The sequence below is a fragment of the Molothrus ater genome, chromosome 14 (genome assembly GCF_012460135.2).
Source record: "Molothrus ater isolate BHLD 08-10-18 breed brown headed cowbird chromosome 14, BPBGC_Mater_1.1, whole genome shotgun sequence".
NCBI classification, from domain to species: domain Eukaryota; kingdom Metazoa; phylum Chordata; class Aves; order Passeriformes; family Icteridae; genus Molothrus; species Molothrus ater.
This window is the reverse complement of record NC_050491.2, coordinates 14749174-14890028: the sequence shown is the minus strand read 5'-3', so window position 1 is coordinate 14890028 and position 140855 is coordinate 14749174. Positions and strand designations below refer to the sequence as shown.

At 47.8% G+C, this 140855-nt stretch overlaps 7 protein-coding genes across 7 annotated transcripts in view; 2 read left to right on the top strand and 5 right to left on the bottom strand.

Moving 5' to 3' along the window:
• Positions 1–4381, bottom strand: part of TENT5D (terminal nucleotidyltransferase 5D) — an 18169-nt gene extending 13788 nt beyond the window's left edge. Inside the window, exon 1 of the mRNA XM_036402474.1 lies at positions 4272–4381. The gene's annotated coding sequence lies outside the window, so the exon portion shown is untranslated. The remainder of the gene's footprint in view (positions 1–4271) is intronic.
• A 14712-nt stretch (positions 4382–19093) lies between these two features.
• On the top strand, positions 19094–27794 carry CHMP1B (charged multivesicular body protein 1B). The gene is made up of 8 exons (XM_036402228.2): positions 19094–19206; positions 21380–21477; positions 22185–22331; positions 23123–23191; positions 23346–23453; positions 23802–23845; positions 24149–24221; positions 24803–27794. Exons 1-8 carry the CDS (start codon positions 19191–19193, stop codon positions 24845–24847), a joined length of 600 nt encoding a protein of 199 aa, XP_036258121.1. The 5' UTR covers positions 19094–19190; the 3' UTR covers positions 24848–27794.
• Positions 27795–45342: 17548 nt separating this feature from the next.
• TBX22 (T-box transcription factor 22) lies at positions 45343–50992 on the bottom strand. Its single transcript, XM_036402331.1, has 8 exons — positions 50857–50992; positions 50641–50764; positions 50227–50328; positions 49864–50038; positions 49489–49653; positions 48850–48914; positions 48684–48769; positions 45343–45938 (listed from the first exon to the last, which is right to left on the bottom strand). Exons 1-8 carry the CDS (start codon positions 50990–50992, stop codon positions 45343–45345), a joined length of 1449 nt encoding a protein of 482 aa, XP_036258224.1.
• A 36090-nt stretch (positions 50993–87082) lies between these two features.
• Positions 87083–96748, top strand: ITM2A (integral membrane protein 2A). Its single transcript, XM_036402090.2, has 6 exons — positions 87083–87217; positions 90758–90889; positions 91102–91290; positions 92296–92406; positions 93482–93632; positions 95671–96748. The coding sequence occupies exons 1-6, from the start codon at positions 87134–87136 to the stop codon at positions 95757–95759; spliced, it is 756 nt and encodes a 251-aa protein (XP_036257983.1). The 5' UTR covers positions 87083–87133; the 3' UTR covers positions 95760–96748.
• Positions 96749–105258: 8510 nt separating this feature from the next.
• Positions 105259–106239, bottom strand: GPR174 (G protein-coupled receptor 174). The gene has a single exon (XM_036402268.1). The coding sequence runs from the start codon at positions 106234–106236 to the stop codon at positions 105259–105261; it is 978 nt and encodes a 325-aa protein (XP_036258161.1). The 5' UTR covers positions 106237–106239.
• A 9753-nt stretch (positions 106240–115992) lies between these two features.
• LOC118698727 (putative P2Y purinoceptor 10) lies at positions 115993–117862 on the bottom strand. Its single transcript, XM_036402217.1, has one exon. The coding sequence runs from the start codon at positions 117853–117855 to the stop codon at positions 116740–116742; it is 1116 nt and encodes a 371-aa protein (XP_036258110.1). The 5' UTR covers positions 117856–117862; the 3' UTR covers positions 115993–116739.
• A 7155-nt stretch (positions 117863–125017) lies between these two features.
• On the bottom strand, positions 125018–133330 carry LOC118698698 (putative P2Y purinoceptor 10). The gene is made up of 2 exons (XM_036402182.2): positions 133238–133330; positions 125018–127994 (listed from the first exon to the last, which is right to left on the bottom strand). The coding sequence occupies exon 2, from the start codon at positions 127990–127992 to the stop codon at positions 126970–126972; it is 1023 nt and encodes a 340-aa protein (XP_036258075.1). The 5' UTR covers positions 127993–127994; positions 133238–133330; the 3' UTR covers positions 125018–126969.
• Between the last annotated feature and the right edge of the window lie 7525 nt (positions 133331–140855).

Here is a 140855-nt window from a genome sequence, read left to right as displayed (position 1 = left end):
TCAAAGCTCTCCTCAGGAACTCTCCAGAACTGTCTTTCCCTCATCTACACCAAAGGACAACTATCAAATATCCCCATGGTCACTAAACCATGAGAGGACTCTCCTGGATCACATTCATCTCTGTTCTGAGAGAGCTCCAACACAACCACATCCACGGAGTGGATTTCTCTTTTTTGACTGATCACACCCCAAAACCCCTTGCTGGAAGCTGGATTTAGTTCCTTCAGTCAATGCAGTGTGGGGGTTTCCTCTCTAAACCAGTACTGAGCCATTGGGGTGTGGAGGGTGGGTTTTGATTGCTCACCCAGAGTGGATTTGGAGATTTCCTTGGGAGGAGCCCAAAGGATGAAGGAAATGCACCCTGAGGGCCTCTCTGCCTCACCCCTGCTCTGCTCTGCACAGGTTACAGAAGTGTTTCTGTTGAGCAATTATTCTGTTCCACTCCAGGAGTATTCTCATTTCACGGCAGAAGCTGCGAGCTCCAGGCCCAGGCTCCAGGTTGATTTGTGAAGCAGTTTAGGATCCCTCCAAATAAAGGCCCTTCCCTATTGCTACAGCAAGGGGGCACTTTAAATTCTATTGGGAAAACTTCTGTATCCTGGAGCAGGCTGGGCTGGCACCTCCACAGGACTGTGTCTCACAGGCTACTCAGAGATTACTGCGTCTTCCATTGTTTAATTATGTTGCTATTTGTGTTTACAATTTTCATATAGAATTCATATTTTTATGAATTAATTTCCATACTTATATTAAAAAGTTACTCTCTGAATACAAAACACAGCAGTGGGACTTCATTTTAATGCCATTTTCCCAATTTTATGAGTTGCACTGCAAAAGTGGGGGAAAAGAAATGAATTATTCATTATCTTCAAAGTATTTGCTGCACAGGAGTTTATGTTTAATTTTGCATCAGTAACAGCCAAGATTTCCACAGGAAATAGTTTTTTTGATAAGTGAAATGTTTTCTAGTTTGCAGTTGAAAAATCTGCAGAACTCTGGGCAAACTATGACAGGAAAAAAGGATTCTGGCTGCAGCAGCAGAGCAGGGAACTGCTTCTCTTTTGTGGTGAAGGCAGCACGAAATCTCTGTTGACATTATTACTAAAAGGCAGAGAGGAGATAAAGTGATGATTAAACCCAAGAAAAAGGCCCAGGCCCTGCAGCACAGCTGTGCATTCGTGACTTTTCCATCACTATCAATAATTCATAATGACCATCATGCACCTGACGACACCAAGTTGGGGAGAAAGACTGAGTCAAGCTTTCACCAAATGTGCAAAAACGTCCAACCTGACATCGGATGTCAGGGCAACAGGACCTGCTGGATAAGCAAAGATCCAGCAGAAAGGGTAATGGAGAAGAAAATCAGCTGATGTGGACATAAATCAACATCTGCTGTACCCGTTTGTGGCATTTTATGGAAGAAAACTCTCCTTTTGGTGGTACACACCTGAAGAAAGTTTTTAGAGCCTCTAAAATATTTTTTCTAGAAAAGAACTGAAATGTGAGCAATTCTGCGACATGAAGGAGCCATGCTCAATATGATGCTCAAGTTTTGCAGCTGGATTTTCCTTTGCTGTGCCACACTAACTTAGCACGGCCATAGGCAATGGCACACTGCTGATTCCCTGGGGCATCTTGGATTCTCTGCTGATGCTTTGAATAATTGTTTTTGCATGAAGATCATGGCGGCAAAGCCAAAAAGCCAGACTGCAATTCACAAAATATTTCTATTTTTTTAATGTTTGAATCCAAATGGCATAAATTCATGGAATCACTGAATGGTTTGGCTTGGAAGGGACCTTTAATCCCATCCAGTTCCAACCCCTGCCATGGGCAGGGACACCTCCCACTATCCCAGCGTGCACCAAGCTCATCCAACCAGGCCTTGGACACTTCCAGGGATCCAGGGGCAGCCACAGCTTCTCTGGGAACCTGTGCCAGGGCCTCCCCACCCTCACAGGGAACAATTCCTTCCATATACTGAAGTGAAATCGGCCATCTTTCAGTTTGAAATTATTACTTCCCACCCCACCATGACAGTTCCTGATGAAGGAATTGTCAGAATAGCAATTCAGTTCAGCAGGAATTGCTCTGGTGTAAATGGGAGAAGAGTTGGCCTGGTCTGTCCATGGCTGAGCATTTGAGTTCTGCAATGTAAACTCTGGGTTGGCTTCCACTCTCCAGGGACCATCCCTCAATCCATGTTACCCATCCCTTGATGGTGAAATTTGGCTTGGAATTTGCCTCCAAATCCTCTGACTGTTCATTGCCTTTCATCCATTAAAACCACTGGGTTAAACAGTGGCACATAAGAGATATATGACGTGGAAGACATGTATATGACATGGAAGACATAATTATGTGTTAAATCCATTAAAAGTGTCTACCCCCACATGCAGAGACCATCAAGGTACTGAGAACTCAACAAACACTGTCAACAACCTCAGGACGACCCACCCAGGGCTTCACAACACCAATGAGAGAGGCAAAAGAGAGCAAAAGGTAGCAAGATTCCCCCCCTGCTGTGGCCAAGCATGGGTGGCACAGCCCAAACCCCTCCTGCAGTCCGATCATCAGAGCCCAGAACCACGAAACCACTCTGGATTAGGAGTGTTTTGAAACATGGTAGAATTTAATTCCTTCAAGCACTTTAATTAATGAATTAATTTCCACTGCCAGCCTAAATGCTGCTTAATTGACTCTCCAAAATAACTCAGTCTCAATGTGATCTTTCAAGAAACTTGGTCTACTTCTGTCTCCCTGATTTATGGTTGATTCATAAATTATGGGACTCTATTGTGTCAGCAGTTACTCCTGAGCTTGAGCAGGAGCTCAAGCCCTGATCTTGCAGGGCAGGAATTTAGGGTCAGGCTTTTGCTCACAAGGGTCACTGTGTGTCTGTGTGGCAGCTGAATCATTCCAGAGCACGCAGCCCCGTGTGTCTGGTGCCTAATGAGGCAACAAAACTAAATTTACTGTAAAGTTATGCCTGGGATGCACAGCCGGGCAGGGATGGTGTGCAAGCAGCACTGCTCCGAGGTCAAAGGTCTGCAGCACTGCAAATTAAAGGAATTACTGGTGCTCCTTTTGAACTAAGCTGTGGGAATGCCAGAGGGATAAGACACAAGGAATAGAAGGTATAATGCAGACAGCTATTCTCCCTCCACACAGCAAGCCCCTATTCCCAAGTACTGGATGCTGCAGGCACGGCACATGGAGGATGAAAGGGCACGGGGATTGTTTTTAACATTTCTGAATGGGACAGACACATCACATCTGCCGCTAGAGCTTAAGGAGAAGTCAGGAGCAGGAAGCATGGGAGAGTCCCTGCTTTGGAGTCACTGTCATTTATTATTCATCCCTCGGCCTTTAGCGGAGAATTCGGCACATCCCCATTCATTCCCACCTGGCTGCTTTTCATGGGAGCCACGAACAGGCTGTTACTCTCAAGGCAGCACACGGAGCACAACGTGTGAGCCTGCAGAGCCCAGCTTCCTCTTTCCGAGGGAACAATTAATGCTATTACAGATTTGCAGCGGCTCAAAGATGTATCAGAGATGCCTGTGGGAGAAGGCGGGGAGCACACGAGAGTGATTCCTGGCTGGGAAGACACACAATTCCAGCCCCGAGTTGCTGGAAAGCAGTTTTGCTTTGCATGCAGGCACTTCCGAATAGTTCAGGGCACAGAATCGCAGCTTGCTGTCACTGTCACTTCACTGTCACTGTCACCTCCAGGCTATGACCTCCCCCAAAACACGGATGGTCCTTGCAGAATACACAGAAAAGGCCTCAGCTGCCAGGGCTGTCATCATCTAAGCGGGATGACAGAGCTTCCGACAGCGAGTAAGGAATGCCACACTCCTACTACCGCTACTACGAACGTGGCGAGGCAGGGCTTGCCCAGCTCCAGGGAGCCTTTAGGGTTCATGCGAAGGAACGCCCGGAGTGGGACGGAGCTCACGTGCAGCCACACACACACAGCCCCCTCCGGCACCGCCGCGCCGCCCTTTTTACAAGTTCACCCCTAAAGTTTCTAAGGAAAACGCCTTACGGAGAGAGAAGGAAGAGGCCCGAGCCGAGCCGAGCGCTCCGGGTTTCTCCAAGTTTTTTAACCGAGCCCAACCGCTCCCGCAACGGCCCCGCCCGGCCCAACCCCGCGGGCACCCGCGACCCGCCGGCCCTGCGGGCTGGGCGCTCTGGGGACACCCGCTCGCCATGCGGGGGACACCCGTGCACCGAGCGAGCGGCCCTGGGGGACATTCACTCACCGAGCGGCTGCGGGGACGCTCAGTTCCCGAGCGGCTGCGGGGGACACGCTCCGTGCGGCTGCGGGGGACGCTCAGTCACCGTGCGGCTGTGGGGACTCTCACGCAGCGAGCGGCTGTGGGGACACTCACCGTGCGGGTGGAGGGGACGCTCCGTGCGGGTGTACGGGACGCTCCCCGCGCGGTGCCCGCGCCGCTCCAGCCGGGGCCGCCGCTGTCCGCGGCCGCGCTGGTGCTGAAGGGGCCGCCCCGCCCCGCCCCGCGCCCGCCCCCGCCCGCCCCCGCGGAGCGCAGCGCCATGGCCGCCATGGCAACGCCGTGAGGGGGCCGCGCCCGCCGCGCCCGCTGCCCGCGCACCCCCGGTACCCCGGCAGCGCTGGCACACCCGGTACCCCGGCAGCGCTGGCACACCCGGTACCCTCTGCACACCCGGTACCTCGGCACCCCCGGCACACCCGGCATCCCCAGCAGCACTGGCACACACGCTACCTCAGCACACCCCGTACCCTGGCACCCCCGGTACACCCGGTACCCCCAGCAGCACTGGCACACCCGGTACCCCCGGCATCCCCAGCACACCCGGTACCCCCGGCAGCACTGTCACACCCGGTACCCCAGCAGCGCTGTCACACCCGGTACCCCAGCAGCGCTGTCACACCCGGTAGCCCGGCAGCGCTGGCACACCCAGTACCCCCGGCATCCCCAGCACACCCGGTACCCCGGCAGCACTGGCACACCCGGTACCCCCGGCAGCACTGGCACACCCGGTACCCCCGGCAGCGCTGTCACACCCAGTACCCCCGGCAGCACTGTCACACCCGGTACCCCAGCAGCGCTGGCACACCCGGTACCCCAGCAGCACTGGCACACCCGGTACCCCCGGCAGCACTGTCACACCCGGTACCCCAGCAGCACTGGCACACCCAGTACCCCGGCAGCGCTGGCACACCCGGTACCCCCGGCAGCGCTGGCACACACGGTACCCCCGGCAGCGCTGGCACACCCGGTACCCCCGGCAGCGCTGGCACACCCAGTACCCCAGCAGCACTGTCACACCCGGTACCCCGGCAGCACTGTCACACCCGGTACCCCGGCAGCACTGGCACACCCGGTACCCCAGCAGCGCTGTCACACCCGGTACCCCAGCAGCGCTGTCACACCCGGTACCCCGGCAGCACTGGCACACCCGGTACCCCGGCAGCACTGGCACACCCGGTACCCCAGCAGCGCTGTCACACCCGGTGCCCCTTGCACACCCGCAGGCTCAGATGGTCCGCATGCCAGCACTGCAGCCGTGCTCGCTCTGCCCTGCGGTCACATCGGCCACCATCGCCTCGTCCACCTTCCCTGCCACACACTGCCGGTGGAGGGCACAGAAATGCGGGAGTGTGGAAGCAGAGAAGCATAAAATCTGGGAATTGTTTTGGTTGGAAAAGCCCACTAAGGCCACCGAGAAACCTCAATGCTGCCAAACCCAGGCAGTTTGTGTGTGCTAACCCATGTCCCCAAGTGCCACATCTACATGGCTGCTAAATCCCTCCAGGAATGGGGACTGAGGTCCAGGAGCACTTGGACAATGCTCTCAGGAACAGGGCTGGATTGTTGGGATGTCCGTGCAGGGCCGGGAGCTGGACTTGGTGATCCTGATGGGTTCCTTCCAACTCAGCATATTCCATGGTACTGTGATTCCACCTCTGCCCTGGGCACTCCATTCCAATCCAATGCTTTCAGAACCCTTTCCGTGAAGAAATTTTTCCTAATATCCAACCTGACCCTCCCTGGTACAACAAGAGGTCCTGTCAGCCCATGGAAAGAAGGTCCCACTTACTTGTGGCAAACATTTTTATCCTGGTGATCCAGTTCTCAGATCACTAAACCCAAGAAAAGTCAGAACTAAACTTGTTCAGTGTCGAGGTCCTTCCTGAACAAACAGTCTGTCGGTTTGGCCTCACTATTTCATAAAATCCTGGAAGGTTTGGGTTGGAAGGGACCTTGAAGAGCATCATCCTACCATGCCATGGGCAGGGACACCTTCCACTATCCCAGGTTGCTCCAAGCCCTGTCCATCCTGGCCTGGGACACTGTCAGGGATGGGGCAGCCACAGCTTCTCTGGGCAAGACACATGTGCAGGATGTAACTGCCAAGGAAATCTAAGGAAACCTACACTTCAGAAGCGGAAATAGAAGGATTAAGATGACTGAGGAGAAATCCGTGATGTGAGCACCAGCATCTGCAGTTTGGCCACTCAATCCCTCAAATTCAGTCTCACCTGCAGCTCTGCCCTTCCCAGAGTAGAAAAATACTTGGTTGCTGTGTGATCCTCAGTTCTGGAACCAGGATCTCCTCCAGCGTGGCTCTGCTTGCAGATGGTCCCACTGTAAACATTCCATATGCTACTCCCTGTACAAGGCATGATGTCACAGACTCAGTTCTGACTCTAAACACTCAATTTAAAATTCAAGCTTTCCAACGTTAGCCTCTAAAATGTATCATCTTTGATAATTACTTCACTGGATGGATGGGATAAAACCTGGCATGCGATGAGTTTATGGCATTTGTGCCATTTTTGGTAATTTCCGTTGCACTGTGACACTGAATACCTTTGCTGCTGTACAATGTTTAAGTTTGCTCAGGCACAGACCTAAAATGAGAGATAATTTACTTAACTGTTCTGAGAAAATATGCCAAATGGGTAAGCCATGATTAGTTTTGAAAAAAGTGCAGGTTTAGTACTACAGTGACTCATAACAATGAGCAAAAAAAAGGTCATGAAAGTATTTTAAACTGCATTGTATCATAGGGAAATATAAAATTACCTCAAATAGCTGTGTCTGTACTTGACCTTCTAGCACCCAGGTACTTCTAGGCTGGCTCTTGGGTATTACACCAAAGCAGGATTTTAACCTTTTCTCCTTAAAATAATCCACAGAAAGGAAATACGACCCTTGTTGAACATAAAAGTTCCCCAGACCAGCTGTTATTCTTTAGGGCCCTTAAAAACATCTTTCCTCTTGGGAATAGTTTTATGATGGAGCAATTGCAGCTATTACAAAGCACTTCATAATTAAAGAATCCCACTCCTGAGACAACTTCATTTTATGTCATAAAGTTAGTTTATAATATTTTATATTCCCAGCTCTGAAAAGCATTTATATTTAAATTACTTCATGTTATTGTACTAGTTTATTATTTACTTTCTTTGTTTATTATTATTATTTTAATTTATATTCCTAGTTCATAAATTAGTGAAAAAGAGGTGAGGAATCATTTGAAAATCACATAAATTCCAAACACAAACCAAATCTCAGCCCCAAAAAGTCTCTTTTCCAGTTGTCTGGTCCTGGGCCACCAGAGCCGAGCTGGAGGGAGCCCAAAGGCTCTGGACAGGCAGCATTGCTGGAGAGAGGAATTTGATGGGAGAGCATCCTAACTCTTAGCCTGTGCCAGGATGAAGCCCGTGGCTTGCCCAGCCATTGTATGTAGCTATTGAGTGATTAATTTGGCAAATTAATTAGTTAATTGTCCTCCTGCACTTACGAAAAGATACATATATTTCTTTTTTCCCCACTTTTTATCACTAGGAACTTGCAGCACCACGGCAGGGCTGGGCAAGGGAATGGTGTTCAGTACCCTGAGAAAAGGTTGTGTTCAGTGGGCAATGAACCCAATTTAATGTCAGGCAGGGAGAGATGGATTCTCCTGGAATTGTGCCTTTACCTCTTTGCACATTTTCAGGGAGGCAGATGTAAAAATGTGCCATGGTGATGTCGCCAGGCTCTGGGACTGGCCACAGCCAGGTCAGGAATGCCACCAGAGGGCTGGCAGCACCACAGTGTCCAAGGGGAAAAGTGGCAGGAGACTTGGTGAAGGACAAGGACATTTCTCTGATGACATCCCAGGGCCACTGAAGGTGCTGGGACTCCTGCTTCTGAGTTCAGTAAAGCTGGGAATTCACCCAGCTCCTTTAGTTTGATTTGGAAATGAGGATTTTAAAGGCCACTCCTGAGGCCAGGTCTCCTATGCTGATGTACAAGAAACAATCCCTAAACCTGGACTCTTGCTGCCTCCTCTTGCTTTGGTCCTAATTCCAGAAAACACTTAATATATCCATAAATACATTTCTCCCTGGCAAACCTCTTGAGCAAACACCTCATTTAAAGATTTGCTTATCTCTTAATTCCTTGGTGAAGAAGTAAGGTATTACTCTAAAGGAGTAAAAAGGGATAATCAAGCTGTAAATCCTCACAGTTTCTATCATTTAGAACCAGAGCTTAGTCATCTTTTGACCAGTGACGCACAGCACTGATTTCTTGCTGAATAAAATTGTAGAAGCACAGCCAGTTTTTCATAGAGCTTGGAACTGTGCCCTTTGTGGGGTTTTATGAATGCAGAGCTCAAGGTCCATAGTATGCCATGGATAACCTAATGCAAGGTCATGTTTTGCTGGAATAACAGCACCTAAATCCTCCACAGCAACGATGGGGTCCAGCTCTACCTGGAGATTTTATCAAATTTCACAGGGATTTGGCTGCGCAGAACAAGTTCAAACTGTGAGAGCAATAAAGGCAGTTGTAAAACGCTGAAGATTGGAACTGTAAAGGTCAGAGCCTGATCTGCACTCCCCCAATTCTCACATGTATTTAGATCTGAGATACCCTGTGCATTTAGCTCCCTGCTCTGCAGTTCAGCAAGGTGGAAGAAAATCATCTTTACCTTTGGAAAATTCCAACACAGGGCTATGTTTTCCTTCTAAAACTCCAGAATTCCATGTCATGAATGATGCATATTCTATCTCAAAGGAATCACCCAGAAAACATTCCCTATGGCCTTAACTTTAGGCAGATGCTGCTCAACCAGCATGGGGGTGTGTAAAAGTGCATTTCCCAGGTGAACTGGACATTCACTCTGCACACACACATACGCAAAGAGAACAGAACCATGACAAAGTTTTCTTTCCAGCCTGCCAGAGTGAAGCCAGATTGCACACAGGACTCTCAGAACACTGTAAACTCTTTCCTCTCATCCCCAAGCACCTTGGATTGAGCACTTGGCCAGGATTTGGAAGGAACTTATATTCAATTTAGTAGCCACTGAGTGGAAGTATTGAGAGCTCCTTGCTGTGTGAATTTCTCTTAAGAAAGTCTGAGAAGTCCATTGAGGTCAGGGGTTTTATAGCTCCTGCTCCCTTTTATGGAGTTTTACTCTTAAATGTCAAGCGACTTGTTAAGTTTTTGTATTGTCTAAACCCAGGAGTGGAGAATATTTTGATTCATCCAAAGAAACTCTCTGAAGGCCATCAATGCTCAGAATGAAAATGAATCAAAACAATCAACCCCCTGAGAATAGTCAGAATTAGCTCTTTTCCTGTACTGGTCTGTATGAAATAATTCCTTGACCTTTGACCAGGGAGAAAAAAGTTAAAAAGCACAAAATAAGCTATAAAAATGACCATTAAAAATTTCCTCAGGAAATCTATTTAAATGCTGATGTCATTTTCTCCAGTCACCACTTCAATTTTACTCTGTTTTAAACCAGAAAGGAACCGTCAGAGTCACAAGGAGGGCAAGGTTTGGCCAGGCAACTGTAGGAACATCCAAGGGGGAATGCGCATGCAAGGGCTGCCAGGAAGACCCTGCTCCAAGATGAAAAAGAAATCTGAGGAAAGAGGTGTCTCCCTACTCTGGAATCTGAGGTGGATCCTGGGACATGAAGCACAGAATGGTTTGGGTTGGGAGGAACCTTGAAGATTTTCTTCTTCCAACCCCTCTGCCATGAGCACTCAGCTAGTTTTGCTCCAGATGTCCAGGTTTGGAGAAGCTGGTGGAAGTGTTGAATTTAAACAGAAGTTTAACAATCCAGCAGGTGAGAGGCTGCAGAAAATCCAGTCAGGATCATGACTCTATAATGGAGTGAAGAAGAGGCCTCTAACTCAAGGCAAAGAGTGGAGAGTGCCAGTGTGTTGGAAAGCCAAGGGAAACAGGAGAAGATGTGACCTCATAAATCTGGTTATTCTTCCAAAAATATACTGCAGGAACATGAGATGCTACTGGGAACACACACAGTGCAGCACAGTGTTCAGCAAATCATGGTAACCTAATTTCCGTGTTACATGAAAGAAGAAAACCCTGACTCATATTTTATGAAAATTGTAATGGTGAATCAGCAAATTACTTCTGTTTATCTCCTCCAACGTCAGCACACTGAAGTCTGGAGCAACCTGAACTAATCCCAGGGCACTTTTAAATAGAATATATTCAGGCCAGCTGAAGCTGGGCTAAATGGGAACAAGCAGGAATTCGTCATCAATGGACAGCTGGGAAACTCAGAAAATGCTGTTTCCTGCCTGTCCAGTCAGAAGGAAAGACAAGCTCTGTGTGTGCCCTTCACCTCTGACTCCTGTATCAGATCCCAAATAAAAAATGTTTATATTTCAGAAATGTGTGGACGGTATAACACGATGTCCCTGGATGGCAAATGCTGGTGGCTTTGTATCTGTGCCTGTTGACACATATCCCTGTGGTGGTAGGAAGAAAATAAAACTGCACAGAAATCTATAACCTGATCTGGTTTGTTTAGCTGCTAATCCAATCTTCTCTCCTAGTAGAGCTCCAATAATTTGATTGTGTTGTGTAGGGCACTCTGGAGCACCTGAGGGATGAGAATGAAATACTGTAGATGAGCAGAGAAACTGCTGAAATGCCTTCTTGCATCAGTGGTCTGAGTACATCATGAGATTGCTGCTGCTCACCCTCAGACCCAGGTGGACACACAAATCCATGAAACATTCCATAGGTGTTGTGTCAGGCATTGGGAGGGGCTGCCCTTCCAATGGGAGGGGCAGAGTCCCCATCCCTGGAGGTGCTCAAGGTGCCACTGGAGGTGGCACTCAGTGCTCTGGGGTAGTGACAAGGTAAGGATTGGTCACAGGCTGGACTCAATGGCCTTGGATGTCTTTTCCCACCTCAATGATCCTGTGATTCTGTGATCTCCTGCCCCAGGGCTTTTCCAGCCATCCCAAGCCATTGAGGGGAGCACAGGGAGCACAGCAGGACCGTGTCCCTCCTTTGGGGCTGTCCACTGGAAACAGCAATGTCCAGAGTGGGGTCACACCTGGCCACACACCTCCCTGTAGGTTTGTTGCACTCACTGGTGCTGTAACAGCATTAACTGCCTGTAAATCCCCATTATCCCCCATTATCCCCCTCGTGAGGAAGCTGTAACTGTGATGAGTCTCCCCTCAGTCTCCTCTTGTCCAGCTGTGCAGACCAAGTGACCTCAGCCACTCCTCAAGACCCTCCACCATCTTTTGCCCCCTTTGGATGCCCTCTAATAGTTTAATTCTTTCTTATTTGTCGTGCCCAAAACTTCCCCCAGGACTGGAGGTGAGGCTGCCCTAGTGCAGAGCAGAGTGGGACAATCCCCTCCCTTGCCCTGTGTCCCCCAGGACAGAATGTCCCTCCTGGCTGTCAGGGCACTGCTGACTCAGATCCAACTTCCCATTGTCAGGAAAATTAATCCACAAACACCAGAGGTTTATGTCCAAAAAGGAGACAGAGGAGTCCTTTCTGGCTTTATTCAAATAAAGGGAGAGGCCACGGGGCATTCCCTTGGGAATCTCTCAAATTTTTGGAGGATGCAGCCTCCTTTTTATCCCAATTTCCCAGCCACATTTCTCTTCTCTCTTTCCCCGTTTCTGAGGTACTTGAGAGGTACAAACTTCCCAATACACCTGATACCGAAGATTTCCCTCTAATGTATAACCCTCCCTTTTATTTTTTAATTCTTACGGAATGTAGGGGTTTTTCTTCCCCATTGTTTCTTTCATCTTTCAATGTCTAATTCCGTTCATCAGCAAACCTGCAGTTTATTTGTAAAAGCAAATATCTTTTTCCATTCATCAATCAGTGGAATGCCTCCCATCGTTTCTTTTATCTCCCAGTGCCAGTTTTATCTACCAGCTTGTTCGTAAAGACAAATCCACCGTTACTCTCACCATCGACCCGGACCCGCAGGGAAAGGAGGCGGGACGGCCCTTCCCGTCCAGCGGGGGCACAGGGCGGACCTGTGTGTCCCAGCGGGGGCACAGCCCTGGTGGCAGCGGTGTCCCAGCGACTGTTCCGTGCCAAGCCCGAGGCCAGAGCTGCAGCTGGGGCTGACCTCAGCGTGACGGCAGCAGCGCTGAGTCACCGGGCAGCGCAGCAGCAGGAGCGGTTCGCACATTTGCAAAGCGGGGACGGCTTTGGGCAGCCTGGATGGGATGGTGAAGGGAGAAGCAGCCAGGCTCCGCAGTGGGATTCATGTGCTACAATACAAGGAACAGTTTCACGGGCTTTGTGTGAAAAGAGCTGCAGTGGAGCTCGGTATTATTGTTTACTGAGTTGTGCAATATTGCAGCAATCCCAAAGAATGACAAGTGCTGAGCGATTCCTTCAGAGAATCAACAACTCTGATAAATGCTGCACTGAGAGGAAGGATTTGTTTTGATCATCACTGAGAAAACGTGTTTGAAACACTCGGCACAGCACAGACAGCCCTGGCAGCAGAAATCTGAGTCCCTGGAGCACAGAGCAGTCACGAAGGCTGCTGGAGGTTCCCTGTCACATGATTTCAGCCGGGGACAAAAGAGGGAAAAGCCCTAAAAGTATTCTGGAGGATTATTTCTTAAATGCCCCAAAATAAAATGCAACAAAAGGTAAAGCAAGGACATAAAAACACTGTTTTAACCTGAAAAAAAAAATTGCGATCCCACATAAAAGCTTTTGAAGTCTCTGGGCTTTTGGAGGCCCTTGTCTTCCTCCAAGGCTAGGCTCAGTTTAACCACAGCTATACAATCCAAAGTAGTGGCAGAGCCATTCCTGGCTGCTGTACTGATTTATTATTGAAAGGAGGTTAATTTTTAAAAATAAATAATTTTGAATTTTTTTATCTTCATGCTGGTTCTTTTAACTGCTTCTTTCCACCAGTCTTTTTCGAGAAGAAAAATCACTTCCCTGTCACATTAACTAAGTTTAATTTTCTCCTTAAATCTGTCCCAGGCTTCTCATTTGCTCAGTGGTTGACAGAGTATTTTCAAAGGCTAAATATTAATCTATTTAAGAACAGACAGAAAGCATTTTTGGGGGAAAAAATAAACATTCAAATCTTTTTCAGAACTAGCAGTTTGTTCTCCTCAATCTATTTTGAGTGAAACCTTACGTCCCTATTTTAAATTGAACATCCACAAACCATTGCAGAACACAACCAGCACAGCTCAGTAGAAGGTTGTGCCAGTGCTCCTGGCAGAGATAAGCTGGAAATGAAGCTTATTCAGGACATTCATGGTAATGGAATAGAGAAAAAAACTTAGTAGTAAAAATAATTGAGCCCAGTGATGTAGAGCCCTTTGGTTTTCCCTGTCCTACTGGCTTTTAAAAAGACCTAACTTAGATTTACACCAATTTTTCTGAAAATGACACAATCTGGGGGATGTCAGAGGTGGAGGATCAGATTATTAATGCTGCTATTGGAGAATTAAATGGTTTTATTGAACTGATACTTTCATGCCCTCTGGTTGCTGCTTTTCAGATCCTGGCAGGTTTGTTCTGAATTCCTAAACAGTTCATCTTGGCTTTACAGTCCTGTTTGTCTTCATTGTTCTACAAAGACACAGGAGAAATCCCTCTGCTGCTTCAGATAAATAATGCCCATGGTGGAAGAAGTTTTCTTGCCATGAAACTTTGAAGGAGATGGCAACATTTCAAAGGACAGCCAGAAGGTCTTAAAGGCAATGATGTTTAAAGAACACGGAATATGACTAAGAGGAAAGTGAATAAAAAAAAAAACAACCCCCCAAAAAAAACCAAAACCACCAAACCAAAAAAAAAAAAAAACCCAAAAAACCCCAAAAAATCCCACAACTAAAATCTAAAAATAAAATCAGAAAATGAGGTTTTTTTTTTTCTAAAACATTAATTATTGGACTCTGCTTTCCTGGAAAATCACATAATTTCTGGTATGCATTCTAAATGAAAACAATTTTGGGTGAATTTTCTGTGGAACAGAAACTCAGTTTTGTCCACTTTCAGCGGTGTTTTTTAGGTGGAACTATTACAGGAGCGTCTCAGTGAAAAAACAACCAGGAATTCAGTGCTGAACAAAACAACAACATTCAGTTGCCCAGAGCAGCTGTGGCTGCCCCATCCCTGGAAGTGGCCAAGGACAACTTGGGCAGGACTGGGAGCCTCCCTGGAAGTGGCCAAGGCCAGGTTGGGCAGGACTTGGGGCAACCTGGGATAGTGGAAGGTGTCCCTGCCCATGGCAGGGGGTGGGGTGGGGAAGGGGTTTAAGGTCCCTTCCAATCCAAACCACTCCATGGTTTTATGGTTACCTTATACTTGCAGTGATTTTAGCAAGCCATGGAAATGCTCATTTGGGGAAGTAGCCATGCAATGTGTGGTACAAACACTGTCAGGATCAGCAGGCCTTTTACAGCCACCAGAACATCCCTGTTTATCCAGACAGTGGGCAGAGCTGTATTTTGCCATCATGTCTCTCCTGCAGAGCCAGGGCTGATTTGCTGTTCCCTCTTTGAACCGGACTCGTGCCGTTGCCAACCACCTGCAGTGGAAATCTGGTGAGTCACCAGCACTTTGGACCATCAGTAATTCTGAACTGCAGAGCCCTCCTTCCATGGGGAATCTGCTGCAGGTAGAAAAGCAAAGCAGCCAGTGGGCAACATGTGCAGGTCCCAGTGCCAGCGCTGCTCCATCCAAGCTGCCTGGCTCATCCCAAGGGATAACATCATCCCTCCTCCCATGGCCAACTGCTTCTGCCTCAGAGATGCAGCCAAGATCCCACATCCCCCAATGTCTTTACCACCTTAATTTCTTTTTGCTGTATGTAGACTTTAAAATACAATGTGAGTCCAATCCTTGTATTGCATTTATTTGCATCCCCTAAAAAAACCTTCATTTTAATGACAAGTGTTCTTGCAGGGTCAGAGCTCTCAGCAGTGCTGCATCACACCTGGATTTGCTCGTTCTGGTTTCTACCCCCTGAATTCCTATTTAACATTTGCTGCCTCTTGCGCCTCATGCGTGACTGACACCGGGAGTGACTAAGGGACCAGATCAATTATTGTGATTAAAATTGATCCTCATCGCTCTTGGTGTCACAGTTCACAAGCCAGCTCTCATGAGCTCACTTGGCTTGGGCCTGTAACCATTGCACATGGTGAGAATCTCATTGAGCAGAGGAAAATCATCACTACGTCAAAATTAAAGGATTTGATCATCACAAGAATAAGAATCAAGCTGTGTTTGTGGCCTTTATACCTAATGGCAAAGTTATATTTAGGTTTGGATGCATTTCAAAAATGACATTTTATAGAAAGAGCCACTGTTTGGGAGGTTTATGCAATATGAGAACTCAGGTACCATGAAAAGAAAATGTACTTTTGTTCCCTCTTGCAAAACATGAAGGGTATTCCTGTGGGCTTGGCTGAGAGACATGAAGGAAATGCCAAATGTCTGTAACACACTGCACTGAAAAGCTCATTACATTTAACAAATCCTGGGTTGGTCAATTCCTGTGTGAAAACACACAGAAAGGGAAAAAAAGAGATTAAAAAGAACATGATGGAGGCAGAGTAAAAGAAAGAGAAAGACTGAGCTAAAACACCACAGGCAGAGAAGGAAAATTTTATGTAATGAAGGTTTTCCACCTCATCACCTCCTTCCTGCCCTAAACACCATCACCACCTGTAAGTGCACTCGTTAAACTGGCAAATCCATACACCCCCATCATGCCTGGAAACTCAATTCCGCTGAGTTTTCAGCACTTTTATTTAATAATTCTGATTTTTTAAATATTTTCAGTTTGCTTCTTCCCTAGCTCATCTTCTTGTGCAGCTCACTTTGTCAGTTTTATTTCTCCAAAGTGCTACGGAGGGAGCAACATATAATTCACAACTCAATAAAATCTAAGGAAAAATAAATATTTGCTGCATCCAAGATGAGGCGGAGGATGTGTAGGAGGGGAGGAGGCAGGAGGCAGACTTGAAATTGCTGCTTTTGGAAGAGATTTGAGAATTGAGAGGTGGTACCTTAGTGCAAAATGGCTGGGGCTCTAAAATGGACTTACCAAGAATTGAAATGAAAAATGCAGGAGGGAACTGTTCAGAAATCATGTCTGTGCAAGGTGATTTTAGTCTAATGAGCAGTACTGGACACCCATGATTGTTTGAAGGTAAACCAATTTATTTACAATTCTATTGGCTGAAAAAAGCCACCAACGGCACCTTCACCTTTCAAAACCTGAGATACAGCAAAATCCTCATTTTAGAGGCAGAAGGTCTCTACCAAGAGATCAGGGATTAATCAACAGCTTTATTTCCACCTAACCATTGGTGACTCAGATGTCAAAAAACAGGGATTCCAATGTCAAAGTTGTTCTTTTTCTCCTGGGTGAGAGAGGCTGGAGGGTCTGGGCACTGAGCTCCCTGTGAGCAAAGCCTCACTCTGCACTCAAAGCACAGCTCAGGAGGGACCCTCCTATGCTTCCAGCTGTTATTAAAATGAAAATATTTCTAAATTATTAAATTACATAGGTTTCATTGCAATCTGTGCCAACATCTTGGTGTGTCTCTACACCTGACCCACAGGAGGTAACATATTTAATTCAGGTTGCTGAACATAATTGCTTGGTAATGTGTTTCTTCCAAATTTGAAGATTTTTTTAATAATGAAAATTCAGCGATGATTGTCAGGAAAAAACCCCAAACCAATAACATTTATTTCTTTTTTAACTCAGGTAGCTTTTTAAGGTATACCATCAGGATATTTCCTCAACAGTCATAAAGAAGGAGAGATTTCAGTTGGAATTTGTGAGCTAATGTCCTGAGCAGCTCTGAGAAAGCTGCAGCTCAGTGTGTTTCCTCCTGTGACACCTGTGTGACACTGATTGATGCTTCTCCAGGTTTAATTGAGGTGGAACATTGCATGCTCCTGTTTCTGAGCAGGTTTTGCTGCTTTGGTCTCTAACACTGTTGTGAGTAATTAGGCCAGGTTCACTTCTCTTTGACAGCACTGAAATGAATCATTTTTTTCAGAGTAGATGATCACTCTAATACTTCCTATCTAATATCACTGCCACCTCCAAATCATGTCCTAATGAGAGAGTTCCAGGAATATTAGAGAAAAAAGAGGTGGATATTCAATGATCTAGAGTCCGCTTCTGACCCTGGAAAACCTTATTCATTTAAAGAACTATTACTCATGAGGATTACAGTGCAAGCTTCCAGGAGGCTGAACCCAGGATGGTTGTCCAAGCAGGAACAGACTCTTTTAAAGAGAGAACTATTAAATATGTTAAATCTCTCTTGCAGCCCTCCCAAGATGTGGTTTAAAACCATAGATAATAACACTTCTGTGAACTGGTGATACTGAGAATTATCAGATGCAGAAAATCTCATCTTTTCCCATCTCCTGGATAAAAAGGTCCTTCCTGCAGACCTCTCCTATTACACACAAGGAGTCTGTCACTGCTGTGGTGTCACCAGTTCAGTTTCAAAGCTTTCACAGCCAGGACTGATCTTTATCACTATAAATTCAGACTCTTGAGACACCAGCAAGAATAATTAGTTACTGGCTTTGCTCAAGTGTCTTCTGCCACACTCTTCGCAGTTCATTTGCCACAAGTTCTCCTGCATTATTACCGTATCCACAACTCCTGCAGGCATTTCACCTGGGAAGAACTGCCAGCACAGATGCATCACTCCTCTGGCAGGTCTTGTCTGAGAAACCTCAGCAGAAAATATTGTTAAATATAGATCCTGGTGGCTGAGAGGCTGGACACGGCCCAGCCCCAGCCCCCAAGTCCTGGGCTCATCCCAGTGTGGGCAGCAGGACAGGGGGGATCCTGCCCTGCAGAGCTGCCTCCAGCCCCGGGATCCAGAAGGATGTGGAGCTGCTGCAGCCAGTCCAGAGGAGGCCACAAATGATTAGAGGGGATGGGGCAGCTCTGCTCTGGAGAAAAGCGGGAGAGATGGGGGTGTCTGTCCGCTGTGGAGAAGCTTTGGGGTGACTTAATTGTGGCCTTCCAGTACTTGAAGGAGCTGAAGAAAGATGAAGCGACACTACTATTTACAAGGGCCTGGAGAGACGGCGCAGCTGGGGGATGGATTCAAACTGAAGGAGAGGAGAGATTTCCAAAGGAGGGGACATGAAGATGGTGAAGTGCCTTGAGGAGCAGCTGAGGGCACTTGGTTTGTTCAGCTGGAGACTGAGGGGACACTCAGCGAAGTTACAACTCAGTCGTGAGGGAAGGCAGAGGGGCAGGTGCTGGTGCTGATCTCTGTGGTGACAGGGACAGGACCCAGGGAACAGCTGGAGCTGTGCCAGGGTCAGGCTGGAGATCAGGGAAAGGTTCTGTCCCCAGAGGGTGTCAGGCACTGCTCAGGCTCCCAGGGCATGGCCCCAAGGCTGCGAGAGCTCCAGGAGGGTTTGGACAACACTCCCCGGGATGCACAGGGTGGAATTGCTGAGGTGTCTGTGCAGGGCCAGGAGCAGAACTGGTGATCTTTGTGGATCCCTTCCAACTCAGGATATTCTGTCATTTAGATTCAATATTAGGAGGGAATTCTTCCCTGTGAGGGTGGTGAGGCCCTGGAATAGATTTCGCAGGAAAGCTCTGGCTCCCCCATCCCTGAAGCGTCCAAAGCCTGGCTGGGATCCGAAACACCCCAACCTATGGATGTGCTCCGGCCCACAGCAGGGGAGGGCCGGGATGAGCTCCCGCTCCCTCCCAGCCCAAAGCCGCAGGCGCGGCCCCGCCCCGGCTCGTCACGGGGCCGGAACCCGGAGCCGCCGGAGCCGCCGCCGCCCCGGGCCCAGCGCTGCCCCAGCCCGGTCCGGAGCCGCGCCGCTCCCCCCGGGGCCGCCAGCATGTCCAACATGGAGAGTATCCTCGGGCGGGACCGCGGGGGGACGGGCTGGGCCGGGCTGGGCCGGGCCGGGCCGGGCCGGGCCGGGCCGGGCCGGGGGAGGTGGCGGTGGCGGTGGCGGTGGCGGTGGCGGTGGCGAGCGAGGCCTCCCCGCCGGGAGGAGCCCCCGGGGCGCGGGGAACGAGGGGGCGAATCCCCCGCATGGCGGTGGTCGCGGGGACCGAGGGGCAGCAGCGGGAGGGCTGGGTGTGACACCGGCAGGGGCTGAGATCGCTCAACCTCGGAATTCTCTTCTAAAGAGGAGAAAAGCGAGAAGCGATCTCATATTCCATAGCAGTATCTCCAGGGGGTGTCAGAGGATGGTGCCAGGTTCTGCTCAGTGGTGCCCAGCACCACGATGAGAAGCAGTGATCATAAACTAAAGACCAAGCGTTCCACCTCAACACGAGGAAGAACTTATTTCCGTGGAGGGAGCAGAGCACTGGAACAGCTGCCATGGGGGTGTGGAGTCCCTGCCTGGGGAAATCCCAAAGCCACCTGGACACGTTCCTGGGTCACCTGCTCCAGGTGTTTTCTGGGGATTGGACCGGGTGATCTCCAGAGGTCCCTGGTAACCTCAGTTACTCCGTGATGCTGTGATTTCACCACCCTGAAGGGACAAGGAAGTGGGTGGGAAGTTCGGTGTCTCTTCCCAAGCTGTGATGAGGCAGCCTGGGCTGGGAGTGAGGAGGAGGAGACAGGGATGTGATGGTTGGAGGGACAGCCCAGTTCCTGAGGCAGAAAACACAATTTATACTAAAAATAGTATAGATGGGACAGCAGGGACAGCATACATGTGTGTAAACTGGAGTGATGTCAGCTGGGCTGTCCCCAGACAGCCACCACGTCAGCTGTGCTTCCTGCTCTTGGAAAGAATTTACATGCAGAGCCCCGTGTGAGCTGACTGAAACTTTATATGTATAAAACCATCTTGACACGCAGGGGCAGAAAACTTACAGATCCCAGAGGTCTCAGTGTGGATTGCTGTGGTCTCAGTGTGGTTGGAATGTGCAGGCAGTGCTGGCATTGCCGGTTGTCCTGGTAGGGATTGCTGGAGCAGCTGACTGTGAGTCACAGCCTGAGGTGGAAGTTGGGTTCCACTTGGTTTGTGGCACGTTGAGAAAGACATTTGAAGGGAGGAGCAGGAATGTGCTCCTCAGGGATGGGTGAGCTGGTTTAATGTCAGGTAAATTCTCTAGCTGAGTAACTGAGGAAGTTATTTCAAAATAAACTGCTCTGGTTTTGGTAGCTACATTAGTAGATACCCTATCCAAAGTCACGTGTTACCTGTTTGTAGCCTGCCTGTGATGTTTATAGGATAACAAAAGACATTCCTAATGTCTCCAGGTTGCTGTCAGAATAAGAGAATGGCTGGACTTTAAAGCAGAAAACAGCTCTGGAATAATTTATGTGCTTGAAGTATTGAAGAAACCTCAAGTGCTCATAATGTTTAACTTTGTGTTTCCACTTAATTGGTAATCATCTTAGAACCTGCTGGGATCTTCCTCTTAGGGATACCACAGGTGGCAGGAAAGAAACCTACAAAGCTTTTTACTTACGTATTGTTTGAAAAGGACTGATATTATTTGGAAGCTTTCATCAGCAGTATTTTAGGAAAGTGTTTCTGGTTGTTATTTTTACAGCACACACTCTGTTCTCTGTCAGTAACAGTTTAGTGCAGTCATTCCAAATCACTCCGAAGGCTTGTCTTACTGTTTTCTTGGAGCTTTCAGTTTCAGCAGTTGAACTTTTGTTTTTAAAGTTTCTCTTCCTGACTGGACTACTCTCTGCCCAAAAGTCAGATGATGAAGCTGTCAGGGAGCCTGGGATCACTCACATGACCCAGGGCTGGGAAGGAGCTGGAAGAACAATTTAAATCCAGGATCCTGCTGGGTTGTAGCTGGCCGTGGCCAGCTGAGCCACTTTGCTGTTACACAGTTCATTTGTTGTGTTCTTCAGTGGTTTTGGGGTTTTTTGGATGGAGAGGTTCCAGGCAGGTCAGGAAACCACATCATTTCACTGGGAGTCGCAGGCTTCTGGTGTGGGAGTGAAAGTAACCAGCAGAGAACCACTCTCATCTTCTCTTGGGGGGTGTTTGGTGGTTGGATTTATCACTCTGAAATAGGTTTAGTCCCTTAACTTGCACTGCAGAACACCTGTTTAACTTGAAGTTTGCTGCAAAGGAGCTCAACAGAAACTCCAAAAAATGCGACAAAGAAGAAAAGGCTGAGAAAGCTAAAATTAAGAAGGTAAGTCTGAACCAAGTTTTTTGATCTGTTGCTTGCCTCTTAGGGCAGGAGGATATCTGGTGTTGTGTCATTTCCCTGGTGTGCATGCTCGTAATCATGTGATCAATGTTTGTGATTTAAAATATGTGACTATAAATATTGCTGTGTTTATTAATAAACGTGAGGATAAATCCTCATGGATGGCTCATGGCATTTGCTTCCCTAGAGGAGTGTCTTGTATGTGCTTTGGTAGAGACTGTCATTCTCAGAGTTTAAACCACTTCATGTTTATCAGCTTGTATTAAATGGGCTTGTGGAGAGGAACTTCAAAACAGCTTTTGAGTCCTTGAAGCAGTGAAGAGAGAGACTGAGTTGATTTGATGTGTTTTTTCCCATGAGAAACAGCTGTACCACCTGTGCCTGTGTTTGTGTCTTGAGACTGAAACTGTTTTCAGGAACAGAAATTGTGTTTCAGTAGCTGTGCAAAACTGTCTATTTGAAGTGCATTCATTCCAATGCCTTCCTTGGAAAGAAGTTAGGAGTTCTCATCTTGGAAATGTTTGTGATCTGTTGTGGGAGGAGGGAGCGATTTGTTTACGTTTTTAATAGAAAAAGATACCATGACTAATTAATGCTTCTTTCAAAGCCAAAACAGACTGCACAGACACCCTATGTCCAGGAGCAGGGAAGGGTAAAAGGCTTTTCCTTTTGTGTCCCTCTTTGCCTAGGCCATCCAGAAGGGGAACATGGAGGTGGCGCGGATCCACGCCGAGAACGCCATCCGCCAGAAGAACCAGGCCATCAACTTCCTGCGCATGAGCGCCCGCGTGGACGCCGTGGCTGCCAGGGTCCAGACTGCTGTCACCATGGGCAAGGTGAGGCCCTCCCCCTCCTGCAGGGGCGAGGAGGACACCTCTCATCTTCTCTGCAGTGGCTTCATCCCGGCTGCAGCCAGCTGGGAGCTTTCAGTTTCGGTTTTAGAGGTAGCCAAGAGTAAATCGGCTGCTGGAATTCCTCTGGCAGCTGCTCTTTGGATTATTTCACAAAGGTACTTCTCCCCTTCAAAGTGAAGTCATGAGGTAGGAGTTGTGATTCCAATGGATATTTGTTTAAGGTAAACTGATTTATTGCTCTTCACCTTGAAAGTTTATTGTAACCGTGGACCAAATGTATCCCTTAACAGTGACAGGTCTCAAGTCTACAGAAATGAATGCCATATAAAGCTTGTTTTTAGTGAATTTTGCCTCAGAATGTGTATTTCAAGTGGCTGAGTTAATTTCTAGACCTGGGAATGGTAGGAGCTATTTAAAATATGACATTCCAGATGGCTATAGGATGTTCCCTCCTATTTGGTACTGTCAAAGCTCTGTGAACAGAGATAAGAGAGCTGGGTAGGAAATACCAGAGTCCCAGAATAATTTGGGTTGGAAGGGACCTTAAAGCCATCCAGTGCCACCTCCTGCCTTAGGCAGGGACGCCTTCCACTATCCCAGGCTGCTCCAAGCTCTGCCCAGCCTGGCCTTGGATGCTTCCAGGGATCCAGGGGCAGCCACAGCTTCACTGGGAAATCCATTCCAGGCCTCCCCACCCCCACATAGAAGGATTTGTTCCTAAACTGCTCTTTTTCCCCTTGTTTTAGGGAATAATATCTTTCCCCTTGTTTCAGGTTACAAAGTCGATGGCAGGGGTGGTGAAGTCCATGGATGCCACCTTGAAGAGCATGAACTTGGAAAAGGTAAATAGACTTAATTTTCTTGGAGCTGACATCAAAAGCAGAAGGGACAACAGGCACAAGTTTTTAGAAAGGGAAATTCAATCAAGAGTTTTCCAGTTAAGATATATTTTTTCTTTTATCTGATGATAAGTGATTTGATTCATATTTTTCATAGATATCTGCACTAATGGACAAATTTGAGCATCAGTTTGAGACACTGGATGTTCAGACACAACAGATGGAAGACACAATGAGCAACACTACGACATTAACAACGCCACAAGTAAGAATGATAAAATATATTTTAGCAAGGTGATCTTAGATTGTGTGTCTAAACTGTTCATTAACAGCACTTGAAACACTCAGGTATATGTTTGGGTTTTTTTACAGATAAGTTTAATTCTGTAGAAGCATTATTTACAATGCAGAATTCAATTAATGTAATTTTAACTGCTGAGCACCTCTGCTCCTTATTTTTGAGTTCATACCTTCGAGTGGTTAAGGACAAAACTATTCTGCCAAAAGCATTTACCTTTAAATCAGTTTTGTTAAAATAATTCCTGTTCTCTGAAAATCTAACAAGAGGTTGTCAGAAACTCCAAATGCAGCAATCCATTTTGTTTTCCTTTAGAACCAAGTGGACATGCTCCTGCAGGAAATGGCAGATGAAGCAGGGTAGGTGAAATTTCTATTTCTTTAGAATAAATCTTGATTCGCACAGTCCTTGCTGATTATATCTAAGGTCAAATACCCTTGTTTTATAAGCTGTCTCTTAGAAGCAGAGAAAAAACACAATTTTCCTTTTACCTCTGGACATACCTGACTTGTCCTGGTAGTGAGTCAAAATTGCTCACCAGCATGTGTAACTCTGGAGTGTTCAGGGGGTGCTGTCTCATTATTCCTCTGCTGTCAAATATTGTGCTGCCCCCTTGATCCACCCGTGCCTGACTTGGTCTTTGCTCTGTTTTCTCCTCTTAGCCTTGATCTGAACATGGAACTACCTCAAGGACAGACAGGTTCAGTTGCTACAAGCGTGGCCTCAGCAGAGCAGGTAAATGTTGGATTTCAGTGAGGTCAATGTTTTCTGGAGAAATGGGATGTGAGAATTGATGCTTCACTCAGTCAAAACAAAATGCTAAATTGCTAAATTCTATTTCAGCTCTTCTAAGGAAACTGTGTGGTTAAAAGTCTTGCTGTCAAAGTAATTTTAACAATACACTTGTTGAATGTTAAAGGGAGGGGGCCTTAAAACTCACCCAGTGCCACCCCTGCCGTGGGCAGGGACACCTTCCACTATCCCAGGTTGCTCCAAACCCCATCCAACCTGGCCTTGGACACTCCCAGGGATGGGGCAGCCACAGCTTCTCTGGGCACCCTGTGCCAGGCCCTCCCCACCCTGCCAGGGAAGGATTTCAGCCCCCTTGTCCTATCAAATATTCCCCATTCTTTGAAACAATTCTTTCTCTGCTTAATTTTGTGTTCTGAAACTCTTCCCTCACAGCCATGCTTGAGATCTTAAGCAAATCTTGTTAAGCCATGAGAGAATTTCTCATCAGCTGGACATGAGGTGGCAAAAGCTGCTTTTCCTGTTGCTGATGGTTGGTTTTCCCTTTTTGTTTTCCAACTGTGCAGGATGAGCTGTCACAGAGACTGGCCCGCCTACGTGATCAAGTCTAACTGAGCAGAGCTGCAGTTCTTTGGACCTGCTTCCAAATTCCCTGTCTGGAACTAACCCTGCACTACACTCGAGGTGTAAAAGAGTCCAGCTTAGGTGTTTGAATACTTGTAATATAGGGTACTTCACTCCCAGCTTGCTACTCTTTCTAAAATACATTAAGTGACCCAAAAATATCAGCTCTGATGTCCTTTTCTGTACATTTGGAAGTTGATCTATTTTTTGCAAGCTTTTTTCACAAATTCAAGTTGATGTTCTAAGTCAGCTACTAATGGTGATATATTCTAGTTCCAAGCAAAGCAGAGTGTCAGTGAGATATATTTTAAATTATGAAGTGATTTTTTTAAATTATGAGAACTGTTTCTGGTTGGAGAACTGATGTATCGGTTCAGATCATTGTTGTAGATCATTTTCCTACAGAGCCAAACTCCTGGAACACGCAGGGATGGACAGCATGGACCTCCTGGAAAATGCACTTGTTGAAGCAAATAAGTGGACTTTGAGTTTTTTAGTCTTTAAAATTTAGGATAAATGTGCTGAAATTAACAGTTTAGTTTAAAAATAAGTTACCAAAAGCTGATTTCATATAACTGGGGACTTGTATGGTGGCATCACTTCAGTGCAGGAGGAATAAAATATATTTTTGGACTCTTTGCCAGGTCTGTTGCTCTCTGCAGATAACATCCCATTGTTTTTAATATTCTGGTTGTATGGAGGAGCTAATTTTAGCAATCTCTTTATATTTCTGCATAGTAAGAGAGTCTGGCTGCTCTCAGTAGCTTCAAACTCTTGTTGCAGTTGTAAAATAAGAAATGGTTGTTGAAATTTGTACCTGAGACCACTTGTGATGTGTTGTCAAAACAGTGACGTTAAAATTCTCTTCCTGAATTTTTGGTCTCATTTTTATTTTTTGTCTTTGTAGGGGTGAGGGAAGGTGTAGAGCACCAGGCTTGGAATTGGTTCCTAATTGCCTGGTGTTCAGGGCCACTTGGGTTTTCCAGTGTTAGGGAATTGTTTAAGGAAAAAGTAAAAACTCACTTTTTTATTCAAGAAGGATTTTTTCAGTGAAAATGTGCAAGAATGATCAAAGGTTTCAGAGCAGTTTCAGATGTTATTTTGAATGTGTTACCCAGCTCACTCTGAGGGTTGAGCAGGATGTTATGTACTGAAGTAATCAAGGTTACTGTAAAAATAAGGAAAATCAGATAGACAAAACAACCTGAAATGTTGTGGGATTCTCTCACGCTGGCAGCTGAACTAAAACCATGAGTTTAAAATGGGATCTTTTCACTTGTTAGAAAGAAAGTGATATTTTTAAAAAATGTAAACACCTTGAGTGTTCCTCCTGTAAACAGGAGAAATTGGAATATGTTTAAAAATCACGTATTGACAGCTGTAGCCTGGCTATGATTCCTTCAAATGATTACTAAATCATCCTGGAAAGGGACTTTTTCCTTCATTTTCTTCCCTGGCTGCTTCTGGACATTGTAACCATGGTCATGGTGTATCTATGCAACCCAGTTACCCAGCTGGGGTGACTGTGTGTGTGCCTTTGCCTTGCTGGACTTCCTTCAGCTTTTTAATATTCAGTTACTTCATATCATGAGAGTGCTGGAAGCTTCCTGCTGTGGAATCACTCCACACCAGAGTTTACTCAGAGCTGTCCATGAACTGCTGAGGGTTCAGTGTCTGAAAGCAGACAGCTCCAGCTACTGCGTCTGGCTTCTTCTAATGTTAAAAATGATGCTGCTGTTAGGCTGCTTTGGGCCATTCTGGAATTAGTTGAGGGTCAGACAGCAATTCTGAGCTCCCACATGGTTGATTTTCCCAGTCTGTTGCCTTGCTGTGAGCCTTGGAGGGATTTAAAAATAGACTAGGAGTGAGACTGCTGCAACAGAAAGGTTAAATAAGCTTCATTATTTTATTGATTGTTGTGGAGTTTTGATCTTATCCCAGGCTGGCGAACTCCAGAACCAGCACAGATTTCCAGTGTTGTCTCTTGAAAGGAATTAACAAATACAAAGGTTTGACTGACATAATTAAGGTTATGTCTGGGGGACTGTGGTGCTAAGAGGCTTAGGCAGAAATAGGTGTTTGAGACTGGCCATTTTTGCCCTGCTGACTCCACTCCAGGAGCTGCTGTGTATTTCAGCCGTGCCAGGATTTGGGGCTGGCAGCTCCTGTGTACAGAACTCCTGCCCTCTCCTGGGGAAATGCTTTCACTCGTGGCTGGGAGCTGCATCCAGAAAGGTTGAAGTTATATTTTAAATACATGCATTTTTCTCATGGGATTTGGAAATGCTTAAAGCTGAAAGTTACTCTTAAAGCAATATTTGAGTTTCATTCTTCCTCCCTTCAGGCTCCCCAAAACATTTCTCTTCCTTGAGCAGCTCTGGCTCCTCACTCCGACCTTGTTTTGTCTCTGTAAGTTGACTGTTTGTGAAGTTCATTTCATGTTAAATCACTTGTTTGTGCTTTTCTGGAACCAGCTAAAATTTCAGTATTTCTGCTGATGAGCAGGCGCATCTAAAGTGAAACATTGCTTGAAATGTTGCTGGATGGTTTTGCTCAGCATTTTATCCTCTGTTTCTAAAACTGCTGGTTTGTGGTAGCTTTGTCTTCATTAGAATTCCAAAACAAAGCCATGCAAAGCTTCAGATGAAAGGAGAGGGAAGCAAAACAAAAACAAGAACTTTGATGTCATGATTGCAACAGGATAAAACTTATCAAGTTGCCTTTGTGGAGATCCTTGGAGCCAAAAAATAGTGAATTTTTGTTAAACATAATCAGCAGTTGTGTATAGACATAAATTCTGAAGCTGGTGCCGTGTATAGAGAAGAGAATAATTTTTGTAGCTCTGATTGAGTTCACTTTGAAAACTGCTTTACTTGTATGGGACAATTTGTAAATGTAATTGCAGGTGGAAAATAAAATTGTACAGACAACTCATTCTGGGTGTGTGTGCAGGTTGTGTGGCTGCTACAGGTCTCTCCACATGGATGGACAAGCACATGGGATGTCTTTCCTGTGGGAAGGCATCCAGAAAATTCGATCTTTATGGGGGGAAAAGAAGAAGAAAATAAAGTGGGTACTACTGAGAGAGATTTGGGACAACTGGGGAGTAATTAATGTTAAGTATAACAATATAAGCTCTAATTTTCTGGGGTGTTTAAAAATGTTTAGTCTGATATGGAGAGAGCCCCGTGCTTAAACATCTCTGAGGGTTTTCTGTTCTTACACACAGAAGAAGGGACCACTGGAAAAACTGGCAAGGAGATGGTGTGGGTTTGATTGTGAGACTGGGCTTGGCTATCCCTCACCTAAAAATCTTCAATTTTAACATTTCTGTTCAGTCGTTCAAAAGCCAGCAGAGGGCACCTGAGGCTTTGCTTTTCTGGATGCTGCAGAAATGACTGGCTGGAGCAGTTAAAGGAAAGGTTGGTTCAGGGGGCAGTGTGTCCCGTGGAACCTTTGTTTGGGCAGTATCCACCCGCTGTAGGATGTGCCTGTGCCGGGGCTTTGATCCCAAAATCCAGCTGGGCAGCACATCCACAGGGCCATCAGCTGAATGGGGCAGTCTGCACTAAATACTCTTAAACATCCTTTGCTGCCTCTGGGGTAATTTAGGTCTCTCAGATCTGTTAGGAGTGAGGAGGATAGTGGGTAACCTTGTGCTTAAAACTTGGGTTTAAATTTCATTTTCAGTTAAATCTTGGGGGTTTTTAGCTGTTGTCATTCTGCTTTTGACCTGTGATCATTTTTCTGTTTTATACATAAGGAAGCACTCACTATGCACTGATGGAAATGGATTTTAGTGGTAAACTTTTTTTTATCAGAGCTTTGATGAGCTTTGGTTTGATGATAGATTGACTTCAATTTCAGGATTTTCTCTGCAATTCTGCCTTCCCCTCTTGCTCAGGCTGCTTTGAGCTCCCAACAGCACTTGGCTCCCAACTTTCTTGTTTCAAGCAGTATTTTTCCAGTGGAACCCCGAGTAGGGTCAGTGGCCTTGCTTGTTTCGGAAGCAGCTCCCTTCATTACCATTCCTTGAGGGAAAGGCCCCACGTGAACAATCTGTAACTAATTTCACGTGCCAGTGGAGCTGCTTTCACTGGGAGAAGATGCACTGAGAGAGTCTCCCAGGCTCCTGCTTCCCTTTGCTGCTCTTTATTAGGGAACTCAGCCTGGATCAGCTGCATGACACGGTTCAAAAGGGAAAATCAAAGGGGCTGCAGGATCCAGGTTTTGGGAAAGCTTTCCAAGGTCTTCCAATGGTGCCAGTCACCATAAGGAGCTGCCAGATCCAGACTCAGCACAGAGCCTTACCTAAATACAGGGGGAATTTCAGAGAATAAAATATTTCATATTGCATATTTTTAATCTAAACATGCGTATTTAATAATCCAAACAATCTAGAGAATTATATACATATGCTAATTATATAAAATGATAAAACAAAATATAAATAAATAAAAATATCAAAATAAATAAAATTGAAATGTCTAAAAATAAAGATGTTTTACAGCCATGCCTGTGTGTATTGCTTAGGATGTCCTAAATTTATTAAACCTGAATGAAACAATCATTTTGCAAAAGTCTAAAGCAATGAACATGACATAATGTGTGTATCTGACAAGATAATAATCAGCTTAATTTAATTTCCCTGCTATCTGATTCATAATTCTTTATCACAATCAATTTCTGTCAAAATGAGCTGTCAGAGACCAGAAAGCATTTGAAAACTTCCTTTAAAGACGCTGAGTATTTTTTATTAAACCTTTTATGACTCCTTTCTTTTTTCAAAGATTAGATAAACATAACCCTGGATTCTCTGCAGGAGATATTTCCCTTTATTCTTATCACAATCAGGGCTTTGTTTCTCGTGGTGCAAAATGGGTCATTACTGGAACCATTAAGCTGGATTTCTATTGCTGGTGGTTTTTCAGCTCCATCTGAAGTAAGTCCCAATATTTGCCTGGAAATTCATCGGAGAAGCTGGCGGGCCTGTTCAGAGTGTTGTAAATTAGTTCCAGTCTCCACGAGCCTGCTGTGACTAATTGATGTGACCTGGAAGTGGATAAAGTCCATAACAGTAAGATCAACTTTTCCTCTGGTAATTTGACAAATAGAGCCCTTTTTTAAAGTCCTGTGCAGGCTCCATTCCCCATTTGTTCTGTCGTGATGGGCATCGTTTCCGTGTTGGAGTGATAATGATTTTCCAGATTTCTGCTGATTTGTAGAGCAGGTGCCTTTATTTAATAATGCCAGAAGAAGGGAGAGATTCAATAGCACCAACAAAGAGAATTCCTGGCAGCAGCTGTATATCAAAGCCATTTCTTATCCAGTTACTTCTCTGTAAGTATTTGATCACTGCTTAAAATCGTCATATTTTCATGTAAAATGTAAAATTGCAACATTTTTGCAGAGTAGTTTTGTGTGTAGAGAGTAGAAGTAATCATTTATAAGTGCTAAATATAACATTTAACAATAGCACTGTTTTTTCATCTAAATGTTTTAGAAATACCAAGATTAATACTCACCAAACCCCAAGTTGTCTGGTGTGTAGTGAGTTTAAAGCAGCAAATATGGAATATCCCAGGTTCTCTTCCAAATTTAATGCTTTTGCTAAAGTTTTTTTAGCCTGTGGTTGGAGTAATAAATAAACCAGATATTCCCAAGCTCTTCATTAAGGTTTATGGGGATGTTTGGGAAATCTGGCTGTTTTCTCAGGGTGCTCTTTACCACACAGGTTTTCCTCCTGCTGCACTATAGGGATGTGCAGGAAGGCTGGTGGTTTGCAGAGTCGTTCCAGCTCATTTATTTCCTACAGCCACAGGGAAATCAGGAAATCTCAGTGTTGCGTGGGCTTCTGCCCTTGCAAGGGGCTGCTGGAATGGGATCTGTGCAGTGAAAGCTCCTGGAAACTCCACTTTGCTGCCTAAATAATTTTTAAGAAGAATTTTAGGCAGCCACTCTAAGTACTGTATTGGCTGTAAGTAAATCCATGTCCCTTTCTGGATGGGCAGAGATTTAAGGAATTTCACTGCTCTAAGCCCCTTCCAAGCCTGAATCCCATTCATCCTCTCCCATCCCCACCAACTCTAGTGCTCCAGAATTGTACCACCATGACTATAACCCCCCCAGCAGTGAGCCGGGGGAGTCCAGTCCCTATTTATTTGTGCTCCAGTGGGATGTGAACCTTGGTCTTCCAGGGTGAAAGGTTGAGGGATGAGTGTCTTGTTTACCTGTGCTTTTCAGAGAATGTTTTCCTTTAATCTATTAAGCAGACACACCATTTTGGCCCGTGGTGTGCAATGGGATCATTAACTATGCACTTAATTACTACCAAACCACATCTGAGTGCCCGATGGCTGCAGGCAGGAGACTCAAAGCCCACTTGGTCAGGCAGAGGGTCCAGCAAGGTTCCCCAACCTCAGGGTTTAATAGAAGCATCTTTCCATGTGCTCTGTGATGCATCTCTGATTTATACACAGATTTGGTGATGGAAATAACAACATTGGATGGTTTCACATCAGCTCTGAGTGATGGCTAAGGGCAAAGTGGGAGTGAACGAGGAGAAACCAATCTGTCAATGGATTTTAAAATACAAATTAGATTTTTGGAAGTTATTTTCAAAACCAAAAATCCTAATCAGATTCCTTGGAAGGTTATTTAAAAAACCCCAAGACCTGAGTTAATTCAACCATTGTAGCACTGCTGCCTTGAACACACCTGAGGATTTCTCTTCTCTGAAGCTCTTATGTTCAGACATTCACATCCCAAAGGTGGCATTTGTGCTTAATTTCTTGGCAGTGCTACAGATTTGTTGTATACATTAATCAGCCAAGGCACAGGGCTCGGGCACGTCCTCCACCAGGCACAGACACAATAGGGTGGAGAAGGCCCAGCAAACACAGCTGGTGAACATATTTACCATCCACTGGTTAGTCACACTTGTGGAGTTTTAATTGAATTACCTTTGACAGTGAACAGCAAACCTGGTGGGTGATCTACTAAATTTAACTGATGAATGGGCTCCCTAAAATCAATTAGCATCCAGGGCTGGGAGCATGAACACATCCGTCGCTCGGCGGGGACCGGAGCGGGCTCGGAATGACAGCAGCAAATGTTGGCCGAGTGAGAGCACGGATCTCCTACCGCCGCTGACCCCTGCTCCCCACATGAAAGAAAAACAGGAGCCTAACAGGAGCTGAAAGAATCCAACAGTAGATCATGGAAGCCCTGTTTTGCACAACTGATACAGGATGCTTCCAAACTGCTTGATTAATGCTGGGCAGTATATTAAATGCAGGACGTGGCAGAGCAAGGCTGCGGCCGAGCACCAGCTCCACAAACACCATCTGCTCACTGAATTATTTTTGGGAGATTCAGGAGAGAGGGAAGCCAGGAGGAATTAGAAATGGCTTTTTTCTTTTGCTGCAGTGATCGGGCCCTGTCTGTGGGTGCAGAGAAGCCCCGTCAGTCTTTAGGTTGTTTGTTATCTGAATAATCAAGTGATGGCAAAATGCAGGCTGGAGGTTCCTCTGACCTTTGCCTCGGCGCAACCCGACCCTGCGTGGGGCTCAGGCGGAGCATGTAATGAGGGACAGCTGGGATGGGCTGGAGAAGGGAGCACACACATCTCTGAGGGAGAAGGAGCACACACACACACCATGTCTGAGAGAGAAGGAGCACAGGCAATATCTGAGGGAGAAGGAGCACACAGTGTGTGAGGAGAGGAAGGAACACACACACACACACACACACACTCACACACTCACACACACACACACACACTCACACCACTCACATCTGAGGGGCTCCTGGCTTTGCACAAACTGGAGAAGGCAGAGAATTCCCCATTGGGGCTTTAGGGTTTGGAGGTGAGGAGAAGAGCAGCAAACAGGGTGATAGCCTTCCCTCCCTTCACCCAGTTTTGCTGGATCATCAGCTATCCCTTCCTCAGGAGGAAATCTAGACCAAACCAAATTTACTGGAGTATCGACTTAAGCAAAGACTTAAGCAGTCTGGACTAGGCCATATGCAAATTTTAATAATTTTTTAATTTTTTAATTTTTTTTTTACTGAAATGAAAATGAAATATGTCAATTTCAATGATGCTCAAACTGAAAAACTGAAACCTGTCCAATGGCCCCTGGAGGTGCATTGGGACAGAGCAACTTAAATCCTTCTTTTCTGTAGGGGTATCCTCCTTCCCAGGCTGATGCTTTGGGTACCACTCTATAGGATGTTCTGAAGTCCAGGGAAGGCACAGTAGGGCTTTTCTTTCCTTGCCTCCATAACTCATTGACTTTATGCATTGATTTCAAAGTCAATGCATGGAGAGCATTTTATTTTATTATTTTATTTTATTTATTTTATTTATTTTATTTTATTTTATTTTATTTTATTTTATTTTATTTTATTTTATTTTATTTTTAAACAAATGGTATAAAATAGTGCTTTTTAAGGAAAAATTCTCACCTTGCACAGAAACTCCAAACCTCATGGGAGACTTTGGACTGCAATATCATTGAGTTATAGAATGAGATGAGCAGATACGGGGTGGAGCAACACCAGCCTAACTCCAAATGTTTCATGGAGTCTGCTTTAAAAAGGTGACATTTTAGCCTGTAAAATAAAAAAAAGGGGTGGGATCCAACACTCACTGACACTGTGCTCTGAAGTGCTGCATAAATTACATTGTACTTAACACAAACCTATTTTTAAATTTAATTAATATATAAACCAGGGGCTCCTGCCCCTGCAGGACAGCCTAGAGGATCCAGAGCTTTCTCTTTGCCTGGCTTTGCTCCACTCCTGCTCTCGGAGCTGCCCCAAGGTCTCGCTCTGAGCCCCGGCTGCTGCTGCTGTGCTGACAGCCCTGCTGCAGGGTGCACCCCCAAACACACCATTCCCTGGCCCATCCAAAACTTTGGCTTCCAGACAAATGCATGGGAACACAGCTCCAAACACCCAGATCAATCCCCTCAATAAGATTTCATGCATTTTCAAACGGTATCTTGATTTGGAAAACAAAAAAGCAAAGAAAAGACAACGTCAAAAAGCCTTCCCAGTGCACTAAGTGAGAAATGTGGCTTTAATTTAGACAACTAATTGCTTCCAGCTGAACCAGCCATTAAAAACAGTTGAAGAATTACAATGTAAATAGATTAATGCAGACAAAGCAACATGTGCACTATTCCATGTCTTCTTGTTACCTACAAAATACTTGGGCAGTGACACACTGTTAGTCTAAGCCACTTGTTAGGTTCTGTGCTAATCAGCTAAAATTAAATAAACATGACTGATAAAAATGACTGTTGTGTTTGAAAATTGATGCACCAACAGAATTTACTCCAGGAGATAATTACAGATGATTAAGTAACAAAGAAATAATTCCTACGGCAGAGGGTGAGCGCCGGCGGCGCAGGGAAGGGGCACTTGCCGACGTGCCAGCCTTGTCCTTTGGAGGGATGAGCCAAAGCTGCAGCAAAGTCCACAGCGGGGGGAAAAGCTCTGAAGGAGCTTTTCTACCCCAGCAATTTCCAGTGACAGGATGCAAAAGGGCTGGAAAATCTGTATTTTGCTGTTGCAAAAACACGTATATTTTTCCCCCCTCTTCCTACTCAAGGGATCAATCCCTTCATGCAACTCTTTACTTTTAAATGCTAAAAAAGTGCTGATGGGTGAAGCATTTAAGTGAAAATTATATTTCCTAAATAATAATCTTAATTTGAATATTAAGGCTAATTTCCTTTGTTGTCAGAATGAAGTTAGATTGAGAGTCACCTTCTAAAATGCAAAATATTCTTCAGGCAGTAATTTTAAAATGTTAATTCTCGGACAAATTTATTATTAGACTAATACTGATTGGAAGCCTTGGAAAAAGAATGTTTTCCAAAATAAAGAATAAATCTGGGAGGGTTTTTTGCATTTTTCTTTTCCATAAGGCTTGTTGGTGGGAGCTCTGTAGTAATAGGGACATCTAAAAAATAAATGAAAGGCTTTAAGCTGAAAAAGGGGAGTTTTAGATGAGCTTTTGAGAATAAATTCCTCCCTGGGAGGGTGAGCAGGCCCTGGCACAGAGTGCCCAGAGCAGCTGTGGCTGCCCCTGGATCCCTGGAAGTGCCCAAGGCCAGGTTGGATGGGACTTGGAGCAACCTGGGAGAGTGGAACGAGATGGGCTTTACCATCCCTTCCAACCCAAACTATTCCATGATTCCAAGGAGCTGACTCCTCCACAGAGCTTTGCACAGCCATTTCTACACAACTTTCCCCCATATTTTCTTTAGCACACTCATATCCTTGAGCATCTCACTGAAACACATGTTCGAGTCAAGATTAGCCCCTATGAAATGAAAATCGCTCGGGCTGCAGAGCGGGAAGTGGAATATTATTCTTCATCCTGAATTGAAATATTAGAAGCTGACTCCTGAATTATACTCCAGGGTTACCGAGCTCTAATTGAGATTGAAATTGGGCCGCTATTTTTGGTGCAGCCTGGAAAGCTCCGAGTCTTATTCCCATTTGTGCCGGTGGAAATCCCCACCCATCATCTCAAATTCTGCTCTGCCTGCACCTTCGGGGTGAGGAGAACCTTGCCGGCCCCTTCCCCCCCAAAATAATGATAAATGACAGCTACTCCAAATTGGAGCTGGCTGCTGCTCCTCGCCCGAAGGGCCGAGGGGAGGGTGGGAAGGGGCTTCTCCCCCAAAGCTGATTGACAGGCAGGGTCAGGGTGGGGGGAGTGTTTGCTGGACTCTGTCAGATCCCAGGGAGCTGCTGACAGCTCGTGCTGCCATTCCCTTCCTTCCCTCCCCGGCCAGATTTATGTTGCTGTACAGAGAGTGTGGGATAAACTCTGTCCAACCCAAAATGATAATGTGCTCCAATAAATCTAATTTTTTTGTTCTGCCAGTGCTGTCTAGAGGGGTTGGGTTTCTCTGGAGGAACAATTAGTGATGATTCCCAATGCTTTGAAATATCAAAACAAAGTTGATGGGACTTTCCAGTCCTCAAGTCAGAGCCATGTAGCAGAAATCATGTTTCTGAGCAGAGGTGAGGGTGGGGAGGCCCTGGCACAGGGTGCCCAGGGAACCTGTGGCTGCCCCATCCCTGGAAGTGTTCAAGGCCAGTTTGGATGGGGTTTGGAGCAACCTGGGACAGTGGAAACTTTCCCTGCCCATGGGAGGGGATGGAACTGGATGGGCTTTATGGTTCCACCCAAACCATCCGGTGGTGGTGGTTTCCAGGGAGCAGCGGGATGTGAAAATCCCGTTGGTTGTGCTGGAAAAATTCCCCAGTTAAGGACAAGCTCCTTCCCTCCCTTGTCACTGCCACAGAGTCTGGCTGTGGGACACAGAGGGACACAGGACACAAGGGACCAGGGCACAGCTCTCACCTCCCCAGCCCCAGGCTCTCCATGTCCCCAGGATCCCTTTGCACACATCAGGGAGTCACCCTGGCAGCTGGGGACAGGTGTCCCCTTGCAAGGAGAACATGGGGCAGGTGCAGGCCTTGGGAATGGAGCCCCTCAGAATTAACAGCTGAAAGAATTTGATTCAGCCCAATGTATCAATCAGTGCAAACATGCAAAAAGTACATTGGGCTGAGATGATTAAATAGGATGAGGCCTCTTTCTTTTTTTTTTTTCTTTTCTTTTTTTTTTTTTTTTTTTTTATTGTAAGCAGTGAAAAATTCCAAAGGCATGACCAAGGAATTAATATGCAGCTATAAACATGCTGCAGGGAAAAGGCCAGGGGAAGCAAACAGGACCCAAAATAGATTTATCTCCAAATGTCCCATGTAGCCAAGGAATCCACTGCTATAAACACAGGAATTGCAATGGGCCACATGAAACAAAGCCCTGCTTTCAGTGGCACCTGGGGATGGTGAGATGGAAGTAATTCCTCTTTAATGAAGATATTGTGATGTGTCCGAGGCTTTCTGTGGAGCAGCAATTTCTGCTGCCTGGGAAAAGGGGGGATTAAGTTACAGAGGGGCTCTGCTGGAGGAGGAACCCCTGTTTGAAGCAAACCCTTCACTGGCATTATCTGTTTAATGTGTTGCACACCATTTGCAGCATAAACATTTCCAGTTCATTTTAATTTCATATCGGAGGAGAATCATAAAGACAGAGGATTATTGGTCGCAGCTGCGGGGATGTGGCAAATGCAACTTGAAGAATTATTCTGACAGAGAGACAGAGCCAGATATTGTTTTATCCCTTACAGTCTTGCCAGCAGTTAAAAAGGGGATTTTATTAAAAATATTCATGTAATTAAAATCTATAGCCTTAAAAGCCTTTAGAGGAGCTGGAGCTAAACCAGAATAACACGTTTACATTCAGATGTTGTAGGTTTGTAACAAAACAACTCTACATTTGGTCAGGAAAGTGAAATAAAAGGTTTTTTAAGTTAAATCTTATATTTTAAAACATAGGCAGCTTTGAAATGTGCAACGATTGATGCAGTTGAGAAGTTTCCTCCTAGGAAATGCTAAATTTGGATGTAGAAATTAATCAGTGATGATCTGGGCCACTGGTGTGTCCTGAGAGGGAGAAATGACTTTTATTCCCCACACGTGTGGTTTTAACAGCCAGTGCCCAGCTTTTCAGCCGTTGTCCATCAGTGTGATGGATCATCCTTCCCTTCTCTCACTTCCCCAACCCAGCTGGAGCAGAGAAATTTCCCAAAGTGAAGGAAATATCCCAGCGCAAACCAAACCCAACAGCCACCCAGAGCCATTTCTTTTTCAGCTCTTTTTTCTTAATTCCTTTTCTCCAAGCTTTGTCCAGTAATAAACAACTGTTCCAATCTGCTGCGCTGATCAAAAGAAACGTTTTAATCAGTCCCAGGCTAAATATCATGCTATTATGTTATCACTGGAGCAAATCATCCACAATACAAAACAAAAATATCAGTTTAATATGCTCCAGATCAGGAATGTCTTGAAGAAACTCGCCTTCCTTACAGGTGTGTCCTATTTTAAGGGAAAAAGGGAAGAATTAAATTGTGGGGGCTGGCGCTGGGGCCACGTGGCTGCCGGGGCAGGAATGCCAGGATCCAAACTGGCCAAGCCCAATTTCTGCAAATAAAACACTTTTCTCCACCCCAGTGAGGTTTTCATTAATTTTTTTTTGTTTGTTTTTAAAGCTGAGGAGCAAATCCCTGTTTTCACCTGCTGAGGGGCAAATCCACAGGGAGAGCATGGACCAATTCCTGCTACCTCCAAGCAATCTGGTAAGGGATGCAACCCTAAGGAGACACTGAAGCTTCCAAATTTTTGAGGCAGTTTTCCCAGGAGCCTGAGCATGGTCTGGTTCTGATGCAGGGTGATGGGAGAAGTCAGTGGATGCAGGAGAATCCCTGCCCCACGAGCCCCATGCAGGATGGCCAACAGAGACCCTCGCCATCGCCTCCGGAAAGTTTTGGCTCGGGCAGAGCTGGATCTCATTTCCATCCTCTGCTCTGTTCTGTGTCCAGGAGACCTACCCAGCAAAATTCTTCCTTTTTATGGCTCATTAAGGCTCATGGCTCCAGATGCATGAGTGATACTCAAAACCAGTTAAAAAATAAGTGATATTTGGTCATTTGGGAGGCTCCGGTTTGGAGCGGGGTGCTCTGGCTGTCTCACCAGCAGGATCTGGAGACAGAATCCCAGGGGCAGCAGCTAAGACTGTGCATTCCCAGATGGATCCTTCAGACACGTGTGATTGAGGAAATCCTGACTCTCCACAGGATCCTCAAGGTGGCAAGAGGAGCTGGACATAGGGGAAGAATCCTCACAAGCGCACACAGCTCAAACACCACCCAAACCCATTTTGTGGCATCATGGAATGGTTTAAGGTGGAGGGACCTTAAAACTCATGCAGTCCCACCCCTGCCATGGGCAGGGACACCTTCCACTAGCCCAGGTTGCTCCAAGCCCCATCCAACCTGGTCCTGGACACCTCCAGGGATGGGGCAGCCACAGCTTCTCTGGGCACCCTGTGCCAGGGCCTCAGCACCCTCACAGGGAAGAATTCCTTCGTAATTCTTTAACCAAAAATTTGACTAAAAACCACCTCAGAAAGAGGGGATATTGCCTTGGGAAGGAAGAACAGCAGCAGGAGTGAAGTACCTGGACCTGACCAGATCCATATGAGCTCTTCCCCGTCCTCTCCTTCCCATTCTGTCCCTCAAGAGCTCCTCATTTGCAGTTCCAAGGGCCAACGTGGGAAGTGTCAGCACTTTCAAAGCAGGAAGGCTTTGGAAATGCCAGATTTTGTTTCAGCTGGGAATGAAGTTTGGGGCTCTGCTTTACATTGATTTGGCTTAATCTCAAAAATCTCCAGGACACAGAGTTGTATTTCTTCTACCAGCCTAAATTCCCAAATTCTGGGAATTCTGAGAAGTGAAGCAAAGGGGGCTGTTGTTATCCATTAGAAGAGCCCAGATAGAGACATTATCCTGCTTTTATGAAAGCCAAAGGCCAAATTCATATTTATTTGAGCTGCAGCAGGATCTGGCTTATATCCTGGACATTACAACATACTGTTCCAATCTCTATTTTTATTAGCAATATTGATAACGTTAGAAGAAATACGATACAGGAAATAGCATATCGACTTTGATTAATTTTACAGTACGACCTTTAACGAACATAAAGGAAGAATTCAGCAAAGGGCTGGAGCTAAAAGTGTTGCTGGTGAAGGGAGACATGTGGTACCTGCATGTCCTGAGAGGGGCAGCTGGATATTCAACATGTATTGGGCTCCATGGAAGAAAAACTGTTGATAATCACATTTTTTGAAGACTGTGCGTTCCCATCTTTAAGTTTATTAACACTTCCAGACATAGTGGTTTGCTGCAAGAAATGAAGGTATTGGTGTAAAATGAAATTTGTTTATTTTGCACAGGCAGTGGTGTTAAAACCCCAGTAGAATATTTCTAGGTATAGACATGTGAAATGGTTTCATTGCAGGGAGAAAAATCCCTAATTCCAGTCCCAAATCTCAAGTCCTGTAAGAGAATGGGACCTTATTGGATTAACTTGAAGGTGCCTTTAACTGTCCCCACAGCTTTGGAGGGCACAGGAGCTTCCACTCCTTGCATTCCATTGCGTGATATTTAATAATAATAATAGTAATAGTAGTATCAATAATAATAATTCACTATTATATGGTATGAACCACTTAGCACTTGAAACATTGCTTTGCATCTGGATTTATGCTCTTTTTTAAGTTTAAAAGGCACTCAGCACTGAGGTGGTGCTGTTGAAGATAAAACAGTCCAGCCTTCTGGATAGCACAGTTTAGTCCTGGGATTGAAAACTTACATGAAACGCAGCCCCAGCCCCAAAATTTATCAAATTGCTCGAAACCTCCAGGGTGGTTAAAGCAATGTATGATGGTATAAACCACTGAGTGCTTGAGGTGATGTGGGCACAGCAGGATCATGGTTCAGTGTTTAATATCCACCCAAACCTGCCTAAAAAAGGGTTATTTCTGCTGGTTTCAGGCTGCAGGTCCAGGGGCAAGGGATGCAGCATCTCACTCTGATGGACCAGGAGCTGAGGGCAGAATCCACCCAGGAGCATCAGCTGAGAAATTTCGGCAGTAACTCCAAGTCGCCACACAAGTCCCTGACTCATTTCTTCCCCTCGGAGCCGAAGGTTTTATTTGAGGCCTGACTGGAAGCAGATGGACCTGTCAGGGCTCCTCAGGCAGGTGAGCAGAGCGGGCAGATGAGCTGTTAAGTGTTCCCAGCTGCTGGGCAGGGCCCTGAGGAAATTGTTGGAGCTGGGACCCAGCTCCGAGGTGAGATCTGGAGCCAGCGCCAAGAAGGAAAAAGTTAATTTCTCTAAAACACCATTCTCTGAAAACCTGAAGAAGCAAGGCTTTTGAAATGAGAGAAAATAGCTGAAAATATCTGTAAAATGCATCCAATATATCTTCAGACTTCAGAGAGCCAGAAGCCATCCTCAGTTCCTGCCCCCATCTCTGGTTTTGTTCAGGATCTGCCTCCTTAGGCAGCAAAAATTATTTTTCTGAGTTTTCTCCCTATTGCTGGTGTTTCCCTCTCCAGAAAGGTCTTGACTTTTACTTGCTGCTTTGTATTGTTTGATTTATAAGCTCAAGGGGTCCTTCTCAAAACCTGGACCCCTTCTTGTGCTTAATTGCTACAATAAACTGAAAACTTGGTGCTTTAGGAGCAGCAGTCTGGGAGGAAATGGTTTGATGGATGGAAGTAGACGATAGGTCCTTCTTGGGAATGTCACCAAAAGGACACAGCAGAGAAATGGCTTTATAAATAACTGCAAAATTCAGAAAGTCCACGAGCTTAGGGAGACCAGAGCTCTATTAAGCACAAACAGCTTGCAGGGCAATTCCCAACATCTGCAAAAGTCCTCTCAGCCCCTGTAACTCCCAGCAGCCTCGACTGCTGCATCCATCGGCATTCACTCCCCGGGCCAGCGGTCTGGGATGCCATGGAAAGGGATGTCTGGAGTTTGCATCCCAAAATGCAAACAAACCAGTGAAAGAAAAGGTGATTAACAAGTCAAAGCTTTTATTTACATTGTGAAGAAGGTACTTTTCCTTTTTCTTTTGGAAATTAATTTATAAAAAATAGTTCTTGATGTTTTAAAAGATGTTTTTCCCAGTGGGTGCAGCGTTGGTGGAGGATGGAGCGGGCATGGATGGAGTTCCTGCATGTTCCAAGCAATGTCATGGTTCCTGTCATAGCTCCAAGTGACACAGTAGTAAAGAAAATTAGAAAATTCATCCAGAAAATGCCAGGGAATGAGGCTTCACTTGGGGCACTGCAAAGTGCAGCTCCAGTCACCAAGTGCTCATAGAACAACCCCACCGGAGTTGTGAATGCATCCCCCTGCACCCAGAACCCAAAATCCATCTGGGATGGGAGAGTCACCATGGCACCAGCGATTTTATAATTATCTGAACCTCTCCTTTAGCTTCCTGAGCTGAGTTTTATGAGTCACCACAGATGTTGTGTGTTCTGGGGGACAACCAGACACCCAAAACAAAGAGGAAAGGGCACGTAAATATTGTGGCTTCATCTGTTTCCAATAGGCTGTGTTTACATATTAATGTGCAATACAAATTTGTAAACATGAGCATTTGAAACTTTTGGAGGAACCGATCCCGGCCTTTTCCCTTTCTGCAGTTTTATTGGAACAACATGTCCCCGGCCCCAGCCACACATGGACATGGTTTCCATTCTGGATGCATTTCAAATGGTCTGGGTGCTTATTTGTTCTGCTCTATCTTGCTATCCAATCCTCGTTTGCTTTGCATAATTGTGATACAAATTATCATCTAATTACAGCCCCAACCTCAGCAGATCAAATGTAAACCGAGGCACTTCCATCGCAAAAAGCGACATCCGATGCTCCCTCTATGCCTTTGGCTTCTCCAATAGATGGATTAAATCTGGGTGAAACCAGAGAGTAAACTGCACTTTGATTAAAAATATTATTCCCGGATATTTTGTCTCCTTGGATTTTAAATCCACCCCCGTGTCTGAGCACCGAGCCCATCCCATGTCCCAGCGCTGGGCACGGACACGGCACCTCTGGAATGGTGGATTTTACACGATGAGTGCTACAAACAGGCTCAGATATTCCCAAATAACTTCAAACTCCTCTTGTGAAAGGTCAAATGACTAATAGCTGAGATTGTTCAGCAAGTTTCATCTTCTAAAAAAACCCCTCTGTTTTTCTCCCTGTTCCCATTTAAAAATAGCACTGTAATCCTGAGGTGCTGCTCGTATTTGCCCAGTAAGTCCAAAGAATTGTGAACTTTGAAATGGCTACAAGTTTTCCTATAATATTTGTGGCAAGAAATACAAAGCAGTACGTAATGGAATTGTATTGACAGGCACATGGGCTTGCTTGAAATATCAACCTCAGTTTGCCCAGTTTCACATTTAATAAATCATATTGATTAATCTGATTTATTCTCTTGAGTTCTGCCACTCAGCTCCTGCTAGCGGCTGATTTACAAAGGACCCTGAGAGTGTAGAGTGCAGGTTAGCTACTTTTGGGGTCACATTTATTTTAATATCTAGGCAAAGCCATCTATTTTATAGTGTGAGTGAATCAGCTGAGTCAGTGTTATGGATATGGAAAATATTCCTATGCCAGAAGGCCCAAGGAGCTCAGTCAGCTCTGAGGTGGCCTTGGTGGCACATGACAGAGAGCTATGACTGCTTGAAAACACCACCCAAATCCTTTTTATTTCTTAGACTTTATTTCTTTCCTTTTGGAAGGATAAAAGATGAAGATGAAGGCAAAGAAAATGGAAATAACCCTCAGATAAAGTGGATCAAGCAGCTCTTCTCACGCCGTGCCAACCTCTCACCCAGACAAATTGATATTTCTGGATCTGCCTGATGAGCACCCTCCCAAAGTGTGGCACCCCTCGGACACGCTCAGACCTTGCAGGGACCAGGCTCTGGGTGTGTTTTCCATGTGGCTGTGATGAGGGAGGGTGGTGAAACCTGGGATCCTACGGGACCCACGGAGGCGCTTTGAGGTCCAGCTCAATTCCACTGGAATCTGCCGAGCATCATTCCTGGTGGAGCAAATCACTGCACCAAAAATATCTCTCCCAGTCATTATCAGTCACATTTTTAACCAGACACTGATTTACTGGATTACAGCTCATGGCCGGCAACTCTGGAATATCTTATGCAACCGCAAATATTTGGAAAATTGGAAGTTCCCTGTTGCACAAATCCGTGACTGATCAGGAAGAGCCTTCCAGCTCCCCGGGAGTACAACCACATGTGGGGGCTGAGTTGGGGTCACTCAGCTGGACAGAGCCTGGCCAGGGCCAGCAGTGGACTCGCCACAGGAATTCAGTCACCACCAAATTGGAAATAAGGACTCCCAAGAAAAAAAAAAAAGCTTTTTCTTTTTTAATAAAAATAGTGAGATAAACTGCTAAGAAACAGCCCGAGAAAGCAGGTTTGTTAATTTTTACAGTTGTACAGACCATTTATCACAATTTCCCATTTCATACTGGCATCACTGGGGGCTCTGTGAACACCCACATCAGGAAAATTAGGGAAACCAATGTTGTCTGAATTTTATCAAAGTCTCATGAAAATAAAAGTGTAATTTTTGTTAATTTAGCAGCTTCTGATATTGCTTGTTCTGGTCGGAATTTGTTATCTGTTAAGGATGAAAATAAAATCAAAACTCTGGTATCAGTTTTGATTCTTAAGCCTGTGCCTAATCCCTCTATTATGTGTTGTGCTTGAAAATATAAGATTAATCCCAAAATGGGGCTAGTCCCAACCAAGCCTTATTTTCCAATATCTGCCATGTATCAAGTGATAAATTTGACTTTAGGTAGAGACTGAACATCAATCAAATAAAGAATAAAACCTGTGTCCTGATTTATTGTGAGTTACGTGGCACCCTTGGGAGCTGGACATTATTTACACGAATAACAGAAATATCCACAGGTTACAAGAAAACAAACAGGGATTTTGGAAGGAATTGAAAATCTCGTGTTCCAGAGCCTGTAGAGTTGTAATTCTCCTTAAAGGATCTCTGTTCTCTGTGGGACTGAGCCAGGAACATCCCTGCCCCTTCCTTTGGGCAAGGCTGGATGAGATCCCACGTGGATCTTCTGTGTCCCTTGGGGCTGAGAGCTCTGGGTCAAAGGATTGTCCTGCAAGGCTCCTGGGGGTGTTTCACACCACACAACTCTCCGAGATGCGTCCTCCATGTCCCCAGCACGGATCCATCTCACCACGGGAGAGATGTGTGACCCCATCCTGTCCTACCCACCACGCCATCATTGCTGGTGCCACTGGAGGGTGGGGCATGGAAAGGAGGGCTCTGGGCCACTCCTGCAGCTTCTCACCCCATCCATCTTTCTTTACCCTGGCAGCAGATACTTGGATTTAAGGTATTTGATTTATGTCCCCACCCTGATAACGGAGGCATCTGGGTCTTGGAGAATGAGGGACTTTTATGTCGTTAATTAGGACCCATTAGAGCCAAGAGAACTTAAGAACAAGCTTGAGTGCTTGGCCAGATGTGGCTCCTTTGCCAAGTCCAGGTCCTGGAGAGTCCCTTTGAAATTAGGGATAAAACTTGAGTGAGTGAGCAGCAGCTCCCCAGGGCTCTGAGCTAACTAAAGGCAAGCAAGAGAGAGAGAAAACAGAGCTGTAGAAATACAGACATCAATGTCCCCACTCGAGAGTGCAAATAGTAAAAAGGTGACTGACAGTTTGCTCTTAACCTACAACTGTGACATAAATGTGGCCAAAAAGTATCACCTCAGGGTCATCTCAGACCCTCCCAGATCCTCCACCCTCCCAAACACAACCCTTCTGTCCACAAAATAAAAGGATTAAATGCCTGCCCACCCTGCTCCTGTACCATGCAGCATTTCAGAGTCAATAACTAACGAGCCCCTGGCTATGAAAGAAGGAAGGACTTGCTTTACACAGCTCAGAAATATTCTCTGATCCCACTAAAGGCAGTGGTTAATTGTGGGGTGCCAGTTGGAGTGATTGCATCTGCCGTCCCTCAAAGCAGCCGGAATGCTGTCACTCACTTTGAAATGCCCTGCTGCATTCATCAGTCTGGATGGCACAGAGAAGTTATAACCGTACAAGCCATATGGAGGATGTAAAGAACAATTAAGTGCTTCCCGAGCAATGGGACTTGATGGGAAAATGTTTCCAGATGCATGTAATCCATACAGCATTTGACCAGCAGGACCGGGGGCTTGTAGGCACTGAGCGTTTAAGTCTTCGGCTTTGGTGTTTTTCAGGGAAGACAGTTTGGGCACATCCACCATGAAGTGGGGTAAAAGGTGTGGGTTGGTGGCTCCCAGTTTTTCGTGGCTCGGAAGGAGGAGTGCCTGTTGTCTCAAGAAGCTCGTAGGGCAGATCTTGTAGTAGAGGGGCACGTTGAGGGGGTGCAGGAAGCTCTCGGGGCACGACATGCCCAGGTTGCTTGCAGGCAAGTGAAGCGTGGGAGGGGAGCACGATGGAGAGAGCAGGGGGTTCAGAGGAGAGGGGGTCCCACCGCTGGAGGCCACTGGAGAAGAGCTGGAGCTCCCACCTGGAAAGGAAAACAGAAATCATCCAGGCTGGGCTAACTGGTGTCCACAGCCAAGCAATCCTCGGAGAACTCCTGCTCCCGGCTGCCGGTGTCCATCCAAACAGGAACCTGCTCCAAAGACCAGCTCCCGGAAAGTGGGAAGATCTATGCGTAAATGGTTATTGCTAGCTGGTATTTGTCTAAACACAACATTTGCATGTGTCTAATCCCATTCCTTGGACTGGGATCATGGTAAATGCAGCTCCATACACACCTGGATCCATACCTGGCTGCACGACCGATAACCCTCCCCTGCTATACCCACACCATTGCCATTTCAGGTTCCCTATTTTTCATGCATATTCCAGACAGTTTTTTCTCCCTTGGATATAAGAACAAAAAAGCATATTCAGCCTGATGGAGAATTTTTTTGTACCTTCCTGCTCACAGGAATTGACTCATTTCACTTGGCTTCCCAAGCAATTTGAAACATTCCCCTGAATGCTATCGGTGTCTCCAGAAATTCAAACTCACAAGTCATGTGAACGTCCTCCTTTCTCAAAGGGATGAATGAACACTTTCAGAATTCAGGAGAAAAGCAACCCCAAGGAGTAAAAATGAAGCAGGGATGGGATGGCTGCTCCGAGGTGGGAATGGTGCTGGGAGCAGCCGGCCCTGGTGCTACACAGATGCTGGTTTCATCTCCCGCCTGTGGAGAGCCAAATGTCTGCTGCACACTCATTACCAAATTCTTCCAGAGGGTTTCCCCCTCCCCCCACTTTATTTCAATTTCTTACCAAAATCACAGGAAAGGATGTAAGGGAATGTGGATCCATTTGTGCTACTATTTACATTCAATTCCTACCAATACAGTGCCTGTCTGGGATCTGATCTGACTTGACACGCAACCAGAGACCCGAAATCAACTGTAAAACTGAACCATAGCTGCTGGTATAGCAAATTGTTAAAAAAAAACCTTAAAAACACAAAGATTTTGAATGTGATGCAAATTAATTTCCAAACTCCCGGCAAGCAGAGCCTCTCACAGGCCAGCCCTTGGTCACAATAATCCAGGAAGGTTTTGTGGTGTGAAGGTCTCACCCTTCCCAGCTGATGTCAGTGGCTGCTTCAGTCCTGACATCAGCAGGGCAGGGTCCAGTCCTCTCTCCGTGGACATATCCTGATGCCCTCCAGGGCTCAGGGACTTTGGGTCACGTAAAATACGGGATTGAGCTGATATTTGTGTGTGAGGCAGTGAGGGAATCCCTACGTGGCCGGATACAGCAGAGCAGAGCAGGGTCAGTATCTGCTGCACCGAGCAATAATATCACACCCCGAGCAATAATCTCACCCAAATTCCACAGCAAGTTTGGGAATGGGGATTGCAGCAGAAACGATGGAGCAGATCAATCAGCAGGTGTTTTCTGTCCCTTCCTATCAGGCTTAAAAATAAAAATTCTATGGCAATTTTTTTTCTTCAGCATGTTAATCATAATTCCTTTTAATTTATCTCCTGGTTTTAGAGTTTTGGGATTTCAGTTTTATGGCTTTTCTTCAGAAATATATTTTATTAGCAGTAGAACTTCAGATTTTGTTATATTTATATCAGTCCAGGAATCCCGTCCTGAAGAAAAATACCAAATAGATTAAACAAGAAAAAAAATGTCAAAAAATCCCAGGTAGCTGTAATATTATATTATATTATATTATATTATATTAGTACAATAATATTTTAATGTCCTTAACATTGCAATTGCTATTGTTTCATTCCTCATGCAGCTCGTCCACCACCTCCTCTCCCCTGGCAAACAGGCTCAAAAGGAGCTTTTTGCATAGGATATTTTCTAAAAATAAAATTAATAAAAAACCTCTTCATAATACTAATAAAACTGCTACTACTACCACCACCAATAATGATAATAATTTTAGTTCTCTTTACAACTGATAAACCTCTTAATTTTTCCCGAATCTGATTTCTTTGTGCAATCATTTCTACGCCTGCAGAAAATGAATTTTTGCTGTGATTTTTGCAGCATTTCCCGGCAGACCCAGGGGTGACTTGGTGTGTCCCAAAACTTTGAAGAGTTCCTTTCGTAAACGAGAATTAACTAGCGATTTTAAACCCAACTTGGAGGGTTTAAAGGGTTTAAACGAGCTGTTAGTTTTTTCCCTTCGGCGCTATGAACAATCTGTTTTCAAATATTACTTTCTGAAGTCGTTTTTCTGAGAAAATGCTATAAAGGACCGGTTGCTCTTGTCAGGATGAAGGAGAGCATTTTCCCGGAAAATTTGTCCTCCTCTTCTCTGCATTTCTGTGCGACTGCTGCATCCTAAATACCAGATAATTTTATTTTCTGTTTCATAACGCATTTGTCGGCGCAGAAGCTGCCGCTGCAGAAAGCACGGGCGGTCACCACTACCACGTTTGTAGTTGATATTCCCAACCCTGTTGGAAGCAATTAGTGTAACAGGATCAAAGCCGGAACAACCCGACTCCAAATTAGCCTCCTGCACACTCAGATTTTTTTTCCTCCCCATCTAACTCTGATTTCAGCCGGGGGCTGGAGCAGCCCCGCGCCCTCATCCTGTTCTTCCCGGCTTCTCGCATCCACTTTCACAGGAGTTTTATCCAAACCAACGCGGAATTAACCCCTCCAAAAGCAGGGATTCGTTTTCTGGGCGCGCCTCGTTATCTTTGATGGTTCGAGCCGCCCGAGGAGGCTCCGGGCGTGCGGCCGGGAGGGGCAGCGAGCGGGGTTCACTTACCCTGGCTGTCTGCGCCGAAAGCCTTGAAGTCCAGGGCGAGGGGGGGTCTCCACGGGTAGGTCTCCAGGAGCCCGTCCAGGACCCCCCTGCGGGGCGAGAGCGCCTTGAACGCAGCCGCGGGGCCGGCGGGCGCGGGGGGCGGCGGCGGGGCGGCCCCGGCCCTTACCTGTTCCTGCCGGGGTCCCGAAAACCTTTGGCGAAGGGATTCCTGTCGATCTTCAGCTTCGTGATCTGCAGGGTGAAATCAAGGGGCCACTGGGGAGCGGGACAGGCTGGGAGCGGCGGCCGCGGCCATCAGGGCTCTCCATCCCCCCGGCTCCCGGTGCCATCGGGGCTCTCCATTCCCGCGACTCCCGGTACTGCCGGGGCTCTCCAATCCCCCCGGCTCCCGGTACTGCCGGGGCTCTCCAATCCCCCCGGCTCCCGGTACTGCCGGGGCTCTCCAATCCCCCCGGCTCCCGGTGCCATCGGGGCTCTCCATTCCCGCGACTCCCGGTGCCATCGGGGCTCTCCATCCCCCCCGGCTCCCGGTGCCATCGGGGCTCTCCATCCCCCCGGCTCCCGGTGCCATCGGGGCTCTCCTTTCCCCCGCTCCCGGTGCCATCGGGGCTCTCCTTTCCCCCGGCTCCCGGTGCCATCGGGGCTCTCCTTTCCCTCGGCTCCCGGTGCCATCGGGGCTCTCCATCCCCCCGGCTCCCGGTGCCATCGGGGCTCTCCATCCCCCCGGCTTCAGGTGCCATCGGGGCTCTCCATCCCCCCGGCTCCCGGTGCCATCGGGGCTCTCCATCCCCCCGGCTCCCGGTACCTGCTGGTTCTGGTAGGCTGTGACGGTGGTGAACTCGGTCTCCTGGAAGGAGAAGGTCTGCACCCCCTCGGCCGGCAGCGACTGGATCTGCGCTAGATCGAAGCGAGAATCCTGGGCGATAACGTGTACGCGGGGCTTGTACTTGTGCATGGACTGCAGGATGATCTGTGCGGGGGGACAGGCGGCTGAGCCCCCCGGAGGGAGAAGGGCAGGCAGAAAACCCGAAGCGAGGCTCAGGGAGGACCCAGCGCTGAGCCCCAAGGCAGGAGGGACCGGCCCCCGCCCTCCCGGCGCTGCCCCCCGGATGATGCTCCGCACCCCGGGGCGCTGCTCTGCCCCTGCCCGGCCCCCCCGGCGGGGCTGCCCCACACCTACGTGCCCCTTGTCGTCCATCTCGTTGTTGGTGAGCTTCACGCGGTCGAAGCTGATGATTTGCCTCATCCAGGTCTCCCCCGAGCAGGGCGAGTCGGGGTGGATGTAGAGGCGCGGGGTGATGCAGGAGTGGTCCGTGTTCCCCGCCACCATCCACTGCGAGCTGTGATAGACGTACCTGGCCCGGGCCGGGCCGCGTCAGCCGCCGGGAGCCCGTCCCCACCTGCCCCCCACACCTATAGATTCTATAGGTGCGTGCGGGCCCCCCAGCATCCCTGTGTGACCCCCGTGTCCCGCTCGGGTCGCAGATCGCGGCCATCAGCGCAGGACGGGTCCCGCCCGTTCCCGCCGTACCTGTACCCGTACCTGTATCGCTTGGAGTCCACGGGCACGACGTCGATGGCGATGTAATATTGCTGCAGCGGCTCCAGCCCCTTCACCTTCACCCGGACCGACGGGAACATCCTCCTGCGGGCACAGGGCACAGGGACAGCGGCTGAGCGAGAGCCAAGAGGGGCTGCGGAACTGGTAATGGGCGTCGGGAGGAAGGAAAATCGAACTCAACGAAAATAGAGGAAAAAGGGGCGAACTAAGTGAAATATCTGAACAGAACAGAGAAACCCGAGACAACGAAACAAAGCAAAAATAAAAAGCCCAAGAAATAACACTGTCACCCCCCAGGAAAAAAAAAAAAGAAAAAAAAAAAAAAGAAAGAAAAAAAAAATAAAAACCGAAACGGGAAAGCAAAGCCCGAGCGAGGCGGCGGGGGCCGGCCGGTACCTGCCGGCCTTGGTGATGATCATCTCGGTGCCGATGTCGTGGAACCTCCTCCAGAGCTCGGAGCCCTGCAGCTCCACCTGCACCCCGCCCGCCCGGCTCTCGGCACCGGCCTTGGGCCGCTTCTCTGCGGGGAACACAAAGGGCAGGGGGCGGCTCGGGAGGCTGCCGGGGCCGGGGGCCGCCCTCGCTCCCCTCCGGGCTCCCTCCGGTACCCACCCGCCTCCGGGGCTCTGCGAGCCGGCCGGCAGCCGGGGCCGGGCTCCTCATCGCGACCCTCCGGCACCTTCCTCTTGGCCGAGCGTCCCACCAGGGCTTCCACCGAGAAGGCGTGAGCCCGGGAGCTGAGCGCCATCCCCCCCGGGCTGCCAGGGGTCTCCCCGGGCGGCAGCGGGGCTCAGGCGGGCGGCGGCGGCTCCATCCCGGCCGGCACCCGGCGCCCCTCGCCCGGCACGGCTCCCGTCGGGGGGCAGCGGCCACGGCGAGATCCTCTTGCATCCAACTGAGTCAATAGACGGCTGCAGCCTCCTCTGTTTGTTTTGGAAACTGGTGGGAGCATAAGAAACATTGAGTGACATTTCATGGGAGTAACGGGGGGGGGGGTTGGAGGGGGAGGGAGGGGAGAGCCACAAGGGTGGGGGGGGGGAGAGGGGGAAGAGGAGCCGGCCCCGTCTAGGATCAATAAAAGAGTTACTGTTCTCCATTAAATTGTAAAACTCAAAGAAATTTGACATAATTGCACACTAGGGGCCACTTTTCCAACAAAAGTGCAAATAACGTTTAACCAGAACCAGCGCAAAAGGGAAAAAGAAAAAAAAAAAAAGGAAAAGAAAGAGGGAAAAGGAGAGAAAGGAGAAAGATAAAGAGAAAAGAAGGATAGAAAAAGAAAGAAGAAGGCAGGAAAATATAAATAAAAGGGGAGGAAAGAAAAAGAGGGGAAAGAGGGATACAGAGAAGGGAGCCATGCCCCGCTCTGGCCCCGCCGCGCTGCCCCCACGGGCCGGTCACGCGTGGCCCCTCCGGTGTCCCCGGCACGACACACCCGGGGCCACCCCTGGGCTGTGACAGCGCCGGGCAGCAGTTCCGGCTTTGTGTCCCGTTTTTCCTTTGCTTTTCGTTTGTTTGGTTGTTTTTGGGGTGTTTTTTAAGGCAGCCCCGCCCGCTCCGCCACCCCCCCTCCCTCCCCGGCTCTGCTTCAAAGCGCGGCCCCGCCGCCCGCAGCAGCTGCGCTGAATTAGGGGCAGAAATCCCCGTTTTCCACCAGGAGAGTCCCGGGAAACTCCTGCGCGTCCGGGGAGGGCAAGGTCGGGGCCGGGGGGCTCCGTTCGGGACCCTCAGGCGCGCAGGGAAAGCGCTGCGCGGGGTCTGCGCGGCATTTTCACCCCCGCTCCGGGAACCTGCCCGCCCTGCCCAGGCTGGAACCCCCGCGCTGATTTATTTTCCATGCGGGAACCCTCCCCAGAGCCGGCAGCAAAGGGGATTCTGGGGCTCAGGTGGGTTTTGGGGAGGGGAGAGTGGCGTCCCCGCTGAGCAGGGGGGTGTCCAACCCCCCTGGCCCCGCAGCCTTTCCCGGCACCGGGGAGGTCAGCCGGGATAAATGAGCCTTAACGGGAAAAAAATGTGGAAAGGGATAAAATTCACAGGCCAGCTGAGAAAGCAGGTTGAGGAGAGGAGAGCTGGCTTTGGGACAGGCAGGGGAGGTGCAGCATTCCATGCTCTGCTTCCAGGTGCTCCCAGAGTGGCAGGGAAGCCCTGGTACATCCAAATGTTTCGCTTTTCAGGATTTCTTGCTCTGTTTGTTGGAGTTGCTGTCCTGTGTGCATATTCCCAAAGTTTGGGCTGACAGCAGGTTGTCCTTGTGGAGAACATGGAATGGTTTGGGTGGGAAGGGACTTTAAATCTCAGTTCATCTCCTGCCATGGGCAGGGACACCTTCCACCATCCCAGGCTGCTCCAAGCCCCATCCAACCTGGCCTGGGACACTTCCAGGGACCCAGGGGCAGCCACAGCCTCTCTGTGCCAGGATTTGTTCTCAGATGTGTATTTAAATTGTCCCAGACTCACATTCTTGTCCTCAAGTCCCCATCCCAAGGATGCTCCTTTCTCAGCTCAGGGTGGGCACTGCCCGTTGATGTTAACACACATTTATAACTCCCTGTACCTTTCTTAGCACACATTTACACATCAGATTCCTGGCATATCTCACTGGGACAGGGATTTGGCCAGGGAAAAGATCTCAGAAGAAGTGAAGGGGTGCAGATACAGCTGCCAAAAGTCCAAGCTCTGCATCCAGCCTGGACACCTGGTTGGAAGCCACCTCTTCTCCAGCTGCTGACCTTTCTCCAGTGCCAACTCTGGTGTGGGCAACACCTGCAGCCTGACGGGGGAGTGGAACGTGGCTATCCCAACTTCCCAAAGTCCCATAGCTGTAATCTGAATTGTAGGTGGATTTGGTCTTGTGTTACTCCATCCTTCCATGGATCTCCATCAGCAGTGGCCTCTGATGTGGTTTTGTTTCCTACAGGAATGTCCAGGTGCTCCTGCCTCATGCCTCTATGGGACAATGTCCAGCCTGCTGCCCATCCTCTGGAATGTCATTCCACAGCATAATGGTTCACTCACTGTCCATGCCAGGAGGGCTGGAATTAGATGTTCTGTCAGGTCCCTTCAAACCAAAGCATTCCACGATCCCTTGTGGCAAGAAATGGATGGAGAACCTGGGCAGGAGGAAGAAATTTGGGGTTGCCTCTTGCTCCTAGGCAGGATCAGCCCCACCTATGCAGATTTAATTCTCCTTACAAAGAGAAATTAATCAGATTTTATGAACATGTTCATAATTAGAAGAGCATAAGCTCATGATTTCGAGGTGACTGGCGGGTCCTGGCCAGCGCTGATGGAAGCCAGCTGAGGGCATGGAGTGTGAACCTTTATCTCTGCTGACATGACATATTATTAAAAAGTATTTCGAGTAATCTTTGATTTCCTCAGCATTGCAACACATTTCAAGAACTTGGCTGGGGATCAACTGAGCCTTTTTAATTTCCTACACTGAAAAATAAAACAAAAATCAAGCCCGATTGAGATGATATAATCAGGAACATTTTGAGGGTTTAGGTCAAATTAATGTGTCAGAGAAGGGTTTTCAGGGGACTTGGGGAGCTTTAATCTGTCAAAGGCTGACTCAGAGCCTGCTTGGGCTTTGTAATCTTATTGTCTTTATGGAATTATGGGATGGAATGTCCTGAATTACCATCATCAGAGAGTCTAGCAAATAATCAGTTGGCATAAAGTTCCGAATAACTAAGTTAATTTTAAAGCTAGTGTTGCACAATATGCCAGAAATGTTTGCTTAACTTGGGAATGATCTTTTAATACTGTCCCTTAATGTGTGAAAGCACTCAGCTAACCTCCAGCCACAGCCTTGTCCAGCCACTTTTGTGGCAGATTTTAGGAGATGGAGCTCTTTCCAAGCTGTGCTCAATTTTGCCAAGATTTGCTTTGCATTTACCAGAACAAAAGAAAAAAACCCTCAACAAATCAAACCAAATCTGCCTTTTGGCTTAGGGGGTAATATTTTAATATCACCTGAACTCAATTTTGCATCTAATACTTATCTCTTTTATATCTCCACTCCATTATGGATTTATATAGAGCTGCAATTATAAATTTGGTGTGTGGATATATTTGGTTCTAATGGATAAATTCAATGATTGTTCAGGCCAAACTCAAGGGTTGCTCATCCTTTGCTCCACAAATAATTAGCAAGAAAATATTCATCCATTTAATGTTTGGGAAAGTCCTGGTTTCCAGCCCTGCAGTCTCTGATCAGAGAGGTGCAGCCCCATTACCCAAACCCTGGCTCCCAGGAGAGCCTCAGCCATTGCTTCTCCAGGGTTAATTAAATGATGAGTAGTTGGGTTTACAACTGGGTGTGCGAGCATCTCTCTTCCCACTGGGTGTGTGTGAGGTGGGACGCTCTGAGCAATATTTTGGGTGGTGTAGCTCCTCTTCTGTTGCAGGGAGCAGAGCAGAGAGTCCTGGGCTGGTCCCATGTCCCTGAGTGCTCTTCCCACCCCCGCCTTGGTGGCACCAACTACATCCACCCTTTCAAACTCTTTCCTCTGCTGTAAAAAAGCATTTTAGGGTTGATTTAACCCTTTTTGCACATGCTGCTAACTTGTTGCTCCAGGGATCACCTTCAAGTTTCCTTTTTTTTCCTGGATTCCCAACCTTACTGCTACCAGTAAATAAAAATGGAATTTTTTTTGGATCCAAATCTATTTGCTTGTAAATGAAAGAGTGCCAGAACGGTTTGGGTTGGAAGGGACCTTAAAGCCCATCCAGTGCCACCCCCTGCCATGGCAGGGACACCTTCCACTGTCCCAGGGGGCTCCAAGCCCTGTCCTGCCACTTCCAAGGATCCAGGGGCAGCCACAGCTGCTCTGGGCAACCAAAATCAACCATATAAATATGTAATGAATATAATTGAACATGCTGCCTCACACCTGCACTGAGAAATGCAAGTGAATATCCAGTATTCCATTGTGCCAATAATGCCCTTTCCTTGGAGGAAAAAAAAAATAAACTTATGGATGAGACTGTGCCACAAAGAGCTGCCATGAGCCACCAGGGAAAGGGATGGGAGGTTTATTATGGGAGGATGTAAGAGCTGGAATTGAACAGTCTCTGAATGCCCTGGAGAGGCTGCAATGAAGAGGTTGTGAGGCAGCTGAATGACCCTTCTGGGGGCTGGAAAAACACTGGGTTGGGTTCTACAGGAGCTGCAAGTGCCAATATTCAACTTGAATTTTTGTAAACGAAACCTCCATTTCACAGGAGTCATTAACTAATTAGTCATTAACAGATTAACAAATATTTCTTTTTCCTAAAAATCTTTCAAACAGAAACTGCTGAAGACTGAGGGATTCTTGGCAGAAAACACCCGTGGTAGTGTGAAACAGTGCTCAGGAGATTGTTTTCCCTGACATTCTCAAATATCCCGTTCCCCAGCACAGCTTTAATTTCATTCCATGATTATTTTGCCCCTCATGAACTTTGAAGAACCTCTGTTCTTCTGTGACTGTGTCTTCTCTCCATCCCTGCTGGGCTGTGGCACCTCTGGGCTGACTCCATCCAAACCAGGAGGTGATGGCATGGTATCCTTGTCCACAGGACAATCCTGAATTTATTCCATGGCCAAAATCACAGATCTGAGCAAGAAATGAGCATTTTATGGTGGTGGCCAACCAGTGCTGAAGTTTCTTGGTTGACCTCCTAAAGAGGTCCTTCACCTCCACGTGCGCTGCATAAGTTAAAGATAAATTAAAATAAATCTCTGTTATGTTACTTTATACATAACCCCCCCTAGAGTGTGCACAGGGAATAGGATTAAACCTTAAGGAAATGATTCAGTGAAGTAAAAACAATACAGACGGCATTTGGGGAGAGTTAAATCAAATCAGGGCACTCGGACCCCTTCAGGATGAGAGAGGGGTGGGCGGTGCTCACCTCCCATGCGGGGAAGTCAAGGAAGGGTCAATAATGCCCTTGTGGGGTGGGGTAGGGATGGGACCACATCGGGACCTGTCCCCACAGGAACCTCCTCCAGCTGTGGCTGGTGCCCTGCTGAGTTTCTTCTCTCACTGGGGAGAAGGACAATAAATTAAGAGGTTTGCAAGGAAGCTTTCACTCATCTTCATGGTTTGGAGTTGTGAGCTTGCACTCGGGTTAGGAAGCGCCTTTTGAAATTAAACAGAAAAGATACAATCTTAATATTCCATGAGATGTGCCAATACAAATATCTGTCGGCAGAGATGTAAAATAATAGCTCTAAAAGCAAGGAAGAGAACCACATGAAGTTTTGGGAGCAGGGTGATGTCAGCCCCCAGCCCAGCGAGATATTCTTTGTGTTGGAAATTAAAGCCGCATGAACTCCCTGCGCAAAGCTGGGTGAGACTCTGCTTTTTCAGCCACCCCCTCAGGGAGGATGGGTATTATTTTCTGGTTTTAATTTTAAATTCATAAATAAATGTGATTGACTTGCCACCTAATAACACTGAGTTGTGCAAAATAAGGATAGAGTCTGTCAATTAAGTCTGTCAGTGGCTGGTGTTGCTGGAGCAGAAGAAAATCAGAATTAGCTGAACTGGTCAACAAAATTCAGCTTCATGAGGAAGAGGAATTCAGCTCAAGAAGAGGAAAATCTGCCTCCATGGTATTATCTCCCCTTCCAAAGTTTCTTCCTGGCTGCACTGGGTCACAGGCTATGGAGTGTAAATTATACAGCCCAAATCAAACCCTCTTCTGCAAAAAGGGGAGAAGAAAACCATGCAATGATTTAATGTAAGAAACAGCTCAAGCTACGGCTTTCTCTTGTTTGGGAATGTGGACAGTTGTGCTGAGATCCCCAAACCACTCCAACCCATGGAAATTAGCACATAACCATCTGGCCTGGTGGCTCAACACCTCCCGTGGCCGTAAATTCAAATCCCAGCAACCTTAGCAGGGGATTTGCTCAGAGAAACGAGCTGAGTCCTCAAGTAATGGAAAAACAAGGTGAGCTGGGAAGGCCTTGGGAGAGCTTTGGTTCCAGGAGGGAGCCAGCTCCAGGCAAGCATCCCTTGGCTTTCAGCAGGGAAAGGGGCTCTGCAGGAGCAGCTCCTCTTTGACTCTTGGTGTCCCATCCATGGCTGAGCTCCCCAGGCCCTTCCCTGGCATCCACCAGCTCACCCAGCTCTGTTCCCTTGGTGTTTCTCCATCCATCAGGATGCTCTGTCCCAGCTCCAAGACTCTGTGCACAGTTTTGGGGGTCACAGAGCCACTGTGGACATGGAGCAGTGCTGCCAGCTGTGGTTTCCCATCCAGGGTCCCCAGGACTAAAGTGCGTGGGTGTTCGAGGGGAGATCCTCCTGTGTGAAACATGAAATCCTCCACTGGAAATGCAGGGGTTTCCCACCCTTGGTTGGAGCCCACACTGCAGAGTGGGAAGGTTCAGAGGGCACAAAATAATTTTCCTTGCTATGTGGAATACACTGATCTTAGTTCCTTGCCTTGTGTGGGTTTTTAGCTAAGCTGCAATTAAAGATCAGAAATATGGATTTAATATCTCCAATCGAGAGCATCTGCCCTCACCATTGAATATTCTGCCTTGCCAGCCATGGCCAGAAGGCTGAGCCATGGTTGTGGCTCACCCCCCCAAAAAAATTGCTTTTTCCTCACCTTCAAGACCTGGAAGTAGCAGCTGAGTCTAATTTGGGCTCTGCAGGTTTTACCCATGGAAAGTTGTGTATTCCTTGCACATCTGGTTGTGTTCAGGGGGATGTTGCCTTTCAGTGCTGCTCAAGTCTGGCTGTGCCCCTTTAGTTCCTGGGTAAATTGTCCCTTTCCCTATGGGAAAGCCACTGGAACTCTTTGGAATAGAATTAGTAATTCATTAGCATTCCCATGGGTGAAGGTTCAGGATGAGCTCAGCATTAAACCCAGCACCAGGGCAGGTTTGGTTTCTCCTCCAGCAGTGCCACCAAAGGCAGGAGGTTGGATGACTCCAGTGCTGCCAGGAAAAGTTGTCTGGATTTTAAAAATCCCACTTGGACTTCACTCTTCCCTCTCCTTCCCCTTTCTCCTGGGACAACAGAGCCCAGAGCCCAACTAGGGCAAGGGGAGTTCCCATAAACTGTAGGGAGATGAACTCTGCTTTTCCCTGGATTTCTGCCTGTAGTTGTGCATCTGCTCAGAGTTATTGTCCCATGTTCCACAAACTTAAAGCACTTCCATACTGAACAGAATTCCTCCAGTTCACTGCAAAACACAACAAAACTCAGCCCTGAGGATGCCAAAGGCTCCTGCTCTGCACATCCTCCAATTCCCAATCCCAGCAACAGCAAACTCAGGGAATCACTGAGGGGTTGTGAAAGCTCCAGCTGCAGCTCTGCCTTGTGCTGGAGGGCAGGGGAGAACCCCAGGCTTTCCCTGGATGTGCTTTCCTGAGTGATTTTGTTGGCATGGCTCACACCCTGCGCTGTGGGATGGGGAGAGGCTGGGAAGGAGCAGGACCAGGGCTGTTCTCCCGGCATCTCAGGGGCCAGGGCTGCTCAGAGCTGGAGCTTCCCACCCAGAGATGGGGCAGGAGCTGCAGCCAGAGCTCTTTGACTGCTGGAGAAACCCAGCAGGGTTCAGTGGGCAGTGCCTGACGGGTCCCAGCTGGCTCAGGGTGATCCTTTCTCCATCTGAAGGAGCATCCTTGCCTCCTCCCACAGCATTCCCTGACCTGAGGTGGTTTCTGTTCCAGCTCAGAGTGGAGGTAAGAGCACTGAAAAACAGCTTTTCCTCAAATTGTTACAATTCAGCTTAGAGCAGGGTGGTGGTACTGGGTTGACAGTTGGATTTGATGATTTTAGAGCTCTTTTCCAACCTTAATGATCCCAGGATTCTGGGAGATAAGGAAGGGATCTGCTCTCCTCTAAGTCATAGAGAATAAATACACAAAACACAGCCCTGGATTTTTTTTTTCCTCTGTAATATATAACAGGATTAAAATGCAACCAAGAGAATTAGTAAAGAAATAATAATTAAAAAACTCCTGTGTCCATGGGTGGCAAATAGAGTTGGGTGACAGAAGAAGGGGTTCCCTGGATCCGTGGGTTTTCCTTTCCAAGCTCCCACAAACACTGCCCCAGATCCCTGGAGTTGTTGCATGTGCGAACAACCCCGAGTTTGAAAACTCTCTGTTTGTTTGCCTTCCCCCAAATCAAGAACACATTGAGAATTATTTGCAAGACAAAAAAAGAAAAGCTTTAATTTATCCAGGTTTAATTTATCCACTCAACAAATAACGTGGAATCCCTTTTCCTACCGGGACACCTGCAAAGCTCCTGCTGGGATCCCGCCTGTGCCGGAGCCGCTCCGGGAGCTCTCGGGCACTTTTAAAGTCATAAAGTTCCATAAAATTTAAAGTTTAAAGAGAGAAAGTTAAATTCAAACCTGTAAATTTTTAAACCTGTTACACTTTCCAGCTCGGGGTCTGTGCCTTTGGAGCTCAGATCGCTGTAATCAAGTGGGGTTGAAAGAAAAATGATATTTTAAAAAATTTTTAGTGTTTTCCTTCTCGTGTGTCCCAGGTTTGCATCTGACAGCTGGGTCCTCCTTCCCTGGAGGAGGGGGAAACAGGATGATTGATTCTTATTAAAGGCAGAAGGAACTGGGGGAAAAAAATCAAGGGGAAAGTGTAATGCAAAAGTGAAATTTAGATTTTTAAATTTAGATTTCAATTGTCAAGAATTTCAATTAAGATTTTTCTATGTATAGATTTGAAAACTAAAATAAGTGGAATTAAATCTGTCCATGAGTTCCACTTCCTCATGTCATCAGAACAGTTCCACACATAGGTAAAGAAACCAAACTGCAAAATATAATGAGTGAAGATCCCATTGTTCATAATTTGTTCATTATTTGTCATTTTTTTGGTTCAGTTCTGGCTTTGATTTGTGCCAAATTTGCACTGGCACAACACCAGCACCCAGGGATTTGTTCAGCTCTGACTGGCAAAACCCATCCCAGGGATTTTGCACCACTGTGGAAGGGGATTCCCCAAGCTCAGGGATGGAAATTTGGGGTTCCCCCCTCCAGCCGCCTCCTGGCCTGTCTGGGATATTCCTGCAAATAATTCAGGGAAAACTTAAACCCAGCAGCTCCTACAAAATCATTTTGCTATTGGATTTCAATCAGGAAAAGCATCAATCCTATGGAAGATTGTGTTATATCTCACTGGATCTCACAAAAATATTTACAATAAACAGGTTCTGATGGCAACTTCTACCCCTCTGACTTGTGTTGGGTGGAAGATTCCCTGAAATATAGGAAAATTTTCCACCAACAAATCTAAATGACCCCCAGTGTTCTGGTACCTTTGAAATCCATGGGAACTCTGGCACTGATTTTGGGGCACTGAGGATTTTGCACTCCATGAACAGAGGTACAGAAACCTGGCTTGGTTGCAGAGCGCAAATGATCCTGCAATCCTTTGTTTTAGGAGGGAATATTTCTTCCCCCACTCAGAAAAGCCCTACAGCCACAAAACAGGAGGAAGAAAGACTTCACAATTAACCCTGCCTCAAATGAAGAAGGATTTTAAGTTCATTTAGGTCCCTTTTTTTCCCCCAAAAAAGCCATATCACTTTACATTTATAATGTTGGTATCATCCAGTACTTTAAATCAAATTATAGCTGTATCAGGCTGCTTAACAATGTTTCTTTTTAATTAAGTTTACCAGTCCCAGATGCATTTTTTTTAAAGAAAGAAATTAAACAAACGTAATTAAATTACATGACAGGGGTTAGGTAAGACAGCAAACAGCCCAGCAAAAATACAAGGATTGATAAATCCTTTTGGATACTCACGTTTTGCACTTTCCCTACACCCTGTAGTATTCCAAGGAGCATCCTCGAATATTCACAGCAGTGTTCAGAGCCCTCTCCCTTACTTAAGAAATTACCCTCAGAGATATTTTAAAATCTTGCTGCCACGGAGATTTTAAACAGCCCAGGAAGTTCCTCAGAAAGCTGAGTATCCATGAATTCCCATTAATTTCCCTGTGCTGCAGAGACTTGAGCAGAGCATCAGATCTGCCTGGTTTGGGGGCTCTCCTGCTGGGGGTCCCCAGAGCATCCCCCTCCAGCCTCCAGCAGCAGCAGGGAGCAAGGGAGAGCTTGGACAGGCAGGATCCATCCCCATGGGATTTCAGCTTTATGGGATTGATGGAACAGCACCAAACTCAGGGTTTGCGGTGGTGCTCAGGTTGCAGGGATTGGATAAAGGAGTGAGCACTGTACAGGAAAAGGCAGCTGCATTTTTATTGAGAAAATGGCACTGAAAATAGGGATGAAGGGAAAGGAAGGGGAGCAGGGCTGGGCAGTGGGTTGCACATGCAGACCTGGAGGGATCTGTGTTTCCCTTAGCTCCTCTGAGCCCACACCCTGGAGCTGGGCTGAGCTCCCAGGAGGGCACTCGCAGCCAGGACACCCCATCACTTGAATTACTGTGGTTGAAACAGCACAAAAATACCCAGTGTGTCCACCTTTAAAGGACACAAAAATTGTCAGGAGGAGGGCAGTGGGGTTTATGGCAGTGAGGAAAGCCCTGTGCTTGCACACCCTTTTCCAAGGAAGCTCTGGGCACGGCCCATTGCATCGGCTGGAATTTGCACCCTGGACAAGACACGGCCACGGTGAGATTACTGGGATTTTATAGGGGTTAAAATGGAATAATCCCATGGAGGGAGCAGCAAATCCCTGTCTCCAGCCCTGCAGGAAGCAGATGAGCAGAGCACTGAGAAGCCTTGTGGAGCTGGGAAATCCAGAGGATCCCAGGACAATCTGCCATCCCCACGGAGCCGTGGGCGTGCACGGGGAGCAGCCTCCCCATCCTCTCCCTGATCTCCCCGACTCCTGGATCTGCATCTGGGGCTGCAAGGATGAAGTCAGCCCCGGAGCTGCTACGGGCTGGAAGTGATTTCACCGAGCTGCAATGCACATGGATTAATTCCAGTACTGTAAAGTCAACATGGGTGAACACTGGCTACATCACAGCCTTCATTACTGGGGTCTGGAGCGGCTTTGGATGAAGTAATTTCCCTGGGGTTTAGCACTTCCAAAACATATAGGGCGTCCTTCTTGGATTGGCCTGGAGAGAGGTCCCCCCCCCACCCCAGCCACCCCAAATTGGCCTTTATCAGTTGCACATGGACCCCTGTGACTGTGAGGGGCTTAAAACGAGGCCCAGATGGGCCGTGGCACACGATGCCCAAACACCGGACACATGGAATGAGGCTCAGCTCGAGTGCACACCATGGATGTTATTAATAACAAATGAGACAACACTCCCAAATGGGCCTTCAAATGGGAGAGGATGTGGGATGAGCGGGGATCAGCGATTCCTCCTGCATGGTCACATCCTGCATGGTCACATCCGCTCCTGGAGGGTTCAGCGCTGGGATTTTGGACACTGGGAAGCCAACACTCACCAGGCTGCTCAGTTTGGACTTTCCCAGATTTGAAATGAACCCTTTCCATGCAGGAGGTGTTTATTTTGTCTTTTTCCACCTCAGTTATAAACTGGAACCAAATCCTTGTCATGTGCAATTTGCTTCCTTAGCAAACAGTTGTGCAAATGTGACTCAGTTTTGCCTGGGCACCAGAATCTTTTCCCAGATAGAATCCCAGCATGGTTTGGGCTGGGAATGACTGTAAATCCCATCCAGTCCCAAATTCTGGGCAGCTTCCACTATCCCAGGGTGCTCCAAGCCCCATCCAGCCTGGCCTTACACAACTCTAGGGATGGGGCAGCCACAGCTTCTCTGGGGACCCTGTGCCAGGGCCTCCCCACCCTCACAGGCAGGAATTTCTTCCCAATATCCCAATATCCCATCTAAATATCCTCCTAATATCTCAATATACCAGTATACCATCTAAACCCAGCCTCTGCCAATTTAAATTCAAGTTCAGCTTCCTGCATGAGCCACCCCACAAAAAGCAGTTTCAACTCCTTCATTTGGCATCAGGGGCTGGGTGAAAGAGGCTTTTAAGGGTTCCTAATGGGGTTCCCCTCATCCCCTATTACTTAATTCACTTCCAAAAATTCATTCACTTCTTCCTTTCACAGCTTGATATTCAGCATCAGCATTCAGGTCCTGGTTCCCTGGAAAGGGACAGAGCTTTAGAGTGGATATTAAGAAAAATTTCTTCAGGAAAAGGGTTGTGGAGTCCCCATCTCTGGAGGGATTTGAAATCCGTGTGGATGTGGCACTTGGGGACATGGGTCAGGGCTGGCCCCGGCAGTGCTGGCAGTGGTTGGGCTCTGGGGATCTCAGGGAGCTTTTCCAGGCTGTGGGTGCTGGGATTTGGGGATGGCAATACAGGAACTTTGGGGTGCTAACACTGGGATTTTGAGGTGCTAACACTGGGGGTTGGGGCATGGTGATTCAGGGGTTTGAAGGTGATGGCACAGGGATTTGGGGATGCTGACCCCGGGATTTGGGGGTGGTAACACAGGTTTGGAGGATATTTACACTGGAATTTGGGGAATTTTAACACTGGGATTTGGGGAATTTTAACACTGGAATTTGGAGGTGCTGACTCTGGGATTTGAGGGATATTAACCCTGAGATTTGGGGGATTTTAACCCTGGGATTTGGGTGATATTGACATCGGGATTTGGGGGACATTAACCCTGGGATTTGGGGGATTTAAACCTTGGGATTTGGGTGATATTGACATCGGCATTTGGGGGACGTTAACCTTGGGATTTGGGGGACATTAACCCTGGGATTTGGGGGTGCTGACCCCAGGCTATCGGGTGGTACCAGCCCCGCGCACATCTTGGGAGCGCGGAGTTTTCCGCGCAGCCCGGGCTGATCCAAGCCTCCCTCCTGCCCTCTGGAGGCGAGTCCCCGCTTTTCCTCAGCTCCCGATCCTGCCAGAAGCCGATTTAACTCCCTGCAGCATCCCACACATTTCCCCGCATCTGGCGCTCGGTCCGTTCTCGGTTTCCTGGGATGCTCGATGGAAATATGAAATCCTCTGGTTTCGAGTAAATACAATTTTCCAGTGAATCCAAAGGCAGCATATGCAGCCCATCCCATCCCATCCCATCCCATCCCACCCCATCCCGCTCAGCCGAGGGGAGGCAACACCACTTTGGGATTATTTTTATGATCGGAAACAAGGATTTCTCCCTCCCTGTTTTGTGGATGATCTCGAGTGGGAACATGGAATTTCCTCTGAAACTCCAACAGGGAGAAGGGGATTGATTTTCTCTCTCTTTTCCTATAAAGAAAATATTTTATACAAAATAGACCTGTAAATTCTAATCTTAAACTAAATTATTCCCAGCAGTGCCAATGGCATCGTTGGCACTGGGACTGGGATGGGACTGGAGCTGCCAACTCCTCTCATGGTGACAAAAAGCAGGAACAGACCTCAGGCTCCTTCCCAGTTTCTGTGCTGTGTTTTACTGGAAAACGTAGAAAGTTAATTAATTAATTTTTCTGGAGTATGAAGGAGAAAAGTTCACCTCGAAGAGCTGCTGACTCCCAGGGTTTATTTAACTCCGGTTGTTATTTAATTCACATTTTAGAAAATCATCAATAATATTATCCTGCTCTTTAATTACATATTTGAAGCCGTGTAATAGAAAATCAAAGGGAAGGGAAATATTCTGATTTAATTCCCAAGTGAGTGGTTTATCAGTTTTGCAGTCACAGGGATGTGGCAGCATCCAGGGAATGATGATCCCGGGGAATGAGTGAAGCCACAGCAGCCAAGGGAGCTCCGATGGGGCTGGGAGAGCTCAGTTCTCCCCTTCCCCCTCCTTCCCTCAATCAAAATTCAATAAAATCATTATTTTTAAATCACCTGGGAAATTTTTAAACATTAATTTTCATTGGTTTTATGTTAAGCTACAATATTTGCATAGAATGACTTTTGCATCTAATTCCATTGGCAGTAATTATCAGGAGTATTCTGGGATAAAAATGGTCATTGTTACTTCCCAGATTTTTCCTAAAATGCATCCATATTATAGGAGCTTTTCTGGATAATTCTTGTCCTTTTAATTAAAATTGTTACACTTTTCTCCCTCTCCTCATCTTTATTTTATGTCTTTTTCTTCCTGACTCTGGGCTTCCCAGTGTGAATCTGAATTAACTCCATTAAATACAATCATTCAGACAAAAATTACCCCAGAAACACCTTGGGATCACTCTGGGCCTTTTCTGTCTTCTCCTCTAAATTTTCATTATTATTTTTCTGATTATTTTATTGACTATTTTCTGATAATTTTATTGATTGTTTTGCTGATTTGAATTGAAACTGGTCATTGCAATAGGCTGGAGGTGAGGAAGGAACTTAAGTTTTGGGTTAGACCTGGCCCAAATCAGCCCTAAAGCCTAATATTACATTTTTAGAATCTGTCTAACCAGCAAAACCCATGTCTTGCTCCTTGATTCAATAATAAATTACATTTATTTATTTATGTTATTTTAGTCTAGTCTAATCTACTTTATTTATTTTTATTTTACTCTTCTATTTTCATTATTTTATTTCCTTGAATTTTTCCCTTTTATTTTCCTTTGGATATTTTGTTTGGTTCTGTTTTATTTTATTGCATTGTATTTTATTTTCTTATTTATCTATTTTACTTTATTACTTTTAATTTTACTTTTATTATTTTTATTACTTTAAAAATTTTACTATTTATTTTATTTTATTTTATTTTATTTTATTTTATTTTATTTTATTTTATTTTATTTTATTTTATTTTATTTTATTTTATTTTATTTTATTTTATTTTATTTTATTTTATTTTATTTTATTTTATTTTATTTTGTTTATTTCCCTTACTCTGCAGCCGATTCTCCCCCTATCCTGGCAGGAATTGCTTCATCCACTACAAAACCATTTCCCAGCCTCCTGGAGCTGCACTGAGTCAGGAGATCTGAGGGACACAGCTTTGGGAACCTCTGATTTCCTCCTTTTTGTTTTTCTCATGGGTCCAAATCCCTGCTCTGAAGGGCAGGAGAACCGGGATCTCCCTCTGCCCTCTCCCAAACAGCCCCAGCTGTATTCCTGTAAAATATTCCCATGTAAAATACTCCTGTAAAATCCCCCCTTTCTCTTTCCCAGCTTTTCCTTCCAATGACAGTTTGTAGCTGCTCCTGAGGAAATTGAAATAATTTCCCTTTTTTTCCTATATTTAAAAAAAAATAAACTAAAATAAAACATTGGTTTTATCCAATCCCTGACCTGACCCAGCCTAACCTGAGGAATTTGGAAATCCATTTTTTATTTTTTATTTTTTTATTTTTCAGGGATCTCACACCCACAAGCTGCTGGCCAGGGATGCTCCAGCAGCATCTCCCCAAGGAAAATAATCCCAAAATTGGACTATTCCAATATTCCAAAATTCCAATATTCCAAAATTCCAATATTCCAAAATTCCAACTTAGACTGTCTCTCTGAGTTTGAAGCAGCAGCTTTTGGGAACTTCAAGCTCTTCATTCCCACATTTGCATCTCTGGGACTGCGAAGCAGGAATGGTCCAGGCATGGGCAGGATAACGGTTCAAAAACATGGAAAATGGTCAGGATGGGACATGTGGAACTGGAGGGGTTCCCTTGGCTTCCTGCCCCAGTAAAAAGGTTTTTCCTTTCATGGACTTTCCCAACACCACAGATTTTTTTTCTCCTGGACTGAGCCCTGGAAGGAGCAGCTCCAGACAGAGCGAGATTTTCCAATCCCAGAGTCCTTTCCCTGCCCTTTTCCACCTTCCCTGCTCGTTTTGCTCTATGACAAATTATTTTGGAGCTGGTAAGAATAGAAACCTGGCTTTTGTGGGATCTAAAAAATATCAGATATTGGAGTTCTGGACCCAAAATCCAGGGAGGAACACGAGCATTGAGCTCCCTCCTTGTGCCAATAACTGGGGATAAAAATCCGCCTTCTGGGAAAACAAGGATCACCGCAGGGTCTGCTGATAAAAACTATCAGCTTTTCCCAAATTTCTGGGCTTAAACAAAGGTTTCCAGCACTTGGAATGTGAAATAATTTTCCTCTTTGCCGAAATGTGTTTTTGGCAACAGGAAAACAGGAAACCAACTTGGAAAATATTAACGAAATGGAAACCGAGATCGTAAAGAATTCCGGGCTGGAGCCGTTTGCAGCTTCCAAGATGCGACTGTGGCAGAAGCAGAACCCTAAACCAATTAAAGGCAATTTAATTTGGGAAGCTTCTCACGGAGTGAAGGGATCTGGCGAGGATTTGGGATGCAGGGAGACGTCCCAGCCCCAGCACCTGCGAGGTTATTGCTCCCAGAGCCAGAGCCAGGATTCGATGCAGATGTGCCCCGGAATCCACTCCCTGCTCCAGCTGCAGATCCCAAAGATGGGCTGCTCATGTGGTGTTCTTCCTTAATTATTAGGGAATTTGAGGGTTTTAATTGTGCTGGCAGATATTTTGGAAGGGTTTGGGTTTAAGGCTGGGTCCTGCTGGGCTGAGCTGGGAATTTGTGCCATGTGTGGTCCATAGGAGCACAGGGAATGCACTCCAGTGGGAAAGATTCCCATAGAAATCCTATAGGAGGTTAATTTAAAGGACAAAACAGAGGAATAAAATGAGTCTCAGGGTTTGCTCCATTCATGGGTGCTGGGGAGCCTTCTCAGCATAATCCACAGTGCCAGACTGGTGTTGCCCAGGATGAGCAGCCTGGAAAACCATTCCTCCCTCATGTGCTTCCCCTCTTCCCCAATTTTCTGCTGATTGAAACACACCCAAAGAAAAGAAACTCGGATTCCTGGCCTCTGCTGGGCATTTGTACTCTGGGCTTTGCCTTCCCCACATCCAGAGCTGCCTGAGGGATTTGCTGCTCATCCCACACCTTCAGGAACATTCCCTGCACCCAAGCACCCTTCAGCTGGGATATTGTCCCGTTCTCTTGGAATCCTTCTGTCTGAACAACTCCCATAGAGAAACATCTCTGTCCTAAGTCTTTTTTTCCCCCTTGCAGGGACTCCTTTCCCTGGTGAGAACTTCCAGCCTGCTCTGCATCCCAAGAACTCCCCAACAAATTGCTTCCACACTCCAGCCCGACTCCAAGCCTGGTGCAATCCAAGGGTTAACCAAGTGAAACGTTTAAGGAGTCATGAAATGACTGTTTCCGCTTCCCATCTGGCTTTTATCAATTTTCAGTCGCTTTCCGAAGTGCAGCGACACAATCAAAACCCCCGATCTCCCGAGGCAGATAATTCAATTTGGGAAATGAATTTCTTATGTGCCCAGGAGTAAATACATTCCTGGCCAAGGAGATATGGACTGCTGTCAATGGGATAATGAGGTCCAGGGGAGCAGCTGTGGCCCCCCCAGAGTCCTTTGGGGTGAATGGGAGTGGTGGGATGAGGGTAGGAAGGTGCCAGAGGGATGGGACAAGTGTGGAGCAACAGCCACATCATGGGCGTGAAGAGGGATGGATTTTATCTTCTGGATGTGGCACTCAGGGCTCTGGGCTGGTTGGGGGTTGGAGTCAGTCTTGGAGGTCTTTTCCAGCCTCAGTGGTTCTGGGATTCTGGGATCTCCACAACCTCTGGCTGAGTGTTGGCCTCTTCTCCCAGGTAACGTCAAAGACAGGAGGAAACGGCCTCAAGTCACTCCAGCAGAGGTTTAGCTGGATATGAGGGAAAATTTCTCCACTCAAAGGATTGTCCTGCCCTGGCACAGGCTCCCAGGGCAGTGGTGGTGTCACCAGCTGTCCCCCAGCACTGCCAAGCCCACCATTAATCCACATCTCCAAGTGACAACTCTGCATGGCCTTAAATCCTTCCTGGCTCCACCACAAATGGTCCTGTGGGAAGCAGCCAGAGAGATCCAAGCTGGAGAGGTGCTGGATGAGCTGGATAACAGGAACTGCCTGGAATAGGCAGCAGTTGGGTTTTATCTGCTCTTTTAAACTTGTTCAGGTCATGGTGTTAAGTAGTAAAATTTACACAGAGAGGTTACTGAACAAATTAAAAATCAAAATGGATTTAATAAAAAAAATAAAAGAAATACAAAGAAAAAGTAATTAGCCAACAAATGAAATAAAAATTAAAATAGATATAATTAAAATAAAAATGAAAATTTGATTAAATTAAAAGAGATTGAAGTAAGAAAAAATAAGAAGAAAATAAAAGAAGCAGTTTGGTCTTCAATCCTAATTCCATGTTTAGCCCTTCCTATCCCAGTCCTCCTTTCCTTCATCAGGATCAACCTGCCAGAACACACCAAATCCCCCCGTGCTGGGTTTGGAAAAGGACTTTTCCCTCCTTGACTCAACAATGCCAAACAAACAGAGTCCATTTCCTCTTTTGCTCCTTCTGTTGGCACTGCCCCATCTCGATTTTCCCTCCTGGTGGGGCCGGCGGGTGCTGACAGGACCATCCCATCACACTTTGGGAGGGAAATGTCCCTCTTTTGGCACTTTCCCTGAGTGGGATGAAGCCAGGAGCCCACTAAATTCCACGTCTGGAGGGAATTTTCTTCCTTTTTCCAAGGTGTTTGGGACAAACTGGGCACATCCCAGCCTGGAGAGCAATCAGCCCTCAGCCGAGTTCAGGAGGTCCCGATTTTCCTGAGGGAAGTGCTTTAATCAAGATTAATTTTTTCCAGTTTTCAGTAATCTGAGCTCTTCCTGAGTTTTCCTCAACTCTGCTTTAGGATGAAATTATCGAATTTCCATGGCAATTAACGGAGGAAGGCTGAGCACAAGGATCGTTCTGTGGGAAGGGTGGCAGGGAACAAGTGACACTGGGTTGGGTGAGCTGTTGGGACGGGCTCTGTGGGATGTTTCCCCATAAAATCCCCACCCTGGAGCAGTTTTTACCTGAGGCATCCCTGATGCTCACAGCACCTGAATCCCACCCTAAGGCACCGTGATCTGGGGATAAGACTGAGAGGGATTAGCAGAAGAAGGAACTTTGACCTGGATTTAGGATTTAGCCGAATATCCCCCAAATCCCCTTTACCTCAAAGCCACCTCGTGGCAAAGCCCAGGCACAAGGGGGTGGGACAAGCCTGGGGGCACATCCGACCTCGGCCACAGGGAAGGGACCACCCTGGGATCAGCTGATCCAACCTCGCTGCTCTCTCCCTGAGAGGGAAGTGAGGAAAGGGAAACGAGGGGGGAAGGAAAGGGAATGGGGACAGGGAAAGGAGGAAAAAGAAAGGAAGTGGGCAGAGGAAAGTGGAGGAAAAAGAAACTGGGGAAAGGAAAATGGGGAGAAAAGAATCAGGGAAAGGGAAAGCAACGGGAAAGGAAAGAAAATGAGGAAAGGGAGGCAGGGAAAATGAAAGGAAATTGTGAAAGGGAAAAGTGGGGAAAGAAAAGAATTGAGATGAAAGTGAAGGAAAAATAATGGAAGTGGGGAAAGCAAAATGGGGAAAGGGAAATGAGAAAAAAGGAAAGTACGTGGGGAAAGATGAAAGAAAATGGGGAAATGGGGACTGCCCCTGCCCCGAGCAGCCCCGTCCTCCGTGGCGGATGGGATGGGATGGGATTTACGAGGCACGGCTGCATCCAGGGAACCCCCTCTGACTCGGCTCCGTGGCTCAGCTGAACCAAAATATTCCATGTCCAAGCCGAGGCAGCCGGAGGAGCCGGCTTTCCAAAACACACATTTCCGTGGGATTTGGATGCTGCCGTGTCCCCCGAGCCGTGTCGGGGCTGCCCCAGCCTCGCATCTCCTGGCAGGGAAGCAGGAGGAGCCGTGCGCTGGAAGGCAGCAGCTGGAGAGGAGGGAATCGCTGCGATGAGGCCACGGAGAGCGGCTCAGGAGCCAAGGGGGAGGGCAAAGAGCAGGGAAACGCAGGTTCCAAGGAGAGATCTTTGAGGGAAAAGCTCCGCAGCATCTGCTTAGGACATCGGGCATTTCCCTCGGCAAGGCATTCCTAAATAATCGCCCTCCTCTTTTAACGCGAGCTGCATCGAGCGTGATTTAAACCTCCAGAAAAGGGAGCACCTGTGGACACAGCCCAGCCCCGATCGCAGCCCCGGGTCAGTCCTGCCGGCATCTCCCGGGATTGGGTTACCCCGATTAATTCACTTACAGCTCACAAACGATAAATCCTGGCGCAGTTGGTTGAGGAATCCGGGCTGAGGAGCGATGGAAGTGAGTGATTGAATCCAAATGGCTCCACAGCCCCGGCCTGCCGGACTCACTAAACACCGAAATGAACAATATCTCGGGGCATGATGAACTGCAGCCCTGGAAAACTGCTCCCCAAGTGCACCTTAAACACAGCAAGAGCTTTTTCAGGGACGTTTTTAGATAAATGTTAGAAGAAAAAAGAGGTTTTCATAATTTTTCTTCCATTTGGTGAAATTCGTGTAAGTCCTGTCCTTTTCTGCTGAGGTGGCTGGGGCAGGATGGTGGCACCAGAGTGAGCCTGGGGCTGCCCTGGGCACAAATCAGTTTGGCAGAGAAATACAGGGGGGTCTGCTGAAAAAAATCCTCTGAAAGGTGAATTCAGACACAGCACTAACTCTGAGATACTCTCAGCGGGCATCAGGCAGGACCTTGAGTCCCTGACGGTCCATGGATGATCCAAGGTGCCACCTCCACATCTCCTGGCCAGCAGGAAAGGTGGGAGCTGTCCCATGGCTGGGCCCCTCTCAGCCAGGGTCACACTCCATGAGCTGCTGCTGTCGGGGATTTAGGACAGAGCAGAAAAGAGCAGGAAGCCACTAAATGCTGATATTTGTCCCTTATCATCAGACATTTGGGCTGGCTTTGGGATTTCTCTTTGTCTCCCAGCTGTTCTGAAGGAAGACTGAACATCCTCTGTTCAGCCCTCCCAGAAATAATCAGGGTTCAGGTCAGCACCAAGACAAGGATTTGGGACTTTGCTTCAGAGGGAGATGAAGATTCAAGGATGAAAACTCAGTGACTGTGTTGGCTCTGCCTTGCAGGAAAATCCATATTTGTCTGACTTGTTCATCCATGTCTATGCCCACATTTCAGTCATTCCAGGAGTATCTGTTCCCTCCACCTGGATGATTTCTTTGGGGACTGATGGTCTGCCAGGGGCCCAGTGCAGCCCCCAAAAGCACCAGAGGGCCACCAGACCAGGTTGCTCCAAGTTCTCCAGCCTGGCCTTGGACACTTCCAGGGCTGGGGCAGGCACAGCTGCTCTGGGACCCTGTGCCAGGGCCTGCCCACCCTCCCAGGGAGGGAATCCTCCCCAGAATCCCAGCTCACCCTGCCCTCTGGCAGTGGGAAGCCATTCCCTGTGTCCTTTCCCTGTTTCTGGCTATCAGGTTCAGTCCTGGTGTGGTGACATTTGCACTGACAGAGTCACAGAACGGCTGATGCCACTCTGGGGTATTTTCCCTATAAATAATCCACACTAGGGGTCAATGTCAACATGAGGGATTTCCTCTCTGTAAATCTCTGCCCTGTTCAGCTCCATTCCATGAGCCCCTGGTCCACACCTGGCCAAGCCCCTGAGCCCATGGGTTGTTTGAAACATCTGGGAAAACCCATCTATGCAGCAAATCCATGATTTTTAGTTTAAATTCACAGGGCTGCACCTTAAATCAAAGGGACAATCAATCAATGGGATTTTTTCCCTTTGTAAAGACTCTGGGGCCAGAATTTAATGCAGAAAGTCAAGGAGGTTTCTCCTGAAGATGAAGTTTCTAAAAATGAGTATTACAGCATTGTTTTCACCCTTATTGATTGTGTCATGCTGTTATTGCCTCCAGTCATTTTTTTAGGAAACAAATAAACAGCCAGGATTTGTCAGTCTAAGCAATAACCTATAGTGGCAGCAAACTTAATCTGGTGTTAATTAGGCTTGTGGAAAACTAAATCAAGCATCAGAAACCACAGATTATTTTAGGCTTCCTCTAGCATAAACACAAAGGCTTGAGGATCCATAACATATTATTTTTGTTGACAGTTTTCCACTTTTCCCCCAATTTATTTCATGGATCTGATAGGCTGCTCCTTGATTGCTTTTAGCTCTGTCTTCTTTTGGCCTCAGCGTGGCAGTTTGTTAATCCTTCCTATTTTTGTGTGCTTAAGCAGGATTACAAACTTCAAATACATTGTAAAAGGAACCTGTATACAATCTTTCAAAACCACTTAAGTGGGCCAATGACAGAAGTCCCAGCCCTGCAAGGAAATACAGAACTTTTCGGAAATCATCCCCGCTGTTTATTTAGAAGCCATTTTTAATTACTCAGCAGGAATGAATGAAAGAACTGGAAAATGGAGAGAGACAGAGGGGTTTACATTGAGTTACAGCTCGTGGAGAACAAGGGAGGGACGGTCAGGCTTTCAAGTCTGGGGAATTTTGGGGAGTAATTATGTCCTGTGGGTTTATTGACAGTCAGACAAAATTCAACTGCACATGTGTTGCAAATGGCAGAGGGATCTCTTGGAAGGCTCAGTGCAGCATCCTCTGGAACATCAACAGGAATTTCTCCATGGAAAGGGTGGCCAGGCATGGCAAGGGGCTGCCCAGGGACGTGGTGGAGGTGGAAGGAAGGAGTGAACGTGGCAACCTCCTGGTCAACCTCCACATTTGCCCAAACTGCTTCCCAAACTTCAGCTCCAGAGTGATCCTGGCACCCCTGGCTGGGATTTCTCACAGAAGGTCCATCCTGCCAATGAGTCCTGATTTTTCCTGGAGTTTCTCTTCCCTTAAAAGCCAATATTAGCCTGCCTGAGAAAGAATGGAGTGTTCATTTATTGGGACAAGATGATCTTCAAGCTGATTTGCATTAATTTTGGAAGTAGGAATTTTTCTTTGTTCCTGTTTCTTTCCAGGAAAAACTGAAGTCATAGGAGAGCAAGCCATGCCTTGCCTGGTTTTGATCACTTGGAGGACTTAGAAGCAAACTCCTCAAAGTAAATATTTCCTAGGAAGATCATTAAGGGTGCGACCAACATGTAGGGAACAGCAACAGGAAAATACTGCTTTAAACCTAATCCCAGCCCATGCTGCATTCATTAGTGAATGACATTGTAGCTGGAACAGGAAAAAATAAAAAGCCAAGGAGCAGAATGATATTCCAATTGTTAAATGCTTCTGGATCACTCCAATTATCTCCCATCAAATGGCAATTGTTCCCCATGTGTTTAGCAAAGGCAGAAGTTCTCACAGACACTAGTTCAGGTGGGCACAGAAGGCAGGAATGATGGTGCTCTGCTGATAAGCAGCCTGGGAACTGTTATCAGTGAGATATCCAATGTGGGGACCCAGGAAATTACTTGGGACATGATGCCTTGCTCCCTGTGACACTAAGGAGAAATAATAATTTTCATAGAATCATGAAATCACAGGGGAGTTTGGGTTGGAGGGACCTCAAAGATCATCTCATTCTACACTTTCCACTATCTCAGACTGCTCCAAGTCCTGTCCAACCTGGTCTTGGACACTTCCAGGGGCAGCCACAGCTTCTCTGGGCACCCCTTGCCAGGGCTTCCCCACCCTCACAGGGAAGGATTCCTTCCCAATATCCCACGTAACCCTGAACCTTGTCAGTGTGAAGCCTGTCCTGTCATTCCTTAGCCTTGTAAAAAATGTACCAGGATAAAACTACCAAGAGAAAACTGCCAGGATAAAACTACCAGGATAAAATTACCAGGATAAAATTACCAGGATAAAATTACCAGGATAACAGTACCAGCTAGACCAGCCCAGCCCAGGAGCTGCTCCCTGTGCCTGGAGCTCCTGGAGATCCATGGCTGGAGGAGGTGGATGAGCAGGCAGGCAGCCCCCATGGGTGCTATCTCTGCTGCCCAGGACACCCTCCTGGAAGCCTGACAGCTCCTGCTTGCTAAAACCCAGCTTTATTATTAGCAAAAGAAAAAAAAAAAAAACCCAAAAAAAGCAGCGGCACTGGGGGAGCTGCAGGAAGGGAGATAAGGAGCAGCTGCTCCCCTTCCTGCCCGGCCCCTCGGCTTTATCTGGCCAGGCCACGCTGCCTGTCCCCTCCAGGGCCAGGGACAGGTATGGGGACTGAGGCATTCAGGGGCTGGAGCGTGTTCAGAGAAGGGAATGGAGCTGGGAAGGGGCTGGAGCTCCAGGAGGGGCTGGGGGAGCTGGGAAGGGGCTGAGCCTGGAGAAAAGGAGGCTCAGGGGGGACCTTGTGGCTCTGCACAGCTCCTGACAGAGGGGACAGCCAGATCTGCTCCCAGGGAACAGGGACAGGAGGAGAGGGAACGGCCTCGAGTTGCACCAGAGGAGGCTCAGGTTGGAGATCAGGAAGAATTTCATCCCTGGAAGAGTGGTCAGACCCTGGAAGGGCTGCCCAGGGAGGCGGTGGAGTCTCCACCCTGCAGTGTTCAAAAACCAAGCAGATGTGGCCCTTGGTGGTGGGGTTTAGTGGGGGGATTTGATTGAAGGTTGGACTTGATGATCTTGGAGGTCTTTCCCGACCTTAATGATTCTATGATTTTTAATTACCTGATCAAACACCAGGTAACCCCTTGCCCCTGGTAAACCATTTTTTAAATCAGAATTTCTAACTGATGAAAACACAAAGCTTTTTCTCTGCTTTGCACTGTTGGTACAATTCAAAATGAAGGAGTTAAAGAAGCTCCATGAGAGATTCCTACAGTTTGACAAGAATTTTTTGATACAAATTCCCCCTAGCATGATCATATTGGACATGGACATCAGAAATTTGGGAATCTCAGGATATTTCAGAATTACCAAAGCTCTGAGTACTGCCCCAGGTTTTCAAGGGTATTAAATTAAACTTTCCCTGGACATGAGCAAACACATCCACGAGGCTATTAAAGAAGAAGCAGGGAAAATTAAGGAAGAACAAATATTAATGAAAAAACAAACATTAAGGAAGAACAAATATTAATTTCTCAAACAGTGACTTTGCTTTACTTTGCCACAAGATGGAGCCTTGAGATTAAATCATTTGTCTGAGGTTTGATGGGTATTTAAGAAAATTCAGCCCCATTTGAAGATGGAGGTTGGATTTGCTCAGATGATTATCTGTGTTTTTTTAATGAATCATGGCTTTCATCATCTCCAATTAGTCAGATATGAGGAACTATGAAGACTCTGTCAAAATGGGTGCCACTGGCATAACTCAGAGGAGGAAGATATTGAACAATGCAGCTTTTCTTCTGTAATAAGAATTCATGCTCCAAACCAGGTGATATTACTGGGAGGGAGGAAAGGGAGAAGAAAGGGCACTTTGTGGGGAAGCTGAGGCATGAATGGGGACAAAAGAAGGGTATTTGGGAAGCCATAGCCTCTTTTTCTTCTTATTCACCTCCTGGTTCATGTTTACTTCTGCAAGATCCCCTGATTTTGTACCCCACAGTTATTTCTGAGGTGCAGGGGGTAATGATCCATGTAAATGTTGTGCTGAGTTCCAGGGTTTGATATCAGCAGCTGAATTTGAGCCACCCCTCCCAACAAGATTCTCCTCCCCGCCCCTTGCCATCAAGCACTTCTCCAAAATATAAAGCCTGAGTGCATAAATTTCATCTCTCTTTTGATTTCACTTCCCTTTGGCCTTTTTGTTTCACACAGTACTTTCCTGGTGGGTAGTTTTCATTTTCTAGTTGAAATTATTCTGGAAAGACTGGGAAAACAAGTGAGGTTTGGATTTTTCTATGAGGGCATTTGAGCTCTAGAGAATTCTCCTCTAGAGAATTCTCTGAAAGGGGGTTTACAAGAAAAAACCCCACAAATGTGTGTATTTAGGCATCATTCCTGCAAGAAGACTTCTTGGCATCCCCATCCCTCTGGCCTTCTGTCTCCTCTAGGTCATGGATCCCAAAGAAATGGTCCTGCTCGTGGATCAAGAGTGTCCCTGCAGAATTTCACCTTTGGCATCACATAAAATTAAATATTAGAAGGAAATTGTTCCCTGTGAAGGTGATGAGGCCCTGGCACAGTTTGCTCAGAGAAGCTGTGGCTGGCCCTGAATCCCTGGAAGTGTCCAAGGCCAGGTTGGACAGAGCTTGGAGCAGTCTGGGCTAGTGGAAGGTGTCCCTGTCCAGGTGGGATGAGATGCTCTGTAAGGCCCCCTTGATTCCAAACCAGTCTGAGATTTTTTTTGGCTCAGAGGGGAGCAGCAAAGGCTTGAAATCCAGAGTGAGCAGAGAGAAGGAGGGGTTGGATCAGCACATCCACTGCCAGGGTCAGCCTGACCTGGATGTCAGCACTCGGAGCTTCCAGCCCTCCGGAGCTGCCACATCCTTCCCGCAGCCCGACCGCTGCTGTCTCCCTGGCCAGGATTTTGTGTGGAGTATTCCCCAGTCCCTGCCCATCCCCAGCCAAGAGCACAAGTCCAGGAGCCTGTGGAGGCTGGGAAGCACATGGACAGGCAGGATTGGGCAGGCTTCCTGCAGCCTCTCCAGCCCTCGGCAGCTCCAGGGCTGAGCAATCCCTCTCTTGGGAACCCCACCCTTGGAGAGGTCTTTGCCTTTTCCAGATAAAGGCCAACACCCTTTCATGTGCTTTCTTGTACCAGCTCCTTTAAAAAAAAAAAACAAAAAAAGAAGTTTTAAATTGTGACTCTGCTGCGCCCAAACCTTAATTTCCAGGCACAGCAAAGGATTTTGCTCCTTTTTCCTAAGTGAAAATGTCAGCATTCCTCAGAGAGACAGAAATGCAAGGAGACAGGGATGGGCCCAGCTTGAGGATACAATTCCTGAGAATAAACAGAGCTGTGCAATTGCCCTCAGACCAGGGCTCCCACATGGCTGCAGTGACTTGCCCAGAATGGATCTCTGAATCATAGAATGGTTGCTCAAAACCCCACCCAACCTGGCCTTGGACATTTCCAGGGATGGGGCAGACAGAGCTTCTCTGGTACCCTGTGCCAGGGCCTCACCACCCTCACAGGGAAGAATTCTTTCCCAATATCCCATATAAGGGAAGCCACTCCCCTTGTCCTGTCCCTCCATCCCTTGTCCCAAGTCCGTCTCCTGGAGTCCCTCTAGGCACTGGAAGGGGCTCTGAGCTCTCCAGAGCACTCTGAAGGGGAGAATGCTTTTAAGGAACACTGGATTTTAAATTATGGCAATCCTTCCTTCTGGCTTTTCCCAGCACTGCCCTGCATCACTTTCCCACTCATGCCAGTTGTTTTCCTGGTCTCCCCAGCTCCATCTCGTGCCTTCCAACCCTTCATATCTCACTGCCCAGACTAATTAAAACCCAGGGAGCCACTTCATTAGGAAAGACCAGCGTAGTGGAAAGACCAATTCTAACATCTCCATGATGGAAACCAGGACTGGGGATGCACCTTGGCCTCTAATGCAGGAATTGAACAGTAACTGCCTCAGCTCAGATTAATTTTCAATAAGCCTTGAAAGGAACCAGATCCAGCTGTACTAATTAAGATGAAAAAGCAACTCATCCAAGAAACTGAAGCAGGCAATTCCAAGGATATATTTTCTACACTGTGTATTTATTATTCCCTGTTGGAATACAGCACATGAGTGGAAGAATTTCTAATGCTGTATCAATTTCAGTGGCATCTTTTCCTACCAGAAAACACCACCCAACTCTGCTGAATGCAAGCAGGTGAATTTTAGGAGAACGATTAAATTTGGGTTCAAGGTGGCATCATCTCCAGGCCTCCAGTGTGACACCGAGTAAGGAGGGCACAGGAGGGGAGGTCACATCCTCCACTAATGGGAATATCCACTTGGGAAGAAGGAGGAGAAAATAACCCAGAAATAAGGTCACTGTTCCCCTGGCAGCCCCAGGGGACACTCAAGCAGTGCTGAGACTGAACTCATTTTCCTGCTGAGCCTGACAAGGATGAGGATCCCACTTCACACAGCAGCACAGGCAGCAGTGGAAGCAGCTCTAGTTTCTTTGGAAATATCAGAAATCCCAAGAGGAGAGTCTGTAAAGCATCTCTAGGGAAAATGATCCCGTGGGAATTCCCAACACAAAGGTTCTGAGATTATTGTCACATGGGCCATTCAAGGTTATCAAAGCTGGGCCATAATTCAGTTTTAGTTTATCCAAGCATTACCAGGACATGAAATATTGCACCAGAACTGCCCAGAACTGTATTTCTGTGGGATGCAATCCTTGGAGAAGTGGAAGTAAGCACTTCCTCCTGCCTCTTGGCAAGGTTCTTCCTTTGGGATGACTGCATTGCCACCTCAAAGAAACAGCTCCAAGCATGGAAACTATGGACACTTGGAAAGAAATGCCAAATTGTAAAGAAATTTCTAAATTGCAGAAAACGGGGATCTGTTTACTTGGCCAAAAGGTCACATTGCTGGGAGCCCTTCATCTTGTACCCTCAGTTGAGTGGTAGGGGAACAGCCAGGGGTTAGAAATTGGGTAGTGGGAACATGATTTCCTCCACTACATTCGAAATTGGAAGGTTCTTAAGGAATGGAAATGGTGTCAGAGAGCAGAGCCCCTACACTGCCCCTCTTCAGGGCTGGCACTGGAGCAGCCATCCTGCCTCTGTGTCCCAAAGCTGTTCCCACTCATCCCCAGAGCTGCGCCCAAGAGTTGTATCCTCCCAGCATCCCAACACAGGGCTGTGGGTGTGAATATTCCCATCAGTCCATAATAGAATTGATTTTTAATTTTTAAATATTAATTACATGAAGCAGAGACTCAGAACATTTTATTTAACCACTGTTCCTTGAAGAAGTGGTGGCCAAAGGGTGAAAACGGACTCAAACTGTGGCTTGGGAGACACAGGTTGGACCTCAAGGAAAATAAAACCAGTAGGAAGGGAGTGTAGTGCTGGAGAAGGTTACCCAGGGAGGTTGGGGACTCTCCATCCTTGGTGTTTTCCAAGATTCAGCTGCACAAAACAAAATCTAATGCTGGTGATAGTTCTGCTTTGAGTGGGAGGTTGGGCTAAAAACCAAAAGAATTCTCTTCCAACAAACATTCCCATGTTTCTGTGATCTTAAATTCAGGCCAATGCATGTCTTTAATGTTAACTTGGGGAGATTTCAATATGCCCCAAATTGCTTTCCTTAAACATTCTTTTGAACTGGGAGCTTTCATACTAAAATGCAGTAGAAGAAAGCCACTGATTTTTTGGGGATTTCTTAATTCCAGTCCTTCAAAATACAAATGTTGTTCACTCTGCTGTCTCCTGGAGAATCAACATGTTCAAATACAGCAGCACAGGTCCCATCAAAGCTTTGTAACATCACCAGGTGTCTCCTCACTATGAAGAGATTTTTTGGAACAGGAAAAGAAAGAACCACAAGTTATTTCCCACATCATGCTGTGATATCTGTGTTACAAACAAAAAACACCTCCTGCACTGAAACCTGTGCTCTGTAAAAATGGTGTGGGCAGTAGATTTGCTTTTGCTTCAAATCAAAAGGCATCTTCTCCAAAGTAGGACATAAAAATTAACGAGCTTCTTAAGGTCTGTTTCAACAGATGTTTTCATACATGGAGTAAACGCAGTTTTCTGAGCGCGTGTGTGACCACGTTTGCTCCTGCCTGCGCTGTACAGAGGAAACTTGTGGCTCAGATCAGAGGCTTCCTGCTCTCTGTGTGGAGAAGAGGAAGCACGGGCCAAGCTTGGCAGTGTCACCCCGCAGCTGGCACCGTCCCCAGCAGCAGACACCACACTCTGCTGAGGCTCTGCCTCCCAGGGCTGGCAGACCCTGGCTCACAGATAAACATCAGCACAGGAGACCACTGCCACTTCTGCTGCTCAACAGAAAACCTGCACAACTTCACAAAAGCCCCATAAATCTCTTTAACTGACAAGATTTGTGCTCCGGCTCTGTTAGCACAGGTGTTCTGTGGGATTGCTATTTTTGACAGGCTTTGCACAGATGAAAAGGGACACCTGTATTCTAAAAAAAAAGCACCCACAGGAGTAGATGAGGGTGAAGTAGATGAAGTTAACTTTCTGTCAGTAATTTTTATTTTTAAAGTTTGTATTATTTCTTCTGGTAAAAGCTGGCTACAAAAATTGGTAACGTGTTCACAGTGTTCACAGTTCAGGGCTGATTTCTGTTAGTGTTAATGAAGTTTGTAGAAAAGGCATCTCTGTAATTGAGTTATGCCTTTTTTAATCCCTGGATATTCCCAATTCCAGTTTGGATCCAGCTCTGGATGATGCACACAGCTCTGCTAAAGCCCTTGAAAGATTCACCTGTGACTTTTCACCCTTGCTCCAAAACCTTCTACAGTCTCTTAGAGGTACCTGATTACAGCATCTTGTACATAAGAAAATCCTCCAGCTGGAATGTGGTGTGGCCATAAATCCTTCATTCATGTCATATGAGCAGATGGAGCTGCTCCATATGCAGGTGGTATGCTGGAATACACACAGATGTAAACAAACCAAGGCAAGGCTCTCGTTTCCTTGGTTGTTTCCAGAGCTGCATCTTTGGGTGACAGAGCTGGGGCAGGAGCTGGAGCTCCAGGAGTGGCTGAGGGAGCTGGGGGAGATCAGCCTGGAGAAAGGGAGGCTCAGAGGGGACCTTGTGGCTCTCCACAACTCCCTGACAGGAGTAGGCAGCCAGGTGAAAGTTGTGCTCTTCTCCCAGGGAAAAAGGTATAGGACAAGAGGAAATGGCCTAAAGCTGTGCCAGGTTGGACATCAGGAGGAATTTATTCATGGAAAGGGTGGTGAAGCATCGGAAGGGGCTGCCCAGAGAGGTGCTGGAGTCCCCATCCCAGAGGTCTTCAAAGAAACGACTGCACGTGGCACTCAGTGCTATTGTTTATTTGGCATGATGGTGTTTGGTCAAAGGTTGGACTTAATGATCTTGAGGTCTTGATGATCTTAATGATCACCAAGATCAATGGTTGGACTTGATGATCTTGGAGGTCTTCCCAACCTTAATGATTCTGTGACTCACTGGAAGACTTAATGGATGTTAAATTGATGATGCAAGCTCCCAGCAATCCTTCCTGAGTCCAGGAACACCAGCTCTGTGGGTACTGCTTCCACTGAGGCAGGAAAGATCTGTCCCTGTGAGCACGGCCCTATCGACAGGCACAGAGCAAACCCACAGGGAACAAGTCAAACGAGCTTCACCACCCACTGCAGAGTTCTGCCAGGGCACTGGGGGCTCTGCCAGCACAGCCCTGTGCATCTGGGAACGTCCTCACCCGGCCCAGGAAGGGACAGCATCAAGTTTTGGTCACCACAGCCAAACAAGACATTCCCATGTCCACACTCATGGTAAACTGAGCTCAAACATGACTTGGGCACAGCAAGATCAAGCCTGGCTTGTTTGAGAAGAGGCTGCCCCTTGCTGCAACATCTGCATGTGTAGGTGTGGGCTCTCCTGACCTGCAGCATTCCAGCAGGACAGCAGAGCCACTAAAGCTCCTGCTTGAGCAGGGATCAGCACACAGGGAGAATGCCGAGGATGAAGGGGTGGCTTTTCTTCAGCACTTTTCCATTTAGGGTGTCCAAAAAGCAACAGCCCCCATTCAAACAAAAACAAACCCAGCTTGGGGCCCCTCCCCTACGGCAGCCCCTGGAAGAGCTGAGCCTCTGCCAGCCCACCTGGCCAGAGGGAGAACTCCTGGAGTGGGTTTGAGGGAAAGCGTGCCTGAAAGGAAAGAGGGGGAATCCCGGATGCCACCCCTCAGTGCCAAGGCAAACACAAATCTCTGTCCAAAAACGTCTATTTGGCCGGTTCAGTAGAAGACACTCTGAGCTTTGAGCCATTGTTGGGTTTCCTCCAGCAGCAGAGTGTGGCAATGCTGTTACAGACCTGCCAGGACTCCGGGTTCCTGACAGATCTCTGCTTGCCTCACTGCAGTTACACCACAGGCACATTTGGCCCTTCCATCCTTTGGGGCTGCTGATCACCCTGGGCACGCTGCTGGCTTGGCAGATGTTCCAGAGGACTGGAATTTCTTGTGGAATTCTGCTCTGTGAGGCAATGGCTGTGTGGGCAGTGAGGTCCCTTCAACACAGACCTGACCACATCAACAGAATCTCTGTGTCCTTCAGGCTCCCTCTTCTCATTCCTCCCACAGCTGGACTCTGCACAGAAAAGGGACTCCCGACTTCTCCCTGCATGGAAATAGGCAACTTTCCATGTAGCAAACATTCCTGTTGTAGTGTTTTGTAACAAGGCATCAGTAGAAGTGAGTAATGTGTGTTTTCCTTGCCACAGATCCTAATCTAACACTGCTGCAGCAGAGAGAAGCCTGCCAGGCAGTAAGGGAAGGCAGTGGAGCAAACAACATTTCCTCTCCACACACACAGATCCTCACTCAAGGGCCCAAATTTAGTGGGAAAAACTTCCCTCCACAAAACTTTAAACTGGCAGCTCTGAGTTTTTGGATGGATTCAGTATCAACAGCCTTAGGAACAGGTTGAAAGGTGAAAGAGGTCCCAGGTCACTGATTAGGGAAGAAATGGACATGGAATATCAGAGCTCGAGAGTGGGGGAAAACAGGAGGAGGTGTTGAGGGAGGAACGATTTGCAAGAGAGTTGGGAAAGGAGTGGAGGCAAAAAGCAGAACTTCAGACATCTGGATAAATATAAAATGTCAATCTGGGAGAAGATCTTTTGGAAAGGAGAGAGTTTGTAGTTTCACTTTAATTTTTAACATCCCTGCATGACATACTTGTTTACTTTAATGGCATTTCTGTCAGTAATTACACTGCTCGTAAAAAACCCAATTGCTGGATATAGTGTATATTTAAAACTGTTAATTATTACTTGTATTAATTGCTGTTTCTTTACACCTTGAGTCCAGGTTGGGGCTCTGAGAGTCGTTGTCCCTGTGAGCTCCGCAGCACCAGTGAGGGTGTGAGGCTCAGCTGAGTGAATTTACACTTCAATGCTGAACTCTGCGCATGGATTTAGGTCTAACAAAACATTATTCAGGTTTAAGGAGCTGTAAGTGACCACTGAAATGCAGAACATGTGCTCACATGTCCTGCCAGCCTGCAGCCTCCTCCTCCTCCCAGCTGTGTTTGAGCCAGGACAAGATACACGAGTCAGGATTCTGCACATACACAGCACCTTCTACTTCAAAGTGTGAGAATACTTCAAAAACTTTCAAGGATAAATAGAAGATCCCATTGTTCCCAGAAAGTAAGGAAGGGTTCTCCTGACATAAAAAAAAGAGGATATAGAATAAATGTGAACACATCTTATGGCTAGAGTTTTTAAAAAGTGTATTAGAGGAGCTAAAAAACCTCCTACACGTTAAAAATTAATTCAAGATTGCTCAAAAAGGAACTTCCAGTGGGATTATCTGCTGAGTCACTGCCTGGTGGAATACAAGGTAAAACCTCACCTTCCAAAGCCTGGTCTTTAATATTCTTAGACTGTCTGGGCTCCTTATGTCATCACTGCTGCTAAAAGGGAAATGTTGGGGTTTAGTGGCACTTCTAAGAAATTGTGTTCTCTTCTCTGGGAGCAGAGGTAACAGCATCACAGCCACCACAGCATTCCAGCTCTCCTTTCCCTTGGCCAAATTTCTCCAGTCTCTAAAACAACTTACCCCATGTATTTGTTATATTTTAAAGGAGTGTTGCTTTAAATTTACAGACACCAGAAGGATTAAAAAGATAATGAAGTATCAGGGGATAATCTCTTCCCTGCCAAGGTGATAAAGACAACCTCGGAATAAATACAGGAAATTAACCCCACGGTATTTTAATAGTAAAGAAAAGCAGAAATATTGCAGAATCCAAAAGAAGAAGTGAGATGACTTCTTTAGATGGCTTGGAATTTCCAGGCCTAACTGCAATCACTATATGGCAAAAGTCTGAAAGAAAACTGGGCCAGGACTAAGGTGAAAAAGCATTTTAGGGGTGAAGTGGGGGAGTCACCATGGAGTTCTCTAGTATTTATTCAGTCAAACAGCCTGATCATTTCTAGAAGGGGAAAAAATATCTGAGTTTTCTTATGTTTTCCCAGCCTGGTATTCTACAAAACAGATTATTGTAGGAGATGTGTGTAGAGGAAGTTGGTGCTGACTGAACTGAGTGTATCAGCTGTGTAAAACTGTTTGGTGATGCTGGAATTACTTCTCCCAGACACTGCACATTTTAAATAGGTTTTGAACATGTTAAGATAAATTATTGTCACATACACTACAGAAATGCACATTTAAAAAAATCCACAACAAATCTTATGAAAGTTCCAGTTTTGCAAATTTGAGTGCAGATAAATGTAAAAGACCCCTTCTATTCTTTAACTTTTTTTTTTCTCTGAGCACAATATTTCCAGGTGTGTCCACCTCTTGCAACAGAATATGGACAGTGAGGCAGCTGGGATGTACAGACACCAGCCTTGATAAAAAACAGGGGTTTATTTCTGTTCTATTCTAGTTTTATTTCTGCCTCCTTTTTCAAATAAAGGTGTTGGGTAATTGGAAGACAAAGTCAATTTGTTTAGGCATGAAGTAATTACATTAGATTAAGATACCAAAAATTATTCACAGCATTTATCAACCACCAGTTTGGAGAGCACAGGTATTGCATTGGCCATACAGAAAACTTCTTAATCTGTCCTAAATCTGTGTTCCAGGGACTTTGAGCATAGAGCTTGACTTATTCCCAACACACTAAGCTAGGAAATATGAAAATTGATTTTTCACTAGTTTCTTGGTAAAATGAGGTTAAAGTGTTTTCTGTTACTAGATCAAGTCAGGCTAAATAGACATAAAACAGTTTGTTCTTCCCCAACAGAAGTCAAAATCAAAACTCTTACAGAGATGAAAGGCAGCAATATCAAACCTATGATCTTAAAGGAAACACAGTGTATTCCATCTGTGGAATAACAGGAACACGCTTTGAATGCTGGAATACACACTGCATGTTGTTTACACTTAGAAGAATTGCTTATTGCAATATTTGCATAAGTGTTCAGCTCTGTTTAATTACAGCTGTCTGTGAGGGAGGGTTCCATGGTGTGGGCACCAGATTCAAACCAGATTTCTTTGTAGAGCTGTAAAGTCAAATTCTAGAGAGACGGACACAGATTTCCATCCATATGAAGGAGCAGATTGTTTCAGACAGTCTAATGCATGAAGCGTTTTATTCTCCCTTTTGAGGCACTTCTGGAGGGCTGTGCCCAGGTCTAGGTTTCTTGAGGACAAAAAGGACAAGGAGCTGCTGGAGAGGGTCCAGCAGAGGCCACAAAGATGATGAGGGGTCTGAAGCATCTCTCTGATGAGGAGAGGCCGTGGGAGCTGGGCTTGGTTAGTCTGGAGAAGGGAGAAGACTGTGAAGGATCTCATCAATCCATACCAGTATCTCCGAAGGGTGCAGGGGATGCTGCCAGGCTCTGCTCAGCGGTGCCAGTGACAGGACAAGGAGCAACAGCCATTAACTAAACCACAAGTTCCACCTCAACATGAGGAAGAAATTCTTTCCATAGCAGGGGCAGAGCACTGGGACAGGAGCCCAGGGAGCCCCAGGAGGGGCTGAGGGAGCTGGGAAGGGGCTGAGCCTGGAGAAAAGGAGGCTCAGGGGGGACCCTGTGGCTCTGCACAACTCCTGACAGGAGGGGACAGCTCGGGGGGGATCGGGCTCTGCTCCCAGGGAACAGGGACAGGAAAGGAAACAGCCTCAAGCTGGGCTAGGGGAGGTTCAGGTTGGAGGGCAGAAGGAATTTCTCCGTGGAAAGGACGGTCAGGCCTTGGAAGGGGCTGCCCAGGGGGGTGGTGGATTCCTCATCCCTGGGGGGGGCCCAAGGAAGGACTGGAAGTGGATCACAGTGCTCTGGGCTGGGGAAAAGGTGGGGATAGGTGGCAGCCTGGACTCGATGGTCTCGGGCGCCATTCCCAGCCTCCCTAATCCCCACTCTCCATGTCGGGACCCGCTCCCGGCGCCTGAGGGGAGCTGCGGGGGAACGGAGCCGTGTGAGGGCACGGCTGGCAGGGGGCGCTCCAGGCGGTGCCCGCGGGCGGGGCTGGGGGCGTGGCCAGCGCAGACCCCGCCCCGCCGTCCGCGCTGTCCCCGCTGCCGCTCCGGGACGCGGCAGCAGCGCTGGCGCCATGGTGAAGATTGCCTTCAACTCGCCCTTCGCCCTCAAGGATGAGCCCAAAAAGGAGGCGGCCGAGGCGCTTGTGGCCGACAAGGTGCGGGCACGGGGGTGTCCCGGCCGGCGGCGGCGGCGGGAGGAGCGGGGCGGTGTGAGGGGGGGCGCGAGCAGACGGAGCCGCCGCCATTTTCTCGCGGCCGGGGGAGGCGGCGGCGGCCGCGGGGCTCTCGCTCGTGTGGCGGCCGCCCCGCCGCGCTCTGCCCGAGGCTGAGGGACCGACTCCCCTCAGCCTTGAGCGGCCGCGGGGCCCTGGTGCCGCGGTGCTGTCCCGCTCCGCAGCCCTGTCGCGGTGCGATGTCCCGTGACACCCCCGGGCCAGCGCCGGCACCGGGTGTTTATGTCGAGCTGGGCCCGTGCCAGCGCCGCGTTTCCTGACGGCGCTTTAAAGCTCCCAGCTCGGCCCTGGGCCGGCCGGGGAAGCGCAGGGAGAGCCCCCCCGGCGCGGGCAGCGCTCGCTCGGCCGGCGCCTCCCAGGCAAACAAAGCGGGCTCAGGCTCGTCCTCGGCTCCCGGCGGCGCTCGGAGCCTCCCGGCAGCTGCGGTGAGGCGTCGGTGTCGCGCTTAAATTAAGAAACCTGCCATAAAGGGTTTTAAATAGAAACCCAGGCGAGCACCCTGTGGTTGGCTTTTCCTTCCCAGCGAGCCGCGCGTCGCTGGCTCGAGTGGAACTTTCCCAATTTGTGGGAAATTTGTTTTGAAGGTGTCCTGCGTTTTAGGCAGATGGAGAAGCTCAGCCTGTAGGTAAATACATCAGTGGCTGTAGACGGGGAAAATGGCATGGGCTGAGTTTATTTGCAGTAGGAGAGTAAGAAAATTTTAGAAACAACAAAACTTGTGGAGTTGGACTGTAGTTCTATTTTTTTTTTCTTCCCTTCTAAGCTGTAATCAGGAAAGCAGCTTCCCTACCAGCCTACACAGCCTCACCTGAAATAGCCTTCCTTTGGAAGGGAAGGGATGCAGAGTGATTTTCTTGCTCAGTGCACTTTTCTGAGCTGTCAGTTTGATGCGTGCACATTTAATACAGTAGCATTCAATTACAGGATCAAAAGGAGAGAAAGTGGGAAAACAAGGTAGATAAAGGATTTAAAATTTGAAGATGTCATTAGCCTGGCCAGTTTCTTGAGGACAAACTCCTCAGCTATTCCTGAGGCATCTGGTTATACATATATTTACTAGCCCTGTACTGTGAAAGTTCTGACTGGAATAGTTCTAATAAACACACCCCTTTTTTCTGCTCTCATGAGAGCTGCTCCTCTCAATTTGGAATATTCTGTGTGTGTGCACACAGATACGTGGGATTTCAACAACTCTTCACTCTGACTTCAGGGCTTGGAGTTGCATATAAGCTTCAAGTTCATAATTTTACTCCAAGACAAACTTGTTGGAGTGGTTGTTAATGTCTTCTTTAGCTGGAATATTTGTGCAGAGCAAACAAGCTTAAAGGTTAATGTTGGCTGAAACAGCACAATAAAAGTCCCCTGGAGTATCTGCAGAAAACCCTTGAGCTTGCAGGATATTCTCCCTGCATGTTCTTCGGGGCTGTCAGCAGGGTTAAAACAAGTTATTTTTTTTTCTTGTCTCTTATCCCTCGTTTGCTTTGCTTGTTCCAGCTTAGAGCTGCATTTTCTTTGTAGGTTTTGACGACTTACACCTGCTACTTTTGTGCAGAGGTTTTGTAACCTGCTCGAGCAAAATCTTGCTATTGTGTTCTCTTAACAGCTCTGACAACTCTTCCCTCTCAGGTTCAGCTGCCCACATTGCTGCTTAATATGCTCAAGTGCCTTTGCTTTGTTTGAAATAGGTGTAGTGCAAGTGTAGCTAATTAGATGTCGACATCACCCCTGCGCTGGGATGGCTGCAGTGCCAAAACTGGTGCAGACTGGTGTGTTCAAGTAGGGACAGGCTGGATGAGTAAGGTGCTCCAAGGTGGAGGTGAGGGTGGGAGAACGTGGAGAGAACAGAATTAATCTCCATCTTACAGCTGCTTAACCCTGAAAAGGGATTTTCACACAGTGCCACAGAAATGTGGCATCATTCTGACTTGAAACCAGGGTTTGGCTTTGGTTTTTGTACTTGGTTTCTTTTTTAACAAATGCTTCACATGCCAATTGTAGCAGCTTGTGTCCTGCTGAACCAACATTTTTGTGTTTGGAGGATGCGCGAGCGGAATGTGGGAGTATTGACTTTCACAAAACAGCTTGGGGTTTGTTTCAGCACTTGCATAACTGATGGCTTTGACTTTTATGCTGCTGCATCTTGCTGAGCTTGGGAATATTGCAGCCCTGGTGATAATGCTGGCGCTTGTTGGGAACACAGGTCACTAAATGTGTTGTGTTCTGCAGGACCCAAATAAAGAAAGGCCATGGAAGCTGCTGTGCTCAGCCCAGCCACTGATTCTGGGAACACCTCAAAGGAAAAGATCTTTTACTGTGAAATCCAATTTTCTTCCTTCCTGACTGGGACAAAGAACAGATCTTAAAAGCAAGCTATTAAATCCTGGAGTCAGGAATCATTAAAGGGACATTCTTGACCAAATATAGGGGTTATCTAAACATTTTGGGTTTGGTGGTTGTTTTTGTGTTTTGTTTTTTCCTTTTAAAGACTCAAGCCCAGTGTGTGATTCCAGGAGGGAATGTCTCTTCTGATTGTTTGCTATTTGACAGCACTTTTGCTGTTCTCTTCACTTGGCTTGCAGCTGGAAGTCTGGGAAGGTGCTGCAGGAGCTCTGGAAGGTTAAATTTTCCTTACAGACACCACCTCTGCCTTTGCAGTGAGGATTGCACAACTCACCACCACCGGGAGAGTAGTTTCCTTTGGGTGCAGTCATCTTTGTTTGAGAGATCATTGGGTGGGGGAGAACAAGCTGCTGAGCTAAAGAGAGAAGTTTCAGGCTGTTAGAAACAAAACTTCCTGAGATTTGGGTAGGAGAAAAGTTATTTTGAGGCTGCAAGGTAGGATGTGCCACGGAAACTTGTTTTTATTTGGCATAACTGGAAGCTGTGTTTAAGCTGACGAGTCGTTTTCTTTCATAATGGACTTTGCTTGTGCATATTAAAAGTTCCAAAACCTGGTGACTCGTGTCAGTTGTCTGTTCCCCAGCCAAGAGACAAAGTTGCATCTTGGCTTCTTCTGCTAATCCAGCTTTGGGAGGAAAAGTGATGTTAATGCACGTGACAGTGAGAGGAGGAGGGGAAGAGGCTTTTGGGAAGAGGCCTGAAGACACTGTGTGCTTTTAATGACCTTGATGTACAAATCCTACTTTTTGTACTACAGTGTGGCTGCAGCACAGGATCTTTTGTTACAGTTATTTAAGTTTTGTGTATCTCAAATAGTTTCTTGACAAAGGTTTGTCGAGAAAACATCCTCTAACTCAGAAAATACTCTTGGTGCTGCTTGAAAACTTATCTTAATCTGATGCAGTAACATTGCATGTGAGTGTTTTATTTTATGATGCTGACCTGTAATTCCCACACCTAGAAGAAATAGGAGACAGTGGATCAAAGTGAAACAGTTGATAACAACTTTCTTTAAATTCAGAGCAGCTGCCCTTTCTCAGTTCTCCCCTTCTTTATTTAAAGGACCCAGAAGTTGCCACACACAGGGGTGAAAACTCATCTGGAAGATGTCTCTTGACTCTGCTGGGCCTGGCCTTCATCTTGGCAGGGGTTGTTGTGGGTGGAGCCTGCATCTACAAGTACTTCATGCCAAAGGTAATCTGAGAGTTCTTTTTTTATTTAAACAGCATTGGTTTGAAAAAGTATAAATGGATTATCACTAGACTGGAGAGATGAGGGGGAAAGAAAGATGACAAGGACACCCCGAGTGTGTGTCCTTTGTGTGTGACAGACCTGTGCTCAGTCTCAGCAGACGGGAGCGCAGTGTCTAAGCTGCTGTGCCTCACCTGCCCTTGCTGGTGTCCCAGCACAAGGTGTACCGTGGGGAGATGTGCTACTTTGAGAACGAGGCGCGGGAGCGCGCGGTGGAGCCGTACTTCCTGCCCATCGCCGAGGAGGCCGACATCCGCGAGGACGACAACATCGCCATCATCGACGTGCCCGTGCCCAAGTTCTCCGACAGCGACCCCGCCGCCATCGTGCACGACTTCGACAGGGTCAGTGCTGGGGCGGCTCCGGGATCGGCTCGCGGCTGCAGAGCTCGCTGGCAGCACAGGCTGCTCCTTGGGTTTAAGCGTGGCAGAGCTGTGACCCTGTGAACTCTGGAACAGAGGGGTTAACTCTGTGGTACGGTCACTGTGGGCAGGAGCTCTTGAGTTGTTTCCCAGAAAATGCATCTCAGTGCTGTGCAACTCTGTTGTTGCCCATGGGATATCTGTTGGATAAAGAATCCCATGTAAATGGAGAACATCATAAATGTGAGTTAAGGGACTGAGGACTCAGCACAATGTCACAGGAAAATGTAGAATTGCAAACAGGTGTCAGCCTTGGAGAAGGGCATTGAAAAATCACTTCAAGCAGCTCAAACGTAGAACCTGACAGTGCTGTGATAGTTGCATGGAGTTTCCATAAGGCAAAGAGAGGGTGGCTTTCATTTGACTTTTCTATCAAAGTTGCGTTGATAGTGTTAACATTATCCCCAGTCAGCTGTAAAAGCTCTCGGAGGTTGGTTGTAAATCCAGCCTTGGCAATGCAGATAGAAAGAACAGATAATTCTAGTTGCTGCAGTTCTTGTGCTCAGTGGCAATGCTGATGAGATTTTTGTAGGGACTAACACTTTTCCTGAAGAACTATTTAAAGGGAGTCATTGTTTATCAGCAGCTGGATACCTTTTGTTTGCACTGTGCTTAATTAGACCTTTTCAGTTATGAGATCATACTCTCAAATACTTCCTCTGTGTTAGTACAAGCTGTACTCCTTTACAATTATGGCAGAAGCTGCTTTTATATTCAGCTTTCTCTTATTTAGGAAAGTTTTTTAAACTATTGCTGGTTTGCCAAAGTGGTAACAGTTCAGTGCTTACACTGGGCACTTCCTGAATGCATCACTTTTGTAGTAGCTGTGAGTGATCTCCAGCTTTTTTAGGTTGCCTTGCTCCTGGTGGAATTGTGTTCTCCTAATCAAAGGCCCTCTGACTAATTAAAAACTTGTTTTTAAAACAGCTTTTGACAGCGTATCTCGACCTGCAGCTGGGGAACTGCTATGTGATCCCGCTGAACACTTCCATAGTCATGCCTCCAAGGAATCTGATGGATCTCTTTGCCAAGCTGGCGGTATGTGGGAGCTTTGCTGCTGGGTTCTGCTGCCAGCCTGCCTTTGCTGAGAGTGCTGGGTGCTGCTCCTGAACTCCAGGCCCTTGCTAGAACCGTTCTCCCTCCATCAAAGTCCATAATCCCCCGGCTCAGTCACTGCACTGAAGTTAAGGCCAGCTGTCAGTGTATATTATGTTGAGTAGATTCATGCCTAATGCTCTTATTAATACCTGGCTTTATGAGAGCTGAAAGCAACCAGCAGATAAGGTTAAATTTAGCTGTTTGAAAAGAATTTGATAAAGCTCCAAATATGATTGAAAGCCTAAACCTGAGAGTTACTCTGGGCAAGCTTGCTCGCCCCGTGAGGGTTTTGCTGAAAAGAACAATGTGAACTTGTTCCCCAGTTATTGGCACTGCAGTTATGAGATCACCACAAGCATTTGACTCTTCAGTGACTAAAACTGGTGTTTTTCCAAGATGATTTATGGGTCAAGTTGATAGAGCTGGCTGCTGCTTCCCAGTTAAATGCAATACTTGGCTATCATGCATCAAATGGACTTTAGGAGAAAAATCATTGGCTCTCTTACACCTGGTTCTAGCGGCCACTGGTCTAGTTTTGCTTGTTGCATTCTTTTTTATAGCTCTGTGAAGGCAAGTTTTAAGTGTGTGTCCCTGCCCCTGTTTTTAGGAGTTGGGGGGCAGGATGCTGTTTCAGTAGTGCTGGGAACATCTGGTGAAGCCTTTTGTAGGTTGCCTTGCATTTTTTTACATTACATTTACATTGCCTCAAACCTGGAGTCTTTCACAATATTTTGCTTCTCTTTTAGCTGCAAACTTTGTGTACAGATAAACCTGACCAGGTTCTATTTACATTTGCTTCACATGAGGCTTGCACAGATGAGGTTAATTGTGCTTTTTTGAATGTAAGTGCAGCTGTTGGAAATGGCCTCTGTCAGTTTTTAACTTCCCTGGTTGAGCTCAGTGTATCTTGGTATTAAAACTCTGCTGCTTGAATCCCTTCCAAAGCAGAGAGTGAAATGTAGTGGTTTGTCCCTTGTTAGCAGCAGTCTGTACCTTCAGGCTTTGTCTCTTCCAGACTGGCTCTTACCTGCCCCAGACGTACCTGGTGCGTGAGGAGATGGTGGTGACGGAGGAGATCGATAACGTGTCTGACCTGGGCATCTTCATCTACCAGCTCTGTGTGGGGAAAGAGACCTTCAGGCTTCAGCGCAGAGACCAAATCATGGGTAAGTTCCCTCAGGAAAAAGCAAAGGTATTGTTTAGCTAGGGAAGGGATAAATACTTTAACCTTGGGAGTTTTTAATCTGGGGAATCTCAGTGTTCAGCAGAAGCTGAGGCTATTCCTGGCCCTGCTGGGTATTTCCCTTCCCTTCCTGTCTGAATGTGAACTGTCATTTGAACATGCTGAGAAAGTTTCAGTTACACAATTGCAGGTTACATGCCCAAACCAAATTTAAGTCTGTTTCTGTTCTAATTTTTGGTTGAAGTTATAAGTTAGTTTGACCCTAAAATTCACATAATCCATCAGATAATGTGAGTCTCTGTAGGCGCAGCTTATTCTGTCCTTATCCTATCTAAAACTGGGTTACAGGAGCACCAAATAAAAACATTTTCTTCTGCTTTACTTGCTCTGAAAAAAAAAGTAATTGAACAGTGAGCTCCGGACATCCCTGACTTCCTCTCTGAAAGAGGAAGAACACTCCAGAGGAACTGCTGAGCTCTGGTTCTTTATTGCCTGTGTGCTCCTGCCACCCCCTGCCAGGGACTAAGCTGAGGTGTCTGCTCTAACTACTGGGACAAGGCCTGGGGGGCAGAAATCTGACATCATGAATTTTGTTTTACTGTAGCTCAAAGCATTTCTTACTTGGTGCTCCCACCAAACACAGTGAGCTAACCCTTTGTCAGTTAGAGCCTTTCAGAATGCAAATGTTTGGTTTGTCAGGACTCTGTGCTCTGGTTTGGCTGCCAAGCTCTTAGGCAAGAGTTTCCTCAGCCCAGTTGCAGCATTGGGAGCTGCATCTGCTGCTTGCTGCACACAACATCCTGTTGTGGGAGCAGCAGAGGGGTTCTGTGCAGGGCACATGAAGGAACACTAAACACTCTGCCCTCATGGGAGGCAGAGGCGTGTGACTGTGCTGCTGTGAGAATGATTTTGGGAACAAGGCTAAATTGACAGCTGCTGAGTCTATAGACAGCTCTGTGAAGAGTGTTTATGATGTTCCCTGAAATCATCCTGCTCTAACATGTTGTTGACATCTTTGCTGCAGAGTAAAAGATTCCTGCAGAGAACTTGTACAAAAGGATTCTGGTAAATAGAAAACGTTTCCTGGTACAGCTGCTGTGCTGTAACTCTGCTTGTTTGCCCATGGAGGGGAGAGGGTGGGAAATCTGATCCAACTGAGGAGAAAATTGTTCAGGGACAAGTCTTGCCTTGCCTTCCCCATCTCATTTGTAGCACCCAGTGTACAAGCCGTGTCACAGAAATGAGACTGCAGTGGGTGAACTCCTGGAACTTCCCTGAAAAAGTCTTTTCATTTATTCTCATTTAGCTAGTGTTGCCTTGGCTCTCAGCTCCTGTGGAGTTTGTGTGTTCATCTCTTAGATGAAACTGACCTCAGGTGCTATGTCAATTCCCTGGAGTTGTAACTTGGAGGTGTGGGAGAAACCCAGGTCATGCTGTTAGGTGGGCTCTGGAAACTTCACCTCCATCCTGATGCTTTGGAATTGAGGGGCAAGCTTGGATTTTAGGTGTTTATAAACCAAAGCAGTACCCTGCTGGGGTTGGGTTAAGAGCTGGTGCTTCTCTTGCTTCATCTGAACAATTCTCTGCTTTTTAAACAAACTAAATCCTTCTGAATTATTGCAAATGGAAGTGGTTGAGGAGAGCAGCTCTTTGATGGTAGGATTGCTGTGTTCCTCTCTCTTACTGAGCCACAGCTGATACAGGTAAACTGCCTGGGTCAGACCCAGTGCTGGCATGTCCCAAAATAGAGAAAATCACTTTAATGGTGTTAGGAAGAACCAGAGTGAGGTAAATCCTCCCAAGGGGAAGTGCTCTGCAAAGCACACCCTGTGCAAATGCACGCTGGGTGAGGGATTTGGGATGGAAAACAGCCCCATAGCAGGCTCTGGTGGAATTCCTGGCTGGAGAAACTCAGTGCACTGAATGGTTGTTGTGTCTTGCAATGAAGGGAGGCTGGCAGTGCTTGCTCTGGGCTGGGGATCCCTTCACTCACTCAGCCTCTTGTCCTCTCTCGTCCCCAGGTGTGCAGAAACGGGCAGCGGAGAACTGTCACTCAATCAGACACTTTGAAAACTCCTTCGTGGTTGAGACAAAGATCTGTCAGCAGTGAAAGGTGACAGAGGGGAGGTGACCAGGTCACACCTTCTTGGAGAAGTCAGCATTAGACATCGACTTCTGCAGTTAAACCGTGCAGTGATAATCAAAAGCCTTATGCATTTTTTGTGTATTGCTTGTATTTCAGAAGACAAAGTCACCATTTCAGCTTTTGTTGATCCTTGGTATAACTTTTTAGTTGTCTCATGTAAAACTTAAATTTGAGTAAGGTTTTTTTAGAAGGCTAATATCAGTTTATCTGTTGAATGTGTTTGATTTAGTGTAATCTGGGAATGGCAGAAAAATATATATATATAAAAATGTTAACCAGTTCCTTGGCTGGAACCAGTTATGTTCACCTTAACTTTCACAGAATGATTAATATTAATAATCTGTGGTTTGCACATCTTGTGTAGTTCTGTAGATTAGCTCTGCACTCCGTATCCTGGCTCAAAAACCTTCCTGATCTGGCTCATTAAAGGTTTATTTTAACGACCATGTGTGCAGCATGTAAAATCCAAGCTCAGTGATCAGAAACCTTTAACACTACCCTGTTTCTTTTTGTGCAATTACTGTATTGAATTCGTATGTATATTTGGAACCTTCCCTGAGCTTATGTTGAGTTCTTCTCCCTTAGTTTGGTTTTGTGGCATTTAGTTGTTAGATTCTGATAGAGTTGCTCTTAAAGCTTGTCAGTATTTTTGGTTATGACTTGGTTTATCCTGTAACTTCCTATCCAGGGTCTGTTCTGGTATAGCTCACTTGTGAACGTGACTGTAGTTGTAAACTTAAACTACTTGGGCTTATATAAAACTTTTTAGATCAACTTTTTATGAGCAAGTAGCATTACTGCTGCAGTCAGAGCATTGTTCCCTTTTTTCTGGAAAGCTGCAGTCTAAAAAGAATGAAGAGTTGGTGTCCTGCAGTTGATAAACTTGAGAGTTTTATTAAGGGACTTTATATTGGCATAAATTCTGCAACCCTATAATAAATGTTTCTCTAAAACTTTGGTGTTTGTGTTGTGTTCGGTGCTCAGAGGTGAGGGGGTGATGCTGTGGGCCTGGGGTAGTGTGCATTGATCTTCTCTTATCCCTCTTACTTCTTTTTGAGCTTGTGAAGCTGAATTTCCTCTTCTGCTGCTGTGGAAATGCTTTGTGGTGCCAGCCAAGCTCGAGGAACAGAAGGAAGAACAGACAGCTCTCTCCAAACAGGATCCCCAGGGGCAGCTCTGGGGGTGTTCACTGCAAGGATGGGGTGTATTTACAATTCATTTGAATATTGCTGGTGATGAGGCTGTGATTGAAGGTTTGCCTGTCCCAAGTGTTCCTGGGTGTTAATGAGGGGCTGTACAGAGGTTAATGAACCCTCAGCTCTGACCCTGAGCTTTGCTGGAAGCTCAGACAGGAGAGTCCTGCCCTGGAAGTGCTGGGGCTCAGAGCTAAAGTGTTCCTGAACCCCTTTTGGCTTTCCTGGAAAGTGCCTGGGATTGTGCAGGTGGAAGGAAAACAGGATTTCTGCACAGAGAGCAGGGGAGGGAGAGGTGTCTGTAGGAGTTGCTGCTTTGTCATTGCTTGCAGGAGAAAGGAGAACACAGGAATTTTAGCACAGAAACTAACACAGCTCTTCCCCCAAGGATGTGTCCCAAAACCAGAGCTTTGGCTCTAAAATAGGGTGTGTAGGAGAGTATTTCAGTGAACTGAAGAACGTAGTGAAATAAAATGCTGTAGAAAGCTCAGATTCCTGTCACTGTGAGCCAGGTTCCCTTCACTCACAGGTGTTACTGGGACAAGCAGCTGCCCTGGGAAGCTTTTCCTCCAGACTTTGTGTCCTTGGACAAAGGGTGATTTCCTGCTCCTCTGGATTGGCTGGGGGGATAACCAGGATGGGTTCTTTTAAAGCCTTGAGTGAAAGGACTTGGAGGTGTGTGTTGATTGTAGAGAGTGAGAAGCACCTGCTTGTAGCACTGAGGTCTGATTTTATGGAAAATAAATCCCAGGGATTGTTCTTTCTCCAGCCCAGAGTGTCCATGCAGTGAATGCACCTCCAGGCAGGAATGCTGGAGCTGCTTCCACATGGGCTGGAACACTTTCTGTACCTTTGGAACAAAGTGAAGGCAGTTCTTTAAGATGTTATTGGATGTTCCAGGCAGGGAGCCAGGGACAGGAGGAACAGATTGTTCTCACCTGCTCTGAGGTGAGCTGGGTTTGGTCCCACGTGTGCTCAGCTGGCCTTGTGATCTATCCCTAAGTGTTCTAGGCTGGGGCTGGGTGTCCAAGCCAAAATACTGGAATTTGGAGGTTTTCCTGGGATCTTCTAATGCTGTCTTTGGCTTTGAGCAGCTCCTGTGTTCAGCTGGGCTATAGAAGAAGGAAGGAGCACAAGTTGGAGTCCTTTGCACCAGTAGATGGCACAGGCACCAAACACTTGGGTGTAAACTGTGTGTAACTGGTAAAAACTCAGTGTACTCACCCAACACACAGGTTTTCAGCTATTTCATAAAAAACCCTAAAACTGGTGTGATCAAAGCTTCATCGAGCTGGTGCTCAGTGTCTTTGCTTCATTTTTATCTATAGTAAGGAACATTTTTATACCAGAACTAATCTGTGTAAAACCCTGTTAATATCTGAGCAGAACTGTACTGCAGACATGGGTGTGGGGACTGAGGGGGTGACACTGCTGGGATGCAAACACAAACTCAATTACTGTAAGAACTTCATTTACATCTGTGTTTACTGCAAAAGCATCCTGTGGGCATGGGACAATCAGCAAGATCTCTGCAGGGACTTTGGGCAGCTTCCTTGGGGGAGCTGGCAGGTTCATTTTCTGACTAAATAATTCAAAATTCGATGTAAATTTTAAATACCTTTTTCAACATGAAGCTGGCACTTTGAATATTTCCTCTTCCAGCATTACATGTGAATTTATTTAGGGGTTTTTTAATCAGAAAAACGTGAGAAACAATTATTAAGAACACGGTTGATTTTAGTTCTCAGAGGAGATGCTGCTGCCCTTTGCAGAACCTGCTGCTCTGTGACTGCTGAGGTGTGGGTGGCTGTGGTGACACACTCTTCCATTAGAGTATGTAATGGTCTAAATTAGAACTTCATTCTCCTCCAGGCTCACTGTACATAAAAATCTATAAAAATTGAACTTCTTTGCATATATAAATATCTTGAGATGAAGATCTGGAGAAAAAAAAATAGGGATAATGTGGAGACCTTTGAAAGACACCCTGAGGCCTCAGGCTGGTATGAAAAGGAGCTTTAGCGCCTCAGACTTGATAAACTGCTTGTCTAAACCAAGCTTTTCTGATGATAAGCTCAGCTCTGTGCTTGGCCTGCTGCAGAGCAGCTGTGAGAAACTGTCACCTCCCACCCCAGCAGCACTCCCAGGCCTGTGCAGGGCTGGGGGACACAGCCTGCTGGGACTCCTGCAAGACTGGGCTGGCTGCTGTGGACTTGGAAATCTCCCCAAAATCCAGCTGTGCTCAGCAGAGTCTGGGGTGAGCTGAAATCTGAGCACTGAGCACCCTGGATCTGAAGAGAACCCATGTCCCACAATCCCAGGATGTCTGGGCTGGAAGGGACCTTAAAACTTATCCCATTCCATCCCCTGCCACGGGCAGGGACCCCTTCCACTATCCCAGGGTGCTCCAAGCCCCATCCAGCCTGGCCTTGGACACTTCCAGGGATCCAGGAGCAGCCACAGTTTCTCTGGGCACCCTATGCCAGGGGAGAATTTCTTCTGTATATCCAAATTCCCCATCTTTCAGTGTGAACCCACTCCCCCTTGTCCTGTCACTGTACTTCCTGATGAACATTCCCTCTCCAGCCTCCTTGCAGTCCCTTCAGATGCTGGAAGGTCTCTTCTTCCAGAACCTTCTCCAGGCAGAACAGCCTCATTTCTCCCAGCCTGTCTGCACAGAGGAGGAGCAGCCCCTAAACAGCTTGGCCTCCTCTGGGCTCATTCCAGCAGCTCCGCGTCCTTCTGATGTTGGGGACAGAGCACTGGACACAGCACTGCAGGTGGGGTCACAGCAGAGCTGTGAAGGACCAGATAAAGGGGGTGCAGCCCCCAAAACCTCCAGTTTGTGGCTGAATCACCCCCCTGGCAGGGCTGAGCTCGAGGTCAGGCTTGGAAGGATTAAAGCTGCTTTGCCTGTCCTAATTCCAGGCCGGGTGGGGGATGGCTCTGCTGCCAGCTGTGGCACAGAGCCCAAATGCCAGCACTGATTGAAGCTTCCAGGCTGCCACCAAAATAATTACAATATGGATAATTGCAGTAACATTATTGCATTAACATTATTTCTTCATTATGAGTATATATTTGTGATATTACCTAGGCAATAGGATGGGTGTATTTCCTGTCTTGAGAGTAATTAGAGGCTCTCCACCTCCCACTGCACCTCCCAAGGAAATTATTTCTTATAGTTTAACTATTCTGTTTACTTGAATGTATTTTCTCTCTTTTTGTGCTGTGACAGCCCTGAATTCCACCTTAACAGATTGTGAGAGTGATTTTCCTGTCTGCAGATTCATTCTCACTGTGGATGGTGGTTTGTGTCTTGCAGAAATGTTTGGGCTCTCCTGAGCTGTTCCATTTTAGGGCTTGTTGATGTTTGGAGCTGTTGTGGGCTAAATCCATGGGTGGACACCTGATTCTGGAACAAGGAACTTCCTTCCCACAAACCTAATCCCTTGCTGGTGTGGAATCCAGTGCTTTTATTCTGGAATGAGAGTGTCAACATGTGGGATTCATCAGGAATGGATCCATGGATGGAGGAGGTTTAGATGGGATATTGGGAAGAAATTCTTCCCTGTGAGGGTGGGGAGGCCCTGGCACAGGTGCCCAGAGAAGCTGTGGCTGCCCCTGGATCCCTGCAAGTGTCCAAGGCCAGGTTGGATGGGGCTTGGAGCAGCCTGGGATAGTGGAAGCTGCACTTGCCCATGCAGGGGGTGGAATGAGATCACCTCAAAGGTCCCTTCCCACCCAAGCCATTCCATGGTTCTATGGACAAACCCACAGCTTCCACCTGATGCCCCAAAATCCCTTGGGAGGGAAGGGCTGTGGAGGCTGTTTGGTTCTGGGGGGTGATGATCTCAGTGCTCACTTGATGATAAATAATTCACTCCTTTGGATTCTCTGCCCTTGGTGGTTGTAGCTTCTGTCATCTCATGTTCTCAGCCCTTTGCACTAATTAATCCTTAATTTTTTTAGAAAATAAGAGCGATGTAGAAGCTCCACTTCAGACCACACTTCCCTTACCAGTGTGTGTTGTGACCCAGCCTGAAGCTGGAAGCAGTTACAGCTTTGCCTCCTCATCTCATGAACAAAAAAACCCCAAACAGGTGGGAGGATCAGACTTTCACAGACACCCGGGGCTGACACTTCCGTGGTGAGCTGAGCAGGGCTGCTGCTGCTGCTGCTGCTGCCCGTGAGCAGCCCGGGGGCACAGGAAGGGCTCTGTGCTTATCAGATCCGTCTGTGAGCTGCCTTCCCTCCTGTTCCCCCAGTTCCCCTGCTGCTCAGGGGGCACAGGGCACTGCTGCATCCCTGGAGGATGCTCCAAAGCCATGGCTCCTCCTTTCCCCCCATCTCCAAGCGTTTGCCATGGTGAGGCTGTGCTGGTGGAGGTGGCTGAGCACAGCCTGCCCTGCACTGCTGCCTGCTGGGGCATTTCTCAGGCCCTGTTTTTCTCCTTGATTGAGGGAAAACCAAAAAGTGAGCTGCCTTCTGAGGCAATGACATTACCACATTTTTTCTCTATTATTTTATTCTCATGGTTTCACACAACCAAATCTTTTTTCTAAATCAGATATTTGGCCACAGCTGTAGATGGTGTCGATCAAATTCTCAGAGTTTATCACCCCAAAGGGTGCAGCTCCTCTGCCCTGACTTTACTGGCAGCATGAACCAGGCACTGCCCTAATGGATTCAGCTTATTTTTGGTCATGATGTTTATCAAAACATCTCTGACAAGATTTTAGCTTTTTATTTTTGTGTTGGATGGTGTGGGCTCATATTTGGGTCACTCTGGAGGTTGTTTTTAATTATTGAGGCCTGAGGAACAGAATCCAGCAGTGCCAGGGTGCTCTGTGTGTGCTCTGTGTGTGCATGAGCTGGGGCTGAGGCTCATTTTTAACAGCAAAGTGAAAAAGGAAGTAAAAAGTGCAGTAAATTGTGTCAAAGCTGCCTAACCCCAGCAGGAAAATCTAACGAGTTACAGAGAAACGGGGACTCTGCTCAGGATGTTGAGCAACCATGTGACAAAACAGCAAATAAAACAGTGCTGGTAAAGGAAAAGATGTGAGAGAGAGGACAAAAAATCTGCTTTGGTAGGAGAAGCTGTAAATCAGCCCTTTCCATGGCAAGAGGAGATCTCTGGGGTTCCATGGATGGCTCATGGTGGTGGCAGAGGATGAGGAGGGCGCTGGAAATGTTGGAGGACACAGGGCAGGAGGTGTCTGGGGGCTCTGAGGTCTGTGAGATGTCACCAGCCCCGGGGCTGGGGCACAAATCCTGCAGAAGAGGAGGAGGAGAGGGCAGGAGGGAGGGGCACCCAAAGGTGCCACCATGGGATGGCTCAAAGCAGCAATGACATGGAGCTAAATCAGGGAATTCATCAGCACCAGAACTCAGGGGCTGTTGGGGGTTCAGGCTGGTGGCCAGGGAGGGGAGGGGGCTCTGAGCCCATCAGGGAAGGGAAGGGAAGGGAAGGGAAGGGAAGGGAAGGGAAGGGAAGGGAAGGGAAGGGAAGGGAAGGGAAGGGAAGGGAAGGGAAGGGAAGGGAAGGGAAGGGAAGGGAAGGGAAGGGAAGGGAAGGGAAGGGAAGGGAAGGGAAGGGAAGGGAAGGGAAGGGAAGGGAAGGGAAGGGGGGCTGTGCCAGCTGCCACATGCTGCAAGGGCAGCTCTGAGTTTCAGCATGCACAGAAAAAGCCCAAGGCAGCCTCTGGGTCTCTTCTCACGGTGCCCGGGGGGATGAGAGGTTTTGATGAGAGGTTTTGCAGCTGCTGCTGGGCAGGGAGCCCGGGGGAGGAGATGGAAACGGGGCAGGGTTGGAGCTCACCCAGAACTCTGCTTCTCCTGACCCTGCACCCTCAGCCACCTTGTGCCAGGTGTGAGGAAGGCTCCCAAAACGCTCACTGCTCATTCTCAGCAGCTCAAGCTCCCCAGGCATCCCTCAAAGCACCCCTGAGGCTGCACTCTTGCCACCATGGCTTTCCTTTGGCCCAGCAGGAATCAAAGCTGATTCTGTGCCCAGGAGCCACCTGGCACTTCAGCCCAGAGCCAGCCTGGTGAGGGCATGGGCAGAGAGCTCAGAGCTTTGCTGCACAGTGATAACAACCAGAGGAAACTCTTCCTGCAGAATAAAGGGGATATTTGGGGGTTTGGGCATTTTTGTTCTCAGTTACACTCTCATTCAGATTCCCATTCCAGTGCTGCAGACCAGATTATTCAGATTATTTTAGAATATCCTGAGTTGGAAGGGACTCCTAAGGATCATTGAGTCCAGCTCGTGGATCCTGAGACACTAAAAATACAGAGCATGGCAAAAATACCCACGGCATGAAAATCCACCTCCTGCTAACCTAAGGAACACCTCGATCCTGCAGTTGTTGGTGGCAGCATCCCCAGGGGCTGTGAGACCTCAGTGTGGCCCCAGCAGAGGCCACCTGGAGCAGAGGTGCCCTGGGGGAGGGCAGGAGGTGTCCCCCGAGTTCATCTCGTGTCTCCAACCCCGACCATTGCGCTTCCTGTAAAAAGAGATAATTAACACTCATTTGAATAAGGGGCAGGGAGGAAGGTGCTGCTGCACCCACAGGATATTCTGGGTGGAAAACTTCAGCTGCTTGAGGTTTCTGTCTCTGAACGATTTCTGAACTTCTGACACCACTTTATGTAACAACCTTTTCCCCTCAGGGGCTAAAAGTGACTCTGGGGGGGGCTTGGACAGGGCCACCCTGGTCCCCTCCCATGGTGGCCAGAAGGGACAGGGATGGGCTGGATTCCTGCAGTTGCAGGAATTCCCATTATCCTGGGAAACCTGACCCTTGACTTTCCTCCCCAGTGCAACAGGAAGAGTAAAATAATTTCAGAGAAGTATCGAAAATGTTCTGCAGGTGCTCAAGAGGCATCAAATCCAGGTGCTGCCACATGTTCATGTGTGACGGTGATGCAGGGGGGAGAAGGAGTCAGGAATTACATTTTAAAAACATTTTTAGAAATTATTATTTTATTATATACAACAGGAAATATAAAAATAAATACTTTTTTGTCACTGTGAATGTGGTTTCCATGAATTATCAGTGCTTGCTCAGCCATCAGGCACTGGCTCAGATTCCTGTAGGGAAGAGGTGGTGGAGTTTGCTTTTATTATATGAAAAAGTTTTTGAAAATAAAACAAACTTGTGTTCTGACACTCTCTCTGGGCTTCACATCATTTTCCTACAATGTGTATTTCCCTTATATAAATTATAAAACAACATTTGCATAAATAAAAAATGATGCTGTCACAGAAAAATAACATTTTACAAGAAGGTGCAAATGAAGTACCAAAGTCAAGCCTGAAGTCTCTTTGGTTTGAATTTAAAGCAAATATTAAAACAATATCCACCTTTGAGCCTTTATTAAAAATCTCCCGTGGCACCTTTGACTTTGCTTCCAGGGAGTTCCCATTACAGCAAACTTTGGAAAGGCTTGGATCCTCTGTTGGAATCCTGCTGCTGTTAATGGGGAGTGGATGTGATGGCTGTGGGTCAGTTATCAGTGAAAGGGAAATAATTTGCCCCATTTTTGGTGAAAAGAGGACCTGAAAGGCTTGATGGACACCTGTCTTGAATAAATACCCTCCAAACACAGCCCCATGGTTCAAACCCAAGGCATGGCTCTAACCCTTGTCTTTGCACCCAAAAGTGGGAACTGATGGCAGAAAAATAGTGTGTGGAAGCTTCCCTGGCTGTGTGATTTGGGGTGGTGGCATCTGCTACACCCCCAATGAGGCTTCATTAATTATTTAAATGGGAAGTCCTTTGGGGCCACCTTCTGCTCCTCACTCCATGCTCAGCGTGGCTGGAGCAGGCTCTGGGCACTCTCTGGAGAATCAGTCTCTGATGAATTGTCTTGTGCTTCAGAAACAGAGAATATTGTGGCATCCAGTGGCATTTAGGAGCAAATTCTTTCTGCACAGCAAGACTCCAGAATCTTTGCTGTTTCTTGCTGACCAGGATGTGGCTGGGTGACGCCATGGGTGACAAAGGGGTGTGGGTCACCTCTCCCATGGGTCCATGACCTTCTGCTGCCCAGCTGAGGAATGGAAATGCTCCTATTTCTATTCAGAGAAAATGTGCACCTGAAGTATTAAATCAACCCATTTTTGGTCAGGTTTGGGTATTTTTGAGGGTGGGAGTTGTTTGTTTTGTTCACCAAAAGCAGAAGTTTCAGTTGTTGTTCTCAGTGTCCTGAGGGAAAAATTGTGGCAAAGGCCAAAATGTAATGAATATTGGGAGCACTGGGAATCAGTATTCCGTGGTGTCCTCCCCAAGCACATCCCTGGAGTGCCTCCTGCCATAGCTGAGGTGCTGGAGCTGGATGCTGTCCTGCAGGTCCTGCCTGGAGAGGCGCCTCCTGAACTCATCTGTGGTGAAGTAGTAGATGATGGGATCCACGCAGGAGTTGAGGCTGGCGAGGCACAAAGCCACGGCGTGGAACACCGAGATCTGCACACAGCCCTGCTGGATCTGCCCCGTTTTCACAAAGAAATCCAGAGGGAAGCTGATGTGGTAAGGTCCAAAGCAGATCAGGAACACCAGGGCGCAGGTGAGGATCATCTTTAAAGCTTTCTTCTTCTCACCCAGGTCCCGGGAAGCAGAGTGCCTCTCTTTTAGTGATAAGATTGTCTTCCAGGAGCAGTACAGGATGATGAGCAGAGGGGTGACAAACCCCACCAACTCCCCTATGGTCATCAGCGTGATGGAGGTGGGGAGGTCGAGTTTCTTGATGGGAAGATCCACAAAACAGGTGTTTTTATCCTCCTGGTGCTGCATCCTGAGGAGTGGGAAAGGCAGGCAGCCAACACAGACCACAACCCAGCCCACGATGCTGATGTAGACATCACAGACACGCCTGCAGTCACTGAATTTGAAGGGGTGCATGAGGAACAGGTACCTCCTCACGCTGATGCACACCAAGAAGTAGATGCTGGCATACATATTGACATACTTCAGGTAGAAGCAGAGCATGCAGAGACCTCCTCCGAACTCCCACGTGCCCGTCAGGTAGTAAAAAATCCTCAGGGGCAAGGACAGCACCTGTGACAAGTCAGCAATGGCTAAATTGATCATAAATATCACGGCCCTTTTAGTCTCTTTCATGTAGCCATAGAAGACCCACAAGGCCAGGGTGTTCCCGATGAGCCCGGGGATCAGGATCACCGTGTAGGTGATGGCGTAGTAGGGCTTGAGGTCTGTGTCGCTGCAGTTGGAGCTGCTGTTCATGGTTGTGCTCCGGCTCCGTGCTCAGCCCCGGCATCGTCACGCGTCCATCCCGCCTGTGCTGCAGCCGGGGGGGCTCAGGATCCAAAGGGAACAGTCCAGCTCTGGAACCGTGGGGGAGGCTCCGCTCACCGGCTCATCACGGGGAGCTTTGGCACGGGGGGAGTTAATTCCAGTGCCCTGCTCATTGGTCAGAGCTCGCTGGGGTCACCTGCGGGGTGGGCAGGAGGGATCCACGCCGGGAAAAGCATCGCTGTGCCCAAGTGGACAGTTCCTCGCCAGAGCTGTGTGTCTGTCACCTTTTGGGTGGCATTTCAGCATCTTCTCTCAGCACAGGAGTTCAACAGCTGATGTGGCCCCACGGCTGGAAGACAGAAAGGTGCAGTTGGAGCATTGCTGGGAGACAGGGGAGGAACAGAGCAAGAGTTCTGGGAAAAGCTGGAGCTCTCTCCAGCAGAGACCTGTGTGGCTTTGGTGGTGATCAGCTTTTCTGCTGCCCAGCAAGCATCATGCCCTGTCCAGTGGAGTGCAGAACCACCAAGGAATAAATATAAATCTTCTTCATGTTCTACGACAAACCTGGGAGTGTTGCTCTTTCTGTGTCCCAGCACGTGGTCAGTGCCAGACCTGCCTCTCTCCCTGGGGATATTCTCACCTCCCAAAACCTCCTGAGGGGAGCACTCCCTGGCTTCCCAGGAAAGCCCTCAGAACATCCCCACCTTCCCCAGCTGCAGGTGCAGAAGGAAATCTGCTCCTGGTGTAACCCACGTGCTCACAAACCTTTCCCTTAGTGCAGTCACCGCCGCTGTGTCCTGGGGTGGAAGTGCCAGGTCAGTGACTTCCACCAAACCAGGGTCAACTTCTAAAAACAGGGTCAAAACCAGGTTCATATTTTAAAAATAGAGCATAAACCATCCTTTGCAGAACTACCTGCATTTGATTCAATCTGACTTCCTCACAGCTGCTTTTTCTAAGCCTGTCCTTACCCATTGTGCACATCAGGGGCTGTTGGTAACACCAGAGCTGGTACTAAGGAGGCTGGAGTTGGATTTTATTTAAAATTGCAAGCCAAACAGGTGATGTTATCTGAATGTGTCAGACACAAAAAACCTCAGCCAGATCTGATAAATCTAGAGGAAATTCGGATCTCTGCCCAAACTGTCTCAGGTTTGCCTTTGGCTTCCACATGAAGAATTATCCTGCAGGTCTAAGTGGGAGAAGTTTGTAGGTGCCAACCCAGATGCCAAAGACACATTTACTTAATTTAAAATGTTTGAATGTTTTTAATTTAATTTTTTTAAATTTTAATTTTAAAGGTAAAATGACATCTGCTGCAGTACCTGCTGTTTTTTTTCCAGTGCTTAGGTAAAAAATGTGAACATTATTTAGTGATGGTCAACACTTACTGGTGTGATAGCACTGAAACTTTGAAGTAGTTTTGGGTGGAAGCAGAAAATCTGCCATAAAAGGAAACATGCCTATTTTTGTATTTTCTCTCACCAAGGAGACTGAGATGTCTTCCTTCCTTCCTTTTAAAGAGAAGCCATCTAAGTCAAGCAGCGGGGTAAAATGGCTTGTGAAATGATCCAGTTATGCTCCAGAAGTGACAATTAATAATATTTTTATTTTAACAGTTTTTCTTATCAATTTAAACCAGCTTGTCTCTCCTGCTGGCAGAGGCTCCACTGAGGAAGACTCGATCCAACTCCTTTTCCTCTGGCTGCATTCCCAGGTGGGAAAATCCACCTTAACTCCATCTCTGGGCCATGGGGCACACAGAGGGAAGGACAAACTGCACCCCCAGCCCTTCCACACGTGCACATCTTATTTTTCCTGCTGCCCCTCAGCTCCTGCCCTTCCCCATCCCCATCACACAGCAACTTTCCTGCAACTCCATTCCCTGTCCCCTCCAGCCTGGCCCTGGGGCAGGGCGGCGTTTTCAGGACTTTCTGCCTCTCCCTCTGGCACGAGGGGTCCCCAGGGCTCAGCTGAAGGTGGGGAGCAGCGAGGGGGCTCAGCCAGGGCACCCAGAGGCACCCTCAGGGCTGTGGAGGGGGTGTAAAAACTCAGCAATGTGAGAAACGGTGCTTTGGAAATCCCAAGAAGCAACATCACAGAGTTCAGCCCCATGTGCTGTGTAAAAAACCAGCAGGATGCTAAAAACATCTCCAGAAAGAGGAAATTTGGGTTTGCATGCTCTGTGCTTGCTTCCCCCTCACTGTGAGGGGGCGGGTGAGAGACTCTCCACAGGCACAGCCTCCTTCTCCCCAAGAACAGCTTTACAGCTTTTCCCCCTGATTTTTCCATGGGTACCCCCCAAATCAGCCACGTTGGGGCCCTGGATGAAGATTTGTGCCTAATGAGTCAGAGCAGCAGGTAAGAGTTGCAGGCAGCCTAAAATCAGTTTGTTAGAGCTGGGCACATCCTGGGTAAAGCATTTTCCATGTGCTGGAGGACAGCTGGGTATCCATCTGCTCCATGAGAACCCTGCAGGAGCTGGGGCTGTGGGAGCAGCCCCTTACCCTGCTGACAGCTGGGCTCTGCCCCTCAGCTGAGTCTCATCAGAAATCATCAACCCTCAGCAGTGCTCAGGCTCCTGAGGCTGCTTAGGGGTGTCCAATCCTCGTTAGCAAATCCTGGGGGTTTAACCCACAGCAGCTCCTAAACCCAGCTGGGCGGGGAGAGGCTTTGGGAGCAGCTCCTGGCTGGGCTGGGTTTGTGGGTGCTCTCCCTGCTGCTGCCTCGTGCCTGGAGCCCTCTCAAAGCTGGGATCATCTCCTGCCCCTGCCCAGAGCCAGGTGATGGATCAGCCTGGATGGATCCTCCTGCTCCTGCCCCTGCCCAGAGCCAGGTGATGGATCAGCCTGGATGGATCCTCCTGTTCCTGCTCCCACCCAGAGCCAGGTGATGGATCAGCCTGGATGGATCCTCCTGCTCCTGCCCAGAGCCAGGTGATGGATCAGCCTGGATGGATCCTCCTGTTCCTGCTCCCACCCAGAGCCAGGTGATGGATCAGCCTGGATGGATCCTCCTGTTCCTGCTCCCACCCAGAGCCAGGTGATGGATCAGCCTGGATGGATCCTCCCCCAAGCCCTGCCCTTGCTGCTGGCCCAGGTGAGCAGGGGGTGCTCAGTCCCCTCGTGCTCAGGGTGAGGATGTGTTTAAGAACACAGAAAACCTGTGATGGGGGTGACAGGGGCGCAGCAGCAGCACCCTGGTGTGCCCTGCTCACTTACCCTCCTGGGGGAGCTGGGCTGGGCTGAGCCTGGCACCTCTCTTGTGTTTTTCCTTCTTCTCCTCCACAACCTAAAATAAAAGCAGAACGTGCACAGGGGAAACATCAAATGGAAATTCAGTTTCCTGTGAGAGTGAAGACAGGGTGAGGGTGGCTCTGTCCCTCCAAAAGGGCTCTGTGGGGAGGGGAGAGCTGGCCCAGGGGTGGCCTGGGCTTCTCCCAGTGCCCGCTTTGTTCTCTGGCCTGCCTTGGCAGGAAGCAGAATTTACAAGGTATGAACTGAAAATAGAAATGCTAAAACCAGAAACTGAATGTTGTATGGGGTTGGTTTTTTTTGTTCTTTTAACAAATGACAGAAGGCCTTCTCTGCCTTGAAGTAGTTTCCTGATAGATATTTGGGATTTATCTCTGTCTCCATCAGAGCGATATTCCCCCTTGCTGTGCTAACTAAATTCCAAGAATATGAAGGGAAAAAAATAAATGCTCTGGTTTAATGCCATGTGAAATACTCTGCTTTTGCCTTTTAATCCTTTGCAAAAGCTCTTGTCCTCCTTTGTTAATATTTATCCTGGTTAAGAAGGGAAAATAACCGGGAGCAGCAGCGCTGTGTGTCAGCCTAATCCCCCACCCTCCTTGTGCCTTCCTGGCACACTCTGATATCCCTGAGAGATGTTTCTGGCACTAAAGTTGTGAATTATCCCCCCAAACCATCAGCACTTGGCCCCAGGGATGCAGAGCCATGTCCCTGTGCTGTGATAACCCCGTCCTCTTCCTGGTTCTTGCAGTCAAATGGAAATTGGCCCATGGAAAATCAGTGGTACCACTCGTGAGGAACAGAGCACTTGGGAAAACTCATGGGACAAACAGGGAGAGACAAACCCAAGGAAAATGTGGGAATTGGGTCAGTTTATCCCTGTGCAGGGGGGATGGGGCTGCGTGGCCTCAAGGGCCCCTTACAGACCAGTCCCATCCCAGGGGCTGCTGGGTTTGCAGAGGCTGAGAATCGCTGGAGTTGGGATTAATTCTTAAATTCAGCTGCTCACTCAATGATAGCAGAAAACACAGCTTGAAACTTCAAGGCTGGGTGTTTTAGCTTCAGCCATCCCCCTGCTCTCATTCGGATGCTCCGAGCATCCCGTGGGCGCACAAGGGAGCTCTTCAGTAAATGAAGTATTATCTCTTCAATAAATGAATATAGCTGGGCTTTGCATCTCCTCCCTTCTACCTATTTACTCTGGGACTTACACCAGGTCTGTGGCGAAGGCAGGACCCCCCTTAGCTGTCCCTGGGCTGTCCCATCTCGGCAGAGCCTCACCAAATCTCCTGCACAACAACCAGAAAAAGCCCACCTGAAGCCCCCCAGCGTGACCCGAAGGAAACCAGGACAGAGGAATCCCAGCCCTACCTTTGCTGCCCGCCGGCTGTCCCGGCGCGTCCCCGCGGGGCTGCAGAGGTCCCCACGGCGGGTCCCTCCCTCGCCGTGCAAAGCAAAAGCGCAACTGGCGGGGAGCGGCTGCGCCCTGGGGAGCGGGACGGGCACGGCGGGGCCCCGCTCCGGGCTGTGCCTGCCCCGGTCCTGCCGGGCATCGCCCGCTGTCCTCCCCCTCCCGTGCCTTTACAGCTGTTTGCGAGGGTGCTGATGCTCTCGGGGGGCTTTGGGAGCTGTCGCTGCTGCGAGGTTGGTGTCGCCCCAGCCGCTGTTCCTGCTGCCAGGGGTGGGCTCAGAGCCGCAACTCAGCTCCTGGGGACAGGGACCTGCTGCCAGGGATGGGGTAGGAGCCCTAGCCCAGCTCCTGGGACAAGGACCTGCTGCCAGGGATGGGGTAGGAGCCCTAACTCAGCTCCTGAGGACAGGGACCTGCTGCCAGGGATGGGGTAGGAGCCCCAACCCAGCTCCTGGGGACAGGGACCCGCTGCCAGGGATGGGGTAGGAGCCCTAACCCAGCTCCTGGGGACAGGGACCTGCTGCCAGGATGGAGTAGGAGCCCCAACCCAGCTCCTGGGGACAGGGATCCGCTGCCAGGGATGGGGTAGGAGCCCTAACTCAGCTCCTGGGGACAGGGATCCCCTGGCAGAGCCCCTCTGGGACAGGCGTGGAGCTGAGGCTGAGGGAATGAGGATTCATCCATTATTTTCCTTCCCCAGGGCAAGGCTCCTTCCCTCTCACCTGGGTGTTTGCACCCCTGTGCTGCAGTCCCTGCTCCCAGGGATTCGGGGGCATTTAGGGTCCCCCCGAAGCTGATCACGGGCACATTTGGGCTCCCCAAAAGCAGCGAGTTCTCCGCGCTCATTTCTGTTTCATTCAGGGGATTCCCACAGCTCTCATGGACAAATAGAGTGAGAGCCAAGGGCTCTTCTTTCCCAAACGTGAGCTGGTGTCACCTACAGCCACATTCCCGGGCCACCGCCGTCCCCGGCCATCGGCAGAGGGCAGAGCTGGCTTCGCTTTGAGTTTGAGCAGCAGCACTTCCCTGCTTATCCAGCGGAGGACTCCAGCCCAAGGAACATCAACAAGAATTCTTGTTAAGGGAGCAATGATTCGGTTGGTTAATTTGGAAAAGTGACTTTGCAAATTATTTCCTGAGAAGTTCTGCAGAGATTTGCGACTTTTTAATTTGCATTTATTAATTTTTCTTACACATCTTCCCAGGAGAACAGCATATATTATATATATTATATTACACCTAGTCCTTTAAAGCATCGTTTTTTACTCATATCACAATTCCAGCTTAGAGTTTGTAGCTCTCTACACTCTTTTTATGGTGGTTTACAGATTAATGGCTCTTACAGCCTCACAGGGCACAGGGTTTGTCACCCTGTGATGACAAACACCCTCTCCAAGGCTCTGTGGACCATATCTCCCAAAAATGCAGCTGTGTGCCTGTTCCAGCAGCTGATGCTCCTGCTGGTTAAAGCTTCCAGCTTTATTCTGAAGCTGCTGATGACTTGATGGGCTTTAATTAACGTGGGAGCCAGAGCTTTCAGCACTGAGGGATCTTCTGTGCAGAGTTGTGCCTGTGGTGCAGGGCTGGGGTTTGGACTGGTGTTTTTGGGCTGGCAGCAGTGGGGGTTGGGGTTTAGTGCTGAAGGGGGGTTCTGTGGAGCTGGGGTGTCACTGAGCCCTCAGAGGAGGATGCTGCCTCAGCTCACATCAGTTCTGGGGTGTTTCCCTAATTTCAGCAGGATCTGGGATGTGAAACCTTCCCAGCACCTCCCACCAGCTGCCTCTGCCATGCCCTCATTCATTTCCCTCTCCCCAAAACTGTGTGATGTGACACCCCGGGGTCCCCAGGCTCTCCACCAGCATTCCCCTGTGTGACCCTGGCACTCCCTGCCTCCCACAAGGATTGAGGGGGATGGTTTGGAGGTGACTTTAATAGACAAGAAAATTGAGGCCAGTCCCAGGAATCGTCAATCCCTTGTGGCTAAGCAGCACCCAGGCTTGGGGATGGGCTCCTTTGCTTTCCCACTCCAGCACACAGTGGATTCTCTGCTTCACTGCCATTTCCATAGCAATCAGCCTGGTTAGGGGAAGGCAGAGCCTGAGCTTGGGGCAGGGAGTAGATGTAGGGTACTGAGGGAGGTTTTGTCTCAAAACCACCTTGCAGGGCACCCCAAATCCTCTTTTGCTGGTGCCACGCTGTGTGCATTGTCACTGGCATCCATCCCATTTCCCATCACTCCAGGAGCCTTCCTGGGCTGTGGGGTGGGAATTGAGTGTGCCTTTACTAGCAGGCAAGTGCCAGTCTCTGAGTTCTTCTGTCCCCAGGGAAAACTCTGGCTGAACCTTCCAATCCTGCTGCAGTTGAGGCCAACAAAAATCAGGAGGTTTTGGAGCTGGGCATCAAATCTCAAAGCAATTATTTTACAGCATAAAGTAAAATTTTAAAATTGTATTCTTCTCTTGTATTGATTATATAGTTTTTCCTTTGCTTACAATTGTATCTTACAAGAATTGGAAGTTCTCAGTTTTTCTAAGCTTGTGCTTCACGACCTTGCAGAAACTCCTCAGAGAGAACCAGCTGAGGTCTTTCTGATCTGCACTGCCTGTCTTTAATAGCAATAATTCCTGGGAAGAGGTTGTCTGTCTGCTCTCCAAGTGGCTGAGGCTGTCCCAGGGGAAAGGAGCGTGTCTGGAAAGGGGGAGCAAGCACAGCTCCATGGATGCAGCTCCCAGCACCTGCAGGGCTCACGTGGAGCCAGGGATGCAGCCGTGCTGCTGACACCAGGCTGAGGGCTAGAACTGCCGGGTTTCCCTGCCCTGTGTGCCTGCAGCAGGGAATTCTCTTGAAAAACCAAAAAATCCCTGCAAAAGGAGCAGGGCCGGGCGATGGCGTGGCAGAGTCTGCTGGGAAGGATGTGCTGGCTGTGCCGGGATGAGGCTTTGGCTGCTCCCTGGAATGCTGAGCGCCCTCCCAGTGCTGAACCCTGCCATGGCATCCACGCAGAATTCCCAAATCCTCTCCCCCGTGCCTCGAACAGGACCCTGGAGCATGGGAGGGGTGATGGACACACCTGGGGCTGTCACACGGTGCTGTCCCACCACACCCCAAACTTGGGCTATGCAGGGTGTTGCTGGCTGAGCACACGAATCGAAGAATTGGATTTGGGTCTGATGAAATCATGGCTGTCTGTAAAACAGCTCCCTGGCTTGGAGAACCACTCCCTGGCTCGCCTGGGTTTGAAGCAGCAAAATTCTCCTTGAGTGTGCTGGAGCTGTACTCGGGGTTGGAGCTGTTGGTGTTTGTTCCCTTGCCAGGGACAGCACTTCCCCTCTCCAGCACGAGGTGGGTGGGTGGAGAAGCTGCCCCTTGCCAGCAGTGGTGCCAAAAGTCAGGAGAGGTTCGATTGTGAGGGCTCCACAGAGGCTGAGTGGTTTTCCAGAGGCAAAGTCACTTTGGGGCTGGGCTGGGACCATGTGGTCATGGAGGGAGGATAAAGGTATTTTTAGCTAGGAGAAAAGCAGCTCCCCTCCCTCCCTGTGGGGCCCTAAAAAGTGCTGTGCAAGGGACAGCTTGGATACTCCCAAGTACTGCATAATTTTAGGGATATGTAAGTGTAGGTTTTGATGGGATTTTGGGAAAAAATTCTTCCCTGTGAGGTCACTCCCAACCCAAACCATTCCATGATCAACCTACAACTGATAAAGCAGGAGCCTGGCAGGCACTGGAAGAGCAGGAAGCACCAGTTTGTACTGGAAAAGGATGTTCCTTCAGGGACTGATTCACAGAAAACCCAGCAAAATCTCTGCTATCCAGCGTGTCCACCCTGCAAGGGATTTTTCTGCTGCTTGAGGCAGGCACAGCCTGAGGGAGGGTTTGCTCTTAAATCTCCATGTGACATTAGGGAGAGTTTTGGGTTTGCTCTTTCCTGTTCTCTGTTTGGAAGGGGCAAGCTGTGTTGCAGAAATGTCAGAAAAGCAATCTGAAAACAAACTGGCAAAGTCCCAGTGGGAACTGGAGCTCCTGGGAAACCTGGAGCTGGTGCTGCCAGTAAAGTTGGAGCCACAATCCAGGATCTGCTGTTGCTCAGGGCGGGCTTATAAATGACCTGTCCATGGTCATTCAGGGCCACCTGGATGTCCAGCCCAGCTCCTCAGGGTTGTGCTATTCCCAAAACACCCGGGAAAGCCACAGTGCTGGTGAAGATCCTGCTGGTGTGGCTTGTCCTGTCTGTGGGAGCTGCCCTGAGCCAGTCCTGGCATCGGTGAGGTTTTATTGGATTTCCTGTTTTGCCTCCACACTCTGCTGGGTTTGGGCCATCTGAAACAACATTTTTCCAGCCCTGAAAGCTCTTGTTTTCCCCCCAAGCAAACAAGGAAAACATGGCCTTTTGTTATTTATGTTTTTTGTGAGAGGAGGAGGAGATTTGGGACAGAATGAGCCCCGGGGCAGCGGCTTTTCTGCCTGCTCCTGGAGTTTTCTGCCTGACTCTGGCACACTTTAAGTACCAAAGCAAACTCTTCCAGTTTGTCTGGATCTCCCATTTGGTCTCCCCCATCCAGCCTCAGCACCCATTCTGTGCTTCCCAGAAATGCTGCATGGGATGGAAATGTGCATCCAATCATGGGAAAAGCTGTTTTCTATTGAACCCTCTCTGCCTACGTTTACTTAAAAAATACTTGAGGGTTTTCAGGGAGGAGGAGACCTCAGAATCCCTGCACTGGCCACTCTTCAAGGCTTCTCCAAGCCCCAGACTTGGGTGTCCCCCCCAGATTGTGTCACTGCTCTGAGAGATGTGGAGCATAATGAGAACATTTCCAAGCACACAAAATAATACTTATAAAGCTTGAATACGCATTGGGATCATTTTATTTCTCAGAGTTTGAAGCTTTCAGGGAGTACTGGAGTAACTTCTGTAAATTTTCTCAGTACCCACTGAAGGTTGGGATGGTTTTTGGTGTTCAAAGCAAAACTGAAAGTTTGGATAATATCTTCATGTGCAACCACACACGTCAGCAACATGACAAATAACACAAGACTCCCAAGAACAACACAAGAGACACCAATGACATGTCCCTGTTTTTGCAGCTCACACCAGAGCTCTGTGAGTTCATGTGCCCTGTGATGTGTCACATCTCCCTCTTTGCTTGTGGCATATCTATCATAATTTGTCTTCCAGATATTGATTCCCCATAATTAACCAAGCCACTCCCAGGAGCCAGGTGGATCCTTCTGCTCAGCTCTGGGTGCCTTTTCCAGCAGCATGAGCTGAGCCCAGTTTGTTGAGCCCTCTCTTATAACACTGATGTGATATAGGTTAATACTCTGCTTGGTTGCAGTCCAGATTAGGCTGCATTGGACCCAGGTGATGGATTTTTGTAGTGGAAAATGTTCAGTTTACGTGGAGATAATGAACCTGTCCTGATCCAGAGCCCTGTGTGAGCATGGTGGATGCTCCAGGTGATGGTGGCTGTAGGTACCCAGGATCAGGGCTGAAATCCCCAGAGCTGTGCCAAGGCTGAGCCTCTCACTCATAGCTCAGGGTTCAGAAGGATTCCCAAAATGGCAAATCTGCAGAAGCACTGAAACACCTGAAATGAGGCACCTGAACCCACTGCAGTTCAGCCATTGGCATCAACAATGGCTTTTGAGGGGATGGAAGCCAACAGTCCCCAGCTGCAACAGCACAACCAGCAAATCTTTTGGCACCACAACGTCCTCATGGATCAGGTCCTGCCATCTGCGGCACACAGGGACAATTCCAGACGGATCTGGACAGCAGAGCAGTCCTCACTGCAGCTCTGAGAAGCCCCTGCATGGACAGGGCTCTCACGAGATGGACTCCAGCAGCAGCTCATCGGGTGGCACAGTGGGGATGTCCATGCTGTTTATTTGGCCAAAGAACTTAGGAAGAGACCAGAACTTGAGGCGGGGGAGATTCCTCTTCCTGACGCGAATGTCGTGGGCGGTGTCGGTGCCAGAGGCGCTGCTGCGGCGGGGCGGGAGCCGCGTCCTCAGGGCCACGCAGCCGTGGCGCAGCAGCTGTGCCTGGAACTCGGAGGTCATGAAGTAGTAGAGGACGGGGTCCAGGCAGCAGTTGAGGCTGGCCAGGCACAGGGAGATGGGGTGGAAGCGCAGCGTGCTCCGGTGCAGGGCGCAGTCCCGGATGACGTTCTCGATCACCATCATGAAAAAGGGGAAGTTGATGTGGTAGGGGGTGAAGCAGATGAAGAAGACAGCGGCGCACATGAGGACCATCCTCAGGGCCTTCCGCTTCTCTCCAGCATCCTGCAGCGCCGTGGGGCCCTCCCGCAGGGAATGCCACATCCTCCACGTGCACCAGGCGATGGTGCCGAAGGGGATGACGAAGCCAAACAGCTCCGCCACCGTCACCAGCGCGATGGCGGCCCCGGGGCTGAGCTGCTTCACACCCAGGTCCGAGAAGCAGCTGTTGATGGAGTTGGACAGGGCTGGGCTCCTGACGATGATGAGGGGCAGGCAGGCAGCCCCCACCAAGAGCCAGACCAGGGCGCTGATGGCCACGTCGTAGCGGCGCTTCCAGCCCTTGGCTCGGAAGGGGTGCAGCAGGAACAGGTACCGCTGGATGCTGATGCAGCTGAGGAAGCAGATGCTGGCGTACATGTTGAGGTACTTCAGGTAGAAGCACACCTGGCACAGGAAGCTCCCGAAGGGCCAGGTGTGGTTGATGTAGTAGTAGGTGCGCAGGGGCAGCGAGAGGACGTGGGCCAGGTCGGCCACGGCCAGGTTGATCATGAAGATGACGGCTTTGCTCTTCCTGCTGAGGAACCGGCACAGGACCCACAGGGCAGCGCTGTTGGCCAGGAGCCCTGGGATGAAGATGAGGGTGTAGGTGGTGGCATAGAGGGTGGACTGGAAGGACATCTGGGGGTCGGAACAGTTCCTGGAGGACACGTTACTCTCCATCCTGGCCGGGTCTCTTCATTCATGAGGTGGTCACAGCAGAGGAAGGGGTCCTGGAGTGGGTAAAAAGATGCTGTAAAGCCAAAATCTCTCCATGGAGTCAGTGTGCTTTAGGACAGAAGAGTCAATTGTGTGCAAGTCAGTGTGTGTGTGGGGAAGGGTGACCCCACTCCCAGGGAGCGATTCCAGGCATCCTCTACCCTCTCTCTGCAGAGGTGCTCTGCGGGATCTCGTGAGATGCCCCAATTACAGTGAATACCCTGAGCTCTGTAACATTCATCTCTTGATTGCCAGAGAGCTTCGGCAGCTCCCAGGGTTTCCAGAACCACTTTTATTTTATCAAGTTTCCCATCACACTCTGTCAAATTGGTGCTGTACATCTACAAGCAATTTCAGCTGGACTGTAAATAAATAGGGATTTGAAATGGATTTAGACACTGTCTTTGCAGATCTGTGTAGGGATCTAATGTGAATCAGCAGCAAAGGCAATAATTAACATCCCCAGGCAACTGAGGCCAGGGGAGAGCTGCAGACAGATCCATCAGCTCTGGCTCCAGAGTTAAGGCTGGATTTATAAGTTAATAACTGGCCGAACACACGCCAGTTGCTCTGCTGGCCCTGCTAACTCAATTCCGGCACTCCCGGCACATTGTGCAGGCATCGTGCTGGAGCAGCAGGAATTATCCCTCAGCAGCAGGAATTATCCTTCAGCAACTGCTCAGGACATGCAGGGAGATAAATACAACTCCTTTCTAGTTAAAGTAGAAATTCTTCTCCTCCGTTTACCCATGCCAGCTCACCCAGTGCTGAGGGGATTTATTAGGGGGTCATGGGGAGTTCAGGTGCTCCTGCTGCTCTCTGGAGAGGTGATAGATTTTTGCCATTCATGAGCAGATCCCATGGGAAAGAATCTGTTCTTTTGGGAAGAGGGGATTTGTCAGCATCAGGATACAAACCCACGGGTGGCAGCGTCATCTGTAACAAACAGTGGCATTTTCCCCTTGGAAATGGAGCCTGTGAGAGGTGGGCAGCCTGCCCTGCCCTTCCCTGCCTCGAGCTGGGGCTGGCAGAGCCCTCAGCACCTCCTGTCACTGTCACCCAACCCCTCATCAGCAGTAATTAATTAAGAAGTAGCCACAGTGCTGTTTCCCAAAGCCTGGTGTTTGTCACAGGGATGGATTTCCAGGAGCAAATCCATCCCAATGCTTCAAGTTACAGGATGAAGTCTCCTCCATCCTGCTCTTCCTCACCTGGCCAGCTCTTTGGTGGGGTTACCATATTTTCAGGATCAGGAGGAAATAATAATTTTAGATATTTCATATTTTTATATGCAGATAAATATCTAAAATACAGCCCTGGTCTCTCGGCTGGCTGCCCCCCAGCCTCACCTCTGATGTCAGCAGGGCCAGTGCTCCCACCCTACTTTCCAAACTGAGCCTTTCCCAATCTGCCTTCCTGCTTTTCCTTGTTTTTCCAGTGGAATTGGGCTGCTGAGTGAGGGCACCTCTCAGTTGCCGACTGTGCCAGAGGTTTGTGATTGCTCCACTGAGTTGGGAAAGGCAGGGGAGAGTGGACATCTGTACTGAGGGAATACTGGGAAACAGGTCTTTGGTCCCTGCAGGATCCCTTTGCTCCTCACCTGCCCAAAAATCCATCAGGGACTTGTGCCCTTTGCACTCAGTCTGTTTAAGCCAGGGAAAGGGGTGGCAGGAGTTGTCTTCACATCCCTGCAGAAAATAGAGAGGGGAAACTGCCAGGGAGCGTGGGGATGCAGCTGTCCCCAGCTCCTGGCACAGCTGTCCAGTGACAGAGGTGGCACTTGGTGTGGGCTCATGGAAGGGGTTGCAGAGCCCCCGGTGTCCCTGCCACACAACTCAGCCCAAATCCTTCACCTCCTCCATGGGGAGCCTCCCTGCTGCTTTTCTCCACGTTTTTCACTTTTCCTGGGAGCACAGGAGTGCCTGTTCCTGGTGGGAGGGCTGGCTGGCACTCCTGGTACCCGACACGGCTTTGGAGGGCACTGGCAGGAAAGCAGCAGAGATCCCCACCCTGGGCGGGGGTCAGGCCAGGCTTGTTCACTACAACAATTCCTGGGAAGGTGGAGTTGTACATTTTTTATTGTTTTCCAGTTTTCCCTTTGCCCCATGTCCCTCCAGCTTCCCCCTGCCTTGCTGGGGGTGTCGGGACAGAGATGCTCTGTCTGGAGTTTGGTTCAGTGCCTTTATAAATCTTCTATAAAATATTCCTGACGTTCTTTGATTATTTTCCCATTTCATCCATGCATGGATTTAAACACAGGCAGGAGCAGGGAGTGTTTTTTTTGGCAAGGCTGAGTTTTAATCAGCTGAAATTCCACGAGGGAGCCCAATATCAGTGCCCGAAAAGCCAGAGCACCGACTGTGGATGCAGCCCCGCCATTCATTAAACATCAAATAACTGCAATTAATTAGGAGTCCAAGGCAGCTCTCAGAGCACCCGGGGCTGATTTTTGGAGTGTTCCTGGAGGCGAATGTGGCTGGAAACCGCCCGGCTCCTGTGAATCAGACCGGGCCCCACCCAGCCCCACACCACCGGGGTGTTCCTGCATTTGCTGCTCCCGATCCATTGGCAAACTCGCCCTCATCTTTTCCATGGGCTGCTCGGACAGCCCAGGCTAAAGCTGAACTCCAGGCATGGCTGGGGAGAGCCCTCCGAGCTGGGGGATGGGGGCAGAGCTGCCTCCCTTCAGTGCTGGGATGCTGGAGGGAAAAGCAGGCTTGGGAAAAAAAAAATTAAAATAATAATAAATCCACTTATGGCTTAAAATGAGGTCTTGGTTTAAGTAGTGGAGTTTTCTGGCTCTGGGGTTGTAAGCAATGATTTTGTTTGTTTAATCTAGACACTAATAGGAAATGCGTAAATAGAGCTGGTCGCTGATGGCAGCCTCTGTCAGTAAGGACAAAATTGAGGTTTTTTTGCCTAAAACAGCCTCTCCCCATGTCCTCCCCCACACCACAGCCTGTCCCAGGCACCGACTCCCTTCACCCACCCTCGGAGACCAATTTGTGGGCACAGCAGAAGTGGCTGAGAGTGTTGCGCCAGCTGCTGCCCGATAACCATCTCTTGAAGAACTGCAAAGAAATGATAAAGTTGCTGAAACTGCGCCGGTTTCATTCTTCTGAAGAAAAGAGCAGAAATGCCACTCACCTTGCTGTGCTTCCCATGCTCCGGGGGGGTCATAGCCGTGCTAGGGAGCAGGAGCAGCCGGCGTCCTGCTTTTATTTCCCACTGCTTTTCTCAGCAATCCCAGCGCCTCCTCGTTCAACTTCCACATGGTTTCGGAGCGCTGGAATCTTGCCGGCATCTGCAGCCCGGTCCGGTGGCTGCAGAACAGGAAATCCTGTATTTTGTTTCTCCTCTCCACACCAAATGTGTGCAGTTAATGACGTTAAAGGCGCTGGGAAGGCGATGACGTCGTTTGGTGGCAGTGCCCTGGGATGGACACCAGGGATTTCTGTCGCCGCTGGGCACAGGGGCAGTGGGAGGGGATGGTGCCCTTCCCTCCGGCTGCTCCCGCTCCTCTCCACGGTCACTTTGCCCGGGAGGAGCTGTAAAATACAGGAGCAGCCTGAAGGAAAACCGAGCACTCTGCCAGTGTAAGTTACTGGAAGGGAGTAATTTTCCCTCATTTTCTTGGAAGCTTGGTTAGCCTCAGACTATCAAGGCTGCAGACTAAAGCTGGAGGGTTTGGACTTTATTCCTGACATAATGTGATGGTTTAAGGTGGAGATTTCCCCAAAAATGCTGTTGTTTAAAAAACCTATAATGTGCATCATTCCCAATCTTTTTCTTTAATTCCCTTTAATTCCCTTCCTATAGATATATGCACATATAGAGCATTTTAAGCTGTTTTTCTGCCTGCTGAGCATGACTTCTTTTCTGCATGGCCAAAGAAGTAATGTAACTTTATGGTGTGACTTCTGAGCTGCCTCTTTTCCAGCTGAGCAGTTTTACTTGATATCCAGGGTCACAGCTCACAGCCCAGGGCTTGTACAGATAATTTGGCCATCGGCAACTTTCCCTTCCTGGAGGTAACATAAAAATAGAAATATTCCTACCCTATTTTTTGTGAATGGTTCTGTAACCACACAAAATTAATGTGAACAGAACTGTGGAAGAGAAATGAAAGGAGGAAGATCTTACAAACTTATTAGCAGTTCAGGGGCTGGGGTCAGGAGTGCACCAGAGCTGTGCCACTCACTCAGCTGCCAGATCTCCTTGTGCCCAGAAATCACAGAATCTGAGAGTGATTTGGATTGGGGACCTTAAAGACTCTCTGATTCCAACACCCCTGGCCATGGGCAGGGACACCTCCCACTATGCCAGGTTGTTCCAAGCCCTGTCCAGCCTTGGACACTTCCAGGGATGGGGCAGCCCCAGCTTCTCTGGGCACCCTAAATCCCCATGGTTCTTATCTCAGAGGATTTGGGAGGTGCAAGAACTGTTTGTCATTCCCAGTTTTCTTCCTGTGCATCTCTTCCAGCAGCTGGTGCTGATCCTGGGAGAAGGAGCAACCCTCGTGTGTTTGTGCAGTGTTCAGAGAGCACAGAAGGGAGGCTGGCACTGTGCCCTGTCCCTCTCCAGAGGGCAGAGGTTAATCCCAAAGTGAAGGAGCTGTTTTATCAGGATATCCTGCCTGGGACATCCTATTTCTGTGTCTGCAACAGCATATCCAGCCATCCCTGAGCCCTATTTTTAGGTGTTTGTTTCCAGCTGTGCTGCTGGGGAGGGAGAGATCAGTGGATGTCAGACCCAAGCAAGGGCTTTGTAACCAAGCTGAGCCCTTCCTCTATTCCTTGGCAGATTTTGGAGAGCTTTTGCAGAGGATCACAACATTCCTGGCCATGAAAAGCTGAGGGATTGACAAACCTCAGTCCTCATCCTTCCACACACGTGGATCAACCTCTCCATTCTTCTTTCAACTTGAGCATGTTTTTGTTTAGCATTTCTGTTTCTCTGGCTCATCCCCAACGTGCCTTTCACACGTGGCAACGTTCTGCTTTCAAAGGCAGAAGACACAAAGGAACTTTTAAAATAACTTTTTTAATAACTGTGAGACTTTATCTAAGGCCTCCAGATAAAGGTCTCTTCTCCTGCAGCCTGGTATCCTGTGGGCAGGGGGCCAAATGCAGATGATCAGCATCTCTCAAGCGCTCAGCATTGAGAATATCTGACAGGATGCACCTGAAGGATGTATAAAAGCAGGGGGAGGAGGAGGTTTTTTCACACAAAGCAGCTTCACCCTCGTGCAGGGAGCTGAGCAGAGCTGGGTGAGCCCCCAGCTCATTGTCCCTCTCACTGTCACACAGAGTTCTGTGCAGGGACAGCATTTGGGAAGCTCTGATTCATTTTACAGCAAATCATTGTCAATGCCTCCCTTACTTTTTGAGCTAAGCCTTTGTCTAATCCCAGCATTTTTGGTTAAAATGTACCAGTCATCCCCAAAATCTTTGAAGTGCAATGAAGTGGTTTCATATTTTTGAACTGTGGGGTTGTTATCCTGCATTTCCAGCATATTTTGTTTTTTCCCTGGGCAGAGAGCTGGTAATTTCATTTAAGGGAAGCAAGAGGTACTGCAAGATCCTGCAGCTCAGAACCTGAAGCTGCAGAAAGGCTTTAAATCTCTCAAGAGTTTTTTCCAAATATATTTGTCCTCATGCACAGGAGGGCCCTTTCAAGCAGGATGGGAGGTACCAGACACATGCTTCTGGTTAGGATGGGGTGGCACTGCAGAGAAACACATTGGCTTTTTGCTAAAAGGTGAATGGCTCATGTTCTAGAAGAAAAGAAATGTGTTTGCCAAGGGCTGTGCCTTGGGGACAGGCCAGTGCAGGTGGCGTGGAGACATCGCCACATCTCCATCCTGAATAGTTCCCTTCAGAAGATGGTCCAACCCCAGAAGCCCTTCTGATCCCTCTTTCACACCCCTGTGGAGCTGTACCAAACCTCTTGATTTGGTTCAATCCTGTCTTTCTGTGGCATGTCTGTTAAAACAGCTTTTTTGTGTCTGCCCAAGAAAGAAGAAAAGTCTTTTTCTACTCGTGAGTCTGAGAGCAGGACCAGCACAAGAGATAATCCAGGAGCAACATCATGAAATTGTATTTCTTCTTGTCAAAATAATAAACATGTTTTTTGGTCACAGGAAATGGGGTGAATTACAGGAACCTGAGCTAGGCTTGTTGTGCCTCTAATTGTGTGAGGCAAAGCAGCCCCTGCAGCCCAGGTCCTGGGTCAGAGCCAGCACCAGCCAGCTGGGAAGGCAGCTGGAATAGTCTCTTCCTCACTGGAATGCCTGTTTTCTTCTCTTGAGATGTACCCTGAGGTTTTGGAGGCCTGAACTAAAGGGTTTGGATATCACACGTGGGTTTTTGGAGGCCAAATGGATCATCTTGGACTTTCAAAAAACTGCAAGTTTTCCCTGATCTCTGCTCTGAGCTGTTGCTCTCTGGGCTGGCCCATCCTGACTGACTTTCCCTGGAGGTTTAAACCCATCTGGCAGCTGAACGCCACAGAGGTGGTTTAGCTCTACCCCAGCCAAAACCAGGGCACTTTCCCCCACACCAGAAGAGACTTTCAGTCAGAGTTATCTGATCCCCTGCACACCACAGGACTGAAAGTGGTGAATGTGACTTTTCCTCACAGGTTGGGGCTGCAGTATGGAAACGGAGCGTTTTGGGGAACCTAAGGGAGTTCAGAGGGTGAGTGAGGCAGGAAAATGTGGGGAGCTGAGGTGCTTGGGGATGCCATCATGGAGATGGAGAATGTTATCTCTGATGGAGACACCAAATCCTTGCTAAGCTTATGGGCAGGAGAGCCACTGTCACTCCTGGACACGCAGCAGCTGGAGCAGGTATTCCCATGCCTTGTCCATTTCTCACTACCTAGGATACCTTCCCATCTTCAAAATACTTCTAGATCTAATAGAAGTGTGGTCGATTCAAAACTTAAATAAATAACCACTATTCAGAGAGAAAACAAGCAACAAATCTGTTTAAGAATAATAAAAGTTGCACTCCTTCACTTGAACCCTGATCCCAGGAGGAGCTGATCCATGCAGTTTTCCAGGTACCAGTGATAACTACGAAACTCAGCTGATGTTTGCAAAACAGCTTTTATTTTTTTTTTTTTAATTTTTTTTTGAGCATCAGTTCTTGGGAAGTAAAACCCACAGAAGGAGCTACAGAGTTCCCGTAAGTGCCCTTGGCTTGTTTTCATAAGCTGATCAAGGGAGATGGGTGTGAAAGTGAAGGGACAGGAAACAGCTCCCAGTCATGCTGAGGCTGAGCAAGGTCTATAAAAATCCTCAAAACAAGCACTGAAACTGTGCTCTCCCTCTCTGACAACTTTATACAGAGTGTAGCTTATGAGAGACTGCTGAACTGACAACAATTGAGTTGTGTGAGGTCAACTCTGCCCGTGAGCATCCACCTCGTTGGAAGGGGACTCCTTGCAGTGTGCAAACATTTATTGTGTCGGTGACATCAGAGAGAACATTTCCATCAACCCCAGTGCATCCTACTCAGCCCAAAATCATCTTCTCACACCTGGGAGGAGGACTATGACAGCTTATATTGTTTAATTAGTGCTGTTGCCTTTTAGAGGGAAATGGTTGTTTAAACCCCGATTCTTGGCTTTCCTCCCCACCCCTTTTTTTTTTAATTTATTTATTTTGTAAAACAGAGAAGTGGGAAAACACAACATACAGAAAATATTTGGCTGAGTTACATTTACTCACTGGAATTGAATGGTTGGAGTTAAAATACGCATAGCAAGTGTTTCTGGTATTTCTTCTGGTTTTGTAGCAACTGTTGCAAGCCTGTACAAATTTTTCACATTCTTTTGAAAATATACTGATTTCCAAAGGCAATAAATTGGTCACTATTCAGCCAAATCCATCCCCAGGTATCACGAGATACCCTTGAAGTTACAGAGTGGGTGGAATCAGCTGAAGAGATGTAACTAATTAAAAAATAAGGGGTAAATGAATCCTTCCTTGTCACTGCTTTGCATAGCTACCTAAAAATGTAAACATTAGGATCATGACAGGAGCTGGTGGAAAAAAAATCACAGTAGTTTATGTACTTAACTTCTGGTCTACCAGTGAAATCACCTTGGCAATGCCTCCTCACTTTTTTAAAAGATGCATCAACTGAACAGGTTGAGCTGAGCTTTTTTGGGGCAGATTCACCTCAGGTACCTCTGGACCACACACAGAAGGGAGTGAGAACCTGAGTGGTATCACCAGCACCATCAAACCCACCTGCACTGACCCCAGGGCCACCATGGTCCTGCCCCAAGGAGTCTAAAGGCAAAAGCCACCTGCCCATGTCCACCTTGCCAGCTTGGAGGGGAAGAAAGTCACCTGGAGCAAGGGAAGGTGCCATTCTCTGGATGTTTGAGGAGAATTTGTCTTGCAGAGGGTCTTGCACCAACTGCAGGTGCAAGTTCTGGGATGCGTCAGGAATTAGGGAGCAAACAGAGCTGGGTGGGGATGGAAAGGAGGAGCAGAGCAGGAGGGTGAGTGTGGAAAGGGGAGCAGAGATCACTGGTGACCAGTGGGATACACCAAACCCAGGAGCACATGGAAACCACCTTCACCTGTCCACAGCCTCCACTGCACATACCACAATGTCCTTTGGTTGCTACTGGCCAGTTTTAGGTTCTGGTGTGGTTTTCCCAGAGAAGATCCTTTAGCAGAAGTCAGTGTATGAATGTGAGATTGTCTCTGGCTTGATCACCGAGCCTGCAACTGGGAAAATAGAAGACAAGCCTGGGACTTTTCCACCATTTCCCAGTAAGAGTTTTTTCACTCCCTCCTGTGTATTTTGTAGTCCAGTGAGGCCAGGTGTGGGTGGCACAGGGAAGGGGACAGTCACATCAATTGTGTCAGTCACCAGATTCCAACACACCAGTCTTAGACAAGGTTTTATCTTCTATATACTGAAAAAAATTCCACTACCACAAAACTCCCTTGGACAAACCTGCAGGATCGTCCACAAGAGAGTTGGTAATGGAGTATCCCAGACCAGTCTCAGATTTCACATGAAATACCTTAGCTTCTTCCAAGTGGCTTTCTTGTCATTCCTTCATCGACGAGGCACTCTCTTTGCTCATGAGCCGGCTCCGGATGGCCATGCTGCTGTGCCTGGAAATCTGTTCCTGGAACTCAGAAGTCATGAAGAAATAGATGATGGGATCCAAGCAGCAGTCAAAGCTGGCAAGGCTCAGGCAGAAGGGCTGGGCGTAGAGAGTGATGGTGCTCAGGAAGCAGTCGGTGATGACATTCTCCTTCACCAACATGTAGAAGAAGAAGTTGATGTGGTAAGGAGCAAAACACACGCAGAACACAATGGCACACATGGAAACCATCCTGAGAGCCTTTCTCCTCTCCCCGCTGTTTTCCTCTGGGACATGGAAGCCCCGGATGGAGTGTCTTGTTTTCCACGTGCAGAATAAGATGATGACCAGCGGGCCCACGAAGCCCAGGAACTCAGCAGCGCCAGTCATCAGCACCGTTCCCACCTTGCTGTCAATCGGCTTCACCTGCAGGTCAGCAAAGCAGCTGGTGGTGTTGGCCCCCAGCCCGTGGCTCCTCATGATGGGGAAGGGCACACAGAGGGCCCCCACCACAAGCCAGACCAGGGCACTGATGGCCACGTCGTAGCGGCGCTTCCAGCCCTTGGCTTGGAAGGGGTGGTACAGGAAGAAGTAGCGCTGTATGCTGATGCAGGTGAGGAAGCAGATGCTGGCGTACATGTTGAGGTACTTCAGGTAGAAGCAGAGCAAGCACAGGAAGCTCCCAAAGGGCCAGATGTGGTTGATGTAATAGTAGATGCGCAGGGGCAGCGAGAGGACGTGGGCCAGGTCGGCCATGGCCAGGTTGATCATGAAGATGACGGCTTTGCTCTTCCTGCTGAGGAACCGGCACAGGACCCACAGGGCAGCGCTGTTGGCCAGGAGCCCTGGGATGAAGATGAGGGTGTAGGTGGTGGCATAGAGGATGCTCTTGAAGGGGAGGTCCTGATGGGAGCAGTTCTGGTTGCTCTGGGTCATGACTGGGTTGCTGGAAGAGGCTGTGATGGTGTAGGGTGGGTGGGTCATTCCTGTGGAGACAGAAACGGGATGTGAAGGCAAAGGCTCTGCAAGAGTTGTCAGTGCTCAAGTCTGCATTTCCCATTTGGCTGTTCAGCACAAAGCAGAGGTTTGGGAATGTTGTCTGCATGAAACATCCTGGAAACATGTTCAGAGCTGCCCTGTCAGAGATCCCACTGTTCCCTCAGGCATGGGAGACCATTCCTGGTGTGTCAGTCCCAGGAACACAAGTGAAGCTGTGCCACACTGACTACGGGGCAGCAGGAGAAGCTGCCCATCCTTTGGCCATCTTCTCAAGGTCTCCTGTGGTTTGGTCTCTGGGAGCAAGGCAGGAATACATGGATGAAGGGTAATATCCCAGCATATCCCAGCCTCTATCACAGTCATGGCCCAGCGCTCAGAGTGTTGGTGCCAAGCATTGAATCATGGAATGGTTTGGGTTGGAAAGGACCTTAAAGTCCATCCAGTCCCACCCCCTGCCATGGGCAGGGACACCTTCCACTATCCCAGGCTGCTCCAAGCCCCGTCCAACCTGGCCTTGAGCACTTCCAGGGATACGTTGGGTTGTGTTGGGCGTTATGTGGGGGACAGGCCTCCAAGCGCCTCAGAGGACCTCACGGACCCACTTTTCCTGGCATTACGGGCACAAACCACATGCAAAAGTGTAGCAGGGAGTGACTTGGAAAATGTGACTGTTGTGAATGCAGCCAGTGCTCCTGAAGTGTTCTGTTAATGTATTTAAGCTGATGGAACACACAGAGACCTGGTCACGCCACCAGCTTCTATTTCTCATCACCATGGCAGCCTCAGTCTGACTCTTTTTTCCGTCAGATAATTTTACTTTTTTGGTACTGCCAATTTCTGCCTCTCAGTCATCAGCAAGATGCCACGTGTTGAACTGTTGGGCCACTTTTCTCTTGCCAGCTTTTGTAACCAGGACCAGTAAGTTTGGTAACTCATCCTCAGCAAGGCAACACAGGCAGGAGTTGGGGTTTATTGGGGGTTTCCTCCCAGGTTTATAATACTCATTACAGTGATTCCCTCCCATGTTGACTATAATGGTTAAAGTTGAAAATCAGCTTCATATGGCACTGCAGACACTGATTCACTCCTCTGACTCATTTCCTGCAAGGGGCATTCGCCAGAAAAACTGTCTCTGTAGGTAGAAATTAGTAACTCCTACTCTGTTACTGAAGCTTTTTCCTTCATGTTACCAAAAGAGTTGAGTTTAGAGCTCTCACTGACACAGAGCACAAATTGCTGGGTTTTCAGCCTCTTAATCATTGTGGTGCTTACATTTGGCAGCTCATCCAGATGCTGCTCCAGGCTGCCACGGAAGGGTTGGGATTCAGCCCCCAAAACGCCCAGACATGGCAAGGTCCCACATGGGACATGGGCAGTGAGAACGGCCTTGTAACCCCAAACAGATTCTTGCATTTCTTTCTCAGCTTCCCTCTCACATTCCCACAGCCTTCGAAAAGCAAGGTCTGTATGTTTATCTCCAGCAACAACCTCAGCTTCAGCAGCTCCAGCTGCTCCAAGCATCAGGAAAGTGCTGCTTTTGGGAAGCTCTCTGGCTCATCCCCTTCCTTCACCAAGATGCTGGACCCCGAGCCCTCAGAGCTGCTGGATCCCAAGGCCCTCATCACTGCTGGATCCCCGCCTCAGAGCTGCTGGATCCCCAAAACCTCAGAGCTGCTGGATCCCAGGCCCTCAGAGCTGCTGGATCCCAAAGCCCTCAGAGCTGCTTTTGTCCCCCCAGCTCCATCCCAGTCCCCCTCCCCACACACAGCTCTGGGACAGGATGCTCTGCTCCATGTTCCCTATCCCAGGACACCACAGCCTTGCTCCTCCATGAGGCCAAAACAGGCCCATGAGGAGGGAAGAGGCTCGTAGTGTGACAGAAACGCAGAAAAAAGATTCATCTGGCTCATGGATTTATCCCCCCTGAGAAGCAGCAGTGGAGGCCTCCTGCTCTCCATCTGGGAGTTGCCAGGACAGGGAGTGAGCAGGGACTGGAGCTGAGCATGGGGCTGTTTCTCCCCTCAGACTGGGGGATGTGGGTTACATCCCATTTCCTGGGAGAGCTGTGAATTTCTGCTGCTCCGGAGGTGTCATCCCTTTCCAACTGCTGTCCAGCTGGCCACGGCCTTGTCTCTGGTAAAAGCACACCCACTGCACCTTCTGTCCCTTCAGGTCACTTCTCCCCTTGCCAAGAAATGACTTTCCAAGTCCTCACATGCCTGGTTTTCCTTGGATATCAAAGCTGGAAGGTCTGGCCTGATGCTCCTCCAGACACAGCTGATGGGTGACCATTTTAACCACACAGGATTAGGTACAACTGCAAAATGTTATATTTTAAAGACACTTTTATAATTTATTAACTAATTAAATGCTGGCCAATGTGTGCTTGTTCTGCAGTCCAATGAGTGACAGCAGCCAATTTGCTTATCAAGGTCCTTACACACAGCTAGGCCTTATTTAGTCCCTTCCAACCCAGAATATTCTGTGATTCTGTGACTTAGGTCTCATGTGACAGTAAGGACAATTGGGGTGATGGGGTGAGGGTCTGGTGACTCAAACTGGGCTCTGACCAGAGGTTTTAGGGCAAACTGCTGTGTCCAGCATGTGTCCCTGGAACATGAGGGTGATGCTGAGGGCACACACTCCATCCCAAAGCTCAGCCTGGCTTCCTGGTGGGACAAACCCTGCCCAGAGCATGGAGAGCTTCCCCCTCATCCATCACCTTCATCTGCTAATTGTCCACAAGGTGTCAGAGTTCATTCAAATCTCATTTCTTGGCTTCTTTAAACTACTTTTTTCACCCCTAAGTGCTGTCCCAACGGCAGCAGTAGGAATTCTCATGAGTCCACCTTGCCATCATTTAGGAGGAACCCAAACTGAAAATATCCAGTGTTGCTGAATAACTGATATTAGGGAAAAAATTGCTCCCAGGAGTGGTCCTGGTTGCTGGTATCTTTTCTGATGATCATTAAAGGTCTTTTCCAACCTAAATGATTCTATCATTCAATTTGCAAGTAGAAGAATCCTGAAAAGCTGCACTTTGGTGCAGATCGCAGAGCTGTGGTGAACCTTGGAGCCAGGAGATTATAACACCCATCCTGCAGGTGATGTCCCAGCCCCACCACCCCAGCAGATCTAACTCAGAGACTGGGAACAGGAGGTGGGTGCCCTGCAGTCAGAAAATCCCTCTCTGCATTCAGGGAACTCAGGGTCTGAGCAGGGTGACCTGCTGCAGGCTGGCAGTGCACACAATTAATACATTACCACAATTAATATGCGTGGGGTGCTGTCTGCTGCCTCATCAGCAGGGCCTTTCTGAGGATTAAGAATTTCATTACAAAACCATAAAAACATGACAAGATTAAACCATCTTTTTAATCAAAATGCACCCAGACACAGTGCACCACAAAATTACTGCATTTCTGCCTTTCCTCTCACTTGGGCTCAGACTGAGGCTTAATCCCACACCAACCCCTTCTCTTCCCACTTGTGCACAAAAGCACACACTTGAGATACCACTGAGGGGCCTAAAATTACATTTCCTTCACTGCATGGTGGGTGTGCAGCAGAGGCTGCAGAAAACTGAAATCTCCAGTGGATTTTATCAGCGCTCATTTACATCCTGCAGAGAGGTGGTTCCCACTGCAACATTGCTTTCAGAAAAGGATTAAAAAAAAAAAAGTATCAAATAAACACACTGACATCCAACCACTATTTTTTATATTTTTGTGAGATTCTGCATCCCTGATGCTGTTGCAATAAGGATATAAGAAGTGAGCATGTTATTACTGGAAACTAAGCACAGCATTCCTAAGCAAAAGATGTTCATCTGGATAGGCTGAGAAGCACAGGGATGACATTGCAGAGCCCTGGACCTGTCTGAGGTGCCCATCAGAGCCAGGTTAATTGATTTGATTGGGGCACAAACATCTCCACACTCTGCCCTCTGCGCATGGCCATGACACCAAAGTGAAACCTCTGTGCTCGGAGTGGAACATTTTACAGTTTAAGGGGCTTTTTTGGGTTCTCTTTCACAGAAAAAGAGCAGGTCTGGGCTGTCTGCTGTATTTTCATTTTGCAGCACTGGTGGAGCTCCTTCCTGCTGCTCCAGCAGAGACAGCAACAACTGCCTTGGGGTTGCTCCAGGCTGGTCAAGGGCTGTCCCATGGATGCACTTCCCTCATGGATGGAATTCCCATGGCTGATGATGCTGGCACTGGGGCCAAAGTCCCTGCACTTTTACTTGACACGAAAAATATGGCCCTGAAAAGAACCTCACTGTCCCTGCACAGCTGCTGCTCCACCCTGCTGAGAATCCCCTCCTGCAGATCCTGACATCCTGACACACCTTCTGTGAGCTTCCCTCTTGATCCATGTGCAGAAATCCTGGATTCAGGGGCCACCCACTCTAAATCCTGTCTGTGACCACCCCATGAGCTGTTTGCTGGGCTCCCAGCAGAGCTGAGCTGCTGGTGCAAGTCAAAGCAAAGTCAGCAGAAAAGCACCTTTTGCAAAGTACAGCTGCAAACCTGCAGACCATGAAGTCAAGTTTAAAACCTTCAACCCATGAAGTTAAGTTTAAAACCTTCAGCCTATGAAGTTTAAAACCTTCAGCCCATGAAGTCAAGTTTTAATCCAGACTATAGCCTGAATTACGAATTAAAACCACCTCAGGATTCTCATTAGCAAATGCAAGTCCAAGCAATCCTGCTATTTTTGTCATCTTGTGTCCCTTCACTATTATCAAATTCTTCCTGTTGCTGAGACTCACAGAACCTCAGATGGCACAAAGATGGGCAGCACATGGATTTTATTTTATGGCAATATAAATCCCCATTGGAAAAAACAGATTTGTGTTTTACCCTTACTGTCAAGTATGATTTTAAAATAAAATATATTCCCAGAGGAATCATGCAATATACAGAAATTATCCCTGTTAATGACACTGGAGAACAGTAGGAGCACTGCTAATTGCCCACGCCTGACATTTGTTTTTGCAGGTGCAGCAGCCGCTGTTTGAACTCCTCCATGTGCTCACCCAGAGCACTGGCACACAAGGAGAGCAGTGGCTGCTGCTGCTGCTGCTGCTGCTGCTGCAGGGCTCCAAGTGCCACAAATCTCCTCCTGGCAAGAGCCATCCCCTAAGGAAAAGCCCGAGGAAAGAAAGGGACGTTTCTGCAGGAAGCAGCACCATTCTAGATCCCAAGGAGAGGGTTTAAAGCAGCCTTACCTTGGCAGGCAGAGCCGTGCTCAGTGCAGCCGAGTGCTCAGGAGGAAGTGAAATGTCCCCTGCACCACTGTTTACACCAGCAAGGGGACCTGGGTGACATCACGATGTGCCACAAAAGGTGCTGCTTTTGGCCACGAAAGCTCAGCTGTAGCTCCAGCCCTGCTCCCAGCCCTGCCAGCTCAGTCCTGGTCAGCTGTCCCCACAATGACCCCAGAATGGGGTTACGTGCCTTTGTCCCAGGTGTTCTCTGTCCTGTGGCTCTGCTGGGTTGGCTCAGCACCCACTGGGAAAATTCCAAGTGGAGTTGGGTGCAGGGCACCCCTTCCTCCTCTCCAACTCTCCTCCTCTCCAACTCTTCCTTCCCTCCAGCTCTTCCTCCTCACCAACTCTTCCTCCCCTCCAACTCTTCCTGCTCTCCAAGCACAGCTCTGAGCAAACCATGGAAATGCTCCCAAGGTTTCTGCCTGCTCCTGCCTGGCAGCTCAGTGCTGCTGTCCCCTCCTGCCCCTGGGGTTGAGGACCTGCTGGGTGCTCTGCTCCAGCTCAGTCCTCCTGCAGATGAGGTCTGACTTCCCAATGGCTTTTTTTAGCACAGTGTGATCCGTGCCTGACATTTCTCCTGAACTAAATAAGTCCCCAGCTCGGTTTACACTCGCTGGATCTCCCTGCCAAGGGGGGCACTTCTGACATTGCTTCAAGGAATGGGCACAGATCCAGCCTCACCTTATCCCAGGGGATAAATACATGTCTGGGGCTACAGCTTTATCCCCGTGGAGGATCTCACTGTTTGGATTTTCAAAAAGCCACCAGGAATCTGCCCTGCTTTGCCTCTCTGGGATCTGGCTCTCAGCACTTGACTTTTACCAGTTGAACTCTGCTCTGCTGTGGTCTGAGTGTGTGACATCAAACATCACAGCAGCTCCTACCTGACATGGGGACACTGTAAGTGTTGATGTCTGAGAGCTTAGAAACCTCAGAAACCCAAAACTGATGGCTCATTCAGGTAATCCCACGCTGTGCTTTCCAGACAGTCTCGTTTCCATCACTTGTCAAAGCAGGTTGGTAGAAGTTGGGAGCTTGCCAGGTGTTTATTTTAAAATCATTTATATGGACCTTGTGAAAAGCAATAGTGAGGTTTTGGCCAGTGCTGGAATGTTTATCAGCACATCCTGTTTAGCTGTTTTTTTTTCCTCAGCAACGGAAACATATTTATTGGAATTTATCCAATCACAAAATTGTCTTTCACATAAAATCACTGCACTCTGCAATCTGGCAAGCTGAGAATTTGGGAACAGCAGTTCCCTGACTGACCCCACCGGCATATGTGGAAAACAAACATTCACAGAATCACAGAACCATGGATGGTTTGGAAGGGAAAGGAGTTAAAACTTATCTTGTTCCACCCCCTGCCATGAACAGGGACACCTTCCACTATCTCAGGGTGCTCCAAGCCCTCTCCATCCTGGCCTTGGGCACTTCCAGGGATCCAGGGGCAGCCACAAATTGCTCTGGTTTGGGACAGGTTGTTACATAAGAGTTTTAGGACCACGTAGGAAATTTAAAAGTGCAGCTCATTGCACCTGCAGAATATACTGCTGAATTTCTTCTTCCTTAAATATGTACAGTTGCAGAGGATCTGAACCCTGTTTACTGGGGTGGTTTATCAGTTATCCTGCAGACAAGGGCTCAGGAAGTGGCTTTTTCTGCTGATAAACCAGAGCTGCCTGGAGACTTTGCAGACAGTTATGCTGGGTCCAATGGAATTTCCCTACAGAGCTCTTTGCTCTCATTCTGAGGGTAAAACTTCAGTTTGTGCAGCATAAAGGCTCTTCCTCCTCTTGGCTATGGCTTCCCAGAAATATTAATTACCATAATTACCTAGATTAAAGGAGAGCTTGGATCCTGCAAGGCCACCTGGACTTTCACACCATCATCATGTGACAGATAATTGAGCAATATCATGGTTTCAACCCAAAAAATAGCTCCAGCTTTGCCTGTCTGCTGTTCAGAAGCTGGGTTTGATGTGCAATGATTCCAAACAGAAAGAAGTTTCCATGCCTTTTCCATGCTTCTGTTTCCTTTCCAAGCTTTTTCCCCAAATCCAAAATTAAGTGGCTGCTCTGTGGCTTTTTTTGTGGTTTCATCCATAGAACTGTAACTCGTTTTTTAGAGGTTTTTCCACATCTATAAGGGGAGAAATCAAATAAGGAAAAAACCCTCCCATAAAACAAATTACAGCCCTTCAGTAGGAACCAGAGGAAAAGCAGCTACATTTCTAAATTATTATTGAGACAGATATGTAATTTATTAAAATGTATTGTTTTGTATATAGAAAACATTAATATAGTACATTGTGTAGTATTGTTAATATAGCAATATTCATAATAGTGCATAATTATTAAAATTTTTCTAGAATCACGGAAACCCAGGATATTTGGATGGGAAGTGACTTCAAAGTCCATTCAGCTCAACCCCCTACCATGGGGAGGGACACTTTCCACTATCCCAAGCTGCTCCAAGCCCCATCCAACCTGGCCTTGGACACTTCCAAGGATGGGGCATCCAATAAATAATAATAATATTGAATGGAGCAGCCAATAAATAACATCAAGATTTAGATTTCATGTCAAATTTTTTTTGCTCTCAAGTCAAGCCTTTGGAGTGTGGAAAAGCCCATATTCAACAAAAGGTCACACCAAGAAACTTATCTAAGTTTGGTCAATAGTTGTACTCTGACAAGGAGAAAATAAATAATTGTATCCTGATTAAGTGATTCTTCCTATGGAGAATATAAAGGATTGATTAAAGGACAGTGAAATGTATCTGTGGAGCTTAAATTACATAATGGTGTTGTTTACTCTAATATGTCAGATAACAGAAAGAGGAACAGAGAATGACAAACATTTCAAAAATCTTCCCTTTTATTTCTGGTTTTGGGCCTCAAGCTGATAATAATTTTCTTTTTACTTGCAACAAAAAGGAGCAGGAGGCACATGGAAAAAGTCAGAACGGGCTGTTCTGTGAGAAATAACTTCTAATTACCTGCATTTTCTGGCCCCTGAAACATCATTGCTCATTAGTGCCTCTCTCTCTCTCTGCTCTTACAGAGCTTCAATTGCACCGCGTCGTTTACGATTTCCTCTGCCCCCAGTACAGACACACACGTTCCTCTTGTCCAAAAGAGAGGCTGATTCTGTTCCAAAGAAATGGATTTTTAATTCAAACCAGCTCTTTTCCTAACAGAGCTGCCCAGTAGCTGTGTCTCAGCCCATCCCTGTGTCCCACGACAGCCGTTCCCTCCCGTGGGCGCTTGGAACAGGAATAAGGAACGAGCTGAAAACACGCACCAAGGGTTTCTACAGGAACAAAAATATTCCCCCCTGACAGCAGAAAGAGAAAGATCTTGGAATGCTGGTGGCCAAACCCTTGGAAGCTCGCCCCGGATTTTATTCAGGGCAGCTTGAATCCCTGGAGCTGGAGGAGAGTCTGAGGAGCTTTTCCAGTGGGAGAGCCAGGGCTGGCCAGTGCTGGCCACAAGGATTTGCCCATCAGAACCATTGCTCTTTGTCAGAGTCATTTACTTCCTAAATTCTGGGTCTTTTGCAGAAACTAAAAATCAGAAAATGTGTCTTCCCCTCTAACCAAGCAGAGCCTCTGAGAAGTATTTTCCATGCAGCTGATGCTAAAAATAATCATTGGTTTTCTTTGCTGAAAACTTCTCCTTCACCCCTTGCAGCTCAGAATCCCTTGACAGACAGATTCCAGCAGCCTTTTTGGAGGGGATAAATGAAAATTTTGAAGGAGAGGAACCTGGGGAGGAAAATGAACTCTTGGTTTTGCCTCTGGTGGTTTTAATTTCTTTGCCCAGTTTAATTTCTTTGCAAAAGTTCTGTTCCCAAGGGGGTCTTTGTAGTGGTGAGTTCCCCTGGAGCAGCTGCCACAAGCTGGCACATTAAATTCCTTTTCCTTACGTGCATAGGGAATTGAGTGCATTGTTTGTGTTCCTTTTGGAGCTTTATGCTAAAGCCATTGCTCTTGTTTTCCTGGGGGAGAATCATCAGCACAATCTGGTGAGGTACAGTTAAATGTAAAGGTTATAACTTGTTAATTTAGAGCTTCCAGCAAAAAGAGCTACTGTTATTGGAACATCAGCCTCAGGGAACCAATTCAGCCTGGAAGTATCTCCTGGAACTCTGTCACCTCTCAGCCACAGGCGACTCGCTGCTCTGTAGAGGCAGGACAAGTCTGAGAGTCACAGGGTGAGCTTGGACACATCCCAGACCATCCTGGGATTCCATGATCCAAAAGCCAGTGTCCCAAATATCATCTGTAACACTGGTACAGTCGTGTCACAGCCTCCCCATGAAGGCTGCAAAGACAAGGGTGAGAATTTTCATGAAAACTGGAAGACAAACCTAATGAACTCCGTGGGGAATTCCCGAGACCAGAAAACCCCCTTCCAACAAATATGATCAACCCCAGTCATGTTCTTCATCACATTTTCTTCATGAGGCTCTGCTTCCCCTTTCACTTTGTGTGGAAACAGCACCAAAGACTCCAGCAAAGAGAGAATTTTATTGCATTTAAAATTAGGAGACTTTTAGATGAGATAGTGGGGAGAAATCCTTCCCTGAGAGGGTGGGGAGGCCCTGGCCCAGGGTGCCCAGAGAAGCTGTGGCTGCCCCATCCCTGGAGGTGTCCAAGGCCAGGTTAGACTCAGTCTTATCAGGTTTTTAAGGAATCACAGGACTGTTTGAGCTGGAGGAGACTTTAAATCTCATCTCATTCCAGCCACCTGCCATGAACAGGGACACCTTCCTGGTGTCCACCTAGACTAGTTTCTCAAATCCCTGTCTGGCCTGGATTTGGAAGCAATCAGGTGCTCTGTGGGACATGTGTGGGGTGTGTTACAAACATGAACACAGGCTTAGGCCTGGGCCTAAGATATAAATCTGGTCAGAGAAAAAAATTAATTCTGCACTATTAACAGCTGACAGCAAGAAGTCAACAGCAGCAGTAGAGTCTCAGGTCTGCTCTGGGTGCTCCTGGCTGGGGAAGGACTCCAAGGAAAATGATTCCTGGGAGAAAACAGCCTCATGAAACATTTTATAATTTCAATAAGATTAGAAAGACTGGCAGCACGTACAAATCACAACAGCTACAGCCCAGATTTCACTGGCTGATTGGAATAATGAAAAGCCACAAGATAGCTTTTCTCTATCACTGTTTCCCAGGATTCTAAACAAGCAGGACAAAGTCCTGGGAGCTGGTTTGATTTCCCTGCCCAACAGCAGAGATGCAGTGATGTGTGCAAATGTTGATGGAACAGTTTGATTTTAGCTCTTCCTGAGAAACATTAGCTCAGCATCATCTGCTTGGGGTTTTTTGCCTTATAAAGCTCTTTTGTCAGCTCTTAGTCCTGCTCCAAGTGCCTGGATGTGCCTGGATTCTGCTGAGCTGAACCCCACCAGTCACAAACTCCAACTTTTTGCTCTCCAGAGCTACAACTGAAGACCTTCAGTTCAGCAAGTTCTCAGCAACAGCACAGGAGAGCTGGGAAGGAGCTGTGCCATCCCACAAGGTGGATTTGTCTCCTGGGGCTGGTGGGAGGAGCAGAGCAGGAACCAGCAGCTCCTGGAGCCTTCTTCCCATTTTGGAGCACGCTGTCCTTTGCTCACATCCCACAAGGATGTAAATCCAGCTGAGTGTTGGAAAGGATGAGTAAGTCTTTACTCTTACAAGAGTTCCTTTGGATAGAGGAGTCAAGATTTCCTTGGCAGCCAAAATTCATTGGCCCTGTTGGATTTTGCTTCTTGTTTTGACGGTTTCTCCAGTAGCTCTGTGTTTAGGTTCACTCCTTGTTTCTATTTTCTCTTTCAAATCTGTCTTTCGCTCCTCAGTTTTCTCTGACACCTGGGGAGGAAATGCAGCACAATCATGTCTAAGTTGTGTTTGCAGCATCCCAGTCTTGCAGAAAGAGTCCTTCAGATTCGGGGATCAAACAACAGTTATTTCTCCAGTGTTTTTCCTTAATGTTTCACTTTTTAATCTCATTTTCTATCCATAATGTGGATTGCATCAAACTACCAATTCCTTGGATAGTATTTCCAAACAGGGGGTATCAGTTGCTATAAGGGATTTACTCTAAATGGCTATTTCTAACTGTGTTTTCCCAGATTCAGGAGTTGGGAGAAGGAATATTTGTTGTCTTTGAGCAAAATTGATTTTCCCCCATATTCCAGCTGTACTCAGAGAGGGAAAGCACAGCTTCCAGTTCCACTCCCATTGAACCTGTACCACAATTTTACTGGAGTGAAATCCAAACCTTAACTGGCAAAATCCCTTTTTTTTAGGGACATTTCCTGCAGACACATCCCACAAACAATTTGCAGTTTAGCTGAGATATCTCTTCAAGGCACCAGAGTCCTCCCTCCCTGGAAAAAACAAATATCCCACCAACTTCCAATGGGTTTTCATTGGATTGGAACTCTCAGATCTTGCTGCTTTTAAATGAGAACATCTGAGAATCCATTTGGGAGATTGAGAAGAGGCATTTGGGATTGGGATAACTCCTCCACCTTTAAGATCTGTTGAGAAAACGGAGCACAGGGGAGGCTCCACAGGTAGAACATCCCAGTGAAAAGTGAGAGAGAAAAACCATTCAGAATTGACTTCTTAAATCAACTAATTTTAGACTAAAAGCAAAGTTCCTTCTTCCCCTTCCTCCCTGAAATCAGTGGAAAAATCCACAACAGTCCTATGATTCCCTCATAAATCAGGCCATAGGTAATCCCAGCTAGCACTGGGCTCTGACTAGGAAATTATAATCGTCTGTGAATTAGAACTGGACTTTTCCCTTTCTCATTTCAGGATGAGTTTTTGGGGTTTGGCTTTTTTGTTTGGGTCTAGTTTGGTTTTTTGCTTGCTGAGTGTACGTAAAACTTTGGGGTTGAGTTTTTTCCTTCTTGTCTTCATAAAGCAGAACCCCGGTGTTTACCAGGCTCGTCAGTAACTCTCAGGTTCCTCTTCCACCTTGATATCAGCCCCATCTCTGCTTTTGCCAGGGTGTCTCATCATTTTGTGTCTGGAAAAGAAACCTTTGTAGCCACCACTTGACCAAACACCTTGTCTGGAAGAGCTGCTGCTCATAAATTCATTGTGCAATCATTTTATTCTGAAAATTCTTATACAGGTGGAGGAGAAGAAAAAAGGAAATGGTTGGTTTGTGGTCGAGACATCAGTGAAATTGTGTAACAGTGTCAAGATGCAAAGATCAGCTCTGCTAATTCCTTTTTTCTTCCTTTCTTTCTAGCTGGAAGGAGAACTGAAGTCTGGAAGAAGCATTGGGCAGTCACTGGATCAGGGATTTTGAATTAGCCTCATTAGCATGCATTAATTAGATTTCTGCAGAGCCAGAGACAGCAGGCTTCAGGAAAACGATATCCTGCCTTTTGTCAGCAGCCTCACAGATGCCCCGGAGGAAGGGGAGCTGTGCCTTCCCTGGGGACAGCAGCTCCGGGGCAGGAGGGACATTCCAGAATTCCAGAGGCCGAGCAGCTGCACCAGCTGGGGATGCTCAGACAGCCCAGAAGGCAAGAAGTGCTGGAAGAGGTGCAGG

What these genes read in the sequence shown, in the direction of transcription:
- CHMP1B (XM_036402228.2), top strand. An exon ending in CTGCTGTCACCATGGGCAAG is followed by an intron (nt 22,332 to 23,122) that starts GTGAGGCCCTCC and finishes CCCTTGTTTCAG; the next exon opens with GTTACAAAGTCGATGGCAGG. An exon ending in GAAATGGCAGATGAAGCAGG is followed by an intron (nt 23,846 to 24,148) that starts GTAGGTGAAATT and finishes TTCTCCTCTTAG; the next exon opens with CCTTGATCTGAACATGGAAC.
- TBX22 (XM_036402331.1), bottom strand. Translation starts at nt 50,992, where the DNA reads ATGGCGCTCAGCTCCCGGGCTCACGCCTTCTCGGTGGAAGCCCTGGTG. An exon ending in GTGGACTCCAAGCGATACAG is followed by an intron (nt 50,039 to 50,226) that starts GTACGGGTACAG and finishes GGCCCGGGCCAG; the next exon opens with GTACGTCTATCACAGCTCGC. An exon ending in AGATGGACGACAAGGGGCAC is followed by an intron (nt 49,654 to 49,863) that starts GTAGGTGTGGGG and finishes CCCCCCGCACAG; the next exon opens with ATCATCCTGCAGTCCATGCA.
- ITM2A (XM_036402090.2), top strand. Translation starts at nt 87,134, where the DNA reads ATGGTGAAGATTGCCTTCAACTCGCCCTTCGCCCTCAAGGATGAGCCC. An exon ending in ACAAGTACTTCATGCCAAAG is followed by an intron (nt 90,890 to 91,101) that starts GTAATCTGAGAG and finishes CTGGTGTCCCAG; the next exon opens with CACAAGGTGTACCGTGGGGA. An exon ending in ATCTCTTTGCCAAGCTGGCG is followed by an intron (nt 92,407 to 93,481) that starts GTATGTGGGAGC and finishes TGTCTCTTCCAG; the next exon opens with ACTGGCTCTTACCTGCCCCA.
- GPR174 (XM_036402268.1), bottom strand. Translation starts at nt 106,236, where the DNA reads ATGAACAGCAGCTCCAACTGCAGCGACACAGACCTCAAGCCCTACTAC.
- LOC118698727 (XM_036402217.1), bottom strand. Translation starts at nt 117,855, where the DNA reads ATGGAGAGTAACGTGTCCTCCAGGAACTGTTCCGACCCCCAGATGTCC.
- LOC118698698 (XM_036402182.2), bottom strand. Translation starts at nt 127,992, where the DNA reads ATGACCCACCCACCCTACACCATCACAGCCTCTTCCAGCAACCCAGTC.